At 43.0% G+C, this 144,179-nt stretch overlaps 2 protein-coding genes and 1 pseudogene across 4 annotated transcripts; 1 reads left to right on the top strand and 2 right to left on the bottom strand.

Moving 5' to 3' along the window:
- Positions 1–44,474: 44,474 nt before the first annotated feature.
- On the bottom strand, positions 44,475–45,188 carry LOC128407982 (uncharacterized; annotated as a pseudogene).
- Positions 45,189–73,062: 27,874 nt separating this feature from the next.
- MREG (melanoregulin) lies at positions 73,063–105,576 on the bottom strand. Its single transcript, XM_053364299.1, has 5 exons — positions 105,311–105,576; positions 95,182–95,341; positions 75,686–75,776; positions 74,974–75,137; positions 73,063–73,757 (listed from the first exon to the last, which is right to left on the bottom strand). The coding sequence occupies exons 1-5, from the start codon at positions 105,412–105,414 to the stop codon at positions 73,623–73,625; spliced, it is 654 nt and encodes a 217-aa protein (XP_053220274.1). The 5' UTR covers positions 105,415–105,576; the 3' UTR covers positions 73,063–73,622.
- A 3,296-nt stretch (positions 105,577–108,872) lies between these two features.
- UBE2F (ubiquitin conjugating enzyme E2 F (putative)) lies at positions 108,873–139,575 on the top strand. 3 transcript variants are annotated; one of them, XM_053364313.1, is made up of 10 exons: positions 108,876–109,021; positions 110,528–110,661; positions 114,733–114,762; positions 115,087–115,152; positions 117,166–117,233; positions 121,603–121,673; positions 123,444–123,501; positions 124,102–124,134; positions 132,237–132,299; positions 132,495–132,622. In XM_053364313.1, the coding sequence occupies exons 2-10, from the start codon at positions 110,544–110,546 to the stop codon at positions 132,579–132,581; spliced, it is 594 nt and encodes a 197-aa protein (XP_053220288.1). In that variant the 5' UTR covers positions 108,876–109,021; positions 110,528–110,543; the 3' UTR covers positions 132,582–132,622. The 3 variants fall into 3 exon arrangements, with proteins under 3 accessions (XP_053220297.1, XP_053220288.1, XP_053220305.1); XM_053364330.1 differs by lacking the exon at positions 132,495–132,622 and adding an exon at positions 137,578–139,575 and having other exon boundaries at positions 108,879–109,021; XM_053364322.1 differs by lacking the exon at positions 114,733–114,762 and having other exon boundaries at positions 108,873–109,021; positions 132,495–133,191.
- Positions 139,576–144,179: the final 4,604 nt, after the last annotated feature.

Here is a 144,179-nt window from a genome sequence, read left to right as displayed (position 1 = left end):
CAGTTAGTTGTCTGTTCTTTTGACACACAAATAAAAGCCTTGTACTGAAGTTTATTCTGTGTCAAAAGTATCATTTACGTTTCTTTTGCAACTTATGGATTGATTGATCTATTAATTTATTTTCCAAAACAGTTCCAAAATAGTTCTCTATTCTCAGCCTCTTCTTATGGAAAAGTTTGCTTAAAAAGGAGTTCCTGAATAGGGGAAGAAGCCACAAAAAACTGATTTCAGATACATGAGAAATAATTCACTTAAGAAATACATTGTGTGTGGATTTGAAGAACCAAAGGAAGTTCTCAACTGAGGCTTTTTTCAGACAGCAATTTACAATAGATGTTTTCAACCTTTTTGAGTCCACGGATCCTTTGACCAACTATATTCTTTCTATGGCACCCCTGTGGGGCTCAGGGGCCCAGTTATATCATCCCTTGCCTTCAGAGCTGGCAGACTCTCACTCTTTTTTGAAAACCCTCCCTTCTGGAGTGTTCCGTCAGTCTCCTCCCCTCTCCCCTCTCCTTGGGAGTCCTCTGGGCATCCACTGCCACTGCCCCTGGTCTCTGAGCTGCCCCAGAGAGAGGTGTCTCCTCACACTGCCCCACAGCAGGGAAGAGGATGCCCACAGACTTAGTGGCCCAACGAAGACTGGGCAAAGCTGAACGTAAGGCCACCATCTTACTCACCTTGGGAGGCAACAGTGGCAGCAGTGGGAACTGCTGGGCCTAAAGATGTTGAACAACAATGGGCACAGGTCAGAACTCAACAACACCCCACTTGTCACTTTTTCCAGGTTTAGTCAGCAAACCAGCTACAACTCCACCTAGCAGTTACCAACCCACAGTTTACCAGCTTCTTCACGAGAATATAATGGGGAACTTTGTCAAAAGCCTTACTGAAATCAAGATACACCAGGTCCACAGCATTCCCCTGATTCACTAAGCTTGTAACTCCATCAAAAAAAAAAAAAGATTTGTCTAGCATGACTTGGGTTTTTTTTGAGAAATTCATGCTGGGTTTTAGTAATCACAGCACCCTTTTCTAAGTGCTCACAGACCGATTGTTGAATTGTCTGCTCAAATTTGCTCACAATTATGCTCATGGGGATAACTGAGGGGCCCCTCTTGGATTCTCTGGGGGTAAGGAATCCCTAAGCTTGAAAGATATTGGGATCTTCCAGCACCACAGCCAAGAGTATCTCAGTTAGCACAACCATGAAGGCTGCTGGACATCAGCCTGGGTGGTACATCTGATATAAGGACATGGAGATGGAGCAGGAGTATTGCTAGTGTATCTTCCTGCTGCTCTATCTTCCAATGCATGGGAGAATGTGATCCCCTCCAAAGAACTCTGCAAATGTCCAAGGGAGAACACACTTCCTTCTTACCAGGGAGATATATGTGCATGCACCAATATGAACAGATTGCATGCTTCTTTTCTCTTTTGTTTTGAGAGATGCATGTATTACTCCATCTTTATGAAAAAAAGATGTGTCCCTCCCCCCCTCACAATTAACACATGGAAGGTTACTGTGTGAGGCGGGGAGTGCTTTCTCTTTGTGGCAGCTCTTCATGCCTTTTGGAACACTGATTTTCCAAGATTCCAGAACACACATGGAATCTCCATAGATATAAAATATTTCCCATGTCACAGTCATCTTCCATGAGTTGGAAGGCAGCAAAAAGGCAACAGAGAAGAACGAAACTGGCTACTCTGCTCTCCCCAGATATACTATTCCAAGTTTGGAGAGTGGGGGCTCATAGTTCTTTATGCTCAGCTCTGCTGTCTCAGCCTGAATCCTACTTTCTTTGTCTCTGCTGGTATTTAACTCATTACTCATTACTGCTCTTCCTGGTGCCATTTGAATAAAACTTCAAATACAACACAATGCTGTGTGTGTGTTAAAGTGGCCTTTGTGGGGGAAATAAACAAAGCAGAGCCTCTGAAGGGCACTAAAGTATAAGCCATTTTAGCACTCTGCCCGTATTTTTGTATATTTATACTGCTATCAGATCCAAGTTGAGATAGTGGAAGCGGTAAGGTGGTAGTGTTTGAAAGAAATCCATATTTCCAAATGCATTTTGAGAACAAATTTAGGGTGTCAGATCTATGGCCAAAGATAGGTGTTCTAGCTCCAGCTCTGGTTAAAGCATGCAACTAGGCTGAGTCAGTCTAGCATAGTAGTTTTGTGCTGGGCTTGGACCACTGAGACTGAAAACCAAACCCCTGTTCACTGTGAAGTGTATTGGGCCAGACACATTCTCTCATCAATACATATGCCATGGATTATCATGAGGATAAAATGAGTTAACACCCAGTACACCAACCTGAGTTCCTTGGGGGAAGATTGGAATATAAATATAAATATAAATATAAATAATGAAATAAACCAAGATCTATCAGCACCGACAACTCACTCAAACTTCTCATTTCCCTCCAATAGGCCCGGGAATTTTCTGGGGTTTGTTTGTTTTTTAAAGCATTTAGGAAAAATACTAAATTTGGTGGGTATAGCTACATTCATGTCATGTGAACACATTTTTTATAGCTGAGTCATCCAATCTTCAAAAGAAAAAAATAAATGTGTTCATAGCATAAATTTTGAGGGAACACGTTCAGCCAGGATCTGTAGCTCTGATTTGGTGAGATGTTTTTGGCAAAGATTAAGCATTTTGCAAACACTTTGTCATGAAATATACATGGTGACCTGCCAACATGGCTGCTCAGAGCTTAAGCGCAAAATGCTTCAAAGAATGGCTGCCTGCCGTCCTCCTGACAGTAAGGTGGGGAAAGGAAAGTGAGTGTGGCAGCGTGGAAAAGTAACTACAACTCAAGCGAACAAAGCTGGTTAGTCAAGAGCAACAAGCAAAGAAGAGCAAGGGTACTTATTACTTCAACATCCTTCCCCCAAAGCACTGTGAATGAAGAGCCTCGTTGAAATTATTTCTTCTGATTAGAAGGTAGACCTGTCAGTCATAAAAAGCTCTCTCCACCATGGCGCTTTCCTTATATGGCAAGCTTGTGGGGAAAGTATGAGGTGGTACGACAGAAGTTTAGAAAATTATGCGTGGCATGGAGAAAGTGGATAGAGAAAACCATCCCCTTTTTGCCACTCAAAAAATGTTTATTTCTTCCTTACAGATTTTTTGTTCTTCTTTAAAAAATTTAGAGAAAAGTTTCCCTTCCTCTCTCATAACACTAGGACTCATGGGTCTCCAACAAAGCTGAATTCAGGACAGATAAAACAAAGCTCTTCTTCATGCAGTGTATATTTAAACTATGGAACTCGTTCCGACAGGAGGCAGTGATGGTCACCAGCGTAGATGGCTATAAAAGAAAATTACACCAATTCATGGCAGAGAGGGCTCTCAAAGGCTACTAGCCATGATGGCTATGCTTTGCCTCCACAGTCCACAGGCACCAGCTCCTGAGGCCAATGTCCCTTCAGCCCACCCAATGAAATATCTGAGGGGGACGGGGGGGCCCAAAGTTTATGGACATTGCCATTCAACTGCTGTGTGCGCGCCGCATCATGTGATTGATTATGTGGGGCGGGGGCTTACCTGGGCCCCCCTAGTATTTTATTCAAGTTGGCATCTCTGCCACACTCAGAGGCAGTAATGCTTCTGAATACAGTCATACCTCGGGTTACAGATGCTTCAGGTTGAGTTTTTTCGGGTTATGGACGCGCCGAAACCTGGAAGTACCACAATGGATTACTTCTGGGTTTCGGCGGTCGCGCATGCACAGAAGCGCTAAATCGCACTATGTGCAGAAGCGCCGAATCGCAACCCATGCGTGTGCAGACACATGCGCTGCGGGTTGTGAATGCTGCGGGTTGTGAACGTGCCTCCTGCACGGATCATGTTCGCAACCTGAACGTCCACTGTACCAGCTTTTGGAAGCCACAGGTTGGTTTCCCACATGCTCCTTGGTTTCCCACATGCATCTGGATGACCACTGTGAAAACAGAATGCTGGACTAGATGGGTCAGTGGCTAGATGCAGCAGGGCTTTTCTTATGCTCTTAAAGTTTCACTTTTGACAGACTTGCTGTCTGCAGTGCATTTTCAGCATTCAAATATCTGAAGGGCTCTGAAACTCTCCAGAGGTCCCTTTCCTGTAGCAGTTCAGGGTGCTTTGAAGGGACCCTGTTTCAGTTTGAAAAGCTCCAAATCTTTCCAAAGCAGCTATTTCAGCTCAGGATTTGGGATTTGCCCAAATCCAACGCACACCACTCATATTAATATTCAGTTGTATTCAAGAGCATTGTGGGGTTTTTTTATTACAGTCTTATAATTATTACTAAGCTACATATGGAGAACAAAGGCTGAGAAATAGTAACTGTGCCTGTGTAGCCTGTCAGCTAACGTAACTACATATTATATTTTGTGGTCAGATCAACACAACTTGCTGGTGATCCTTTCTGTTGTTGAACAACTTGAACCCAACTTGCACTGGCTGTACTGTTGGGTCCAGTATTCAAGGTCGGAAGCATGTCATTCCACAACCACTGGATGTGGTCATTGCCACTAACTCAGATGACTTAAAAAGTTACCATAACTCAGTGTTGTTTATACAGTGAGTTGGGAAGGCCCTCTGCTCAGTGACAGAGAATTGCTTTGTTTGAAGAAGTTCAGGCATCTCCATTTAGGGCTTGGAGTGACTCCTGTCTGAAACCAGCAGCAAAAGAGGGCGGCTGACTTCCTACCAGGCTTGTGAGCTTCTGAGAGTCACCTGGCTGCTACTGCTTGAAAACATGATGCAAGACTTGAATCCTATTTAGCGACTTTCACCAACACATTACCAGGCCAGACTTTTAGTTACAACTGTAATATTGCATCCTCATGAAGGTTTATATACACAGGAAATGTTACCTCAATTTAATTTTACTCCAAAAAGAGAAGGGAGCAAGACTCCCTTCGAAAGCGTATGTGCCTCCATCCTAAACTACTGTATTCACCAGGGCGCCATAATAATCCTTTTCTAAAAAGCCATATAAATAGGGCCTACTCACACCAGCAAGCCTCCCATGTTGGTGGGTGCCCCTTTCCCCTTTTTAGTTCCACGGGCCTGGTGGCAGATTTGGCACATATGTCAAATATGTGCCACTTTGGTTTCAGATAGTACATGAATGGACGAGTCTAAAAAGCACAGCTATGGTGGCACAGCTATGGTGGCTCATTTACCATAAGTATTGCATTTAGTATTAACTCTGGAAGCACATACTAAATGGGCCGGCTCAGTGGAGGAGGCCAAAGCAAAGAAGAACACCAGCACCCCTCTGGGGGAAAGTGGAAAATAAGTATAAGGAAGATGCATGCAGTAAACCTCCTAAATAACCCCAGCAGAAAGGGTTAATACTGTGTGCCATTGTTCTCATGAACAAAATGTTTATCCTTTTTTCTTTTTAGTTTTGCAGCACACTGAGCTTGATCAGACACTGCTCAACTGAATATTTTACTCAATTCAACCTATACCCAGTTCTTCCCTTTTAATTTTTTAATAGAAAGCTTGCTTAGTTGGGGGACTTGGTGATCCCCCATTCAGGTATCAATCAGGCTCACACCCATTTCAAGAATGCTGCAGAAGCAGGTGGTCTCCATTCAGCACTGAGCTCCGTTGTGCGACTCCACCAATTAGGTATGATATATGTGTGGCCAGTAACTGATAGAAAGTGACAGATATTTGCTTACCAAAGCCATTCTTTTAAAACTGCAAAATAAATTGCTTTCCTATCAGCAGAGCAGAGGCCTATAAACTAGTAGCTTTTTTTCAAATGGCTTTTTTCCAAAAAGGGTGTTCAGTCTGTGTCCATATGGGTGGGTTTATCAAGATCCATACATTCTTTGCTTCTGTTGTCATTGGAAACAAATATGGAGCCAATTTGCTGAATACAAGCTTGTGGTCAGACTCAGCTGGGATAATTTAGGCTTGTGAGGCTTGTCAGATACTGTATGTAGCAAAAAGCATGCTCAGAAAGTAAAAGAAAGCTTCTAGTGTGTAGAGTGCAGCAACTCTTTGGAGGTCCGAAACAATTTCTAGTAGATTGACTTTCTCATTTTCATTTTCAAATGAGACACTTAGTGCCATTCTGTAAACAGATTATTAGATCTGGATGACACAGACCTGCATTCAGATGACATCACAGTCACAGCCAAATTATTATGGTGCAACTGGACCAACTGCGCCAAGGCCATCAGTGGCCCCATACTCTTGAGTCCTCATTTAAAAAGCCTCTAGGCTTTTTCCCTGGGGGAAAGTTAGAAGACAAAATGTAGAGGCAAGCTGTGATTTCTGTGAGATGGGTCAGCCTGACTGCTCATGTGGGTTTAGACAATGAGTGAAGTGAAAGCTGTGATCAGCAATTTTTTGTTTTGTTTTGTTTTGTCCAGGGCTGGGTGATTTTGTTACATTTTCCTTGGATTTTACTTGGGGAAAGACCCCTGAAATCCCATGATGTCCCATTCATTCTTCCTATAATCAATAGTCTGCTTTTCATATATCTACCTTCAGCTCCACTCAGCCGTGGCAGAGTCAGAGAGTCAGAGTATCAGAGTATCAGAGACCCAGATAATCAGCCTTGGCAGAGTGAACAAGTTCTGTAGTCAAACAGGGAAAAACTGGATTTGAACAATACACAAGTTGAAAAACACCACCGAACCCTGAAAAACAGAACTTATTAATAATCAAGTAAATGATTAAAGTGAGATGGGTTTTAAAAACAAAAAACACATGCAGTTATTGGATATATATGTTAAGGTTTCCTTGATTTTTTTTTTGCATGCAGGGAAATAAAGGGGCAGCTTATGAAAATATTACTGAAAAATACTGAGGGGTGTTAACTAGAGTCTGAGAAGTAATGCAGTAACAGGGGTTTACATATCTTGCAAGGAGAGTGGGAAACCAGTTTTTGAAAATTGTATTAAATTGTATTAATTTGGCAAATATTTGTAACAATTTGGAATACTGTTTTAAATTGAATCAATTTGATAATGATCTGTAATAATTTAAGGGGGGGATTAAAATTTGGCAAAAATGAAGAAACCCAGATAATCAGAAAACTGAATTATCAATCATTTGAAATATACAAAATGAAACCGGGACCCTTCCAATACACACATTTTGCACGTACATAATTTCTTTTTTGTTTATCCAGGTTGCCGGAATGTTGTTTGTTTGTTTTTTGCTGAGAGGTACAAAACTGCACATGCTCAGAATTGTCTATGATAATTTAAGCCATAATATATTTGTTGGTCTTTTAGATCCCACAAGACTTCTTTTGAAGTCCTTGTTCCTTTTGCAGGGAAGGAGGGCCCTATTTGGGGAACTACACCAGGACCCCCAACCACCTTAATCTGGCCTTGGGCACAGCCCTCAACTCACAGGGCTGCCTAGGACAATGTCCAATGCTTCTCGGACAATGTCCAATCTGTAAAGTAGGGGCATTATCATCAGACTTCACATGCCTTTGTCTAAATATTATTTTATTTCCCCCAGCAGATACTCTGGCAAAAAAGGGAAAGAGAAGAGGATGCACAATCTTGTGCTGTGTTCAAGAAGCACAGGTGGTATTAGGTGATGGGGTGTGGCAATGCATGGGATAAGGATCTTCTGAATGCTATGTTTTTAAGCCTTTCTCTATAACAATGAATCTTCCTCGTTATAAAAATAAAAACTGCCAAAGAAATTCAGCTGCTTGACCCCACCAAGCTACTTCACAACCCTATTTTTAAATCCAGTTCTGAGGACTCCTTTTGGACTCAGTCAGATGCCAAATCAGAATTAACCCATCAGCCAATCCATGGGAAGAAAGCCAAAGAAATAAACATTCCCACCACGCAGCTGCTTGAGGCCAAGGTTGCTTGCACACTCGCTGTTTTCTCTAGAATTGATGTTATTGGAGAATCCGGACAATGTTGCTTTAAAACTGACTGCATTTCAGTGTTTTCTTTAATGTTGTCATCCTGACTTGAACCGCGATTGCAGTGACTGCCTGTCTGGTGTGGGCTGGCAAAAGCACTTTGGACTCTCAGCTTGGCCCTTTGGAGGAGTGGAGACATGGAACACAAGGGAAGAAAAAACCATCTAGCTGAGGCCATGAAAAGAGGCTCTAAGCCTGGCTGCAGGAGAGGATGTGTTTCAGTCACCGTGGTGGTTTGACCTGGCTGTCTGAATTGCCAGCAGTGCCACCTCTCCACAGCTGAGTCAGCTGGCTGGTGGAAGGCAGGCCAGTTATGACTAGGGACCCTTGGGACACTTCGCTGTCCACCATATTCATCTTCCCCGCCTCCCCTCCAACTGGGTTTAGACACTTGGGCTGTTTACAAATGCAGGCCTCACCCAGGTTCTTTCGGGAAGCGGTGTTCAGTTAGAGTGGGAACAGGAAAGGCCTTCTCCACCGGCTGCTGGAACTGGAAAGGTCACGCTTCTACTTTTTCTGAACACTCCACTCTCCCTTCTTCCTTCCCCCCTCAGAAGCTTTTGGACTTCCAACCTAGGGCTCTGATTTTTATTTTTAATCTTCTGTTTGCTTAGTCTGCCTTTGTGAAGGCTTGATTTTAATAATGATGATTATTACAGTGATTGTGATAATGCATTCTGATTTTGTGCAAGCATAATAATAAAGTTGTTGTTGTTGTGGCAATGGTGTAAATTGAGTTGAGGAAATGAGTTGAGAACTGTATGCTGATGGTTGGAAGGAAACCAGTTTAGAAAACAAAAGTGTCAATTGCAGTAATGGTAGGAGAAGCAGAAGCTGCTTAGATCAAAACAAATGCGGGAGAACTTGGCTGACTGAAAGCTGCAGTCCTGAAGACTTTCAAGGAATTGAGTCTCACTACACCAAACAGAATGTAAACTCTTTAGGACTTTGCCCGTGACTTGTAAGATTGCAGTCAGGAATTTGGTGCCATGTCGAACCACAATCATAATTCCAATGCAGTAACAGCATTAAAAGGCCCTAATGTTGAAAGGGCCAGAATCTCGCTCCTATCATTAACATGCCTTCTTTCAATATAATAAATATTGTTAAGATAGAACCATCTCTCACTGGGGAGTGATGCATAAATACTAGTGCTCACTGTTTTAGGTGACACCCTGGAATAGCTTGACATGGATCAACACCTTCCTTCCTTCCTTCCTTCCTTCCTTCCTTTCTTTCTTTCTTTCTTTCTTTCTTTCTTTCTTTCTTTCTTTCTTCACCCTCCCTCCTTTCTTTCTTTCAAAGAGGCATACAAGAGTAATTTTATGGCATGTCATAACTGTTTCACTGCCATGGCTCCCAATGCTATAACTCTGTGAAGGGCTGGAAATCTTGTAGCAAATAATTTTCATTAGCCTCATATGGTTATTTGGGTGAAGCCACTAACTGGTTTCAAATGTATAGCAAAGAGGTGGCCTTAGATTGCCACCCCAAGAGTATTGCTTCCAAGTCCAAGAAGCTGAGTTGCTGGGACACTGTTATGCACCTAGAAGCTGTGTTACACGTAAGTATGTATAGAACATGTGCATGTATAGAAGTGTGACTGAAATTTCTTCTTGCTTTGCTTCTGTGTTATTTGCGAGGTTGATATAAAGTTAGCTGAGAAAGCTTAAGGCGTTTGTCTTCAGGAAGAGAACCACTCCTTTGGCTGAGGTTTTTTTTCTTCCCCTCCTGGAGCTGTGATTTCACAAGCAAATTTGCCCAGAATACATGGAATTATCTAACTTCTCAACCAGCCTCCTCAGTACCTTTTAACCTCTAAAACTAAACATGCCTTTAAAGTTTCACTTGTGTTCTTTTAGGTTTTTCCCAGCCTTAATCCACACGTTTATTGTGTTTTTCCTGGAAATGCCAATGGAAGGACATGTTTGAAAGACAACACTGCTTAACTCCAGTCAACTTAGAGTGGCTGCCACAGGAAGAAGAATGTCATTAGAGTTAGTTTTGCAGGAGGGTGCTGAAACAGAAACATTGATCTGGGTTTACCCCGACACCCCATACTAACTGTGCCAGCCCTACCCTTGGAATTTCTTCCTGAGGTGTGAATTAGCTTGGCGCAAACATCTTTGCCCATGAACGGATCTGGCACACACCAGGGAACTTTGGTGGCTAACAGAACTATTTTCCACTGGGTGTGGATCCAGAAGCAAACCAGCAAGCCAATGTGCTCTGATGTTGTTTTTCCCTTGGTTTATGAAACACGCTGCCCTAGTCTCTTCATCCATTCCTTATCTGACAAATAAAGTTTCTTGCAGGACCATTGTATGGGCAGACAATTCTTAGTTTTATTCTCTCGTGTCGTGGCATGTCTTAACCCTTTGTGTGCGCAGGACAGGGTCATATTTCCTCCAGTATATGCCCATACTGAACATCCAGGATCCAAACCACAATTCAGTGTCCTCTTAACTAGCATGTAGACTGCAGCTGAGATTGCTGTTAAAATGTGGTTGTATGACTGTCACTGTAGCACCTATTGGACAGCACAGGTGCTACTGCTGATGCCAAGCGAAACAAATTCCTTCTTTACTGTATATACGGTAATTTTTTGTTGTTGTTTTAACGGATTTTATATATTACTGTGTAGAAATTGTATTAAAGTATCAACTAACAAATGAGGGAATATGGGGAATAGCTTGCTACTCACACACACACACCCCGCCCCGGTAAGCATTTCAATTGTCTTCCAAGTAATCAGGAGAGCCTGTTTTAAGATTTGCTCGTGTGCCAGTGCGCCCATTAACATGAGCATGTATCTTACAGTCCATGTGTATTTGCTAGAAGGCTGGTTTGGAGGGATCAGCAATACTCCTCGTCAAGGAAGGTGAATGCACACTTACACAGAACCGCAGTGGCTTCAACAACCTTGCTTAATTTGTGGGATTTAATACATATTATGCTTGATTTGGAGTGCCAGCAATAATGACACTGCTGATGTGATTATAAACATTAAAAGAATAAAGTATTGCCCCTAGAGCTTTCCATTGCTTGCAAAAGCGGGGGGAGGGGGCAGACAACTGTGTAGCAGAACTGAGCATTTCTATGGCACTTTTGACATACAGTACATCAGCCTGTAATTCTTACAACAATCCAGTAAGGTAGGTAAATGTGATTGTCCCAAAATTACAGGTGTGAGGCTGATTGTGACTGGTTTGCCTAGCAGAGATTAAATCAGAACCAGAGTCTTACCTGCTTTGCTACCCCGACTCTCAAAAAAAGAGGCTGGATTTGTTTTACTGCGTGCCTCTTGCTTTGAAACATAATTTTATTTGCAGACCTCTGTGCTTTGCATTAAAATCTGGATGTTTTTGTAGGTGGCTTTCAGGCTGGGTGTCTCAAATCTTCTAGTGACTCACCCGTCTGCATTTCCTATGATGCAGTCTGAAGCTAAAATCTGCAGACAGCCTACGTTTATTTACTGAACAGGGTGATTTCTATTTTGGCTGTTGTCATGTTGCTTTCCAAAGTACAACTAGGATGTTCAAAACATGGGGACTAAACACTATGATTCAGCATTTTTACTAAAAGAGTCAATAGACTCATTAGTCAATAGTCAAGTAAAAAGGAAAAAAAAAACCTGGTAGTGGAAATGGGATATTGTTGTTCTTGTTATTCTGCTATGCATTGCAAAGCATTTTGGATTAAACTGGCGGCGAGAACTTGGTTTCACAGTCATCCCCGTGCACTAGTTTGGATGGTCAGCTACCAATCTTACAACCAGTCTATAACTCCAGGTTCTGAGCAATCTGATATGAAGACATAACAGCCATCTTCAAATATCTCAAGGGCTGTCACGTGGAAGATGGAGCAAGCTTGTTTTCTCCTGCTCTGGAGGGTAGGACTCGAAACAATGGATTCAAGTTACAAGAAAGGAGATTCTAACTAAACATTAAGAAGAACTTCCTGAGGGTAAGAGCTGTTTGACAGGGGAACAGACTCCCACAAGAAGTGCTGGTTTTTAAGCAGAGGTTGGATGGCCATCTGTCATGGGTGCTTTAGCTGAGATTCCTGCATTGCAGGGAGTGGAGTAGAGGACCATCAAGATCCCTTCCAACTGTACAGTTCTATGATTTTATAGGCATACACCTATGTGTTCTTCAGGCATTCTCCCTTCACACAATTACAGTTGGATGAATGGGGTAGCAGGGCATACTGGCTGGCCCTATCCATTCATGAGGAGGAAAGCCTGAAAAGAGAGCACAATCGCATTCCCTTATCAACTTGAAAGGCTATGGGTCTAGAGCAGGTTTTCACTTTAGACCTTCTCACCGGTGTGCAGATGACTGAGGACTGGAGAAGGAACAGCGAGCGCAGGAAGCATAAAGCATGATCAGCGCTCATAGGCTCACCGCAGTGGGGAGAATTCAAAGGAGGCAAAATGGCTTAAATCCCATTTACCTACATCCCATGAATTGGGCCTAATGTTCTCTAGAACAGGCTATAATGATGATGCAACCTCCGTGGGGCTTGCATCCCAATAGCTGTGTGAAATGCACAGGCTTTATGCTGAGCTTCGGTGAATACACAGAAGAATGGATTCCAACCAGGACACAGAGGACAACCATGACACCAGCACCGTATGAGCAGTAGTCAGTGCAAACATCTTTCTTGCAGTGTCAAATTTATGATCCTCCAGGAAGAAATAAATAAAAAACCCTAGAACAATTACGATTGCATCCTCCTGCAGTTCCTTTGAGTTAAAAACTGTCAAGGAGCTGTCAACAAGCCAGGTCAACCAAGGGGAGGCATGGGATCTTTATTATCAGAAAATAACAACACAGCAGAGTCCTCTGGTTCGCCTTAATCCAGCTGAGATGTTGCCAAAAGTGACCACTACCTTCCCCCTCCCCGCTCTAGCCTTTCACTCTGGATCACTCCTAAGCAGACAAAGGAGGCAAGCTCCTCCTCTGTGCCTGTCTGGCCCAAGCGTGCTGGCTTGCCCCCACGACTGAGGGGACCAGGGCCATGCAACATGCATGCTATGGGGGTTCTGATGTCATGCACTCACTGCAGGGCATGCTGAAGTTACTCATGCACACTGTGCAACATGCGCTGCAGCATGTGTGAGTGACATGAGCATGCCCCACAGCATGCGTGCACGGCTACTATGGAAACCCCCTCCTTGAAATATGGGGGGCCCTTGGCCCCCCAGATCTCCCAGATGGGCCCCCGGTCTGGCCCACTGCTCAGCAACGTGCAGAACTCTCCTTGATCTGTCAGAGGGGGAGGAGAGAGAGTAGGACTGGGACAGTCCTGCTGTTGTGTAGCAAGGGCAACCTCTGATTCCTCTCTGAGTCTGCACTCACACTGTGACTCTCAGCCTCTAACCCTGTCCTGGTAGACCCTCCTTCTCCTGACTCCTCTTGATCACTCAGATCCCCTTCTTCTAGCACCTCCCAACTCATCCCTTCTGCAGACTGTTCTTCACTGGCCCACCACCAGGATCTGGGATCTAAGTTGTTGTCTTCAGTGCCTTCCCAGGCAGGGGGCTTTTGGGCGGGCGGCTCCCATCACTCTTCCTCATCCGGCTAGTCCCTGACAAAAACTTGGAAGAAAATCACATTGCGTGGGATGTGTAGGAGTTTGAGCCTCAGGACATTCAGGCCTCAAGGGATTTTGCACAGACACTCATGGAGGCCAGACCCAGAAAAAGCTGGACATAGATAATGCAACACAAGCAATTTTATCACTTCTGGCCCCTGACTCAGAAGCAGACAGGCCAGAATCATTACCTCTGACTAACCATTTGCAGAAGTCTCAGAGATACGGAACAAGGAGCTCTTGGTTAGGACTTGATGACTTTGTTAACCATTGTACAGTATCTGCCTCTTCTGAGAAAGCGGCATCTTTGCCAGAATGTGGGAAAGGTCTATAAAAGAGATAGAGCATTTAATAAGGCATATTGTCTGTTACTCTTGCTTCCATTGCTTTTCTTAGATCTTTTTATTTCTCTTGGATCTGGTCTAGATCTAACAGAATAAGGGAACAAATGAAAGGTGTCAAAGCTCTGAGGAGGCAGAATGAAATACATTCAAATTGCAGGTACAAGATTTCATTTTTAATATTATCATGCTTGAATAACTTTTGGAGGTGGAAAACAAACACAAGGTGAAATATACTCAGAGTCGCAAAGTGATTTCATGCTCTTTATTCAGCTCATAGTGGTGAGGAGGAATGAATGAATGTCCCCTCAAAGTATCTGCTTTATATACATTATTTACACAATGGGCTGCACATGATTGGCTAATTCCGGAATTCTACTGTAAGCCAATCAGGTTGTGGATTCACTTCTATCTGGAGCATGATTGGGTGGTTCCTGCCAACCAATCATACTGCTGCATTGTTCTAGGACCAATCAGACTGCTGCATTCTGAATCCTATTGTTCTAGGACCAATCAAACTGCTGCCTTTTGGATCCTATTGTTCTAGGACCAATCAGACTGCTGCAGTTTGGATCCTATTCAACTCAGTACATAACACAAGGGGTGCTCTCAGGTGTGTGTGTGTGTACACACACACACATATACACACAGAGAAACATACACACATGTATGCATATACATATAATTTATGAAAGCAAAAGAATACAGATATATAGTCATTGACTCACTCAGACCTCTGCCTGTTTAAGATCACCACTTTTTTCTCTCAGTTTTCCTCCATCTCTGCTTTATTCAATCTTCTGCTGTTTTTTAACACCACCATTTTCCTCTGTGTCCCTCCCCCCCGCTTTGTTATTTATTTCCTCTGTCAGTGGCTGCCTTCTCCCTCCCTTACCATAGGTAAAGGGTAAAGGAACCCCTGACCATTAGGTCCAGTTGTGGCCAACTCTGGGGTTGCGGTGCTCATCTCGCTTTATTGGCCAAGGGAGTCGGCGTACAGCTTCCGGGTCATGTGGCCAGCATGACTAAGCCGCATCTGGCGAACCAGAGCAGCGCACAGAAACGCCGTTTACCTTCCCGCCGGAGCGGTACCTATTTATCTACTTGCACTTCGTGCTTTCAAACTGCTAGGTTGGCAGGAGCAGGGACCGAGAAACGGGAGCTCACCCCGTTGCGGGGATTCGAACCGCCAACCTTCTGAGCGGCAAGTCCTAGGCTCTGTGGTTTAACCCACGGCGCCACCCGCGTCCCTGGGTATGATGTGACCAGGGATTCCCTCAATCTCGCGGGGGCTGAGAGCCAGCCCCCGCGCACGTGGAGGGGGCATGAAGCCCGCAACTCCACCTCCGCTCAAGTTCGGAAGTGGCTTTCCCAGCAACTCACAATTTGACCTGTAACACACGGCAAATGTTTCCCAGAATGTCACCCTTAAAGGGGAATTTCATTTGTAATAAGACTTGCCAAGCCAACTTCAGTGTAAAAAAATTGTTTTCTAATGACTGAATTCCTCTTGGGACTTTGATTTAGTGTACATCATTCCAAATCACATTGCTGGATACATTTAGGTTCTGGCTCCAGATGCTTCAGCCAATAGTATTGTTTTATGCTTCTATCTGTTCTTCTGTTCTGCAAGTAGCATTTAAAACTTTAAAATGAAACTCCATAACACTTTGTAACAGTGCTAATACCAAACCACTGATTTTTGTAAAACCCTGTTTAAATCATGTATATTTTTCAAAACTCATAACCCACCAAAAATGAGGATATATGAATGTCAGGGACTGGACTGAAGGGGAGGAGGAATGGTGGAGATCACCCCCCCCCCCAGAGAAAAGGAAGGGAGTATTGAATTACAGAAGTGGTTTGAGAAAGGACGCAGCGCAGAGACAGATGAACAGAAAAGTTGGGAGGTGTTGGGAGAAGAGAGGGGGGAGGCAGAGCCAGGGGAGACAACTGACACGTTATCACTGGAGAATATTTCTGACTCCCCCCCCTTCTCCTAAAACTTTTTGTTCATTGAGGGTGCTAGAGCATTTAGCCCTTGCAGAGACAATTAGCCCTTGGCGGCCACCATAAGGGGAAGTGCTGTTGCTAGGAAGGGAGGAGCTCAGTTGGAACAACGCCATCATGGAAGACTGACTGGATTTCTTTGTCTCTCACTGTGATTATTGAATGAACTCATTACTAAGAACTCTCTTTGTTTTTTCCTGCTTCGAGCTGCCGCCGGGGGAGGATAGAATTCCCCAAGCCTGACAATGAAGATCCTAATTTAATAATTGTTTATTTGAAATGACACTGTGCCCTGCTGATAGTTCTAGGAAGAAAGAGTGAGACTGGCTGATGGCCCCCTTCAGCACTGGATTTAGGGTGGCGTAGGCGGTTCCCCAGGGACGCGGGTGGTGCTGTGTTTGGTTGCATTCATTCGGATCTCTCCTCCACTTGCATTCAAGCCGTCTCCCAGCTTGTTTCCTCGCCCTAAGCTCTGGCGTATACCAGGGGGCCCAACAGGCTCCACAAAGTGGCAGAGGGCACTCAGGTGTGATCATGTCAATGGCTCGAGCCATTCGGGGGTTCCAGAGGTTGGCCAGGGCTTCAACAGGGGCGCCAGTCATATCAGCCAGAACCCCCCCCCTCCCCGAGCCATTTGGAATCCCACTGGATCCATCAGCCTCCAAGGGCGGACCTTCCTAATAGGTCTCCCCCCTCTACGGAGGGGGAAAGGTACTGACAGCCTCTATCTCAGCAGGAAGTGATCTGACCATAACAAGGGACTGATGTCAATGTCCTCCACCTTCAGATCACCCTCTTCCTGCCCAGTCGAGAAAACAAGGTCCAGATTGTGGCCTGCCATGTGCATTGGGCCAGTGACATGTTGGGACAGCCCCATGTTTGTCGTGGTGGCCAGAAAGTCCTGAGCCACCCCAGAGCCAGCATGGATGTTGAAGTCTCCCAGAACCAGCAGTCTGGCAGTCCTCAACACTGCCTCCGAGACCAGCTTTGTCAGCTCAGGCAGGGAGACTGCTGGGCAGCAAGGTGGACGGTAAACCAGAAGAATCCCTAATCTGTCCTGATTGCCAGATGCCAGGAACACACACTCTAGATTCCCCCACAGCTGGACAGAGAGCCTGGAGATAGTGAGTGAATCTCTACAGACCACAGCAGCTCCCCTTTCCTGACCCTCACGTTTGGCCTGATGCTGCACTGAGTACCCAGGTGGGCACAGCTGGGTGAGATCAACTCCACACTGTTCACCAACCCAGGTTTCAGTGATAGTGAGCCAAATCAGCCTCCTCATCCATAATCAGATCATGGATGAGAGAGATTTTATTCTGTGCTGACCTGGCATTCAACAGCAGCTGCAGACCCAAGGGCGGCTGATGACAACCACAATTCCCCTGGAGGGGGAGGGGCTGGCACACAGCACAGTCACTCACTGCCTGTGCCATGTGCCCCACCACCCACGCCATACCCAGAACCACTGTAACTGGGCCTCCTCCTGCTAGTCAGAAAGTGGATGGAAGCAGAACTTTCTCCTTAGGAGCAGAAACTGAGCGTCTTGCTCTCTCCCAGGGCTCCTTCTCTTTGGAAACCTCTAGCTTCCTTCAGTGGATCTCTGCATTCTTTGAATCTTTGGCCTCTCCTCTCATTTGGGGGTTGGACTAGATGCCCCTTGGGTCCCTTCCAATGCTACAATGCTATGATTTTATGTTAATGCCAGCAACAAGAAAGGAAACACACAGAGGGAAGGGAAGAGTCCAGAGAGAAAATAAGTATTGTCTGTGAAAGACTAAGGCTGTGTACACAATATTGTTTACTCCAGCGCTAGTGTGGTACCACTAATGGTGTTTTAAGCCAGGTACAAATGCTGTTAGACAGAATTAGAGATTGGGTATAGATGGCTTCTCCTGGTCAGGACCAACCCAAGACATGCTTCTCCTGAGGCAAAAGACAACACGGAGCCCCTTCCCCCTCTCCACCTACGGAGGCACCAGGGCTGGCAGCTGGATCTCACTTCAGCTCTGCTGATGGGCAGGTGTCCCCCTTGTACCTGAGGCAGCAGGCTCATACGGGGGTTATCCAGGGCTGTTCAGCCCTGTAGCAGAGAAAGCCCTGCAACTCTTCTTACAGTGGGGGGTGGCAGCCCTGGGGCTTAGGAGGAACAGCCAGAGGGCAGCTGCTGTCCCTGCCCACCCAGCACCTGATGCTCCCTTTGAGTAATGGCAGGGCCAGCCCTGCTCATGGCACATCTGGCTGCTTTCAAGAGCCCATGGTTTGGAGTAAACATAAAAGTGCCAGAAAAAAATACACTTGCAGACTTTTTATTTTGTTTTCTTGGGCAGTCAGCTGAACTGCTTCATTTACTGTGACCCTGAAGCACTGAAAAACAAATGCATTCATACACAAAAGCAGCATGTTTCAGCTTGCAACAAGCGAGCCGGATACAGAACTGCCAAAAGCTTATCTTGAACAGTTTAAAGTCATCAAAGCCTTGACAATATGCCCTTTTTTTATAATGCCATTTGGGTGAGAATTATGAAAGTGCAGATGAGAAATAATGGGACCTTCAGTTGCCAAGAGACAGAAAGATACAAACGTACCACAGTTGCCAGTGAAATGAGGTTTTGTTCTTGTTAGTTAAGAATCTGTCAAATGGTTATGAGACAGAGTTGCAGGAATTTTAGGTATAATTTGTTGTGTATTGAGTCAAAGGATTTTATATCTGTATTATTATTGTCTGTATTTGCATTAGGGTAAAGTAACTGCCTTTTGGTTCCAGAGGGTACAGCTACTATTGGTTCATTTAAGCTGCTGTATTTGGATCCTCTGTCTTATTGGTTTCCTCCAAAAGGCAGGACTGTGATTGCCTGATATTGTTCCCTCCAAAATGTATCCCTTCTAGCTAGTTCCCTGTCCCTATAAATGTAGCTCTCCCCTCCTCAGTTCTCAGTCTTGTTTGCTTTAATAAAGAAGTGTTACTACAGAACTGTCTCCAGCATATTATGTCAAGAGAGCTGAAATCACAAACCCCACGTCACAACATAATTCACCCCTTAAACTAAACTAAACATATTCTTTGGGATCTGTCAGCTTTATATGAAAGTACATGCAAAATGGGGGAAATTTGAATCTTCCATTACAGATCTGCGCAATTTTGGAAACCTGGGATATTCTCAAGTTGTAATTGGTGTCCAATGTGGATTTAGGACAGCATGCCCAGTTCCACCACACTGGGTGCCAAGCCTGGGGGGGCAGCAGGGCATCACAACTATGACATAGTGAAGTGAGTAGAACGGAAGGTGAGAGGCAGTGGGCCCCAACTTTGGTTTTGCACAGGGTACTTTGAGAACCTAGATTTAAACAGAAAAATCAATCAGATTTTTTTCCCAAGCTGGAAAACTAAACCAGACCAGAATGCAGGTTTTGGAGGGAAAGTAAGACAATCATGCAAGAGTGGAGTGGGTCAGCCCAGTCTCAGTGCTGATGGGGCATGCAGGCTCAAAAGGGCAGAATTTTGCAATTTGAACTGTACAAGAAAACCCCAGAATGAATCTGCAAATGACAACACAAATTATTGTTCATGCTGTGGAAGCAGACACAGATCCAGGCGGTGCCCTGCCTTTCTACAGACCTGTCACAATTGCAAAAATGCAGAATCATTTTGCAGAAGTTTGCAAGCAAGCAGAAACTGGACCCAGCAAGAAACCAAGGATCAGCAATATCCCCACAATGAAAAACGACAGCGCTGGCACAGGAGGAAACGCTCCCCCCCACCTGCCACTTTTTGATACAAGTCTTTGAGAGATAGCTTCAGGAGAAAGCCAAGCCACATTTGAGTACAAACAGACCTAACTTAAAATTTCCAGCATAGAACACATTCAGGCTTTGAGCATTTGTGACTGCATGTCCAGGCAAACAATAGTGTGGTGACGTTATCATTGTTTCAGGGATTGGGATTGGGATATTATGAAATTGTGTGCAAGGATGGGAACTCTGACAGCCAGTTTCAATTTACAGTGGTACCTCTGGTTACGTACTTAATTCGTTCCGGAGGTCCGTTCTTAACCTGAAACTGTTCTTAACCTGAAGCACCACTTTAGCTAATGGGGCCTCCCACTGCTGCCATGCAATTTCTGTTCTCATCCTGAAGCAAAGTTCTTAACCCAAGGTATTATTTATGGTTTAGCGGAGTCTGTAACCTGAAGCGTATGTAACCTGAAGCGTATGTAACCCGAGGTACCACTGTATCCTGAAAGGATAGGAAATCTATCAGCAGAATGCAAAGAAAAGAACTGATTGACATTTTCTCCCTCTGCCTTGTCATACATATGCCCATAAATATCCCTCTGCTTCTTAGAAATAAGGAAAAAGAGGAATTAGAAAGATAGATTGAATTATGATAGATAAAGTTGAACCCACAGCATGGGTTGATTCCCTAGTTACTCTAGGAAAGGAAGATAGATCCTATAGTTATGTACAGATCTTACAGTAATATTTTTTAAAAATAACATTTTCCAACACCCATAAGACTGGTAATTTTTAGACTAATGACACGTCCCAACATATTTTTCTTGTGGGTGCATCTGCCAGATTCTGGCAAGTGACCCCATACAAAACTGCAAATGACTGTGCACTTTCAATACACATTTTGGAAAGTTTTCCAAAGTCTAGATCAGGGGTAGGGAATCTGACAGGGATGTAACTTGAATAAAATAGGGGGGGGGCAGGTAAGCCCCACTCGGTATAATTGATCACATAATGCAGCACATGCAAACCATTTGAATGGCAATGCCCATTAACAATGCCCATTAAATATTTTATTGGGGGGGGGGGCAAAGGGACCTCTGCCCCTAGTAGCTGGCTCTTATAGAATCTGATGTCTGGGGCTCAAATTCAGTCCTTGAGATTATTTGGACTTTCAGAATTATTGACATCAACATGTTGGTTTTAAAAGAGTACTGTAGTCTAATAACTACATAATTATCCATCTGAAATGCAATATGTTATCCTGCTGTGCCTCTGTAAACCTCATATATTGAATTTGCATGCAAACAATGACAGGGGAATTATTATTATTATTATTATTATTATTATTATTATTATTATTACTACTACTATTATTACTATTATTACTTCAACTATGGGAAATTGAATTGCAAGAGACTGCAGGGAAGCATCTTACCCTACAGGCCATTCCTCTGTGTGGAAAAAAAAGTCCACTGGAACTAGTCCCAACTCCCACTATGTCTAGTGCAAGTAAAACTAAATTTTCCTGCAATGTGTGAAAGTATGATCTACAGCGAAAACCACTCTCATTAACTCAGCAGAGACATGAGCCTGAGTCACATCTCAGTTGTTTAAAATATACAGCCTGCTCATGTAATACGATGCATTCACTCCCATCTCTACTGCTACAGTACTACGTAAGATGGTAAAAATTTCCAGATTTATTCCTTGTGCAACCTATCTGCTAGGTTATCGTGCTGAGTTACTTAGAAACAGCAGTCATTTCATTCCTTTAACAAGAGACTATGACTAAACTGTCCTTTGCAATTTTAGTACTGTTCAGTCTTGACAATTTGTGTGCATGCTGTAACTTTGAAAACGGCCATTAATCTAGCTCTAAAACTCTGGTTTCTGAGGCACAATAAATCAGATTTAAATATGTTTTCACTGGAGCATATTAAAGAGAAATAGTTAATTTGTATTCGGGTATGTTATGCATTAGTTTTCACCACACACCTGCTGTTCTGCTCTTCCGCCAGTGAAGCCTTCTGCCATGGCAGAGCCGGTGGGATGGGTCAGAGCATTTAGTTTCTCAGGGAAATAAAGAAGGTGCAGACCAGATTATGTGGGGGAAGCCGCCAGCTTTGCTGGGAGTAAACCAACAAGGCTTGCAATGAATAACTACTTGTTGGTAGATGACTTATTACTTTGAGACTTTTACCTCCTTCCTTCTTCTTCTCCACGTTGCAGTCAAAGCAGCATTGTGACCCCGCTGCTCACAGGAGACCATGAGGGCTAAAAGGCAGTGGTGGTAGGGCTGAATTTTCATGGATTTGGACTAATCAGCCAGTTCTTTGGCTAAAGGTTTCCAGTTTTGTATTGGTTTTGTACTAGATAGTCATTTTCCGACATGCACCACCCTCTGGTGTGGATGCGATACCATGGATGTGGAAAATATAAGATCCAGAAGGGTGTGGAAAGTGCCATGCTATCACATGGTCTGATAAAAGTGGAATAAAAAGGGGGAATAAATTGGCAGTCGGCTTCATGTGGAAGTGCCCTGGGGTGTTCCACTTGCATGTGCCACATGCCGTGCCAGATTTACGTATAAGCTAAACAAGCTATAGATTAGGGCCCCACTCTCTTGGCCCCAAAAAAATTTAAAGGAAAAAACCTGGATGTACATTTCCAAAATATAAGATAAAAAACAAATAAAATAAAACCTAGATACAGCAACAGTGTTTTGTGTTGTGTAGGCTCCTATGATGTAAGTAATGGGCCCCGTCTGCTAGTCTGCTCCCTAAAATATCACATATTTTGTTATGTGCAAATGGCTTTAGATACCTATTCGTTCCATAAATTACCATATAGCATATATTCAACACAAAAAAACAGCAACAATTTGTTGTTGACACAGGACAGCTGGACATATAAAGGGCCCCATTACCTTCAGTCGCTTAGGGCCTCATCAAACCTCAATCCGGCCCTGACCACAAGCTTCAAGGTGGGGGTTTCTGGCATGTGATAATTTTACTTGATATTAAAATGAAGCTACTGCACTTGCTTCAGCAGCCTCTCTTCACCAGGTACAATCCCTATTTTCCAGTACCTGCGCTTTTTGTTTTGCCTTTGGGGAATTCCTTGCTATATTTTTCTTGTTGTTAGTGTGAGTTGCCAGCCTTGTCATTTTTCAGGATCTGGTTTCCTTCCTCTAGAGTCTCTATAAATTAAATCTCTGAGAAGATAGGTGGATGTGTAAGTAAATATATGCACATGAACACTAAGGCACCGTGCAACACTATAATAATAATAATAATTATTATTATTATTATTATTTTTATTTATTTATTTATTTATTTATTTATTTATTTATTTATTTGTACCCCGCCCATCTGGCTGGGTTTCCCCAGCCACTCTGGGCGGCTTCCAACAATGATGTGTTCCAAACAACACTATGCATGTGCAGCCTGGTATTTCACATACTGCAGCTGCCAGAGTATATTTGAACTATTGATACCATTTCATGGGACAAATTGCTTTTTTGAAGTGTATCTTTAACCAAAATATTTTAGCTCAGTGGAAGACAGGCTGTTGCAGAGCAGGCGAACCCATGGCTTACAGCCGACAATTAGCACCTTCAGCACTGAGTCATAGTGGGAAATGTGGGGCTTGCAAAGTGACCCTTTTTGTGATAATAGGGACATTGAGAGAATGTCAAAGTTTTCATCTGTGAAATGTTAGAGGGTATGATGTAACCTCACATGGATACACTTCTTTTAAGTGCATCACATTACTTTTAAAGTGGAGCTGAGATCTGAACTGGGGATATCCTAATATGCAGCTCAGTCTATTAGCCACTCTGCTATGCTAAAGCTCTTTTATTGTATTTCTAAATGAAATTGTTATAGTCCCAAGAAATCATTAAAATCCCAGAGCTGCATTGCTGCAGTTTCTCTACGTGAATGTAAGGGTGGATGTGGACTATAAGCAGATCTAAGGGGGTGGGGGAGCAGTTGCTTCTTGTACAGTTTGACTTCACCACACATTCTTCCATTGTCTCCCGAGACAGATGGATGCCAAGGAACCAATTTGTATATTGTTGTGAGTTTGAAGGGTTAGTCTGCATGATGCCCGAGTCCTTGTAATTCTTGGAATCCCGCAAGGGTTAAAATCTAATGGAGGATTCAGTTGTGCAAGTAGCTCGCCCAGCTTCCTGGTGAGTTAAGGGGCCTAAGTCTGCTCCTTACAATAACAAAGGAAATGGCTTTGTGCCAGATGGCAAATGGGTGGCCCTTTCTCTCACCTGACTAGTGGTGAGAAGGACAAAGGCCAGAGTTGAGTTGTGTGAGCTGGGCAGAAACCAGAGAACGAGCATCATCCTTGACTTCTGCTTGAATCCTTAACTAAGGGAGAAGCAAGACCTTCTTGGGGTATTGATGCTGGGAGCAACTCCATTGTAGGCCCAGGTTCTATATATGTGTAAATAAACCATATATCAAAAAGACATCACAGTCTCTGCTGTCCCTCATTCCAAGGAAAATGAACCCTGGGTAAGTGCCTGGAACCTCACACCACTTGGAGATTGGGGTGGCAGGCAACAATGTGTACACATAGGTTTTGGATTTAGAAGGTCATTATAATATATATGGCAGGCATGCATATGTGTGGTATGGAAAGAATAAAATGTAGAAAAGTTTCATGAATCATGTAATTAGGAAAAATCTATATAGCGTATGGGATAAATATAAAAACTTTCTGGAAAGGAAAACACCTTTTTGGCTCTCACCTTTAGAAGCCATAGAGGTTAAAATGGGAACATGAGAAAAGGCTGAGTAACATATAGAAATGTAATAACAGAAGTGGATGGTGAGATTAAACTAAAGAGGTTTGAGGAGGCTGCAGAAATAGTAACAAGTTGGTTGCAATATCATCAGCTTAATGAGGAATTCATATTGGATAAGAGGAATGGTTTTGTGACTCAAAAGAGTCCTTGGAAAGAGACCTGCTAGACCACTGTCTAAAATGTTTAAGATGCTTCTAGAATGGCAAACAAAAGATGAACAGGTGAAATCATCAATGACACACTGGGCAATAGATCATCAATGGGCATACAGTGGGCAATAGATATTGGTCATAATATTGAAATAACTGAGTGGGAGCGATTGTGGAATGTTGACATGAAATTTACTTCATGTTACAGGATAAAAGTAAATTATATAAAAATTATGCATAGATGGTATCTGACTCCTAGTAAACTAGCAAAAATGTGTAAGTCAGAATCTGATACCTGCTGGAAGTATAAGGAGAAAGAGGGTACTTTTTAAATACGTTGTGGTCTTGCAAGGTAGCAAAAACATACTGGAAAATGATATATACCGGTAATCAGTTGAAAAAAATACTGAAAATAATGTTTGTAAAAAAATTTTTAAAAATCCAGAAGCTTTTCTTTTAGAAATAATAGGTTCAGAGATACCCAGAGAACAAAGGAAATTATTTACAGTATGTATGCTTCCATGGCTGCTCGAACATTATGTGCCCAGAGATGAAAAGAAGAAACAATTCCAACTAAGTAAGATTGGCAACATAAACTGATGGAGTGTGCAAAAATGGTGAAACTTACTGGGAGATTAGGAAATCAATAAGAGAGATGCTTTAATATAGAATGGGGGGAGATTATTGATTATCTGAATAATTATTGTAAACAATTTAAATCACTAGCAGGACTGAAATAAAAATGTGCAGTGAGAATAACTTAAATAGAACATAAAAGACGACTAGTAATATATGAACTGGATACGCAATGGGGAAAGATATAATATAAGTAACAGCAGAAAGCGGGGAGTCAATGATTGGATGTTTTGATGTGTAAATTTAGATTTGTGATTTAACTGTGAAATGTGAAAATGGAACCAGAAGAGATACCAGGCGAACAGAGAATTATTCAGAATCACACACAGAGCTAAAAGCTCTACCAGGTTTAAAGGATCCTGCCAGTAGCCCTGAATCTTTGAGATATGAACCCTTCTTCCTTTCTACTAGCAAGAAAAAGAGGTAAGCAGCAGCATCAGGAGAATCATATAAACGGAAAATGATGATACGCATTGATACTGAATACTTTCCATGCTCTCTTTGGCATCCTAGCATCTGGCAGAGAGAGAGAGAGGACTTCTACTCCATGCCTTACCAGATGTTGGCATGAAAGTTAGCACAATAATCTTTTTAATGCAAACCATAACTGTTCCTTAGTGTATTTTAGCCATTTTCTTTTATAAAAAAGAACCAGTTTGCATATTTTGAGCTAATTAGGCCCAAATTTTAAAGAATCCTTTCTAAACAAAACATTTAATTACACAAGGTCCTCTTTTCTACATCAGCAAAAGAATTCTCCTTGGGAGGTCCAGATTTGCAAAACATAAAAAAATCTCCCACTCCTTCTGAATGTTATTTGATCCAGTCACCTGCAAGATTTCCTTTACTGTTAACTTTATCCAATATTTCATTCTTTTAAAATATATATATCCCACCATTCAACACAACAAAGCTCCTTTAGTTAGACTAAGACCTGTCCTCTTTTTTAGATCCAACCCAGCCATCCAGGCACATTTTTTTCATTTTGCAGGAAACGTCCAGCCCTGCATAATCTTATTTTCCGGATGTGCATCCAGGCCGATGGCACACTTGGTGCCCATGGTGTCAGAGCGAGTGGGCAGGCGCGGGTGCGAGAGAGTGAGAGAGGCTGAGCAAGGCAGCGGGTCTGCAGAGTGCATGGGGCTGGGTGGCAAGTAGAGAGAGCGGGCAGGCGCAGGCAGACAGCTGGCAGTTCATTTGCCTGCCTTGACAATGATGCAGCCAGGAGCTTGCGCTGTCTCAGTTGCAGTGGGCCAAAGTCATGCAGGCTCATGACCGTTGTTGTCGTCCAGCACAGGAGGGCATGAGGGGACCGGGAAGCGGGGACAGCTGGCTGGTGCGGGGTGGTGAGGAAATGAACCAAAAAGCCAAATAGCAAGTTCTTGGAAAGCTCTATTTTTAAAAAGGAGCTAGTTCAACATGTCCAAAAAGGAATTAATTCAAATTCATGTTCATCCATTTACAAAACCAATTAGTTTGGTTCATGCTTTAGAGAGAGAGAGAGAGAGATTTTATTAAAGACAAAAAAGGACATACATTGTCTCTTTCTTCAGGTCGTGTTTTCTACAGATCAGTTACATTTGTTGTGAGACATTGGTGTTATATGTAGTACAGTGGTACCTCTAGTTACGAACTTAATTCGTTCTGGAGGTCCGTTCTTAACCTGAAACTGTTCTTAACTAGAGGCGTGCTTTCGCTAATGGGGCCACTTGCTGCCACTGCGCTGCCGGAGCACGATTTCCATTCTCATCCTGGGACAAAGTTCTCAACCACGTTAGCGGAGTTTGTAACCTGAAGCATTTGTAACCTGAGGCATTTGTAACTCAAGGTACCACTGTATAGGGTTGGGAAGAAAAGAGACGGGACGGGACGAAGGGAAGAAGAGAAGAAGAAGAGAAGAGTTTGGATTTGATATCCCGCTTTATCACTACCCGAAGGAGTCTCAAAGCGGCTAACATTCTCCTTTCCCTTCCTCCCCCACAACAAACACTCTGTGGGGTGAGTGGGGCTGAGAGACTTCAAAGAAGTGTCACTGGCCCAAGGTCACCCAGCAGCTGCAGGTGGAGGAGCGGAGACGCGAACCCGGTTCACCAGATTACGTGACTACCGCTCTTAACCACTACACCACACTGGCTCTCCAGTGGGGTGGTAAAGCTAATGTTCTTTTAATTAGTGTATGTGTGGGGGTTTTGTGTCAGCATCACTTGGGTAGGTTCTCTTTCTAGTCACTTGTTATGTTTCCTATGGCGGGAGAGGTTGGGGTGGCCTAAGGTGTGGTTGATTGTCTCTGGTTGGCTGCAGTGGGATTTATTTGTTAAGTTAGCTATTTTGAATCATATTATGTCAATGGATTCATGTTGTTGTCCTGTTGGACTGTGTATGTGATAAAGGGGAGCCATACTGGAATGAAGGTGTCCTCTTCTATTTGTCCCCATGTCAGTTTCAGTTTATTGGTTAATTTTTCTAGTAGGGCTGTTTCCCATACTACTTGATACCAGTGTTCCATGTTTATTCCTGACAGGTCCCTCCAGTGTCTGGCTATGATGTTTCTGGCTCCTGAAAGTAGGTGGGTTATGAGCTCTTTATAGTGTGAGTGGGCATTGTTATCTTCAAAGATGTTCAGTAGAGCCAGTTCTGGGGTGAGTTCTGTTTAGTCATTTTGCTTATTTCTTGTATGACTGCTGTCCAGACAAGTTGGCTTTCGGGGCATTACCACCACATGTGGAGGTACGCGTCTGTGGAGGTGCAGCCTCTCCAGCATTTTAGTGAGGTTCCTGGGAGTATCAGTGCCAGTTTCTATGGTGTTAGGTACCATCTGTAAGTGAGTTTCAGAGTGAGTTCTCTTTTTTTAGCTGAGATGGATTTAAAGCATCCTCCTTCTAAGGTGGGGAGGTGCAAGTGTTTGGGGTTTATTCTTGGCTGCCCAGGGGCTGCCCAGATTCAGATTGCTAGGGGTTCCAGGGCCTGGATGAATAGGAAGGCAGTGGGCATCCTTGTTTTGTGCCTCTTTGGGGTGCTATGGTGCTAAAGCCCATGTTGTTAATTCTGCATTTTGTAAAGGCTTGGGAGTAGATCTGTCTGAGGGTTTGTAGTTCCATTCTAAGCAATCTAAGATTTAGTAATTTTCTAATGGAGTCTGTTATATTGTGACCAGGGACAAAGCCTGTCTGGTCTGGTGCTATTAATTTGTGTAGGATTTTTTTAGGCAATTAGCCAAGATTGATGTGAATATCTTGCACTCTTGGTTTATCAATGAGATCGGGTGGTATGATTCTACACTAAGGCTGCCTTTGGGTGGTTTTGAGATAGAGACTATTTTGGAAGAGGATGGGGGCCCCTTTTATGATGTCATTGAACAGGCGGGTCATGTAGGGCAACAGGGGTTCTTTGATTTTCTTATGGAATTCTGCTGTAAAGCCATGTGGGTGTCAGGATGCTGTCAGCGGTTCCCTGCTGGTTGCCCAGGAAAGTATAAAGACAAGGAAAAGTTTATTATCGTCCTTTTTTTATTTCAGACTTACAGAGAGAGGCTATAGAACCCAGCCTCTTGGATAATGGCGTTGTCCTGAGTGAATCTCCACCCCTCCCCAGTCTCTCCCACTTCCTCATTCGTCATCACCTCCTCTACGGGTGCCGCTAAGTGTGCTCTGTCATCGAGCTCTTTCCTCTCTTCCTATTATGGCTTGCTGGGTTCTGGGATGTGGTGGGTCTGGAATGCTTTTTTTTATAAAAAAAAAGATATTTATTGAGATTTTCCACCTTAATACATTAAAAAAACAAAAAAGAAAAAACAAAAAAGTTAAAAACACATAGAAGTTTACAATCCGTATTTTCAATAACATATTTCCCTGACTTCCCCACACCTCCCCTTCTTATATTCCAATTCAAATTGTTAGTTCAACAAGTTCTTATCCCCAATTTTTGACCTTTTTATATTTAATTCATTTTAGAAAAACCAATTTTAACTTATAAACATCAATATTTGTACATCAGTGCTCATTCTTAAAACTTTTTTCTAAAGTCGACCCAAATTCCCTTCCACGAATTCCCCAATTTTCATACTAATAACAAAACAAAATAAAAAAACAGATTATAATTGTACACCCTTTGGATTCCCAACCCCCTCCCTTTCCCGGTTTTGATCCCCAACAAATGTCCATCAGTCTTAGTCTACTATCAGCCTGGAGACCTCACGTTCGAGGCTCTTAATTCTCTCTCAATTCCTCTCTGCTGGTTTTTTTGGTAGTCCTTAGTATTAAACACCAGATCTCGGAGAAGCTCTGTCCCAATAGGGTCCATGTTTCTTCCAGCCAGACCTCCATACTTAAAAGTGGAGCCCGAATCTTGTTTCTTACTCCTTTTAAGTCCAAATGTCCCCAAAGCTCCAACTTCCACCTTAATCAAATTTGTAATCCATAGGTCTTCAGATCTCCACATAAGGAGATCTCTCCATTCTTCAATCTCTAATTCAGACCAGATTTTCATCATCCAGTACTTATTTTCCTTTGTAACCATCATGTCAGGCCTCTGGCTCTCCTTTGTCATCTGCAACATTACATCTCCTCCTTCCTTTTCCTCAGAAACAACATATATCTCTTTCTCCACACTCTCAAATCTCTCAAGTTTCTCTTCATGTCCAGCTGCATGAACTTCCTGAGTCAAATCCTTATCAAATTCAATGAATTTGTTTACTGTTAAGTCCAGAGTTGCAACATTGGTAGCCAAAACATCAATTTGGCCTTGTAACTTTCCCAAGAGAAGAAAAACTCTGTCCAATTTAGCTTGAATTTTTCCTCCTTCAGCCATTCTTGTAATGTCCCAAAACCCCCTCTAGAGGGATTTTGGTTACTTAATCTTCCTTCCAGTTCAAATCCAAAAATCAAGTTAGTTTGTATCAGTTCTTCCTTGTTTTCAACAAAATATAACCAAATTGTAGCAAATATATCCAGCAGAGACAGCAGAAACAAAGTTCTCTTTTTCCTTCTTGACAGCTAATTTGACAGCTGTCAAACTCTTCTATATCTCCTCAACAGGCTCTCTCGCGGATCACTCCCGGGTCCGGGGGGGTGGCACTTCAGCTCTCAAAATTAGCTCTTATCCTCCAGCAAAATTACTTATACTGCCAAATCGTGAAATTAATGTCTTTTACCCAATAAAGAAGAAGAAGTTTTCTCGACCTTAGTTAACTAGTCCTTGCTTTAAATTATTTACAAGACGGGGAGACGGACTTCCTGTTTGCGCCTTCCCCGATCGTGCCTAACTCAAAAAAAATTTTTTCTTTGCAAATCCAATTTCCGTACTACTCACGGGCTGTTGCTTTTAAAGTCCAATTGTTCACAAGAAGAAGTCAGCGCTCTCCGACCATGGCATGCGGCTTCACTCTGCAGGAGAAGCAGTCGACTCTCAGCACCGCGCCGCTCGCTCCGTCCCCCGTTCCGAAGCCTTTAAAAAGGCTCCTTCGCGGGTCGGGGGGCGCAAATGGTGCCCGCCGAGTCACCAGGTTCACAGGCTTCAGCGCCTGTGATTTCTGAGGGTCCCCGCGTCGCCGCAGCGGCAAGACCCAAATCCTGCGGAGCCGATACCCTCCGGAGCTCGGAGGGAATCCGCCATTAGTCGATGGCGCTAACCCGGAAGTCCGGGTCTGGAATGCTTTCTAAGGACAATGTGTCAGCCAGGTGTTGTTCTGGCTCTCCCATGATTTCCCAGCTTTTCCCCTCATCTGCCTCTGAGCTGCAACCTCCCTCAAACCCCTGTTGTAAATCTAGACTGTCTTCCTCTTCCTCCTCCCTGGAAGGATCAGGATGGGGAGGCAGTCTCCACCATTCCTTCTTCTCTGCCCAGTGCCTGACTCTGGGCCTGGGGTTTTATGTGGTTTCAGATTTTTGAGGACCATATCTATTTCCTTTGGGGTGATAGGACCATGAATTCTTGCTCTTCAGCAGTTAAGGTTGGCATGGTCAGTCCTGCTAGGAAGTTTCTGATTACCTGCTCAGATGAATTGTGGGAGGTGTCATCATCAACCTTTTTATTCGACCGTCAGTCAGAAAAAAGTACATTTGTCAATACACAGTTAAAACATCCAGGAAGATTTTAGAACTTAGCCAACACTAAAATGGGCTAAACAGATAGCCCCATATCAATACAGTCAATTATAGTCTTGCGACGCTTAAAAGCTAAAAAAAGAAATTTGGCCACCAAGGAAGGTATAGCTCTAGTGACATTATTCAGCAAGTGTAAAACCTGGTTTTCTCCGGGTAGGAAGCTAAATTGACATAGGAGTGGGTCTATAAAATTTTGTCTAAGCTCTGCATAAGAAGGGCAAGTCAAGAGAATGTGTTCGGTGGACTCAACCACACCCATGGCACAATGACAGGTTCTCTGGGCGTATGGTACTCCCCTATACCTTCCCCACAATATCGCAGAGTCAAGGACATTTAATCTAGCCACTGTAAGAAGTCTGCGGTATTCCACATAGTGGATTTCTGCAAGGTAGGGAGCTGGTATGGTCCGATAAATCTGGTCCCCTAGAAACATCCCTGGTTTTACCTGGGCTATGTCCTCTTGTCTGGCAATGTCACTCAGTCTCCGGGAGATCACAGCTCTAGCTTGATTGTACGTCATAGACTCAAAGTAAAGGTGAGACAATCCGCAGGATTGAACCTCGTTAATGACCTCCCTTTCCCACGATGATTGGAAATTGTCCCTCAGTATCAAGGGGGCAATACCCACTGGTTTAAAACAAAGCTTGAGCCATAGCCAGAGCTTCGTCTTCAAGGCCACATACCGTAGAGCTTGCCAGCCGACCTCTAATCTCATAACCGCACCCGCTACCGAGGGGGGAATCCTAAGGATGGCTCTAAGGAATCGCGTTTGGATAGAATCCAGTTTCAAAAAATCCCTACGGGAGCCTAAAGAGATGCCCCCCAAAAGAAGGGGGAGGACTTTCATTTGAAAGAGTCTCAAAGCTATCTTCACTGATTGAGCCTGATTCTTAGCATATAGAGATCTAATCTGGGTGGCTGCTTTAGATGCATTAGTTGTTATATAGTCTCTATGGGCCAGAAAAGACCTATTTGACCGTATTACTTGTCCCAGATATTTAAAGCAGTTAACCTGCTCTAGGGGGATCCCGTTCATCGACCATCGATGGAGTCTCGGTCGGGCGGAGAAGACCATGATCTTGGTCTTAGCATAGTTGGGTTGGCGCTCATGCTGATCACAGTATTCATGTAGAGCTTGCAACATTCTCCTCAGTCCAATAGGGGATCTGGCAAGAAGTGCGGCGTCATCCGCATACAGAAGAACATTCAGAGATCGGCCTGCTAATTTGGGAAGGTGGAAAGCATCATTGGCCATGTGAGTCACCAGTGAGTTAATGTAAAAGCTAAACAATGCTGGGGCCAATAGACAACCCTGTCTTACCCCTCTAGTGGTGGTAACAGGGTTGGAGACTAGGCCTTTATTGTCTAGCCTGATTCTCAGAAAGGTTTTTGTATGGAGGCTGATAATCAGATGAAGGAGACGACGATCGATCTTTGTAGCAGCCAGTTTTGTCCATAGCTGCTTTCTAGAGATTCGATCAAATGCCTGCTTAAGGTCAATAAAAGCCACATGAAGAACCTTTGGGGCTTTGCCGGCATACTTTTCCGCCAGGTGATTCAAGGTTAATATTTGGTCTGTGGTAGATCTTCCAGGGCGAAAACCCGCCTGTTCAGGTGGGAGGTGTATAGATTGGTGTAAAGTTTTGCACATTCTGATGTTATTTCTTCGGAGGAGAATGTTGTGCTGCAATCGTTGTTAGTGATGCAATGTATACTTGTTTTGAGTTATTTTTCCAACACCTGTTTGCTAATAGTCTGGAGTTTTTTCCTCTGTACTCATATAAGTGTTGTTTTGAGTATAAGATGTTGATCATTGTTTTGTTAATTTCTAGTGAGTCAATTTCCCTTCTTTTTTTGTTCTATAAGGAGTCTTATAGCTCCTGTTTGTAGCATGATGAGAGGGCTCCTCTGGTGACTGCTTTCATTGTCCCAAAGGAGAAGAGTTGTAATATTGTCTACATCATTTTCTTTGAAGTAGTTTTGGAGAGTTTTCATGAGACTCTCTGATGAATTTATTTGTGGTTAGGATGGGACTGAAGGACCATGTTGGGATGGTTCGTGTTTCTTCTCCTATTTTAAGGGTAGCTTCTACTGGGCATGGCCTGTGATTTTGATGTTACCTACATTCGTTGACTCAACCAAGGGGGCCAGGCCTTGTGTGAGCAGAATGCTGTCTAGTCTGAACATTGTGCCATGGCGCCTGGACTGGAAAGTGTGGCTGGTGTCTCCTGGGGTATTACCCATACATCATAAAGGCCTCAATTTTTTATAAGAGTCTCTAAGTGTTTGAGGTTTCCCTTGGAGGAAGGTTACCCATGGGGTTGTGGGGTGGATGTCTTTCTGGGAGATGCCTCTCATAATTAGGTTGAGGTCACCTCCCAGGATTGCTTCCCCTTTGGAGAAGGAAATGAATTTGTTTAGAGTTTTCTAGATGAACTCTAGTTGTTTTGAGTTTGGGACATATATGGAACCAATTGTCAGTTTAGTTTTGCCTTCTAATACCCCTTTGGTGAAAATGAATCTGCCTCTTTTGTCTTTTAGCACTGTTGTGGCTTTAAAATTCAGGTCTCTACTGAGTATTTCGAATCCCCACGATGGGGTGAGCTCCCATTGTTTGGTCCCAGCTCCTGCCAACCTAGCAGTTCAAAAGCATGTCAAAGTGCAAGTAGATAAATAGGTACCGCTCCAGCGGGAAGGTAAACAGCATTTCCATGCACTGTTCTGGTTCTCATGACTAAGAAGCGGCTTAGTCATGCTAGCCACATGACCCGGAAGCTGTACACTGGCTCTCTCAGCCAATAAAGCGAGATGAGCGCCGCAACCCCAGAGTCATTCGCGACTGGACCTAATGGTCGGGGTCCCTTTACCCTTACTGCGTATTATGGCTACTCCATTAGCCTTTCCTCAGCCAGATGCAACCCATTGTTGACTGAAGAAGGATTCATTTAGGCGTTTGCTTCCTTTGTGTTAAGTTGTGGGTGAACATATCAGACGACACAGCGATTCTTCAAACAGCTCTTCTTTATTCAGATGCCAGAACAGAACTGAACTGAGGAGCTCAGTCAGCCTGCTTATATAGAGCTCCAGTACCTTGTTACTGTAACAACTTTCTAAAACTATCCAATCACAGAACGTCACTTTTGATCCTTCATTTGCATAACTATCTACAGTATCCCCCTGCTGGCCCAGGGTGAGAACTTCAGTACATAACACCCCTCCCCACCAAGATAAGGCGTTAGTTACAATCGTAATGGTTTCCTTATATACAGCACTACACGTAATGGTTCATTTAGGCACAAAAGCATATCGGTTACATTTCACATACTTCCACATACTTAGACCAACAGTGTTACATGTTCAACAACATAGTCCTTTAAATAAGTTGGGCGCTTGGAAACTCTGCCAGATTGCCGGGGAGCAGTACCCCGGTCCGGTGGGCTGCCCGATTCTTGCTGAGGTTGTGGTGCGACCCTAGGTGGCATTGAAACCAAGTCCCCTGGATCCGCTGCTGTGGGTGGAACCTCTGCGAGTGGAGTTGGCGGAATGTCAGGCACGGCAGTGGTCTGAGTCTGTGGGAAGTCCGGCAGACCCTCTGAAGTGGCTTGGTTCGGCTCCACGCCTGCAGTCTGCGAGAGAGGTGTAGGTGGAGCCTCGCCATCTGTAAGTGTCTGTTCCGGAGCCACGAGCGCAGTTGGGGGCACCACAGTAGTGTCCAAGTCCCCAGCCCTGTGCCTAAGCTGGTCTATGTGCTGGCGCCACAAGCGTCCGTCTTCGAGTGCCACCTGGTACGAGTGAGGTCCAGTGACTCCCACTACTTTGGGTGGATTATGTATTTCCTGTAGGAAGGCTATGTGTGGTTTCATGGTGTTTACATATGAGGTGATGCATTTTCTTTTGATAGGGTTTTCCAACCCCCATGCGTTTAGTGTGATTGCTTTTAAGGTAGCCATTCTGCATATCTACTTTATAAGATTCCCTGCAAACCCATCTGGGTTGTCCTGTATCTCTCACCTTATATTGTCTATCCAACCAACTGTGTTGCACTGACCTAAAGTGTGATGGATAGGGGAAGAGGGGAATTAGAGTTAGAGTTGGGCTGGGGAGTGGCGGGGGGGAGATTGCACAAAGTAGCCTATATGTAATTATATAGGTGTTTGTTTGGGGTATTTTAGACTATTTGGCTTCAAACCAGTTGGTCCTCGGTCTCAGCTGGTGTGGAGGGCCTTGTTTAGGAACAGGACTTCCCTCTTTCGCTTGAGATAGGGGAGGGTCAGTGAGGTGGTGTCAAGTGCCGCTGTGGTGCTTGTGTTGGGTACAAGGTTTATAAACAATGTTGGCAGTATAGCTACCAACATTGTTGGTTTTTTGGGATGTTAGGATGGGGATATAGGTATTGGCACGCTCTGGTGCTATCACTATGTTTGTTGTGTGTCAGATTGTAGCCTGTTTATTGGTTGTTTTATTGAGATTTGGGGTATCGTTTTCGTTAGTATAAGTTTCCTTTTTTTTCTGTCTTCTTTTTTTTACCTGTGTGTTTTGTTTGTTGCATTCGTGTGTTGAAGGAAGGGGCAGAGGTGAGTTTTCTTTTTATTTGTGTGCTTATTTTTTCAGTGGGGCAGTGTGGTGAGTGTGGTGGGGGTGAGGGGAGGTGTTGGTGGGATTGGAGAGAAAGGAAGAGTGTCAACTGGGTTAGTATTCGGGTGGGGGTGGGAGTTGTGGGGTCTCTATGAAGGGGTGGGGGAGATAGTAACGGTAATAGTGATAGTAATAGCAGGAGGTAGAGTCTGTCAGATCAAGGTGGTTTCCAGCTGCTTCGTATGCAATGGTAGTTATTGCAGGGTTGTCAGTCTATGGTGTATGGGCTTAGCTGAGGTTGGTTCATAGTTTTGTGTCATATATTTGACAGGACTGTTCTGTGAGCAGTGCTTGGCTGTGTTGATTTGCGCTGTCCTTTCTTTTCTGCTTATTCTTTTTCCTCTTTAATGTCATCCATTTGTTCATTATTGTTTCATTGTGGTTGTCATCTGGTGTGTTTGGTAGTTTGGTTCATGTTCAGTTCAAATTCAATTTCATCCATATGATTCTTAAACCTCCCCCCCTCCCCCAGCATTCATAGAATCATAGAATGGTAGAGTTGGATGGGACCTCAAGGCTCATCTAATGCAGCCCCCTGCATTGCAGGAATCTCAGCTCAAGCATCCAAGACAGGTGGTTCAACCTATCATTTTAAAAAATCACATGAACAGCATATGGATATTTTCACATAGGCTTCAAGGTCAGACGTACCCTTGTAAGATGATTACACATCAACCAAAATGCTCGCTTGCACTACAAATTCCTGATCTCTCGTTCCTTTCCCATGTTGACACCAAATGTTTGTCTTCTTCATCATCTTCTTCTTCTTCTGTCATGGAAAGTCAAGAACATGGCTACTAGCAATATATTGCAGCTTCTATAGCCTACATATAGGAGGGGTGTTTTAAAAGAGAGTCATCACCATGACCCATAGTTAGAAGTCAGTGAAGATGTCCTCTTCTTGGCTTATTGCAATATGGTAACTCTAGTTGGAGAGTTTTCAGCAGATCTGGAAGAAATGTTCAGTGTAAGACTATTTTAATTTGGGAACATTTAGTCATCTTTGGATAAACATAGAGTTATTTTAGCTCTGCTTTTTAATCTTATCAATGGTGCTTCTTATATAAACTATTTTAAATCAGTCCTTAAATTAGAAGTAACGAAAAAACCTACCACAATTTCTTCAAATTCTTGCATACTATCACACCATCAGAAGGATGTCTGGTTTTCTTTTTTGAAGCTACCATCAATAGGGATAGTGAGCAGAATTTCTCCAGTGAACATGTTGGATACAAATAAGAGCTTTCTGCAGTGGGAGATTTCTGAAAGGTTTCCCAAAATTTACCTTTCCCAAAACTATTTGCTGTTGCTCATAGGCTCACAGTCCCAATTAGCAGTTAACTTCAGTACCATTTTTGTTTAAAAGTACATCTTCTTTCTCCCTATTAGTTTTGTCATACAGCCAGTCAGATTTGGTAATATGACTATTTCACCAAGAACAAATGACGCCAACTTTTGCATAGACAGTACCCTCACTCTGAACTTCATTTATCCTCAGTGACATCATCACGCATGATTGACAGCATGGCAACATCAGTATTACTAGAAGGAAATGGGACTACTTTTCATGGGGAAAACTAATTAGTGGTTGCAGTTGATTGGGGCTGTGAAGGGTCTGGCAATGAAGAATCACTGACACATGAATGCCACATATAGGGTTGAGCACACACAGGACAAGTGTATTGCATGCTTTCTTTTTGCACTGCACAACTCACACATACAGGAAAAGGATAAGGAGGAAACCTGGGTGCATCTCACTGTAGGTTGAAATGTACATGGAAAGCCTCCCCCATCCACAGTTTGATTAAACTTGACTGAAACGATATCATTCTCAGGAGCTAATATGACAAGAACTTTCTGTTCTTAAATGAGACAACTGCGAAATTGCCAGTTATAGAATTGACATCAAATAACCAAAAGACTCCATCTCTAATAGTATTTACAGGAGATGTCATGTGGGTTGGATGGCAGCTTCACATCAAAAGGAATTATTCACTTCTCTCTTTGTGTGGTTAGTTTCAGCCACTGATTAAACACCAGTTGTTATGTCTTGAACAAAATCTTAGACAAGTAGTCAAACATCTCACAGCAGTGAAAGAACTCAAGGAAGTCTAGCATGATGGAAAATAACCTAGGATAAATAAAAAGCAAAAGAGAAACAGAAGTATATTCTCCCTAGATCTATAGCCAGGAAAGACCACAGTTCAGGTGGTGTACCTCCTCTGCCCCTTGAATCAACACTACACCAAGGCCTCAATATGATGAAAAATTAAATTTGGACAGCAATGCTATCTCAGAGAATTGACCTTGCCCCAGGATTTTATTGGGACTTTTCCATTTAAGCAAGACATCGCCAACTCAGACCAAGAAGTATACTGAGGCCACTTTCTGTGACTCAATCGGGAAAGCAGGAAGACAACATACCACACAGCAGAGACTGGCAAAGGCTTCAGTGAGAGACTTATTTTCACTAGCTGAAGGCTATTCTAGGTATAAGTAAATGACTGCCACCATAGTTCCATCCATATCCAAAGTGTCATGGCTACAGTGGCAGAGCAGTTTAAAGACAGAAATATCCAGAAGATTGGCTTTATGGCCATGCTAGTTGGGAGGACAGATTAACTGTCTTCACCATACAGCAAGACTGTCTTCTTCTTCTTTGTCGTCTTCTTCTTCTTCTTCTTCTTCTTCGGCAATCACTCATAGCCGAGTGTGCCTGGCGTGCTCTGGTCCATGGGGTCACGAAGAGTCGGACACGACTAAATGACTAAACAACAAACAACAACATAGCCGAGTAAGATTGTCTTCCATGAATATGGTCTTAACAGTGAGTCCAAAGGTGACTATGGAGGCCAATTCTGGATGGAATCTATCAAGGAGTTGAAGATGGAGTTTATAAGTGGTCCATGTTTCACAAGCGTACCGTAAAGTTGGTCGTACAATAGCTTTGTAAACAAGTATTTTGGTCTCCCTGTGCATGTTCTGGTCCTGAAACACTCTGTGCTTCAACTGGGAGAAAGCTGCACTCGTATCGCTCAGGCCATGCTGGATTTCAGCACTGATGTCAGCCCCTGTGGAAAGATAACTGCCCAGGTAGGAAAAGTGATCAACACTTGCCACCGTTACAGCATTAAGTTGGATTTGTGGTGGTGCGGAGGGGTTGTTTTGTGTTTGTTGGTGCAGCACTTTCATTTTTTGGATATTGAGTGATAGGCCAAGCTTTTCATCATCATCATCATCATCATCATCATAATTTATTTATACCTCGCCCATCTGGCTGGGTTTCCCCAGCCACTCTGGGTGGCTTCCAACAAAATATTAAAATTCAGTAGTCCATCAAACATTAAAAGCTTCCCTAAACAGGGCTGCCTTTAGGTGTCTCTAAAAGCTCCTGTGAAGATATTTAGGATGGTTTGGAGGTCATCTTCTGAGTGTGCACACACTACATTGTCGTCAGCATATTGAAGCTCCATGACTGAAGTTATGGTAACCTTATTCTTTGCTTTCAGCCTACTCAAGTGAAAGAGCTTCCGTCTGTTTGAGATATAATTTCTACCTGGTGTTTATCAGTGATTGTTGCCATTATATTATCATGGAGGAGCCAAAGGATTTTCACAAATTTATCTGGGCAGCCAATTTTCAGAAGGACAGTCCACAGGGCAGGACAATTTACAGTATCAAAGGCCTTAGTCAGGTCCATAAACACCATATACAGGGGTTGGTTTTGCACTCTGCATTTTTCTTGAAGCTGTCAGACAGTGAGAACCATATCCACTGTCGGAAACCATTTTGAGATTCAGGAGATTCAGGAAGGGTATCCTCAGATATAGTTAGGAGAGGGTTTGCTATGGGAGAGAGACAAAAAATTAATAGAACAAAAGACACCATGGTGGTTGTCACCCACGGAAGCAATATCTCTCAAAAAGATAAATATGAGGACAAATTGGCCAAGATATAGAGAGCTCCTAATTGAAGTGGAAAATCAATTAAAATTTTTTTTTTCCGTGCATAATTTTTATTAATTTGTAAAAATCAAAATACAAATCAAATTATATCAATACTCTTGTTTTTTACAGAGAAAATAAAAAGGACTTCCTTCTGCCATTCCACGAATCGTCCATAATAACAAAAAAATAAATAAATCCGCATTCCTTTGTATGTAGTGCCATAAGTCACTCTCATTCTTCCTTTTTCCATAGGCATTACCCTTTGCTTCTACAGAGCACCTTTGAAACCCACTAGTGTTATCTGTTCATCAGTTAAGCTTTTCAGATATTCCGTAAAACTTTCCCAATCTTTGACAAACCTCTGATCTTTTTTATATCTAACTTTTCCTGACATCCTGTCCATCTCCACATAATCTAGTAGTTTGGCTCTCCATTCCTCTATAGTCGGCAAACTCTCTTGTTTCCAGTTTTTGGCTATCAACACCCTTGCTGCCGTTATAGCATATTGGAACAGTTTGCAGTCCTTCTTTTTTATCTCCTTTCCTACCAAACCTAGTAAGAACGCCTCTGGTCTTTTAGCAAAAGTATATCTTAACATTTTCTTTATTTCATTGTGTATGCTTTCCCAGAACTCTTTGACCTTTTGGCATTCCCACCACATGTGGTAGAAAGTCCCTTCCCTTTCTTTACACTTCCAACATTTGTTGCAAGATCCGTACATTCTGGCTAATTTTACCGGGGTCAGATACCAGCGGTAGAACATTTTCATTAAGTTCTCTTTTAGTGACACACAGGCCGTGAAATTGAGGTGATGTTTCCAAAGTTTTTCCCACTCTTCAAAATAAATGTTACGGCCAAAATCTTTAGCCCAGTGTGTCATTACCGCCTTAACCTCCTCGTCGCCTAAATTCCAATCTAATAGTTGTTTATACATTTTGGATAGAGTTTTTATGTTATTCTCCAAAATCTCAGATTGGAATCTGGACTTTTTGTCAGCATATCCTTTGCCTTTAACGTCTTTCTTAAACATATCGTTTATCTGATGATAATGTAGCCAGTCATATACTTGGGATTTGACCTGCTCAAACGGCCTCATTTTCCACTTTCCTTCCGCCTTCATTAGGAGTTGTTCGTAAGTTGCCCAATTGGCTCTCATGTTGGTCTTTTTAACCGACATAACCTCTAATGGAGACAGCCATTGGGGTGTTTTGGGTTCTAACACATCCTTATATCTTTCCCAAACCTCTATCAGGGGACCTCTAAATATATGATTCCCGAATCCCTTATGTCCTTTCTTCCTCCCATGCCACAGATAGGCATGCCACCCTGATCTATTGTCGTGGCCCTCTAGGTCTAACACTTCCGTATCTTCCAGTTTTATCCATGTTTTGACCCAGCATAAGCAGGATGCCTCGTAATATAATTTTAGGTCTGGGAGAGCGAAGCCTCCCCTCTCTTTTATATCCGTTAATAATTTAAATTTTACTCTCGGCTTCCTCCCCTGCCAGATGTATCTAGAAATTTCTTTGTGCCAGGTTTTAAATATCTTTATATCTTTAATGATCGGGATATTTTGAAAAAGAAATAGGATTCTTGGCAGTACCGACATTTTAATTGTAGCTATTCTTCCCCAGAATAGCAATTTGAGCCGACCCCACGTTTCTATATCCTTCTTGACCCCTTTCCATACAGTTTCATAGTTGTTTTTAAATAAGTCTATATTTTTTGGTGTTATCCATACCCCTAAATATTTCAGCTTTTTTGTCACTTCTATTTCTGCTTCTCTTTGTAATTCCTCCAATTTGTCTAATTGCATATTCTTAGCTATTATTTTTGTTTTCCTTTTGTTTAATTTGAAGCCCGCTACTTCCCCAAATTGGTCAAATTCTCTAAGTACCTCTTTTATTGAATCCAGTGGGTCTTCCATTGTTACAACCAGATCGTCTGCGAAGACTTTAGTTTTGTGTTCGTGATGGCCGACCCTGATTCCTTTTATTCCTTTATTATCTCTGATGGAGTTTAGTAGTACTTCTAATATCGTTATAAATAACAGTGGGGACAGTGGGCATCCCTGTCTTGTTCCTTTAGTTACTGTTATTTCTTCTGTCTCCACATTGTTTATCAACAGTTTTGCCCTTTGTTCCGTGTAGATTGCTTTTATCCCGTTGTAAAATTCAGTACCTACTTCCATGTGTTCCAGTTGTCTCAGCAAAAATTCCCAGTTTACGTTGTCAAACGCCTTCTCAGCGTCCACGAATAACAATATGCCTTGTTTGTCGCATCTTTCTGTTAAATATTCTATTATATTAATAATGTTTCTTATATTATCTTTCATTTGCCTACCCGGCAGAAAGCCGGCTTGGTCTCTGTGGATATTTTTTACTAAGATGGCCTTGTATCTTCTTGCAAGGACTCCCGCGAAGATCTTATAATCTATATTTAATAGGGAAATAGGTCTGTAATTTTTAATTTGTTCTAAATCTGAATCTTGTTTTGGGATTAATGTAATCAGCGCCTCCTTCCACGTCTCCGGTATTTCTCTTTCATTAAGAATGTTGTTCATTACTTCTTGTAGTGGAGTCAGTAGAACCGGTGCCATTTCTTTATAATATCTACTACTAAACCCATCTGGGCCTGGGGCTTTCCCGTTTTTTAAATCTGTTATTATTGCTTTGATTTCCTCTATCTCAATTGGGGCATTTAATTTCTCTTTATCTGCTGGGGGGATCTTATTGATGTTCTTAATCGTTAAATATCTCTCTATTTTTCTGGTCCTATTCTTTCCAGTATTTCTAAAGAGCTCTCCATAGAAATCCAAAAAAGCTCTCCTTATTTCCTTAGGTTTGTTTATCTCTTCTCCTTCCACCACTATCCTGTTTATCGTATTCTGTTCCTTCCTTTTTTTCAGTTGCCAGGATAGTAGCTTTCCCGTTTTGTTGGCATGTTCGAAACTCCTCTGTCTCAGTCTTTTGATTTTCCATTCTATCTCTCTATTTACCAGCATTGTGTATTGTGATTGTAAAATTTTTATGTTCTCTTTTATTTTCTTATTTTTTGGGTTTTGAGTTAATTTCTGCTCATTCTCTGCTAGTTGTTGTATAATTTCTCCAAGAGACACATATGTGTCTCCAAGAGACACATATTGCGAGAAAGCACAAAAGGATTCTGATTAATCAAAGATTGGGGAACGAGTTTGTATCCTCAGACCAGAAGAAAAAAAGGGGGGTGGTGATTTATATAAAAAAACAAATTGAAGCGAAACAGTTATTTAAAGACGAGGAAGGAAGGATAATAGCAGTAAAAATAAATTGGCAGGGAGAAAAGATAATAATAGTGGGAATATATGCTCCCAATGATAACAAGTCAGAGTTCTATGGGAGATTGGAAGAAAAGTTGTATGACTATGCCGATGAGAAAATTATACTATTGGGAGACATGAACGGAGTGACGTCGTTAGAAATGGACAGATTGAGGGACACAAAGGGTAGAGAAGGGAAGTTACCTAGAGCGTTTTTTTCCCTTATCCAAAATTGCAATTTGGTAGACATTTGGAGATTCAATCATCCCATGGAAAAACAATATACCTACCACTCGGAACCCAATGATTCATCATCAAGATTGGATCAGATGTGGATTTCGAAAGAGATAACTACTAGAGCGGTACGGGTGGAGATTCAGGTTAGAACAATTTCAGACCACAATCCATTAATTATGGAACTAAGAGGGCAGGAAAGCAGATCAAATAGATGGAAACTTAAAGATTACTTATTGGACGACCAAGAGGTAGTAGAAAAAGCCCAAACCAGATTAAAAGAATATTTTGAGGACAATTTAGACAACAACACAAAATTGAAGGTGGTGTGGGACGCGGGTAAGGCGGTGATGCGGGGTTTTTTTATCCAGCAGAGCGCAATCAAGAATAAAAAGAGAGAAAAAGGGAAAAAAGAAATTATACAACAACTAGCAGGGAAAATCAATTAAAATTAAGAAAATTTGAAGAAATAAGAGAAAAGATAACAGATTGGTTTCAATATTTTCAATTAAATGATATTTTTAAGGAGGATAAAAAGACAGGATTTAGTTATACAATATCCAGATTTCAAAGAGAAATTGTAGAGGACAAAAGGTACCCTCTTTTTCTTTACATTTCCAACACTTATTAGAACTTGCTCTATAAATTTTGGCAAGTTTTACCAGTGTTATGTACCAACGGTCCATCATTTTCATATAGGTCTCTTTCAGGGTTGTACATGCAGTGAATTTCAAATCCACCTTCCAAAGCTTTTCCATCACTCATTTGAATATTATATCTCAGATCTTTTGCCCATTTTATCATCACACATTTACGAGACATTGATACAGTGGAACTGGTAAATGAAGTAGCTTCTTTCAAATTTCAAGCAACTAAACTACTTGGAAACATTGGCGCGGCTTCCCACTTAGATATGTTGAAATGTATAACCAAGTATGGGTTAAGGGATGTTTAGTGATAAAGCGGGATATCAAATTCAAACTCTTCTTCGGCTGTACTTGGTACCAAAATCTGCAGCACATTTTTCAAGATGGGAAGCTGGACTTTCATTTTAAACTTTCCCTGATAGAAAACTGAAATCTGATGTAACAGTATCATATACCTGAGATCTTTTTTTCATTTCAGACATAATTCTGTTAAAAACTTCATTGGCCGCCCACATTCCAGGGGCGCTGGCCACCCCTACGTTGTTGTACTCCACATCATCATAGCGGTGGCGCTGGTTGAGCAGCAACACCTGCAGCAAGGCGCGCAAGTCCCTGCTGGCGGTGGCCGAGCACCCAGCCAGGGGGCGCTTTGTGGCGTCCTGGGAGGCAGAGAGAGCGGGGCATCCTCCCATGTGTCGCCTCAAGAGGCAGGTTGAGCAAGAAGCACAGTGCGGCCTCCCCACACCCCACTTGCAACGCCGCGCAAAGGCTCTCACTGGAGCACATGTCTGAGCATGGCAGCCCCACGACCGAGTGGCCTCACACCCCCAGAGGCGTCACCATGGCCGGGGCGGCTATTGTGGGGGGGGGGTTACTGGTGGCTGGGGCACCTCTGTTGCACAGCAGCTGCCTTGGGAGAGAAGTGTTGGGCCAAGAGCTCGAGAAGGCACCGGGCACTCTGTGGGGATGCTGCCGTGACCTTTCCAAGGGGGCTTGGCTTGGGCAAGGGGGGCGCCATCAACTTTTGGGGAGCCCCCACGGTTGGCAGAGATGGCTCCTGCGGATACTGGAGCTGGATTTGGGGGTGGCAGCAGGGACAATAGAGGAGGCAGGGACATGGTGCAAACACCATGGTGCAAACACCGGTGGGAGCCCCTTCCCTCCTCCTGCTGCTGCTGCACCCCCCTCACCTGCACCCCTGGCGAGGGCCTTCCTCAGCACCCCCTAGCTACAGCCCTGGTCATAGCTCTGGTAAGGAGCACATCACAGTGATCTTTAGCTTGGGAAATTACATAGTCTAAGAGGTGCCAGTGCTTCGACTGAGGGTGCTTCCATTATATTTTTAATTTACTCTTTTGTCAAAAGAGTGTGTTGGTGGTAATAAGTTGTGCACTGCACATATAGTCAAAAGTAAGATTCCGTTCTGGTTGCTGTTGCCAATTCCTTCTTTCCCAATAGTCCCTGACCACAGATTGAAATATCACCCAACTCTTATGTTAATATCACCCAGGAGGATAATTTTATCCTCCTTAGGTGTCTCTGATAGGATGGCATCCAGCTGAGAATATTTTTTTTCTTTAATGTCTTCATCAGCACCCAGGGTTGGTGCATAAGCACTTAAAATAGTTGCCTGCTGGCTTTTGGCAAGTTGTATTCGAAGGGTTGAAAGTTGCTCATTAATGCCCGCAGGGACTTCTGACAAGAGCTTCACAAGATCATTTTTGATGGCAAAGCCTGCTCTGTGTCTGCATACATTACTGCAGAAATCACTTCCTCGTGGCTTCTTTCCATCTATTTCTGGTTAGCATTTAGATGAAGGAACCACATTGGTAGGGCCAAAGATTTAATTGCTCCCCATACAAATATTCCTTGCCAGAAAGAATTAGGTAAACATCCTTATAGTCTAGCATTATTTTTGAATGGTTGTTGCCTTTCAGAGACTGTGGCCACTGAAACCTTATGCAGTGCTCTTTTTCTAGAAAAAGGGGTGCCAGAACTCACCATGAACACTTCCCCTTGTTCTGGCAATGGCATCCACCTGAGAGGTATTTGAAGTGAGTTCCTGTGAGTTCTCCCTGAAAAAAGCCCTGCTTATAAGACAGGCATGAATATCATCCCCTATGATTTGGCTACAGCATCTGGAGACCTCATTTTGCTGTCAAGGCCGTTGAGAGGTCTACCATCTATGAATATGTCTATTCTTTTAAATAAACCATCTAGTTTAGTGATCATCATCAGATATTGTATTCATCATTCAGTTAACTGAGGCAAAACAGCTGTTATAACTTTGAAACAACACAGTCATCTGAGAAGCCCTTGCATGTACAGCTGTTTGCACAAAGGTTGCATGACTGGGAACCCTAATTGCATTGGGTTCCTAACTGCATGGTAACCTTCCTGCGCACAGCTGTATTTGTAAAGACCTCCCTGCTACAGATGTTTGCACGGTCTATGCATATAGGCATGCATGTAGACCTCAGGAGGAAATCTGCCTAGCAGTAACTAGAAGGATATTATCCAACCAGCTAGAGGAATATTTTTCCAATTCCCACCCCACCACAAAACGCACACTTACAAGTACTTCTTTGTAAGTTACTCTGGGAGCCTTTTTTGGCTGAAGAATGGAGTAAAAATGCTTTAAATAAATAAATATTTTCTCTGCACTGGTTGAGGATTTCTGGAAACAGTGGGCTGCTGTTACTTAAGGTAAACCTTAAGTACAAATCTGAATCATAACATTTTTGCTGAGTACTTTGAGGAACCATTTAAAACTTGGAATAAACTATGCCCTAAAGACTTGAATCATCCTCTATCCCCTCCATGCTATAAACAAGTGCTCTTGGAAGTCAAAGTGTCATCCCTGTATAGCAGTAATGGAAAAGTTTAGAATGATGTATATACCATGACCTTAACAAAAGGAGAAACATAATTTCCACAGAAGAGACTTGAAATGATCCTTGAAAAGTTTTGCCCCTAGCAACAGGCCTTGTGTGCCAAGGCCCCGTGACTCCGCAGTTCCCTGGGGAGATAAATAACCACACTGGACAACAGCATATTGGGTTTTGGGTTTGAATAAGGCCACAACTTTATTGATTACAGTAGTGAACGGTTTGGCATAGGGATTGGGGAAAGCCATTGCTATTCCACTCCAGCCCATTTGCTGGAAGTGCATCTAATAACGAAAGGGCTGAGAAAGGGTGCCAGGCATGCCACAATTTAACCTCTCCTGGAAGCGGGCCCCAGCATCACCATTGGTTGGTTGGGCCTTCCACCAAGGGAACTCCCAGCTAATGTCTGCCAGCACTGGCCAATTTGCTAGTCAATCTGGCCTGCCATTTGTCTGATCACTTGGCATGGTTCGGGGCCATACCACAACACTGCCCATCCCAGAAGGTGAGCAGACTCCCCCAGTAACAGGGTTGCCCTTGACAACAGACTTCTTTATAAGGCATGCTCTGCAGGAGAGAGTGTGTGGTGTGGAGACTGTTACTCTGGCCAGATGGCTGAAGAGCAGTGAGATAGAATGATTCTCTGTACAGTGGTACCTCTGGTTACAAACTTAATTCGTTCTGGTGGTCCGTTCTTAAGCCGAAACCGTTCTTAACATGAGGTGCGCTCCCACTGCTGCTGCACCGCCTAGAAAGCATAGGTCTGAATGGTTTTCCTTAGAAAACCCAAATTACCATTCGCTCCAAATGAATGCTAAAGAGCAGTCCCGTCCCCCCGAGGGAAAGCAGATGGACAAGAGGAAGCATGGATAAGCCCTCAGTGGTGACCATTGTCTTAGTGACCTGATAATCAGAATTATACTTGTGGACGTAACTCATTGGCCAAAGCCGTCAACTGAAGAAGACAATGTAGGATTAAAATGGAATATCATACCCCCCCCCCAGTTTCTTGCCCAGTCCTCCAACCTTTGTTTCAGAACAAGTGCTGCAAATAGACCATTAATAATCAAATAAATAATCATGATCTTCATGATGGTGATGCAAGAGGTCTTCTATGAACTGAAGAATGAAAGATGGAAGGAGAAAAAATACATCAGAATCAGGCACGGGCATCATTCCATTCTGTTTAGCAACGAGTGGTAGAATCATAGAATCATAGAAGAGTTGGAAGAGACCACAAGGGCCATCGAGTCCAACCCCCTGCCAAGCAGGAAACACCATCAGAGCACTGATGGTAAAATGAGTGAAATGTGAAGGCAGGCCAACAAACCTCCAAGTCTTCCTCCTCTGCTCTCAACTGCAAAATAATTTCCTGCTTGCTTTCCCACCCTTCCTCCAGCATGGAGCTATCAGAAATTCCCTTCTTTTCCTAGGGAGAATGTAGGGTGACTCAGAAATGTATGAAAATAAAAAGAACTCTGTTTGACCAAAGAAGAAGGAAAAAATGTTTTAGGCAGCCTAAAGAAAAAGCCCTCAATTCACTTTGGGAAGCAATATGCATATGTTTACTGAAAGTTAAACACCTGAATGAATTCATCTCCTGAGGGAAAGTAATGAGATCTCAGTTACTGAGGCTACAGCGGCATGAAGTGCAGTGACATCATTACCCTACTAGCTTTTCAGTCATCCAAAGGTCGAGGACACCTGAAATAAGCTTTCCACCATTTTCATAGATTAAATAAAATCAAAAGAGTGGGAGAGGGCTTTTCCACAGTGCTTTTAACTGTATGTAACCAGCATACTAATACACTGATGAGTTGACGGGAAATGGAAGCAGGAGTTCAGCAGTGACAGAATAGATGGAGCATTCTTTAGCTGCTTCATTTACTTTGAAACACAACACACAGGAAAGATAAGGATTAAGTTCGTGAGGTGGGGTCTGTTGATTGTCTTGGTGCTCTGGTAGGGCTGCCATGCATCTGGAATTTCCTGGACACAGCCAGGATTCGTCCGTCAAAAATGGTGTTGGAAGTGTTTATTTTTCCCTTAAAAATAACTTTAAAACTGCTCTCTTTTTTGGAGATTTCCACTTTTTGAAATATGGCAATGCTACGATAAACGCGCAACCCTGAAATTTTGGATCCCCTCCAAAAACAGGTCCTGGAGCCATGTTCCCTCACATTCCTATACCACTCCACCACCGCTTCCTTTTCCAGATCAGTTCTTCAACACAGAAATAAAAGGTTTTGTCATAAACAGAAGGATCCACAGGTGGTTCATAGCAGTTGTAACTGAAATTCCATAGCAATTGCATTTCAAGACTCACCATCACAAAGTTCACTCCAGCCCCAGAGGGACTATCTTTATCTCTTGTTCCCATGATCACAGCTTAACTTAACCAATGCCCTCTTCTGCAGTTTAAACATTTTAAAGGCCTGCGCAGTTCCAGAGGGTTCAACCACATTTCCTTGTGGCATCCAGAATGAAAACAAATACTGTACAGTACAAAATACTGCAGCATTTTCATTTAACTCTTTCACCACCAGATAACAATCTCCAGTGTCAGCATACAAAGAAAAGATTAAACTCAGGGCCATCATCACTAACACACAGGATTTCAATATTGTTCCTCAAATCATAGAATAATAGGATCATAGAGAAGTAACATTACTTACCTTAATCTGGACACTATACTAAAATGGTAAAGGTAAAGGACTTCTGGACGGTTAAGTCCAGTCAAAGACAACTATGGGGTTGCAGCGCTCATCTCGCTTCAGGTCGAGGGAGCCGGTGTTTGTCAGCTTTCCGGGTCATGTGGCCAGCATGATTAAGCCACTTCTGGCACAATGGAACACCGTGACGGAAACCAGAGCACATGGAAACGCCGTTTACCATCGTGCCACAGTGGTACCTATTTATCTACCTGCACTTGTGTGCTTTCGAACTGCTAGGTTGGCAGGAGTTGGGACAGGGCAACGAGAGCTCATCCCATCATGGGGATTCAAACCGCCAACCTTCTGACTGGCAAGGCCAAGAGGCTCAGTGGTTTAGACTACAGCGCCATTCGCATCCCAATAACAACTACTACTGCTGTTGATGTAGCCTAGAATAGCATTAGCTTCTTTTGCTGCTGCATCACACTATTGACTCATGTTAAGCTTTTGGTCTACAACCCCTAAATCCTTTTCACATGTACTATTAGAAAGCCAGGTGTCCCCCATCTCACATTTGTGCAGCTGGTTCTTTTTGCATAAGTGTCACCTGCAGTTTCTGCTATGGCATTCTGCATGTTTCTGTTGTGTGCAACACACCTACAGCCCACCTTATGTGGTAAGAGGACATGCAGGAGGATGGGGATGGGGCAATGGACAGGAGAGCCAAAGATGCAGATACAAAGATAAATAATAATAGGAAATTACTTTTTACATGCCTGGTGACTGCTAAACACACTGGAGCCTTGGCAGAAATGAAAATGGCAATACTTGACTGAAAGTAGTTAGCAGAGCTGCAATTCTGGGTGCTGCATCTCCTATCACCCCTGGCCGCTGCCCATGCTGGCTGAAGCTGATGGTAGTTGGGAGTCCAGCAACTTTGGGAGGGCCCCAGGTTCCCCACCCCAGACAGACAGAGAGAGTGAGGTGGTCGCTGAAGGTAGCTTGATTCTGGACTGTGTCACTTCCATGAGTAGGCAGGACATCATATTTTTTGAATGCTCTGACAAAACACCTCCCTTCCTGTGCAGCATATATGAGAGAATGATACGCCGAAACTTTAAAGCGGTAGCTTTAATACAGGCAATTTACTTTTTATTTACTTTTTTAAACAATAAGCATGCGTGCGTGCAAGTATGACTCACTCAGCCTTGCTTCCACCTGCAGTCAGAACTGGTGTGGTCTGGAAAAAGAGCCTTTGGGGACCTAGAAACATAGTTTGCCACAAAGAGACTTTTTTGGGCACCACAAACAACTCCCTCCAAACACATGCAAAACATCTATAGACACCCTTGCGGAGAGAAAGAAAGAAAGAAAGAAAGAAAGAAAGAAAGAAAGAAAGAAAGCTCCTCCACTCAAGCAAACGAACAAGCAACAATTTTAGCAAGAGGACAGAAGCCAACATGGTCTAGAAATGTACCACATCAGTCCACTACCTAATTCTCTGTAATGTGTGGTTTAGCTAGACATAGCATTTTGAAGAATTCCCAGAAACTAAAAAGGCATATGTATTGATGCTGCTGTGCGATTTAATAAAAATTAAACAGTAATAACTTCAACAATAATGTCAAAATTAGTATGTTGCAAACTGCATTTTAGTCATGTATTTATTATGAGGGGGAAATCAATTAAAACTGTTGGTATGTAAATAACAGTTTACTTTTGCGCTTCTATAGAGCAGCATAACACTCTAAAAGTCCCAGAGGTTGTGAGGAGGGAGAATCTGAAATACAGGAAGACAAACTGTGATTTTGACACAAAGCGTTCAGAGTTTTATCTGCCAGATTTGCACATTCATGCAGCAGATGGAAGTGGGAACAATTTTTTGTTACTATAGCTTGCTCAAAAATGACAAGCATTAAATTGTGGTTTATGAAACAGGAAACAGATGTACTCTGTGTAGCAAGTCTTATGAAAGTAAGGCGGAGTCCTCACATATATGCATCTTCATAAAGAAGGACTCATAGTCAATGTCCCAAAAGTTCAGGCAGCCGTGGCGATTCATTGGGTGGGGGTGGGGCAGAATCCAAGCTGTATCATCATTAATTTCAGCTTTCACTTGGTCCTTGTGAATGTATTGTGCTGCTGCAGCTGTTTGGATGAACAGAAGTAAATCTCCCTTAGCACCCTTTAACCATCTTTTTATATTTACAGGGTGGGTGCTAAAAGAATGGATATTCCACTTCAGTCAATGCTGATAAGTGAACTGGAACATCTAATTCACTTTAGTGACTGTGAATATAGAACCAAGAAATAATTTGTAGTTCTGTATTAATTAATAAGAGCTAAAGGTATGAGCTTGTATACAGGGCAGCAGTCCTGAACAAACACATTTGAAAGTGAACATGGGGGGGAGGACATGAAATACAGCTAGAGCGTGCCTCAGTGTGCTTGTGTAGTTTCTGCTCATTTAGTCTTAAAAGTGCCATGGGACTCTTCATCGTGTCTTGTAAACAACCTCAATAATTTATTTGTTTCCACAAAAGCTGTACCTTGTTCACAACCCAAGTGTAACCTTGCTCCCATTTGCAAAAACTTGAGTAATGGGTCTAATACTAAGTTGGCAATGTAGTAAGAGTTTACCACAATAATTTAACAATCCTAAAAAGCATTTCAGTACCAGTCCTAAAAGAACTGCATTGGCTCCCAGTACATTTCCAAGCACAATTAAAGTGTTGCTGCTAACCTTTAAAGCCCTAAATGGCTTTGGCCCTGTATACCTGAAGGAGCATCTCCACCCCCATCGTCCAGCCCAGACACTGAGATCCAGCGCCAAGGGCCTTCAAGTGGTTCCCTCATTGCAAGAGGAGAGGTTACAGGGAACCAGGCAGAGGGCCTTTTCAGTAGTCAGCTATGTGGTTTTTAAGACACCTGAAGGCAGCTGCGATGCATTTCAGTCCCCCTGAAATTCCACCAGAGTGCTGGAGCCTGTCACTGATTGGCTACAAAGTCAGCTAGCCACAGAGGGCAGAGGAGCATAAAAAGGAGAATAAAAGGAGAGAGTTAGATAGGGCTGGATTTGAGAAGATGGATAGGGTTTGAGGGTCTGGGGAAGGTGCACAGACAGGAGTTACCTGGAGGGCCGAGTCTGAACTGGGAGAGACAGAATGCAGACGACACCTGGGTCTCATTCTAGCCAGGAGGGAAGGGTTCTTCTAGGTAGAGAAGACTCCCAAACCAGTCGCAAAGGGTGAGGGGATCCCCTACGTCTGTTATACTATTTGCAAACCCTCAGAAGTAGGATTGTGAAGAGTGGGTAACTGAGTGCCCCTTGCTCACGAACCAAGGAATAATCTGTGAGGGAAGCTGTATGGTGTTAAAAGAATTTAACTGTCATAACTAAGTAACAGAAACTGAATTTGAGTAAAGAGAGGTTAAGAGAAGCTGTGGCTGTAACACTGTGTTTAAGCCTGTGACACCTTTATATATAGTTTTAGTAATAAGTTAAATTCTACTTGAAAGAATGCATTCCCTGACCCACTTTGTTTCACAAACTTCTTTTGTTTAATAAAACTTTTCCCGTTCATTTGATCAATTCCTGCCTGAGACTCTAATCACAAAGTTTTCCCTCACACAAGTTCCCCACATGGTAAATTGTAAAACTTGGTGTAAATGGCATACAGTGAGGCGTATGTGCCATATATAACTGGGGGCAGTTAGTGGGTGAGCCCACCGCACTATTAATCGGGGGTGAGCGGTGGATCTGCTGCTGCAGTCCTGTTCAGGGAACTTTTCAGTGTGTGGTGTTGTATCGTGCTTTTACTATTTTTTGTTGGGAGATCCCCAGTCAGATGAGCGGCATATAAATCATAAATTAGTAGTAGTAGTAGTAGTAGTAGTAGTAGTAGATTGCAACACTGATGGGGATGCCTTGGAAATGCTAAATGATGATGCCTTCCTGGAACAGATGGCCAAGCATGCAAAAGGAAGGGAGATAGTAGTAATGGGGGACTTCAATTACCCGGATATTTGTTGGATGTCAAACTCAGCCAAGAGCATAAGGTCAAACAGATTCCTCACTGGCCTTGCAGACAACTTCATTGTCCAGAAAGTGGGAGAAGCAACAAGAGGAACAGCCATTTTAGATCTGGTCCTAACCAATGTTGATGACCTGGTTAGTGGGGTAGAAGTGGAAGGATCATTAGGCGCGAGTGATCATGCTCTTCTGAAGTTTACTATACAGCGGAAAGGAGCAGCCAAGCATACTAGGACTCAATTTCTCGACTTTAAGAAAGCCGACTTCATAAAACTTAGGGAAGTGCTTGGTGAGATCCCATGGACAGTAATACTAAAAGGAAAGGGAGTTCATGATGGCTGGGAGTTTGTTAAGAGGGAGATAGTAAAAGCACAACTTCAGGCAATACCAATGAGACGGAAACATGGAAGGTGCCTAAAGAAGCCAGGGTGGCTATCTAAAGAACTTTTAACTGAGTTAAGATTAAAAAAGGATGTGTACAAAAAATGGAAAAGGGGGGAAACCACCAAAGAGGAATTCAAACAAATAGCCAACACGTGTAGACACAAAGTCAGAAAAGCTAAAGCACAGAATGAACTCAGGCTTGCTAGAGAGGTTAAAAGCAACAAAAAAGGCTTTTATGGGTATGTTCGTAGCAAAAGGAAGAACAAAGAAACAGTGGGGTCACTCAGAGGAGAAGATGGTGAAATGCAAACAGGGGACACAGAAAGGGCTGAACTCCTCAATGCCTTCTTTGCCTCAGTCTTCTCCGATAAAGAAAACAATGCCCGACCTGAAGAATTTGGAGCAAAGGATTCAGCAGAGGAAACACAGCCCAGAATAACTAAGGAGATAGTACAAGAATACTTGGCTAGTCTAGATGTATTCAAGTCTCCAGGGCCAGATGAACTGCATCCAAGAGTATTAAAAGAACTGGCAGATGTGATTTCAGAACCACTGGCAGTCATCTTTGAGAATTCCTGGAGAACAGGCGAAGTCCCGGCAGACTGGAGGAGGGCAAATGTTGTCCCTATTTTCAAAAAGGGGAAAAGAGAGGACCCAAATAATTACCGCCCAGTCAGTCTGACATCAATACCAGGGAAGATTCTGGAGCAGATCATTAAGCAAACAGTCTGTGAGCACCTAGAAAGGAATGCTGTGATCACCAATAGTCAGCATGGATTTCTGAAAAATAAGTCATGTCAGACTAACCTGATCTCGTTTTTTGACAGAATTACAAGCCTGGTAGATGAAGGGAACGCAGTGGATGTAGCCTACCTTGATTTCAGCAAGGCATTTGACAAGGTGCCCCATGATATTCTTGTAAAGAAGCTGGTAAAATGAGGTCTTGACTATGCTACCACTCAGTGGATTTGTAACTGGCTGACTGACCGAACCCAAAGGGTGCTCATCAATGGTTCCTCTTCATCCTGGAGAAGAGTGACTAGTGGGGTGCCACAGGGTTCTGTCTTGGGACCGGTCTTATTCAACATCTTTATCAACGACTTGGATGATGGACTCAAGGGCATCCTGATCAAATTTGCAGATGACACCAAACTGGGAGGGGTGGCTAACACCCCAGAGGACAGGATCACACTTCAAAACGACCTTGACAGATTGGAGAACTGGGCCATAACAAACAAGATGAATTTTAACAGGGAGAAATGTAAAGTATTGCACTTGGGCAAAAAAAATGAGAGGCACAAATACAAGATGGGTGACACCTGGCTTGAGAGCACTACATGTGAAAAGGATCTAGGAGTCTTGGTTGACCACAAACTTGACATGAGCCAACAGTGTGACGCGGCAGCTAAAAAAGCCAATGCAATTCTGGGCTGCATCAATAGGAGTATAGCATCTAGATCAAGGGAAGTAATAGTGCCACTGTATTCTGCTCTGGTCAGACCTCACCTGGAGTACTGTGTCCAGTTCTGGGCACCACAGTTCAAGAAGGACATTGACAAACTGGAACGTGTCCAGAGGAGGGCAACCAAAATGGTCAAAGGCCTGGAAACGATGCCTTATGAGGAACGGCTAAGGGAGCTGGGCATGTTTAGCCTGGAGAAGAGGAGGTTAAGGGGTGATATGATAGCCATGTTCAAATATATAAAAGGATGTCACATAGAGGAGGGAGAAAGGTTGTTTTCTGCTGCTCCAGAGAAGCGGACACGGAGCAATGGATCCAAACTACAAGAAAGAAGATTCCACCTAAACATTAGGAAGAACTTCCTGACAGTAAGAGCTGTTCGACAGTGGAATTTGCTGCCAAGGAGTGTGGTGGAGTCTCCTTCTTTGGAGGCCTTTAAGCAGAGGCTTGACAACCATATGTCAGGAGTGCTCTGATGGTGTTTCCTGCTTGGCAGGGGGTTGGACTCGATGGCCCTTGTGGTCTCTTCCAACTCTATGATTCTATGATTCTAAATACCTTCTCTTCCTACTGGGTGTCAGCCACCTACAATACCTCCCAAGTACATAACTAGCTGCAAGAAAATGCATTTACATAAGTTTCATTATTAGCATCCTTAGGGACCTGCTCCAAGGAACATACATTCTGGTTGCTCTTCTAAGCTTTCTACTTCAGTTCTTTCATAATCAGGGTTTTATCAAGGTACAGTGAACCTCAGTTGTCGAACGCTTTGGAAGCCAAACAATTCAGAACCTGAACACCGACAACCCGGAAGTGAATGCTTCCGATTCTGAACATGCCTTGAAAGTGGAACAGCTTCTGAGGTGTGTTTCTCCATTTTTTCAATGGATTTTGCAGGCTGGCAATTGCGCCTTGGTTGTTGAATGTTTCAGAAGTCGAACTCTCTTCCAGAACAGATTACGTTCAACAATCAAGGTTTCACTGTACACCAAAATGTGACACACCTTGAAATGGATTGTCCCTATTTCTTTGAAAAATATCAGGAGTCACTAGGACACCAAGGCAGAGAGCAGAAAAATGGGTTTTAAGCTTTTTGCCTTGCTTACATTTAACTAGCCTAACTTCAACCATGCAGAGTTGAAATTGTGCAAGTTAATAGTGCATAAGATGTGATCATACTGTACCTTAAATTCTCTTTAAAATGTCTCAGATCTTAAGAATGCTAAACTCACATTTTTCTCTCTAGTTCTTCATTTTCTGTGGAAAAGATTAGCAGGTACTTGTTTGTCTTACAGCCTCGCCAGGGTACCTTAGATGTCTGGAATCAGTTCCCATGGCTTTCATATCTACTTGAATATTCATCAGAGTGTATCTAGTATGCCTTAACTATTTGAGCAGGTTTTTATAGAACTACAATTTCAAGCAAGCGAAGAAACTATCAATGAAACACAGAGTCAGACATTAACCAAAACTTCTGTAGTAGATTATCCAGAACCCCACAAAGAAAGGTTTCCTGGTCATATTACCGGTATATTGCATTCTGTACTACTTACAGAATAAGAAGTGCAGTTGAAATAAGGATGTAGGAGACACACTTAACTCTGATAAAGAAAAATTAAAAAAGCAAATAAGCAAATCAATGCCAGGTTTCAGAACTAGAAATGTGATATTTTAAGTTTTGCATCTCTGGCTTTAAAGGCGAGGAGAAAGCAAGAGGAATCTGATAAATACATAATTCTGACTTCTTGCTGGAAACCAACCAGCTTTCAGCCAAGATTCCTGAAAGCTATCCAAGAATGGATGAGTCTTCCTCGTCCCGTCTTCCTCCACCCCTTCCCCTGCACCCAGTGGGTAATCCCAAGCCTAGAAACCAATGGAAAACTAATGTGCAGATATTTTTATTTATGTGTTTATCAAAAGCAAATGTTCTGACTCAATGTGAATTTTCTCCCCTCCCAACTAGTGCACTGAAGCCCCTGGATCTCAAGAGCTTATTTCAACTTGGTTATGAAACTTGATTGCTCCTGAGGGAATCAGTTTGTATGGAAGAAATTTTAAGTCCCAGAATTTATTTTTATTTTTAAAAAGCCATGCCTGTTTTCTGATATGGACTCCCACACATCATAGTCTGCCTGGATCAATTTGAACATGTTTTACCAGAATGAGCAGTGGGCATGAATACATTCACTTGATCCTTCAGACTGTGAGCTGTGGAGCCACTTCTGTCTGGAATAATCCAACAAGACATTTACAATTGTATTCAGGCACCAAGTGCTCATGGGATTCAGGCTTCCCTTTTGAGAAACAGCCTCCTGAAGGTATCACTGTCACACTTGTGAAAAATAAGGTTTCAGTCTACAGATTAACTAATGTTGTGGCTCAGCCTGTCCATATGGCTTTTAGCTTAGTTGGGGGAAATGGATGCTGCTTTTTCATTTCAAACCACATATGATGGAGGATCCAGACTTCAAGCCAGGTTTTCGTTCACCTGGGACATTTTACAGCAGTTTTATTGGGTCACCTTTCAGAACTTGGTTTGAACCCATCATCCCCAAGAGCGAGTGGCTGATGACTAACTGGTGAGTAAGCCTTATAACCCTAACCCCACACCCATTCTAGTCTGTGTCATTCACAGACCAGACAGGAGAAAATGCTACTTCAGCAAAATAGTGAGACTAAAATAAATAGGAGGAATTGTGACCCCCTTTGACCGCACACCCCAGTATCTCCTTCCACAGGATTTCCCCTCAGTTGCCTGAGTATCTTCTGCTCCTCTCTGTGGTTCTCTCTTGCTTCCCCAAAGTCCTGGAACTCCCCTCAGAACACCCACCTCTCTGACTCATTGCAAATCCCTCCTCAAGGTTCTCAAAGGTGTCTCACTTTTCCTTAGGATGTCCCTATTTTCATCAGAGAAGTGTTAGAGGGTATGCCATATATAATCTGGGACAGGTAGCCATCGAAATCCACCTCCCCCAACTCCTGTATACTACATACTGGGTTCCAGAAAGTCTCTGAAACCCATTAAGGGACAGGGACCTGTAGCAGGTTTTGGTACTCTCAATAAAATGCAGCCAGCAAATTCTGCCAAAAAAAAAAAAAGGCAAATATAAACAATATATCCAAATGTGAAAACCCAGTATAAAAGACACACATTCCTGGAAAAGCTATGATTAGTCTCAGTCAATTTTATTGCACATAGCCAAAGGCTGCCGCAATGTACACAGAATTATTTGACAATTAAAAAAGCTATGATTAAGAAATCAGGATTCCTTATATGGGGGAGAGAGAGTCTGGGCACAACAGTTTCAGAAGGCTGGGTTTCCCCTGGGGAGAATCTATATAATCAAGCTTCCTTGCTGCTTTTGGTAGAGTTCACACGAACCATTTACAGGAAACCCGCTTCACCCCCTGCATGCGGAAATGGAAAAACAAATGGAAAAGTTCTGTCAGGGGCTGGTTTCCAGAAGATGACAATGATGAGATCATAGACTTGCTTGCACAGTTTCTCCTATGGTATTGTTACCCATGGAAAAGTGAAATCTCCCTGGAGTTCAGAACCCATGAGAGGGACATGCGAATACTGAAGGAAAATAGGCCTGGTATTCATTACATCCTCAGCAAGAGTGCAGAGCAATCTAAGAGCTTCCAGAGTGTGCAGTCCTCTGACATGAGCCTCAGACCCGTTTTCCTTAAAAAGTCAACTCTCCAATAGAGCAGCCTTCCCTTGATTCATGGTTTGCTGTCATTGGGCCAGAATTTGATAAAACAATAACTTTCAGGGAGCTTTAGGTCTCCTGAGTCAGAACTTTGAAGTCCAGACAAGTTCTTTAACTGTTCCCCTGCCGTAGGAGATTCCAGCCAAAAAACATTGCTCAGGCTGGGGCAAATTCTTTCAGGTTTCAGAAACTACATCTGCTCTGACAGTGGCTAATACAAACCAGGAGTGGGCAAAATCGTTCAGGCTGTTGTGTCTGGATATTTGAAAGAAGGAATCTGTTGGTCAAGAGCCCAGGCTTGTCATGTATAGACTTTGCCTAAAGTGGACCAGGAAGTATAATGTTAGTAACTATTAAAGAATGCTCAAAAGGCAGCAGAGCAGTGATTTGAGATGAATTAATCTGCAATGCAAAGAGTGTGATATTGTAAAACATTTGAAAAATGCAAGGAACAAAGGGCACAACTGAGGGATTCTTATCATAATAGGGTGGTTGTTTTTAGCGTCCACCGAACTGATATTAGAGAGCTACAAAAGAATAACAGCAACAGCAGTCCTTTAAAAAGATGTGTATTTTATGCTTTGAGCACAGAAATATGGATTGGAGTAGACTTGTGGAACATCCACTGATCATAGAAACCAAGGTGCAGGTTTCCGTTGCCATCTAGTGGTTAATGCAGAAGAAGAATCTGTCTCCATCTAGTGTTACACCCATCCACTGATTGCAGATGTAGCTAGGCTTAAGCTTAGGCCTTTGGTGTGCACCCTCATCAATTTTCTTGCCTGCTGACTGGTGATTTTCAGGGTCATGCCTGGGTTAAGGGCCACCTCAAGTTGCGAGTTGAAATCTCTATGGTAGTTTTTGAATGGTGCCACGGACCCCCTGGGTAGGTTGTACCCAATCATAGAATCATAGAATCATAGAGTTGGAAGAGACCACAAGGGCCATCGAGTCCAACCCCCTGCCAAGCACGAAACACCATCAGAGCACTCCTGACATATGGTTGTCAAGCCTCTGCTTAAAGACCTCCAAAGAAGGAGACTCCACCACACTCCTTGGCAGCAAATTCCACTGTCAAACAGCTCTTACTGTCAGGAAGTTCTTCCTAATGTTTAGGTGGAATCTTCTTCCCTGCAGTTTGGATCCATTGCTCCGTGTCCGCTTCTCTGGAGCAGCAGAAGACAACCTTTCTCCCTCCTCTATGTGACATCCTTTTATATATTTGAACATGGCTATCATATCACCCCTTAACCTCCTCTTCTCCAGGCTAAACATGCCCAGCTCCCTTAGCCGTTCCTCATAAGGCATTGTTTCCAGGCCTTAGACCATTTTGGTTGCCCTCCTCTGGACACGTTCCAGTTTGTCAGTGTCCTTCTTGAACTGTGGTGCCCAGAACTGGACACAGTACTCCAGGTGAGGTCTGACCAGAGCAGAATACAGTGGCACTATTACTTCCCTTGATCTAGATGCTATACTCCTATTGATGCAGCCCAGAATTGCATTGGCTTTTTTAGCTGCCGCGTCACACTGTTGTCTCATGTCAAGTTTGTGGTCAACCAAGACTCCTAGATCCTTTTCACATGTACTGCTCTCAAGCCAGGTGTCACCCATCTTGTATTTGTGCCTCTCATTTTTTTTGCCCAAGTGCAATACTTTACATTTCTTCCTGTTAAAATTCATCTTGTTTGTTTTGGCCCAGTTCTCTAATCTGTCAAGGTCGTTTTGAAGTGTGATCCTGTCCTCTGGGGTGTTAGCCACCCCTCCCAGTTTGGTGTCATCTGCAAATTTGATCAGGATGCCCTTGAGTCCATCATCCAAGTCGTTGATAAAGATGTTGAATAAGACCGGGCCCAAGACAGATCCCTGTGGCACCCCACTAGTCACTCTTCTCCAGGATGAAGAGGAACCATTGATGAGCACCCTTTGGGTTCGGTCAGTCAGCCAGTTACAAATCCACTGAGTGGTAGCATAGTCAAGACCGCATTTTACCAGCTTCTTTACAAGAATATCATGGGGCACCTTGTCAAATGCCTTGCTGAAATCAAGGTAGGCTACATCCACTGCATTCCCTTCATCTACCAGGCTTGTAATTCTGTCAAAAAACGAGATCAGGTTAGTCTGACATGACTTATTTTTCAGAAATCCATGCTGACTATTGGTGATCACAGCATTCCTTTCTAGGTGCTCACAGATTGTTTGCTTAATGATATGCTCCAGAATCTTCCCTGGTATTGATGTCAGACTGACTGGGCGGTAATTATTTGGGTCCTCTCTTTTCCCCTTTTTGAAAATAGGGACAACATTCGCCCTCCTCCAGTCTGCCGGGACTTCGCCTGTTCTCCAGGAATTCTCAAAGATGACTGCCAGTGGTTCTGAAATCACATCTGCCAGTTCTTTTAATACTCTTGGATGCAGTTCATCTGGCTCTGGAGACTTGAATACATCTAGACTAGCCAAGTATTCTTGTACTATCTCCTTAGTTATTCTGGGCTGTGTTTCCTCTGCTGAATCATTTGCTCCAAATTCTTCAGGTCGGGTATTTTTTTCTTTATCGGAGAAGACTGAGGCAAAGAAGGCATTGAGGAGTTCAGCCCTTTCTGTGTCCCCTGTTTGCATTTCACCATCTTCTCTTCTGAGTGACCCCACTGTTTCTTTGTTCTTCCTTTTGCTACGAACATACCCATAAAAGCCTTTTTTGTTGCTTTTAACCTCTCTAGCAAGCCTGAGTTCATTCTGTGCTTTAGCTTTTCTGACTTTGTGTCTACACGTGCTGGCTATTTGTTTGAATTCCTCTTTGGTGGTTTCCCCCCTTTTCCATTTTTTGTACACATCCTTTTTTAATCTTAACTCAGTTATAAGTTCTTTAGATAGCCACCCTGGCTTCTTTAGGCACCTTCCATGTTTCCGTCTCATTGGTATTGCCTGAAGTTGTGCTTTTACTATCTCCCTCTTAACAAACTCCCAGCCATCATGAACTCCCTTTCCTTTTAGTATTACTGTCCATGGGATCTCACCCAGCACTTCCCTAAGTTTTATGAAGTCGGCTTTCTTAAAGTCGAGAAATTGAGTCTTAGTATGCTTGGCTGCTCCTTTCCGCTGTATAGTAAACTTCAGAAGAGCATGATCACTCGCGCCTAGTGATCCTTCCACTTCTACCCCACTAACCAGGTCATCAACATTGATTAGGACCAGATCTAAAATGGCTGTTCCTCTTGTTGCTTCTCCCACTTTCTGGACAATGAAGTTGTTTGCAAGGCCAGTGAGGAATCTGTTTGACCTTATGCTCTTGGCTGAGTTTGACATCCAACAAATATCCGGGTAATTGAAGTCCCCCATTACTACTATCTCCCTTCCTTTTGCATGCTTGGCCATCTGTTCCAGGAAGGCATCATCTATGTCCTCCGTTTGGCTTGGGGATCTATAGTAAACTCCCACAATGAGGTCACTGTTATTCTTCTCTCCCTTAATTTTGACCCAAATGCTCTCACTTTGGCTTTGAGGTTCTAAATCTTGGATCTCTTCACAGGTATACACATCCCTGACATATAACGCCACTCCTCCTCCTTTCTTGTCTGGTCTGTTTCTCTGAAATAGATTGTATCCCTCCATTATTATATTCCAATCGTGGGACTTATCCCACCAGGTTTCAGTGATGCCTATTATGTCATATTTAGTTTGCTGTACCAAGAGCTCAAGCGCATCTTGTTTATTTCCCATGCTTTGTGCATTAGTGTACAGACATTGAAGTCCATTAATCATTCCCCCGTGTCTCTTATTTGAGGATTTTTTCCTCCCACCACTAGGTCTGCATGCTGTTTGCTCCATTTGGTCTATGACATTTGGATGATCATCTTCATCAATTGATAGACTCCTACCTTCAGGAGCACTGTCTCCCTCCCCCACATTAGTCACATTAGTGTACAGACATTGAAGTCCATTAATCATTCCCCCGTGTCTCTTATTTAAGGATTTTTTCCTCCCACCACTAGGTCTGCGTGCTGTTTGCTCCATTTGGTCTATGACATTTGGATGATCATCTTCATCAATTGATAGACTCCTACCTTCAGGAGCACTGTCTCCCTCCCCCACATTAGTCAGTTTAAAGCCCTCCTGATGAGGTTTCTGAGATTTTTGGCAAAAACATTCCTCCCAACCATTGTGAGGTGCAGCCCATCGCTTGCCAGAAGTCCATCTTTAAGAAACTGCAGTCCATGATCTAAGAATCCAAACCGTTCCTGTTTACACCATTTGTGAAGCCAGTTGTTCACCTCCACTATTTTTCCCTCTCTCCCTGGGCCACGTCGTTCAACTGGGAGGACAGATGAGATGACAATTTGTGCATTTAATTGCTTCAATTTTCTGCCCAGAGCCTCGTAGTCTCTTTTGATCTTCTGGAGGCTATTGCTTGCAGTGTCATTGGTTCCCACATGAACCAAGAGGAAGGGGTATTTGTCTTTTTTTAAAAAAAAAATATATTTATTGAAATTTTCAAAAAAATAAAAAAGAAAGACAAAAAAGAGAAAAGAGAGAAAAAAGAAGAAGAAGAAGGAACAATTAAAGAAGTTTACATTGCTTACTTTCCATAACCAATTTCCTTGACTTCCCCACACCTGCCCTTCTTGTATTCCAATTCCAATTTTTAGCTCAGCAAATTCTTGTCCCCACACTTTACCTTATTTTCTCTAATTCATTTTAATTAACCAATTTTAACTTATAAACCTCAATCTTTATATATCAATACTTATTCTTAAAAAACTTTACCTAAATTCGCCCCATCAATTTAATTAACCCATTTTAACTTAAAAACCTCAATCTTTATACGTCAACACTTATTCTTAACAATCTTTTTCTAAGGTCGGCCCCAATTCCCTTCCCCGAAATCCCCATTTTTATGTTAGTGGCAAAACCAACTTAATTAAAACAAAATATATTTATACACCCTTTGGATTCCCAAAGCCCCACCACCCCCTTTCCCGGATTCGAACCCCAACCAAAGTCCATCAGTCCATCTGCAATCAGCCTGGCGACCTCACGTCTGAGGCACTCAACTCTCTCTCAGTTTCTCTCTGCCGGTTTTTTTGATAGTCCTTTATTTTAAATTCCGAATCTCGAAGAAGCTCTGTTCCAATAATGTCCATATTTCTTCCAGCCAGACCTCCATATTTAACAATGGAGCCAAGATCTTGTTTCTTACTTCTCATAGGTCCAAATGTCCCAAAGGCTCCAATTTCCACATTAGCCAAGTTTGTATTCCATATGTCTTCAGATCTCCATATAAGGAGATCTCTCCAATTTCCATTCTTCAATTCAAACCAAATTTTCATCATCCTGTTCTTATTTTCCTTTGTATCCATCTTAACAGGCCTCTGGCTCTCCTTAATCATCTGCGACATCATAGCTCCTCCTTCTTTTTCCTTCAGATCATCATATTCCTCTTTAAACACATTCTCAAATTTCTTTTCTTGTTTGGCTGTAAGGATTTTTAGATCAACAACAACGCTTCCCTGTTCATCTGCAGGAACTTGAATCATATCCCTTCCAGGCTCAGCAACTTTATTTACTGTTCCCTTCAGTATTGTGACGTTTATAGTCAAAACATCCGTCTGTTCCTGCAGTTTTCCCAGGAGAGAGAAGGTCTTCTCCAGTTCAGCCAGTATTTTTCCACTTACAGCCATTTTTGTAATGTCCTGAACCCCCTCTAGAGGGATTCTAGTTTCTTAATGTCTTCCAATTCCCACCCAAAAGCCAAGTTAGCCTTTTCTTCTTTATTTTAACAGTTTGTTACCAAATTGTAGCGAATATAACCAGCAAAGTCAGCAAAAACAAAGTTTCCCTTTTCTTCCAACTTTGACAGCTAGTTTGACAGCTGTCAAAGTCTTTATGCCTCTTCCGCAGGCTCTCTCACCGATCGCTCCCGGGTCTTGGGGGAGGGGTGAATTCCGTTCTTAATGTTAGCTCTTATCCTCCAGCACAATCACTTAAATTGCCCCAACGTAAAGTTAATTGCTTTTCTCCACAAAGAAGAAAGGTATTCTCACAACCTTAGTAATAAAATCCTTGCTTTACGATGTTTACAAGGCGGGTAGGCGGACTTCCTCTTAGCACCTTACCCGATCGTGCCTAATTCCCAAAGAAAATTTCCCTTTTAAGTCCAATTACCGTGTTACTCACGGGTCGTTACTTTTAATCCAAATGTTCAGAGGAAGAAGTTAGCGCTCTCCGTCCATGGCATGTGGCTTCACTCAGCAGGGGAAGCAGTCGACTCACAGCACCACGCCACTCTCCGTCCCCCGTTCCAGAGCCTTTAAAAAGGCTCCTTTGCGGATCGGGGGGCGCAAATGGTGCCCGCCGAGTCACCAGGTCCACAGGCTTCAGCGCCTGTGGTTTCTAAGGGTCCCCGCGTCGCCGCCGCAGCAGAACCCGACCCCTGTTGAGCCGATTCCCTCCGGAGCTCGGAGGGAATCCGCCATTAGACGATGGCGCCAACCCGGAAGTCTTGAGGAAGGGGTATTTGTCAGTGGGTTTTATGATTCCTTGCAGTCGTTCAGTTACATCTTGGATCTTAGCCCCGGGGAGACAGCACCCGAGACATCTTGTCAGGCCCACAGATCACTGCTTCTGTTCCCCTCAGTAGGGAATCCCCTATCACCACTACACGCCTCCTCTTAGGTTTGGTCGGGGTTCTTCCGTGAGCTGTCCGTTCCAAGGTCGCCTGCACATTCCCTGAGGACTGACTTTGCTGCTCGTCTTCATATACCTGATCGACTGTAATGAGGGAGAGATCCTCAAATGGAGTCTGCTCTTCGTCTTCCATGCTAGGGGAGAGGACCTCAAAGCGATTGTGTATTTCTAAACAATCAGAGCAAACCCTGGGCCTCCTACTTCTTTGAGTCACGTTTCTCCATATATCTGGCTCCTGTGTTGGTGAACTAGCCTCCTTCTCAGGGGAGTCCCCTGTCTCCTCCTTGGTGGAGACGGTGTGCTCTGTTGCTTCCAAGAAGAGCTCCAGCTCTCTAATTCTTTGGAGCGTAGCTACACGTTCCTCCAGTTGCTGGACTTTGTCTTGTAAGAGGGCAATCAACATGTAATTGCTGCAGGTAAAGCTGCCTGCAACCTTTGGCAAGATGGCAAACATTGCGCAGGAACCGCAGGCGACTGCAGCTGTTCCCTCACCCTCCATCTTGAGAACGTGTCGTTGGGGGTGACTACAGCGGTCCTCCATCATAAAAAGCGTGAAGACAAATAACTCCCCCCCAAAAAAACCTAGATCTCCCCCAACAAACGTTTGAGACTAGCTCCCCTAAATATAAAAGATGGATCAAACTGCGCGGGCCGCTAGGCACAGGGAGAGCAGCTAATCAGCCACAAGAAACACACACAAGAAAACCCCTTTTGCTCCTTCTTCAGCTGCAAGCTCTGCCCTGTTGATGTACAGGACTCAACTCAATTCCACCCAAATTTGTGAGAACTGCTATGAGGCAGGCAAACCCCGCCCACCGACAGGCCCAATTTGCAGGCAAATTTCTTCCCAGCGGGCCCTGAATATGGCAACCAATTATACCCACATCTTAATAATGCAATATCCACAGCCCATGGTACCTACTGGGTCAGCAGGTTGATCTGCCACCAACTGTGCCACTTGGTCAGAGTGTAGCCAACCTTTTAAACTGCCACAGCAAACCAGAGTGAAGCCTTGTTCCCTCTGCTCCACTGTCAAAGCTCTGCCCACCTTGAAGACCACAACTGGCCAATTTAAACTGTGCTTTTGGTGAGCCATCCCAATGTTACCCACAGCTGGCTAGGGCCAAAGCCAATGGTCAGCTGCAAAGAAGGGAGGCATCGCTCACTCCCCGTCCCCAGAAGCCAGGCTGGGCCGCAACCATCACCCACTCTGCAAGGGTAAGCAACCATTTACATTTCAGTTACTTGAGCTATCAGTGAGAATTCACATTTCTCCTTAAATGTGGAAATTCTGAAATATAGTCAGTAGTACTATGCTATATAATTTAAGGAATGAAAGCTACTTGAGAGTATACTATTCATAACATTTTACATTTATGTTTTAACCTTTGGAAACATTTCAAAATGTAATAAATATAAGCTTTGTGTTGTGCTTACATTTCTATAACATGTTTATTTTGCAGTTTATAGAAATTAACATCAAAACTATAACATATTTAAATTTTATATTATCCTCTCTCATTTTTATCATCTCAAGAACCTTATAGGCTAGGCTGAGAAATAGTGATTGGCCCAAGGTCATCCAGTGACCTCCCTGGCTGAAAGGGGATTTCAACTGGGGTCTCCTAGGTCCTTATCTTGTCTAAATGCAGCTGGTTCCCAGACAGACAGGCCCATGGACTGCAGTGTTTGGAAATCTAGTTGCACTGAGCCAGCTATGCGTATTACGGACATTTGTATCTGGCAGCATCACTTCTATCCATCATGCTTGTAGAAAAGTGGTTTGGAAATAAAACAAATGTATTCAGCTAAGAATGAGGAGAATCATCTGAGGTCTTATTAATATTGTTACAAAAATCCGGTGCCTGCCCCATTCTCTGCCAAGTGGTGGCAAGAGCCCATGGCGTCCCAGGCCTCATGGATACAGGATCTGTGCTCCTTTGGAGAACTGAAGACGTGGCGGAGACTGTCGTGGCTTTAAGAAATATAGTTTATTCACTTATTTACACCCTCTGCATAGAGGGAGTCCAGATCTCACTGAATGGTTATTTCAAGAGGCAACAAAACAAGCTGCTTGCAGCCAGCCTACCCAAGATGGATCTCAGCTCTTCCTTCTGCTTCTCCTTCCCAGCAATGCTTGCCCCAAAATTCCCCTTTCCTATCCCCTCAAACTCACATCCCATCACCTTAGTAACATCTCACTCCCCAGGCTAAATGATTCCTCTCCCCATGGCCCATCAAGGCCTTTTGTCATGTTAACAGGTTTGCTCTTCACTAAGCCAGCCAGGCTGGTTTGTATAAGTCAGCCCAGGAATTCCCTGTCTGGCACAGCTCTACAGCTTGTACTTTAAACCATTTGTTGTTGTTTGGTCATTTAGTCGTGTCCGCCTCTTCGTGACTCCCTGGACCAGAGCATGCCAGGCACTCCTGTCTTCCACTGCCTCCCGCAGTTTGGTCAGACTCATGTTGGTAGCTTCAAGAACTTTAATCCATACCCCAATCAAAATCTTGGGATTTATTAATTTCTAGGGTTTGATGCTTCCCCCCCAAAAAACTATATCAATATAGTGTGAAAAGCAGCCCTTACAAGTTTAAAACTCATATTCCTATGGGAGGTGGGGAATTGGCTAAGTAACAGGGACCTAAAGAATCGTGAAAGAATATAGTCTGCGTAGATGAGTGTCCTTGTCAGTCTAACCTATAGTATGCAGGTGTTATAAGAAAAAACTGCTCCTTTTCTCTTATGGGTTATCCAAGGGCCCATATAGAGTCCTCTATCGGTAGGAGAAAATAACAGAGGCCAACCAGAGAAAACTGAGAAGCAAAGCAGCTAGTAAGCCTGATCTTTATTAAAACTGTTGCAACAGGATCCTCACTCACCACACGCAGGCGGGAGTAGGAACCCAGAACAATGGTGTGCAAGCCCTTATATAGATTTCTGAAACTGCCCACCCTGTAGTCCTAGACCACCCTCCAATACATCATACATGCATCACTGAAGGAGGCGGTCTACAGCAGAAATCCTGTTTTGATTGCTTTACCTGCAATCTGCTTTACCTGCAATTCTTTACCTTTACCTGCAATTCTTATAACAGCAGCTTTACTCAGTAAATGCTGATAAGTTCTGTGAGACTTCCTGGAGTTTACAAAGCGCTCAGCAAGCTGCAGGGCTGAGAGGGATGGCGTTCTAAACTAGAAGGGATCAGAGCTCAGCTGCTCAACTCTCCAGCCCCCCACAAAAAAAACCCAGAATGCTGCCAACCGTTCTCTTGCACTCTTGGCTCTTTTCACACTCCAAGCTCAGCACAGTTCAGCTATAATCAGCCACAAGATGGCCTAGGATGAGATTCACTAAATTAACCCATGCGTCTCTTTTCCTTTAAATGCTGTGCTGCGAGATGCTTCTTATACTAATATGGTACAAACATAATGTGGCTGTGTAAATATGGCATGGGCAGACAAAACTTTTTGTCACAGCATCACAATTAGCTAAAAGCATAATTCTCTTGTCAGCAAAGAAGAAAAGAAAAGAAAGCAGATCTGGGTCTCTGCTTGCCAGGTTTGGGGTGGGGGGCCACCAAACTCTATCAATATATCGCCAACTCTATTTGCAGAAGGCAAACATGAGAAGGAATCGCCAGAGAGAGGTTGCTCCTTTGACAAGTGAAGGCGCTCAGGACCAGCAAGGTGTCAGGGGAGAAGTCTGAGCCACAAGTGACTTACAACCAAATAAAAATTGCAGTAATAAAACCGTTTGAACCTATTTAAAACAGGCTAAACAATACAGTATCATGGGCGCTGTCCCCAAATGCTGAGGAAACAAAAAATGCCTTTGTCTGGCATCAAACAGATGACAAGGTTGGCTCACCACACAACAGAGTGTGGAGTCCTGTTGCCACACTCAAGGGTGATGAACTTAGGCTCCAGGCAGGTTCATATGGGGGCAAGATATTTCAAAACTAGCAGCAGGGAGGGAGAACACATTTGCAGGGACTATTTATTTGACTGAGTAAAGACCTATTACTTCCCCACCAATTCTCTCCGTAACCTCACATTCCATAGAATCATAGAACTGTGGTGTTTGCCTTATAAAAAAAAAATCCTAGTTGAGAATTAAGGTGGGAATTGAGTTATCAGCACCTTCAGATGTAAAGTGCCTCTTTCTCTCTCTGCTTCCTGAAAACATAGAGCAGGTTTAAAGAACGCACGGCAAAGGCGAGTGAATGGAGGCGAAAGAACTCACAGCTAATAGCAACCTCCACATTCTGGCATTCTAAGGTCTATGTTGCCACCCTGTGGAATTCAGAGGGGAAAAGATGCCTAGGAGAACCTTGTTGACAGCAACAGAGAACTACAGGAGGAACAGGACTACCAATCAGTGGCCCTGACTAGGCCCTGGCCTCCTCGACTATCTCCTCTTGGCAGTGGGGGATAATGGGCATCCAAGAAGCTTACTAGACTACAATATGGTGGCATCCTCTTGAACCGTTCCCAATGCAAATGCCCAGCTCCTTCTTGGTGCTACTTGCCTGCTGTTGCTACAACAATAATCTAAGGAAACGGCAAGGTTGAGCCTCAAGACTGGCATATTTTGAATAAATCTGTCCAAAATTTGCTACCCCTAAATTTTGCCCCAATTCTCTGGCTATAGTGGCAAATAACTTTTTCTGATTTCCTAAGCCCTGTTTCCAATAGTGGAGCCGCGGCAGCCTGTGAGAGTACATTTGAGTGGAGAACACAGGAGGCTGCCTGATGCTGAGACATGCCATTGCTCCATCTATCTCAGTATTGTCTACACTGGCTGGCAGCAGCTGTGCAGGATTTCAGACCAGGACCCTCCCAGCTCTAACTGGAAATGCCAGGGGTTGAATCTGCAACCATCACACCAAAGTGATCACACCCCACGTACAGCACATTGCAGTAGTCCAAGCAGGAGATAACCAGAGCATGGACCACTCTGGCGAGAGGGTCTGCGGGCAGGGAGGGTCTCAGCTGGCATAACAGGTGGAGCTAGTAGAATTAACCTTCCCCTCCATGGACAACTGTGAGTCCAAAATGACCCCAAGGCTAGGGTTGCCACAAAAGTTGTTGAGTTTTTAGTTTTGCCCAAAGTTGTTGAGCAAATGAAAATTCCTGTTTTTGAGCAAAACCAACACTGCCAAGATGGGTTGTCATACGTCCGGATTTGCCCATTTCTGCCCAGACACTGCTTCTGACTGCAGTATTCTGGATATGTCCAGGAAATTCCTGATGTATGGCAACCCTACCCAAGACTTCAGGGGCACAGTTACCCCGTTCAGGACCAGGGATTCCCCCACACCTGCCTGTCCCCTGTAACTCCAAACAGTACTTCTGTCTTGTCAGGATTCAACCTCAATCCGCTAGCTGCCATTATCAGATCCCACAGCCTAGAACCTACCAGTGTTATTGTTAGATATGATTGAGAAAAGAATGAAATGGCAACTGGAGCATAAATGTTGATATTAGATGCACAACGTTAGGTGCACAACAGCTACTCATGGGAAGACTTGCATTCAGATTCAAAAGGTCCCCTTCTGTGGACAGAGTAAGTCTTCCTGGCAGAATAAGTTCCTTCGGTCAGCAAAGGGAAACCTTTGGTTCCTGCCCTAATCACTGCAACCTGGGGATGGGGAATTTGTGCTTCTCCCAGATGCCGCTGTGAGTTGGAGTTCAACAACTTCAGTCGGCCGGCTAATAGCCAGGGATGATGGGAGCTGGAGTCCAGCGACATTTGGAGAGAAACAAGTTCACCACCTCTGTGGTAACCTGTTGAACACATGTTTGATATTAGAACACTTGCTGTAATAAAAATGTTACTGAGACAGGCCACAAGACTTTTTGTATTAGGTAGAATATGTATATCCTGCTATATAGACCCAAGAGGATCACAGTGGCTTACAAAATATCCTTAAATATAGCACAGGAACAGAAATTAAATGGCGCTCCACAATGAAACCTGGGCAGCATCCTTGGTATCATCCTATCAGGTAGCAACTCCCAACAAAATATTTTCAGGCAAGGGAGCCATGAATAGTGGGGGGGGGGGAGAGAAAGTGTGTAATTTCTCACCCAAATACTGAAACTGAACAACATGCAGTGCAGCTCTACTTCTGCATGATGCTTAGGCTGCAATCCTAAACATACTTTCTAGAGAGTAACCAATAAATCACAATGAGACTTTGTTCTCAAGTAAGTATGCATAGAACTACATTGTAAATTTCACAAAGTAATCTGCAAGGACCAGATAGATTTTTGTATTCTACAATTTCTAAATTGCCTTAGAAAAATGGTTGGAACCTCAATGTGTCTAGCATTCATTAATCTGCTTTACAAAGACAAAACATACTTCAAAATAGGGAAGAATCACATAGGGACTTTTTATTTATTAAATTAAGGTATGAAAGTATAGAATCAATACAGTTTCCCCCCCCCCTAGGAAGTGACAAAGCACACATTTCATATAACTGTTTTAACATCACTGGTACAAACACTTAAAATACCTCTTGCCATTTTGTTAGGTATGTTGCAACCACAAAAACCAAATACCATCTGGTGAGAGCACCAGCTTTTTGCTTTAAAAAAGTAGTAGTGACAATGAACCATCACCACATCCGTAGTTTAAAACCATTGCTCATTACCAGACCAAAACAGCAAGATACTATTTGGGCTATATTAAAACATTTTGTAGCATTAGCTTTTGTAACACAATATAGATTTCAATAAACACATTTGTTCCAACAGGTTGGTGAAAAATAGATGCAAGTGCAAAAAAAAAGTGCCCCTCAATTACTAAATGTTCCATTTTGAGCCAAACCTCAGGACACCGTAATGTCCAAGTTCAGTATGTGATAAAAATATCAGCTGGAACAAAGGAGGCAACTGGAATCAATAGCTACTGCATAAGGATCTAGGACAAAAGGAAGGCTTGCAGATGTTTTCAATACATCTTTAAAAAGATGCTTACACAATAATCTTTCACAGTGGAACAATGGATTCGTGCTATGATGAGGAAAGCTCAGTAACTGCCATTGTAGATTTTTGAATCTTGAGGCAAAACCAGCTCAGAATAGCAGGATTTGATTTCTTCACTTCTAAAAATGCTAATTAGGACTCTTTTGCTGCTAGGAAGTAATTTGCAGTATGGTTTGTGATGGTTCTCACAACATTCTGCCATTGTTGATGAATACGTCACCCACATCTACCAGACAGAGAATCTCTAATTGCATAGATGGATATGAGGAGTTTTCCTGGCACGATACATGGTGTATTCTCAAGAGAGAAGGAATTTGATGAAATGGCAGTTTTAAAAGGAGTTAACTTTCCACCCTGTTAAAATCCCACTTAAACAGGAACACAGGAAAATAGTCAGTTATGGGAAATAACTGTACCAATTGTACCAAGCTGTCAAAGAGAAAAACATTACATCGGAAGCAGTACAGGAGGTTTCTGTCGCTGCACTTTTTATATTCACTGCAGCTGTAAGACTACTGCCAGTATCTAATCTAGCACCAAAGCTTATAGCAGGCTCCAATCACAGACTTTCTCCTGAGTCAAGGTGAGTCTCTATTGCATCACGCTATACAACAGGTACAACAGGTGCATCATCCTGGATTTATCCTGCATTTCTGAGATATACTAGTTTCCTGAAGGAAGAAGTCACATTACTCTGGCCAATCCCTTCAAAATCAAAAGTCCATCCAAAGGTGATCAGTGTTATGACAGAGAAGAACTGAACTGGACCGCAATCAGATTGACTTCCTCTTTCACTGCACATCTTTCACTCTTTGGATAGGTTGCACTGGCAATTCGAAAGAATTCATCAGCAGCATCAAGGGCAATGAGACGATCCTGCACGAGAGAAAAAGCGGCTGAACTCCATGCAAACTCAACCCTTTATCTCCAGGTAGAATTTCTATCATAGTGACGTTTTTGCCCCTGCTGGGCAACTTTAAGACTCTCTTGGGAAGTTTTCCAAACATCACTCAAGGTTGTTCATAGCTTCTGCATATAATCTTAAACACTCCCTCCCACTGTTGTTTTAACAAGCTTAATGGATTGCGCAAAGACTTCCCTTATACTAGTTTGAGGAGCACTGAATCAGGATACGCGCACATCAAAAACATAAGGTGTTGGTACCATTCTTTTCCATGAGCTATTTCAACAACATGTGCCCTATAGATTTATTCAGCCTTTCAACTAAGCCATTGATCCAATGACAATAAGCCAGGCTTGTCCTATGTTCAATTTTAGTAATTTAAAAAATATGCTACATTAACCAGGAGATGAAAGCTCCACCTAAGTCACTGGCGACAGTTTGTGGTAAGCCCCAGCAACAAAAAACACTTAATAAAGCTCTTGCCACAAAAGGGGCACTAATTTGTGATAATGGAATCATTTCACAAAAACAAGTACAATAATCAATAAGAGTTTAGTTATACTTCTTGCCAATTTTGTGGCTTGTGGCATTGGGCCAATAATATCTACTCCAGTTTTAGTGAATGGTTCCCCAATAATCTCACTGGGCTGCAACGGGAAACGCTTACGATCTCCGTCATGTCCCACTCATTGGGATACATCACAAGACCTGATATATTACATCTCAAAACACATCAGGCCAGCAAAGTTCTCTAGCAACCTTTCCCAATGTATGCTGAAGCCCCAAGTGTCCTGAAAAGGCAGCTTCGTGAGCCAGATGTAAAAGAGTCTATCTGTATGTCTGGGGTACTAGCAACTGTCTTCTCGGCTCACACCCTGGGGCAGATTTCTTTGGAAGGAATTGTCTATAAAGCAATCTTGATTCAGTGCCAGAGACAACTGTCAATATGCCATCTGTGGCTCTTGGCACAAAAGTTGCTACATTTCTATATTAATGCAAGCTTGCAGTGATGCAAAATCTTGTGCTGAATAGGTCATTCCTAGTCACGGGACCAATCCTGAACAGAACTGTATGCAGCTAGACAGGCACTACTAGGTCATAATCCAATATACTTTCCAAATCACACTGAGCAGTTCCATGAAAGCGTATGAAAAGGTAATCACAGGAGAAAGAGAAGTCAACACTTACCACCACAAAGAGGTATCTCTCTGAAAGCTCCCAGCTTGTTGGGAAAATAGCTGTCTCCTCAGACAGCCTCAAGAGGATCTCCCGGGCTTTGCTCATGTTCTGAGAGTCACTGACAATGCTTCGTTTGGTCACGGATAACAGGGTGTCTGCTTCCTTCAGAAAACCTGGGGCAGGATTTTAAGTCTCATTTTAGCAAATGCAGGTTACTGTAAATATCTTTGCAAAGGAACAAAAGGTAGCCTTCATCTTGCAGACACACGGGAAACCCAGTGGTAAAATGAAATGGGGCACAGTATTAAGTAATGGGTTTTTTAAATATATATCACTATCACACAAAATTGAGTGCATATATCTTTGTTTTTCTTTTTGCGTGTTTATTACCATATTTTTTGCTCTATAAGACTCACGTTTTCCCTCCTAAAAAGTAGGGGGAGATGGTTGTGCGTCTTATGGAGTGAATGCAGGCTGCGCAGCTATCCCAGAAGCCAGAACAGCAAGAGGGATTGCTGCTTTCACTGCGCAGCGATCCCTCTTGCTGTTCTGGCTTCTGAGATTCAGATTTTTTTTCTTGTTTTCCTCCTCCAAAAACTAGGTGCATCTTGTGGTCTGGTGCGTCTTATAGAGCGAAAAATACGGTAGATTTCCCTTCCTCACATATACATACTGTTTGTATGTTAACTATAAGAAAATAGCCTGAGCTTAACTGGCTTACCCAAATCTTCCAAAATGCATTTCCACCTGTTTCTCACTTCCCTTCGCATTTGCCGCAGGGTATAGATGTCATAGTTCAGCTTTTGCCATTCCTGCAAAGGAAGAAGATCAGTCAACTTTACTCCTGAATGCCCTAATTCAGCTCTCTCTGATCTCCGGGGTCTTCACATTCACAGGTATATTTGCTTTTTAAACACAATTTTATTCAGGAGCACTCTATGTCCCGTAGCCAGTTCTTTTCCATACTGCACTCTAATTATGCTCACTGGGTGGGGAGGGGTCAGGGAGTTCGAACTCATCAACCAAATATTTTGCTTCAGGACAATTGCTTATAGGTGGATAATTTTGATGGAGAGGATTGCTTCCTTCTCACATAGCTATTCACAAACTTGAACTACCAACCTGAAAGCAGAGGGGACTGGTTTAAATCAAAGCAATTTTTTTAAAAAACACAGAAAGGACCAGCTTAAACAATTACATCAAATTGACAATCTGAAAATCCAACTTTTTTCAACAAACATGTCTACTAACTGGTTGCTATATCTTTTAAAATTAGTGATATTGTAGTTACCTGGTTCAGAATACGAATAACAAACTTAGTTGGTCTCTAAGGTCCTACTGGAAGGATTTTTTTTTTTTTTTTTTTGCAGTGTGTGTTGTGTGTCTGGGAAAGAAGTGCCCTCCCAGCAGTGGCAGTGCTGCTGCTCAGCGGAATGGAGATGGAACGGAGAGTGGCAGTAGCAAAGTCACAGAGCGCTTGATTTGCGGTTGGCTGCAAAGGGGGGTGAGGACAGATGACTAAACTGGGGGGGGGGGCAGATAAATACCAGCTCAAGCCAACAGAATTAACACTGGCTTCCTGTGCCAGAGCAGGCCTGCACAAGACCTCCGTGCTCTTGTTGTTGTTGTTGAATATTGTTACAGTAGTTAGAGCCTTCAGATGTGTTTTGTTGTGCCTTCAGTGTGCAGCAGCATTTTGGTCACTGGAAATGAAATGGCTAGTTTGTATTCAGCTGAGCCGCATATACAGGTAAGGGGTATGAAAATAAAAGCCCCTCCTACCCAGAGGGGTACATGACAAACTACCTTCCCCAAATAATAAAGTGCACCAAAGACTCAGCTATACCGCTGCAAATAAAATGTTTAAGTGTGTTTTAAGTGTAATACACCAATAAAGAAAACAATGCCCGACCTGAAGAATTTGGAGCAAATGATTCAGCAGAGGAAACACAGCCCAGAATAACTAAGGAGATAGTACATGAATACTTGGCTAGTCTAGATGTATTCAAGTCTCCAGGGCCAGATGAACTGCATCCAAGAGTATTAAAAGAACTGGCAGATGTGATCTCAGAACCACTGGCAGTCATCTTTGAGAATTCCTGGAGAACAGGCGAAGTCCCGGCAGACTGGAGGAGGGCAAATGTTGTCCCTATTTTCAAAAAGGGGAAAAGAGAGGACCCAAATAATTACCGCCCAGTCAGTCTGACATCAATACCAGGGAAGATTCTAGAGCAGATCATTAAGCAAACAGTCTGTGAGCACCTAGAAAGGAATGCTGTGATCACCAATAGTCAGCATGGATTTCTGAAAAATAAGTCATGTCAGACTAACCTGATCTCGTTTTTTGACAGAATTACAAGCCTGGTAGATGAAGGGAATGCAGTGGATGTAGCCTACCTTGATTTCAGCAAGGCATTTGACAAGGTGCCCCATGATATTCTTGTAAAGAAGCTGGTAAAATGCGGTCTTGACTATGTTACCACTCAGTGGATTTGTAACTGGCTGACTGACCGAACCCAAAGGGTGCTCATCAATGGTTCCTCTTCATCCTGGAGAAGAGTGACTAGTGGGGTGCCACAGGGTTCTGTCTTGGGCCCGGTCTTATTCAACATCTTTATCAACGACATGAATGATGGACTCAAGGGCATCCTGATCAAATTTGCAGATGACACCAAACTGGGAGGGGTGGCTAACACCCCAGAGGACAGGATCACACTTCAAAATGACCTTGACAGATTAGAGAACTGGGCCAAAACAAACAAGATGAATTTTAACAGGGAGAAATGTAAAGTATTGCACTTGGGCAAAAAAAATAAGAGGCACAAATACAAGATGGGTGACACCTGGCTTGAGAGCAGTACATGTGAAAAGGATCTAGGAGTCTTGGTTGACCACAAACTTGACATGAGCCAACAGTGTGACGCGGCAGCTAAAAAAGCCAATGCAATTCTGGGCTGCATCAATAGGAGTATAGCATCTAGATCAAGGGAAGTAATAGTGCCACTGTATTCTGCTCTGGTCAGACCTCACCTGGAGTACCTTGTCCAGTTCTGGGCACCACAGTTCAAGAAGGACACTGACAAACTGGAACGTGTCCAGAGGAGGGCAACCAAAATGGTCAAAGGCCTGGAAACAATGCCTTATGAGCAACGGCTAAGGGAGCTGGGCATGTTTAGCCTGGAGAAGAGGAGGTTAAGGGGTGATATGATAGCCATGTTCAAATATATAAAAGGATGTCACATAGAGGAGGGAGAAAGGTTGTTTTCTGCTGCTCCAGAGAAGCAGACACGGAGCAATGGATCCAAACTAGAAGAAAGAAGATTCCACCTAAACATTAGGAAGAACTTCCTGACAGTAAGAGCTGTTCGACAGTGGAATTTGCTGCCAAGGAGTGTGGTGGAGTCTCCTTCTTTGGAGGTCTTTAAGCAGAGGCTTGACAACCATATGTCAGGAGTGCTCTGATGGTGTATCGTGCTTGGCAGGGGGTTGGACTCGATGGCCCTTGTGGTCTCTTCCAACTCTATGATTCTATGATTCTATACAATGTGACACTAGATGGCAATAGTGAGCCTTATGGAAAATTCAACGTATTTTTAAAAACACTTTTCAAAAAGCATTTTCAGAACGGTTTTTATATGTGTGTAGATTCCACCAAAGAAGAAGAAGAAGAGAAGAAGAGTTTGGATTTGATATCCCGCCTTTCACTCCCCTTCAGGAGTCTCAAAGCGGTTAACATTCTCCTTTCCCTTCCTCCCCCACAACAAACACTCTGTGAGGTGAGTGGGGCTGAGAGACTTCAAAGAAGTGTGACTGGCCCAAGGTCACCCAGCAGCTGCATGTGGAGGAGCGGAGACACGAACCCGGTTCCCCAGGTTACGAGACTACCACTCTTAACCACTACACCACACTGGCTTCCCTGTCAGCAGTGACTACATTTTTGTACTGGGCCATTTTTCCTCTGTGGATTATCCATGGATTGGGAAAATCTGGATTAAATGTGTAGGAATTTGGGTCTGCCATTTTGTTAAGGATCTCACATAATGTTAAGGATGCTCACATAACTAAGAGCAAATGCACAGTAAATGGACATGTGGAGAAGCCCTTTATTTGTCTGGACATGTTCCAACTATTGATTTGCGGAATAATGGTTACCGGGAAATTGGGCGTTTTTCTCTGCTTGCAACAATGTGTTTCACATATGTATGAAAGGAGCTTGAATGTTTTATGAGTGTCCTGTATCAGTTTATGAATGACCTATTCATTCAAAGCAGTAAACTTGTGAATTGGAATGTTGTCTTTGTAGACCCTGTAGGTGGTGCTGTGGGGCTGTTTAGGAGCCTGTACTGTCACCGTGTAAAAAGGTAAAGGACCCCAGATGGTTAAGTCCAATCAAAGGCAACTATGGGGTTGCGGCGCTCATCTCGCTTTCAGGCCAAGGGAACCAGTGTTTGTCCACAGGCAGCTTTTCCAGATCATGTGGCCAGCAGGACTAAACCACTTCTGGTGCAACGGGACACCATGACGGAAACCAGAACACACAGATACATCGTTTACCTTCTCACCACAGTGGTACCTATTTATCTACTTGCACTGGTGTGCTTCCGACCTGCTATGTTGGCAGAAGCTGGGACAGATCAACGGCAGCTCACCCCATCGCAAGGATTCGAACTGCCGACTTTCTGATCGGCAAGCCCAAGAGGCTCAGTGGTTTAGACCACAGCGCCACCCGCATCCCTTGTCACTGTGTAAGATCAGGAAGATACATACAGTATATCATATTGATACAGAAACAAAGCTTCACATTACAGTCTCAAGTAGAGACATACTTTGGAAATAACTAACATAGAAACTACTATAAGACAGATAGAACATAAACAATGAAATGATATATTTGGATATAGGCATTTTCTTATAACAGATGTCAAATGCAAAAAAAACTCTACTAACACATATGACTAACAACAAATTGACAGTAAACTCCAGTGTGGAGCAGTCCTTTGTTTGAGTATTTCCCAAGTGATCCCTGCATTGTACTGCTTATTCTTAGTATTTTTTAAGTTTGAGTATTTGATTTTAAAAAATAATAATTTTATTTGCTGGCTAAAGGGTTTTGGGGGGGTTATTTTATTTTATTTATTCAATGTGTATTCCATCCTTCTTCTGAAGACTGTGGGGGTTCACAGCATAAAAATACAGAATAATACCACAAAACACATAACAAAACAAGAACAAAACCCAAACAAACCAATAATCCTACTTCCACAAACACATTTAAAAGGACGTAGACTGTTAACCTTGCTCACATAACTAACAAAGTTAACAACTAGCCAAAGTCCTCGTTGATAAAGAATGTTTTTGCCTGGCGCCTAAAAATGTATAATGAAGGCACCAGATGAACCTCCCTGGGGAGAACATTCCACAAACAGGGAACCACTACAGAAAAGGCCTGTTCTCATGTTGGCACCCTCCTGGTCTCTCGTGGAGGAGGCACACGAAGAAGGGCCTCAGAGGATGGTTGCAGGATCTGAGTCGGTTCATACTGAGATAGGCGGTCCTTGAGGTACTGTGGTCCTGAGCTTTAATGTACCTTCTCTTTGTTGTTTTCCTCATCTTTTTGTTGTTGTCATATATTCCTTTCTTTGTGATCTCTGATAGTCTCCACAAGCGGGTTCAAAACAAACATTGTTATATCCTGTGTGGATTTTACACTCCTCCAAGAGGCATATCAAAATAAAACAAACGCCATTTCTGCACCTCCGTACAAAACATTCCCACAGTCTGTCCGTTGATTTCCACAGGCCTGCCAGTCTGTCATCAATTTTCTCAGGGGGCCCTGCCAGGTCAAACTCACATTCCAATATAGTCACAAGCCATGGTCCTCCTCCCCCTCGTCCTCCTGCCGGAACAAATCTCTTTTTATTGCTGCGTCACAAAGATCTTTCATTCCTTCCCGATCTTCCCACCAGCCATATCTTTGATTAGTAATTTGTTTCCACACAGTTCTTAATCCTCCTGCTTGTGATCAGTAATTGCAACGGTTGTTTCTTTCTTGGGGGGGGTTATTAGGTACTCACATAAGACAAAAAAAAGAAAAGTTCCCCCCTCCCCTTTTCAGTTCCGCTACATACCGATCCTTTGATGAATCTTCTTCTTGATTTATTGTTAAGTCCAGCCCGTCGCTTCCACTTCACAGAGATCCCTTTAATTAGTAGTCTTTTCTCCCGATCTTCACTTGAAGTATGTGCATTTGCTTCTTTCTAATTATTTTGAGCTGCTGCAGCCAGTGCGCGATCAGAGACAGTGTCCGGGAGAGCCGGACCCACACAAGGGCTTTGTGCCTAGTGCCCTTACCCCCTTCTTTCGAATCCGGGGGTGATTTATGGCTACAGCAGGCAAGGCAGTGTTCCCCATTTCCTTGGGGCAACAAGGGAGGCTGCATACTCCCATATCAGCCTCTTAATTACCTCGTGTGAGCCAGAGAGATGTTATTGTCAGCCATCTTCCAATGCGCCCCTAGCGGTCCCCCCACCACCAGTGTTTTGTAGGGAGGATTATTTTAACAGGAAGAGAGAGATGGAAAACACAACGGAAATGTTCAGATAGCCGAGAAAGAAAGCTGGGCTACCTTTAACAATTGAGTGAGAGAGTGGACTCTGACAAGTGGAGCATATTGCACAAGGTTGATAAAAGCTGCTTATGGGAATGCCGCCTTCCATAGGAACCCCCTGCCCCCTCATCCTGGAAAGAGAAGAACAAGGTGTGGCCTTATAATGCCACTAAATATAAGGAGAAGGAGGACAGGCATATGCAATATATTTAAAGTGGAACCTGCTTTGCTGGTGGACCTGAGAAGGCTGGCTATTAATGGTATACGTGAGCCATTCCCGTGTTAGTTGAGTGGGCTACTGGTGTCTAAAGTCAATCCAAGTCCAAGCACTTTCCAAACATAAATGCCTTCACAGATGACCCTCTCCCTTTGAAATGGCAGCACAGCCGTGTTTGTTGGCTGCAAGTGTTAATTAGAACATTAGAACAAACTCCTGTTTCCCCTCCAACTTCAGAAATGTTATTGTGACAGCAACTCCTGTAATATTAAGAAGACAGTGACCATCCTTGTGAGCACCATACTAATACTGCCGGTTTGGCTGTCTATAAGGGGCCCTTTTCAGAAACATCCTGTACACAGAAACATAAGGTCAGTTGTCCGTTTAATCCAGCATCCTGTTTTCATGGAACTGGGGGTGGCAGGAGACAAAAAAATGACTATTGAGGACTGAAAGTAAAGGCTGAATGAAATTATATCAGAGTGAAGACATAACAAATATAATGGGAGAAGAAGTTCTGCTGTGGCTCCGTGATCAGAGGAGCCTCTCCACCCCCCCACCCCCCACAACAATTAAGACAATGGGAGAAGTGAAATCCCTCAGGAAAATAGGGGGGAAGACAAAATGGAATAAGACACAAGACCAGAAATTAAGAAGTACATTTAACTCATTGATAATGAAATAAGGATTTCAACCTTAAACATCAGAGGGCTGGGGTCGATTATGAAAAGGAGGATAGAAACATTACTGAATAAAGATAAAGAAGTTATAATATTTTTATAGGAAAAGCATCAGATGAAAGAGGCGGTTAATGAACTCAGACTGAGAGGTATAAATAATTATGAAAAAGCATATGGTACTTCAAAATCAAGAGGGATAGCAACTATAATTTCAAAGAGATGCGGGTTTAGTATATTAAAGATGAAGAAAGATCCTGAGGAAAGATACATTATAATTCAGGGAACAATGGCGGGGGAAGAATACACTATAATTAATATTTATGCTCCCAATGAAAATCAGGTGGAATTTTTTGATAAAGTGTTTAAGGAAATGGAGGGTATTCAAAAGGGTTATATGATTATGGCAGGAGATTTCAATATGGTATTAGATAAATGACTGGATAAGTCAAATCCTACTCCAGAGGAAAGATGTAATAACATTACAGGATTAGCTAAAATTATGAAAAGGAATGAAAGATGTTTGGAGAGTGATGAGGGGAGGAGAGAAGAAATTTTCATTCTTCTCACCAGTGCGTAAGACCTACTCAAGGATCGATTATATCTTTGTTTCAAAAAACTTAGTATTCTAAAATAACGAATACGGAAATTGGAATAATAAAGGTAACCGACCACACATTGGTTAATATGGTATTAAAAATAAAGAAAGATTACAAGGAAGGCAGAAGATGGAGGTTAGACACGAGGATCTTCAATAATAGTCAAACAGTAAATAAGATAGGGAAAGAATTATTAGATGTATGGGAGATCAATAAGAAGAGCCAAAGTACTCAAGCAATAATATGGGATACAATGAAAGCAGCGATGAGGGGAATTAGTATTAGGTAGACTGGGGCTCCCTAACATAAAGTTATATTATATAGCAAATCAGTTATGATATGTCATACACAGGATAACAGAACAAGGAGAGTTAGAATGGTTAGAGAGTGGTACAAAGGAAATGAAGGAGAAGTTAGTGAATATATATTTTTATCAAACCAAATAGAAAATGGTGGCAGAATATTGAAAATCCCTTATTAAAAAATATTATTGAGATATGGGCGAAATATAAAGGAAAATTGATACCAGCAAATTCCCCACTAAGCCTGGTGGTGATGATAGAAGACTTCCCAGTAAATTTTTAAAAGGAAATGAAAAAAGAAGCGAAAGAGAATAAAATACTTAAAATAAAGGATTGGGTAGAGAAAATGAGAAGCAAAGAACAAATAAGAGATGCTTTAATAGGAAGTAAAATAACATGGTATAACTGTATACAACTGGAGCAATGGGCAAAGAAGTGGTTAAGGGAAAACAAGAACTGCAAAGAATAGACAAAATTCGGAAAAAAATTATTATAAAAGGGGAGATATAAAAAAAAGTACAGTTATAAAAGGGGAAACCAGTGAAATTTATTAAATATTACTAGAAATGGAGGATCAAGAAGATCAATTAAAAGAGTTGTGGGAAAAGGAGACATCAGGGCAAATAGATAGTCAAAGCTGGGGGGGAAATATGGGAGAAACGTACGTTGTAAATGTCTATAAGAATAAAAAGGTAAAGGGACCCCTGACCATTAGGTCCAGTCGATAAAAGAAAATTATTATAAATTAATTTGGAGATGGTCGGATGCCAGGAAACAGGGAATTATGTTCACATGTGGTGGGGGTGTAAATATGTACAATTTTGGGGGCAAAGGGTGTTTAAGGAAGTAACAGAAATCACTGGGTTAAAGCTGACTGAAGATCCAGAGGTAGCATTATTATCAATTTACGATGGGGTGGAAGGTTCACAGGCTATGAAGGACTTGCTCACAAATTTATTGAAAGCTGCATGAATCATTACAGCCAGGAAGTAGAAGCGGCAAGCTTTTTTAGGGCAGTTGACCCAATAGCCCCACCGCCGAGCCCAAGCCAGAGTCCAAGCCCAAGTTGCCTGTGCCAGAGCCTGAACCAACCAGAGCCACCCACCCACATTAAAAAAAAACAACCCCAAATCCAGGACAATTGCTTTCAAATGTAAAATCCCCCACACCAACAGGCATGTAGGACCCACAAAAGAGGACACGTCCGGGAATTCCCAGATGCATGGCAACCCTAAAGGAAACTGAAACATAGAAGCTGTAATTGGAGCTAAATCATTTGAGGAAAGAAGATGGGGACAGAACATAGAAAGGTACCGTTGCCTGGCACAGAAACAAGAACTTTGTGTTGGCAAACAGCAGTCCCACATATACGTAATTAGTTTCCTTCTCAGGCACTTGTGCAATTACTCCTTTTAACTTCAAATAGCATTGATCTGTGTAATTTCCCCACTAGGGGGCACCAAAAATCACAAAAGAAACTACTAAGTGAGGTCTCCACTGGAAGCAAAAATACTGGCTCATATTAGATAACAAGTTTCAGCATGCTCATACTTTTGAGAGTGATATACAAAATTATTCCTTTGTTAGGTACATATGCAAACCATTCTTATGGAAGGACAAGTTTCTAAAATGTCGTTCAAAACCTTTTTTGGGATACTGACAAAGCACGGCAGCATTAACAAAATGTCAAGAGGACAGAAGCAAGAAGTTAAGACTTTTAATAAGTCTCCACTGTTGAATGCTGATGGGGTGAGGCAGGAAGACTGAAAGACAAAAAGTCTTGAACAGTGTCTTCCAGTCCCAAATTGTCTTTATTGGGGACAAAAATGTCGCTAGGAATAAAAGGAGTCTAATTTCCCTGACTACTGGATCCAGAAGAGAGATAAGAATATTTCAAGTCCTAGGGCCTGACAGACTGCGGACTTCCTTGCCCAGCAAGGAAGGAAGACCTGCCGAGAGTCTGAGGGTCCTGCTCCGACCTCTCCCCCATGCCCAGGACGGGGCCCGACAGGCTTCACAAGGACTGCTGCTACCCAGCAGAGAGTACTGTTCACATTCTTTTAAACTGCTTTTTAATTGTGTTTTTAAATGGTTTAAAACTGTTTTTAACTATGTGTGTTGCTGGGGAGGCTGTTCCTGATTATATTTTGTTTATATTTTTATTCTGTTTATATTTTGATTATGCCTTTCGTGTTTTTCTATTGTAATTTTATCTTGTAAACCGACCTGAGGCCTGCAGGTATAGGATGGTATATAAAATAAGGCCTCTGAAAAATGCTTGAGATCCATAGCCATAGGAGCACTCCCCTCACAATTTCACAAGTAGCAGTTGTTAGGAAAACCGAATTGGCAACACATCAGATTGTATTATTAATTAATTAATTGGTAAATTTGTATACTGCCCTTCAAAGATCACAGGGCGGTTCACAACATAAAAAGAAATATTGTAAGAACACTGTAAGAAATAAAACAAAAACTGAATGACTTTCTTGTGTCATATACCAATTGGGTGCATTAGAATTCCCTTCTTCAGTCTGTAATCTTAGCTGAATGACACTATTTTGGATATAATAACACAGCTCAACAGGAATAGCACTAGGGAAAATATACAACTTTAAGAAAACTGAAATATGACTCTGCGCTGCAGTTGTGGAGCAGTCTGGAAGCAGAATAAGATAAAGGGCTGGCCTCCAAAGCCTTTCCTGAACTTTCACAGGTGTGTGTCCAACCCCCCTGGCCTAGGGAGGAGAGTGGACTCAGCTGACCAGGCAGTTCCCCACCTCTGCTTTACAACAGCTCAGCTGAGCATCAATATACAAACACAGAAAGCTCTCAAATGAGTGTGAGAAAAATATGTATGTATGTTATCAACTGCCTTAATCCTATCGCAACCTATGCAGTCATTTCTAGACTTTAAGGCTACAGGTATCGTGGCAAAAGCATTACAAAATCCAAGAGCTTAACAGAAAGATTAGCTTTGCAAACCTCAAATCACCGCCTGCTGCATTTCTGGGTGGCAGAACTCTACACAGCTGCCAAAGCCTCCCTCACCTGGTTTGCTTGGGTGGTGGCACTGGGGCAGGATGCCTGCGGGGGCGCTGCCTCTTGCGTTTCTGCCACCTGAGGCAGCTGCTTCACCCCACCTGATGGGTGGGATGCCCTGTCTCTCCAGCCTTTCTGCCCAGGAGAAATGGACAACACCAAGTTCTCAGTCATCCCCAATATCTATCCTGCAAAATTTCTAGAACTTTTGTTCCGTGAGCTTAAGATTTCAAATGCACGCATAAAGGAGAGTACTACATGTAAAACGGAAGCCAAACTAAACACAAAACCAAAGGCTTAAATACACATCATGCCAACAGACCGTACATAATTGTTCTCCAAATGTTCTGTTCCTCTCTTCTTTTGTACTGCGGGATGTGACAGTCCAGCAGGGCAGCTTCATTGTGCCGTGAAGCTTAGCTTTTGTAGCATTCTTCTCGCAAGGTCACCACCAGCACTGAATACATCCTTCAATAATTGGGACACCAAATTTGGATTTCTTTCAAAGAACGTAGGCCAAATAATTGGGGTCTAGGTTCTCTTTCCCTGTGTTTGTGTACTGTGCTATGGCTCAAAGAAAAAGTTCATGTTCGCTTAAGATGTGGCTGATTTACCCAAGTGTCAAAGCCTTTCACAGTTCTCTAACAAGTCTTTGGGTTACTTTATTTTCCAATGTCATTATCTCCCTGAAAGCAGTTGACAGATACACTTCCATCTTCTCAATAGGGAAAGGGAAAGACTGTGATGTTGTAGAATAAAAGAAAGCAGTCCGGAGCCATTTTGAAACATGAAGTAACCCACCTTCTTACTTAGATATGTGCAATACATGTTTTATTGAGAGCATTTTAAAATTAATATTGTTGAAATTTCTGACTGCAATCCTACTTTTGGCTGCCTCTCACTTCACTTGTGAAGTTCAACAAACATAATTATCTGAGTCACAGACATACAGTTTATTAACCACTGCAGTTCAAAACCATAAATCACAGGATTGAAAGGGACCCTGAGAATCATCTAGTCCAACTTCCGGGTTAGCGCCATCAGCGAATGGCGGAGTTCCTCCAACCGGAGGAACTGTCTCCGTGGAAACTGGGTCCTCCCGCCGCGGCGAAGGTGGGGACCCGCTAGAAATCCCAGGTGGAGGAAGCCTGGGAACGTGAGGTTCGGCAGGGCACCAGGAGCGCCTCCCCTACTCGCGGGGAACTCCATTTTGGGGCTCCAGAGCGAAGTGGGGTGAGCGGCGCGGTGCTGCGAACTGATTTCTACTTTCACGGAGGGAAGCCGCATAGCCATTGCCAGAGAGCGCTGACTTTTTCCTGTGGACAATTGGACTCTAAACAAGTACCCGTGAGTAGAAATGGAAAATTGGATCAAGAAACATTCTAATTTGGCATCGAAGCGGGAAGGTTTAAAACAGGGAGTCCGCCTTCCGCTTTTTGTAAATAGACTGAAGCAAAAACCTTGTAAGCTAATAGCCTGGAAAGTCGTTTGTAAAGGTCGAAATCTCCTTCATTTATAACCACTAAAACCCCCTTGGAAGCAGGAGAAAAGGGGGGGGGGATTTTGACTGTTTAAGCCTGCAGGAGAAAGAATAAAAGAAAAGTAAGTTTCCACCGTCTCAAACCTGGGAACGGGGTGTCAGAGACAGAAATTGTTGGAGACGTTCATTGACTGTGAATGGAACATTTTGACAGATACCAAAAAAAGAGAGAAACAAACTGATTCCAATGTTGCCTTTTGCATCCTAAAGAAACAAAATATTTGAAAAGTGAAAGTAACTTTCCTTTGTTGGATATGTTTTAAAAAGATGGACACAAATAGAAATTGTCTCCTCTAGAGGGAGCTTGTTAATTTGTTGCTGCAGTCCACTAGGGGACTTTACAGCTGCGAGATTAAGATCGTGGGATCAGTCTTCTGACCTTGAATAAAAATGTGTTGGGAGGAAGTCTTGGTGCTGGCTTTTTGTAAAACAAACGCTTTGCTGGAGCATTTGCATGAGAAGATGGATCTGATGAATGAGAAGTTGGATTTGATGACTGTTGTAGTCAGTAAATGTGGACAAACAGGGAATACTGACACAGAAATCATACAGGGACCAACTCAGGAAACTGGTTCGACTGGGCAAGTGCAAGGGCAGATGATAATGGAGGAGGTGGCAGATGCACCTCAAGTAATGCAAATGGAGAGATCCGAGGCCCTGCTGGAGCATAAGCTGCTGTCTTTGAAGATTGAATTTGGAGTGGGCCAGGGGGAGCCTGGAGCTGAGGAGGCTCTTAACTTTGGAGGGACTTTGAAATATGCTGTTAACTATTTTTTGGATCACATTGATGATTGCGGGGAGTGGGGCTGTGGGCAATGGGCTGGTCTGACGAGGGGAGATGGAAATAACTATCGGCTGGAATCCCCCAGGGATCTACTCCTCAAGGAGAAAGGAAAGAAATTAAGAAAGAGACCAACAAAAGACAAGGAAAAGTGCAAGTATAAACAACAAGAAGATGATCTGCAGAAGGGGCATGGAAGAGATTTAAGAGCCTCGGACATAAGATTACCAGGTTGATGGACTGGATGGAATGGACAGTAAGGACTGACATAACCCGAGACCAGGAAGAAGGGATGTTGGATGAAAATTAGAAGAAAGTCTATAAAGAAAAAAAATTTATTTTGGGAATTAGTGTAAAATTAATGAATATTAGGGAAAATGTTGGAATGAAACTATCTGTCTTTAGTAATAATAATAATAATAATAATTTATTATTTATACCCCGCCCATCTGGCTGGGCCTCCCCAGCCACTCTGGGCGGCTTCCATAAAAACCAAAAATACAGTAAAATATCACACGTTAAAAACTTCCCTAAACAGGGCTGCCTTAAGATGTCTTCTGAATGTCAGGTAGTTGTTTATCTCTTTGACATCTGCTGGAAGGGCGTTCCACAGGGCGGGCGCCACTACCGAGAAGGCCCTCTGCCTGGTTCCCTGTAGCTTTGCTTCTCGCAATGAGGGAACCGCCAGAAGGCCCTCGGCGCTGGACCTCAGCGTCTGGGCAGAATGATGGGGGTGGAGACGCTCCTTCAGGTATACTGGACCGAGGCCGTTTAGGGCTTTAAAGGTCAGCACCAACACTTTGAATTGTGCTCGGAAACGTACTGGGAGCCAATGTAGGTCTTTCAAGACCGGTGTTATATGGTCTCGGCGGCCGCCCCCAGTCACCAGTCTAGCTGCTGCATTCTGGATTAGTTGTAGTTTCCGAGTTGTAGTAGAAATGATATAAGGAGTTATGTATAAATAAGTATTAAGTTTTAAACTTTAAGGTATTTTATGGTAAGATAAGGTTAAACAAATTAAGGCAAATTGAATAACAGAATATGGTGAAAGATGGAAAGGATTTGCTGAGTTGATTAATAGGCTAGACTGACAAGATAAATTATTCAAATAAAAATTGAGAAAGATGGAAAGAATTTGCTGAAATAACTAATTAAGCTAGAATACAAAAAGGGAGGTGTGAGGAGGTCAAGGAAATAAGCAAATGAAAGATGTAATATGGGATTTGTATTTTTCTTTTTTGTTTTGGTGTTGTTGTATTGGTTTTTATGTATTTTTTCTTCTTTTTTTTTTTTTGTTTTCTTCTCTTTTCTGTATTCTTGAAACTCTGAATATCATTTTTTTTAAAAAAAGAGAATCATCTAGTCCAACCCCCGCCCCCCCCCCCGTAATGCAGGAATATGGGGATTGAATCTGAGATTTTGGTGTTATCAGGACCACGTTCTAACCAACTGAGCGATCCAGCAGGTTTTTCCGTTTGTGGGGATTGTTGTGGGGATCAACAAGAAATAAGGCACTTTGCACACTGAAAACTGCTGTGAAACAAGATTTTCAAAATAAAATGTTTATTAAATGTACTTAAATCAAGTTGCAGCTGTTCGTTGCAAGATTCCAAAAGTCAGAAATCAGAAAAAGAAAATTATATGCATTCATTTTGTTATGAAAAGAATAAATGTTAAATGAGGCACAGGTTTTTGTTTTAGTGGAAATCGATTACATAGTAGCACAGTGGTACTTTCCCCAAGTCATTACAGGAATCAAACTGAGATGCAAACCTAGAAGTGAAAGCAACATGGGGACAGATTTTTCTTTCACTTTTTCAGTCTTGTGGCTTGGAACATGAAAGTATATTGAAGGTTACCTTCGGTCAGTATGTCTACAATTTTGCACAAACTTCTGTCTTCTATTCTTTAGTCCACCTGGTCCCTACCGCCCACTGGTGGGCGTTTCAGGATTCTAGGTGGGCGGTCGGGGGTTCTACGGCACAAGCTGAATCCTTCTTCCATCGAGCACTGGTGGGCGGTAAGGAAACTACCATCAAGAAAGATGCCTTAGTAGGCGGTAGGTATAAAAAGATTGACTACCCCTGCTCTAGAGAGAGAAAAATCCACACACTATGAAATGGAAGCACTTTTGTATATAAGGCAAGGTTCCCAAAACTTCGTGGCTGCTTATTCTAGCTGCTGAACCCCTTTCATTCACATATAGACAAAAGGAACCCCCAAAATAGTTAACTCAGGGCTTAGTTCTCATAAAGGTACATAAAGTTTCCTACACAGAGAACTGCTGTATTTTTCCATCTATAAGATGCCCCCATGTATAAGATGCCCCCTGTTTTGGGGGACTCAGATTTAAGAAAATGGGGGGGAGATGGCCCCGTGTATAAGACGCCCCCTAATTTTTGACATTATTTTTAAGGGGCGAAACCTAGTCTTATACACAGAATAATATGGTAGATTATATGTGAGAAAGATAGACTTGAATAATACCCACCACACACATTTTCAGTCACTCTATTATTAGGGTATACTTGCAGGAAATAAACATTTATATCACTGCAATTCTAAGCCTCAGTCCCACAATAAATTGAAGATCCAGAATCCACTGAGCTGCAGGATTAACAGTCAAGCATTAGCCTTCACCAGGAAAACTGACACCATCACTTCCTAACATCTCAAACCTATCCTCTGAATCTGAAAGGCTACCAGCTTATACTAAACCCACGTGGAGAGTTGGAATGCAACAACACTAAGAGGATTACGTCCAATCACATGCCGTTATAGTTCCCATCTAAAACCACTGCTTGTCACAGAGGACCAAGTCCTCTTTACAGAAGCGGGGAAAGTGATTTTGCTCTTTACTCAAGATGAAAGTCATCGCATATAAGAGCTTGCTGCTCTCCTAGTCTACTCCTTCAACCTCCTCTGAGCTCCTTCAAGCGACACACACACACTTACTTTGCTGGACTTTTACTTTCCAAGATCACTCACTAATCTGGAAGTATCTTAAGTCTTATTTCTTCTACGTAAAGAGGGATTTATTTGCCCATGTTGACACTATAATGACAGAGGGGATTATGGAGCCATTTCTGGAAACAGGAAAGGAGGTTTCGTGACTTCTATTCCAGGAAATCCTTTGTAAACATCTTTGCTGATTCAGTTCCTTGCTTTCATTCTTTTATCTGAGCAAGCTCAACAGCACTGCCTTTAAGGCTCATCCACACTTCTGCTGGTCCCGTGCCTAGAAAGCAGGGGTCTGAGCTGTTTTCCCTGCTGCTTTCCCCAGGAAAACTCGCTCTTTACTGCTAAATCTGAGCAAACATCAGTCCATGGAAAACCCAACTGATGTTTGCTCCGATTCAGTGGTAAAGTGTGGGTTTTCCCTGGGGGAATGAGGCAAGAAAAGCAGAAGTGTGTTTGGCATATGCAGGGCTTTTTTCATTCGGAATTCACCAGAACTCAGTTCCAGAACCTCTCAGGCTTTCTCCATTCTCCATGTGACAGCTCTTGAGATATCTGAAGATGGCTATCATATTTCCTCTCAAGGCTCTTTCCTCTTTTTCAGGCTAAACATACCCAGCTTCTTCAACTGTTCCTCATAAGGCTTGGTTTCCACACCCCTGAACATCTTGGTCACCCTCTTGAATCCCACCCTTGATTTTAGTGTTGTTTGGGGGGAATCAAAACAAATGCCACTTTTTGGGGGGGGTCCAAATAATTTTTATTGGTTTTCATGTAAATACAAGAACAACATATAACTACAGTAACTTGTCCAGTGGTACATTCTTATTAAGTTTCATACGAAGCACACAGTACGCAAGCAATATGTTTATTTATGCATTATCAATTCAAGCATCCTCTCCACAGAGATTCTTGTATTGTGGGTGGAATAAAAGTACCTTTTGTCTCATTTATATATGAAAGGAATGGAAGCCAAGTCTCGCCAAAAGTGTCTATTCTTGAAGTGCCTTTAATTACGCCTCTGTGGCGAGTAAGGCGTCATGATAGTGCCACATTCCAAATATTATTTACCCAGATTGCAATAGGAATTTCTGTAGGTTGTTTCCAGTATCCGACTATTGTTAATTGGGCTGCTGATAATAGAAAAAATACTAAGTCTCTGCATTTAAAGTTATTGTTTAAATTTAAGTCTAATGATAACAAGGCAAGAGCTGAATTGGGTAACCCAATCATCTCCACCGCTGCTTGATGTACCCGTCACTGGCTGCTGCCGGCACCCCTCTGCTGGAAGCGAAAAGGCTCACACAGTGTGCACTTCCTCCCAGGATGATCCCCGGCGTGCGGCTCCCTGGCCTGCTCCTGTTTCCAGCCACCCATGAGGCTGCGAATGGCCTCCTTGGCTCTCTCAGTCCCTTCCTGCCTTCCTCCTGTGGTGGCGGCAATGGCAGCGGTGGCCGTTGAGGGATGCTCGGATGGGGGACACCGCTGCATTCTTTCCTCAGCTCCGGAGCGGGGTGAGTTTCTTTGCTCAGCTCCACAGGCCTCTGGGCTCTGTTTGGCTGCTGCCAGGGTGATCCAGGGCAGAGGTTGTTGGGGAACAGGGGGCTCCAAGTGGTCTCTTTGGCTCTCACGCTGGGCTCCCCTGGCTCTCCCCCATTTGAACCTTTTAACTTTCAACTTTTGGTTTCTTCTGTCAAACCTTAATTTGCACCTTGATTTTGCACTTTTAACTCCAAAGAAAGAGGGGGGAAATCTTTACATTTTGATTTTTTTAACATCACCTCACCTCCCATTTTTAACTTGATTCTGTCTTGAACTCTGATTTTTACTTCCAAATCCCTACTCCTACTCTTGCACCTTTACCCTCATTCAATTCTTCCCTTCCCCCTTCCTTTTTCTTTTCATTTTGATCTTCATCTATCCTCTCATTCTATTCTTCCCTCTACACTGACCCTCCCCTCCCCTTCTCCCTCTCCCTTAAGGTAAAGGTAAAGGTACCCCTGCCCGTATGGGCCAGTCTTGACAGACTCTGGGGTTGTGCGCCCATCTCACTCAAGAGGCCGGGGGCCAGCGCTGTCCGGAGACACTTCCGGGTCACGTGGCCAGCGTGACAAAGCTGCATCTGGCGAGCCAGCGCAGCACACGGAAACGCCGTTTACCTTCCCGCCAGTAAGCGGTCCCTATTTATCTACTTGCACCCGGGGGTGCTTTCGAACTGCTAGGTTGGCAGGCGCTGGGACCGAGCAACGGGAGCGCACCCCGCCGCGGGGATTCGAACCGCCGACCTTTCGATCGGCAAGCCCTAGGCACTGAGGCTTTTACCCACAGCGCCACCCGCGTCCCTCCCTCTCCCTTATATGAGGGCATAAAGGGAAAGTTAAAGGCAGCCCTGACTGTTGGGTCCAGTCGTGGCCGACTCTGGGGTTGCGGCGCTCATCTCGCTTTATTGGCCAAGGGAGCCGGCGTACAGCTTCCGGGTCATGTGGCCAGCATGACTAAGCCAAACCAGAGCAGCGCACGGAAAGGTCGTTTACCTTCCCGCCGCAGTGGTACTTATTTATCTACTTGCACTTTGACGTGCTTTTGAACTGCTAGGTTGGCAGGAGCAGGGACCGAGCAACGGGAGCTCACCCAGTTGCGGGGATTCGAATCTGGCCTGGAAACGATGCCTTATGAGGAACGGCTAAGGGAGCTGGGCATGTTTAGCCTGGAGAAGAGGAGGTTAAGGGGTGATATGATAGCCATGTTCAAATATATAAAAGGATGTCACATAGAGGAGGGAGAAAGGTTGTTTTCTGCTGCTCCAGAGAAGCGGACACGGAGCAATGGTTCCAAACTACAAGCAAGAAGATTCCACCTAAACATTAGGAAGAACTTCCTGACAGTAAGAGCTGTTCAACAGTGGAATTTGCTGCCAAGGAGTGTGGTGGAGTCTCCTTCTTTGGAGGTCTTTAAGCAGAGGCTTGACAACCATATGTCAGGAGTGCTCTGATGGTGTTTCCTGCTTGGCAGGGGGTTGGACTCGATGGCCCTTGTGGTCTCTTCCAACTCTATGATTCTATGATCGGCAAGTCCTAGGCTCTGTGGTTTAACCCACAGCGCCACCTCCATCCCTTTGATATGAGTGCATAGATACACACAAAGACAGACACATACTAGGGTTGCCGTATGTTGGGTTAAAAGTCTGATCTGCAGTCTGATCTGCTCTTCAAAATATGGCAACCCTATATTAGAAATTCCTAAGCAACTCTTTTGCTTAATCTAATTAGGTGCTTAATTTTTTTTCCCAGCTGTGTTTTCTCTTGCTGAAGAGATATGTGCAAATTAACATTAAAAAAAACTATGTTCAAGATTTCTGGATCAAGTTAATAGAACTAACAGCAACCATCAGGTTAACAATAAGGGCATGTTTTTTGTTTTTTAAAATCATAACCATAATCATTCACTCTCAGCATACCTTGAGCAGTTATTCAGTGTCCGCATACAGGACTTACCTCAGAATCTTTGTCCAATTTGTCTCTAACCACAATTAAGTTGTACAATATCCGGTCATCATCCGCTTCTGTGTGGGAGATGTCATGAGGGGCACTCCACAAGTTTTTCTCTTCATCCCATGCCTGAGTTGTTCCAAATGAAGCATAAGGATTGTTATTACTGAAATACAAGAAAGAAAGAAATGGAAGCTCTGTTAGCAATGCAGCTTTGAAATAATGATGTAAATCATATGAATTGCCAGCATCACTACTATTTTACACTTATATTTTATATCACTTCTAGCTTACAAGTAGGCATGCAATTTTAGTATGTGGTTTTACTATTTTATGTATATTTTAAACAACTGATTTAACTTATATTTTAATGCATTTTTAGATTAACTTGCCTTTAATGTTTGGCTTTATCAATATTTCTATGTATGCTGCTTAGAGGTTACGGATGATTAAGCAGGGCCCGTCCTATGTTAGAAACCACACATTACACAGCAGATCCAAGATTTATTTTTTATTTTATTCTCCCTTTATATGGCCACTCCATGGCAGGAGATCTCTGCGAAGCTCACAAAGCCAACAAAACTTAATTCTAACTCTTCTCTGCCAACACTTTGATTCTTAGTTAAGAGAAGCCCAGGGGATATGAGGTGGTATTAGGGTTAAGAGTGATTCTCTGCAAGTTGTAAAGCAAAGGCTAGACCAAACAACCTCTCCCCCAACCATTTCCCATGTGAATGGTTCAGACCAGAAACAGATTTCTTCCCTCAGTGAAGGCCAAACTAAATGAGACAACAGGACAGCTGTGATCACATCTCCCACAAGATTCTTTAAATCCAGCACTCTGGCTTCTTTTCAGATTGCCTAAAGCAGGTTGCAGAAAAGCTAAGTGCACCAAGCTGATGGCAGGAAAACGGTACTTGAGCAGTGGAGAGGCTGTTAAACTTTCTCCCCTAGCACTGCAACCCAATCCTAATCAGGAGCTCACTTGGTGAAAAACAAGGAGAGCCAAGGCAAAGAGAAAATGCACTAGAGCAACTTCTTCAATACTGAAATGAGAGACGTAACCTCACCAACTGTTTGTTTGTTTGCACTAACCGTGTGCAAACTGCTATACCAAACAGAAGAAACACAGTCCTCAAAGCCAAAGTGTACAAAATTAAGACTAGGGTGATCTCAGGTTTTCAACATCACAATCTATCACCAGCCAAACATTGTGGGATCTGGTGATACCACGATGCATCGCCCCCAGCCCCGTGAGGCGCCAGGGTGAAACTGCCACTGCTCTCGAGGGGGCCGAGGTGCTTTTGTGGGGACGACACAGCTTGTGCCCAGTGCTTGGCCTGGAGGGAACTTGCACCGCACAGCTGGGGGGCTCCTGCCCCCTGAACAAGCCACATGAGCCAGAGGAATGTGGGGCTTCTGTGCGCTTCTCAGCTGGGGTGCAAGAAGGCTCTCCCCGCCCCCAGCTGAGCAAGCCCCACGTCCCTCCATCTTGCGTATGAACTGGAGGGACAGGGGGATGTAGCCCAGCCCCCCAAGCGAAGGCACCCTCGCGACGGTAGCCAACGGGCAGGCCAGCTCTTTTTCCAGGGAGGAGGTAGCCCGTCTGACTTCGTGCCAAGGCAGCTCCCCAGCTGATCAGCTTCAGTCCTTCTGCTTGCAGGCAAGCTGGAGAAGGATGGGGCTCCCTCAGCTGGAGGGTGGGAGCCTTTTAATGGAGCTCCACCTGCCTCCAGCCCTGTAAAACTGCTTGACTGAGGCACGGCCAGCCAAGCAGTTTAAAGAAGGAGAGAGAGGAACAAGTTGTATCGCGCCTCATTGATGCATCTTGCATCTCCCTCTGGCAGAGTGGTATGGTGGCTTCAATCAGCGGTATATCGCGGGTGAAACTGCCGCTGCTCCTGAGCCCCTCTGCCTCCAGCGCCGGCTGCAGCTTGTTTTTTCCTCAGTGCGCTGGTAGCAGAGGGACTCAGGAGCGGCGGCAGTTTCACTCGCAATATACCGATATACCGCTGTGTGAAGCTGCCACCGCAGTCACTCCACAGTCATACCTCACACCGGCCCTGGACAATATATTGATATATCGCCCGGGCCTAATTAAGATTAGCAAACTAAAGCAGCTTATAAAATGAGGAAACAGAAAGTGCTACGTCTAAGTGAAACTCAGATCTTTAAAACTGACTTTTGTATCTTATACAAAACACACACTTACTCTCTCCATCCAAAGGGATTTTGCTGCAACCTTTACATTTGGTTTTGTGTATTTCTGGCAGTGTAATGTTTTCAAGCCCCCTTGAACTGGCTGGTTTCAGGAGGATGCCTTGTTTTACTCTTCGTCTTGGCATCATGAGGAGCGTCCCAAGCCAAATACATTCACACACACACAATGCAGAGGCACTGCTCATATGCACTCCTGTGATGGTTTGGTGCAGGCATAGGCAAACTCGGCCCTCCAGATGTTTTGGGACTACAACTCTCATCATTCCTAGCTAACAGGACCAGTGGCCATGGATGATGGGAGTTGTAGTCCCAAAACGTCTGGAGGGCCGAGTTTGCCTCTGCCTGGTTTGGTGCATTCACATGGGAAGAATGGCTGCAAGTGGTGGCTGAGGAGACTGGAAAGGAGCCTACATCAAAGAGGGAAGGATTGGGTTCAACAGTTTGAGACCCACTGTTTCATAGCAGTATTTCATTTTCTTAAATAAATGTAGAAGGGTAGCTGCAGCAATTAATTTAAGACTCTTGTGGCACCATAAAGACAATATTTTCATGGCAGAAGCTTCATCACATGCATTGAATGTTATCCCAAGCTGGCAAGTAGGAATACACATGGGGGGGGATGGGGGGGGTTAAGCAGTTAGAAACAAAGGCAAGGGAAAAGGAAAGGAAAGACATAGAGAATGGCCTGATTCACACTTCATGGTGGAATCCGCTTCTGCTTTGCTCCTCTCCTCTGGGGGAGAACAAACTGCGATCTCTGGCTTACTGTCACATCCAAACTGGGGATTATTGTCTGTTTTGGTCATGATTGGTAGGCTAATAGCAAACCTTGGGTTAACAGAGTTTGTTTGGAGTGAAACAAACCACAATCTAGGAGCAGACAGTTTTCAAGCCCCCTTGAGCTGGCTGGTTTCAGGAGGACGGACCCCAACGAGCTGGAAGTCCACATCCAGGATTTTCCGTATCACCATTCACCATCCAGGGGGAAGACTTTAAAGTGCCAATACGTTGTCCCCTACAGGGCGAACAGTAACTTCAGCCATTTGAATCAGGCCAATGGTGGGAGAAGAGTTTAATAATAATAATAATAATAATAATAATAATAATAATAATAATAATAATAATATTATTGGGCGGCTCCCAACAGAATATTAAAAGCATGATAGAAACATGATAAATCCGCCCCTGGACCATGGTTCCAATCCAACTCCTGACTCCCAGCTCTTTAAATGTCTTTATAATGTTCCTTTTAAAGACATTTATAAAGAGGGAGACCCTGTTCAATGATCTTCTGTGTCCCTTCTAGTTCGGCCCCAACATCTCAGTCACAGCTGATGATTGTGTTAATGTAACCTGGGGCTTTACAGGACCAAAGCAGACACTGCCTGCTACACATTTTCTCCCTGTATGCTTTAGGTATGCTTCATCAAAAGAATAGGTATCAGAGTTTCATAATGTTGTAGTAAGTTATGTTTACAGAAAGAAAATGAAAAGTTTTTGCCTTTAGACAACACTTCTTCTCTGATGAGTTGCTTTGCTCTGTCAGTCCATTTAGGACTCCCTACAAAATATGGACTTGTTTATAGAGCAGGCATAGGCAACCTCAGCCCTCCAGATGTTTTGGGACTACAATTCCCATCATCCATGACCACTGGTCCTGTTAGCTAGGGATCATGGGAGTTGTAGTCCCAAAACATCTGGAGGGCCGAGGTTGCCTATGCCTGTTATAGAGAATAGTAGAAAATGGAAATCATTTGGCACACCCTGAACAGCAAAACTTTCACTGACAGCTGTTGTGAATTTATGTTTCACTCTGTTGCTTTTTAAAATAAATTCTGCAATTAGAAGCGTGAGTAATTTCCATTAGTATCCACTTGGAGAATATAAAATAACAGAGAACTGTATTTTCAGAGTAAGGTATTGACATGCCTTTAGAAATAATGGGTTTGGATTAGTACATACCACTTACAGAACCTCAATTAAACGCTAAACAATTCATTTAGGTTCACTGCCACGACAAATTCACTACCAAAAACACCAGAATATAGTTGGACAAAGGCCATGAAACAGTTATTCTTTAATGGGCCACTTCAATTAGGCAGGAACATTTTCTCTAGTTCACATTTCTTTAAAAAGCCAATTATACTAATCCCATCTCACCAGGACTCACTTAAGAGGCCTAAAGTGGGAATGAAAGAAGCCTGTCTACCCACTAGTAAAGCACAAGGATGAATAAGGTGCAGAAATATTTAGCCCCACGCAGGTTCTAAATAGGACAGTTACGTGATCAAGGAAATCCTAGTTTAATTAATCATGAGCTTTAGTACAGATTTCTAGGATTTAACCGAATCTGCATAACGGTTCATATGAATAAAGCAAAGGCTTGACAAAAAAAAAATCAGATTTCTATTGCAGAAGGTACTACTATACACTCACATAGGAAAGAATATTATTGTTATGAGTAGTAATATTAAAAGTTCATATCAATTAAATGCTGCAGCCTAACTCTTAGGAAGAGGTGGGAAAGACGTTATCATCAGCACTTTATTCCATTTACTTACCCTATAAACATTATCTTCAAGTACCATTTTAAAATGTTTGTGTTATGACCCTGCAAACAAATGTGCTTGCTTGGAGACTGTTTTTTATCAACATTCAGTAACGTTTGCCCAGTTTGCAAACCCCACTAGTTATAGTAGTAAATTACAATTCCTCTACATAATTTCCTTTGTAAGGTCATTATTAGTTAGCTCACACTGATAGTTTTAAAGCCCTACTAAGGAAAGATATTCTATTACAAATCTACTAGATCAACTAGGAAGACTTCCCTAAAACAAACTGCAACATGTGCAAATTAAGAGATTTTGCACAGCATACTCTAAAATTTATAGAGCAGATGTTCCTGTATGAATACTGCAGCTTCTTTTGTCTGCCACAGTGCTAATGGGCTGGAGACGGGAAGAGCTCAGAGCTATACTCACAACACATCACACTCAAAACAGGTGTTGTCTCAAACCGTGAGCATCAGCAGCACAGGGCATTGCAGGCAGGTAAATCCTTTAGATTCTTCTGCAAGGCATCAGTTACAATGCAAAACAAGATGAACAGAGGAATTGCAAGACCATTAAATCTTATGATTATTTTCAAACAAATTCCCTGCACATGAAGTACTTCTGTAGAGGGGCATGGGCGGGGGGGGGGGGAGAATAAATCCCAGGTGTAAGAGAGAAGAAAGCAGGAACAAGTGAAAGAACTTTCTCCCGACAGCCAGAACATGGGAAGCCCTCTGCAAATTTTTAATTCGGAATGTATAATTGGCTTTATTGTTTGTATTATGATGTTGCAAGATTTGATTTGATTTGATTTGCTACCAATTGGAATGTTATTAATTGAAAAGTAATAAAAATTATTTTAAAAAATACAAATAAATCCCAGGTGTAATAACTGCACATATCTAACAGGCACCACAGATGGTTTGTATGGTTTTTCTTACTCGGCCCGTAGCCAACAGTTTGCCGCCTGCTACATATATGTCAATGATGGCTGGTCAATCTTATGCAATCAAAAAGAGAGTGGAATATAAATGTTACTGTGCTGTACGCATATGGCAACACTTCAAAAGAAGCAGTGACCATCTTAGGTGTGTCCAACTGACCTGCGATCGGCAAGTCCTTTAGGACTCGGAACGGGGAGTGGGCGCTTATACGAACTCCGCCAATGTGCATAGGGGCCAAGAATGGAAACACACACACACACACACAAAATGGCCACTGCTGGCACTGCACATACATATGCTCACTTACTAAAAGGACACCATTAATCATATGCTATGAAGGATTTATCCAAATTAGTTGGCATTTGAGGCCTATTGTTTAAGAAGTGGCAAGCTATGAACATTAGAAATCATTGACAGAATTACAGTAGTACCTCGGGTTACATACCCTTCAGGTTACATACGCTTCAGGTTACAGACTCTGCTAACCCAGAAATAGTGCTTCAGGTTAAGCACTTTGCTTCAGGATGAGAACAGAAATCGTGCTCCGGTGGCACGGCAGCAGCAGGAGGCCCCATTAGCTAAAGTGGTGCTTCAGGTTAAGAACAGTTTCAGGTTAAGAATGGACCTCTGGAACGAATTAAGTACTTAACCTCAGGTACCACCGTACATGAATGAACAAATAGCACTTGGGTGTGGGGCATGAGATCGTAGAAAGATGTATTACTCATACTTGTGAAAGCCGCACAATTTCATAATATGAAAAAAATAACCCACAACACAGTGTCAAGTTACTTTCCATTTTGTCAGTGCCTTCTTCCAAAAACACTATTAAAGTACCAATAACTCCTGCCTGAAAAAAGCAGCAACATACCCACCCACCCTGGCAAACCAACCAGGAATATTATTGGCCAAAAGCACAAATATCCTTTGAGCCTCACAAAGGGCTTTCATTTACAACCCCATACTGTGAAAAGACAGAGCTGCTGTCTATGGGCTCAAATAGTAGCATGCCCAGCATAAGCTCATGTTTCCTCCTGTACAGCAAGCAGGAGAGTGGGTTGTCAAGTTCTGCCTCTTGGCAGTAAACTTCCTTGGTTAGAGAAGAATTGTGGCACATACATTGTTCAGTCCAGTGATAATTGCCAAACGGCACCTTAAACCCAGGTTATGGGCACAACAGAATATCTAGGCGCCGTTTTTTACATGAGATTTTATTATTACTACTTTCACTTTACAACACATTAAAACATCAAATAAAATAATCCAGAATAAAAGAAATTCAAGTTTCAAGGAAAAGAGTTCAGATCCTTCTCTAAGTGAACTCTAGGGAGCCAGTGTGGTGCTGTGATTATTAGAGTGTCAGACTAGGCCCTGGGAGATCAGGGTTCAAATCCCCACTCCGTCAGGAATCTCACTGAATGACCTTGGGCCAGTCATAGCCTCTTAGCCTACCTTGCCGGGTTGCTGTAGGGATCAACTGTGGAAGGGGGTGAACCATGTACTCCCTGAACAAAAAGGTGGGATATAAATGTCGTATATAAGCTCTTCTTCTTACCGGCTTAAGAAAGCTGGAGAGGCCAGCCAGAGACGTCAGTCGCCAAGCTAGCACCCAGAAATCTCCACATGATCGCAATTGGATCTGTGCCAGTCACAAAACATGCCTAGCTAGTTTCAAGCACTCCTGCTCACAAGCTGCTACAAGTCCCAGGTTGGGAAACACATGATGGAGTTACTTTGCTGGAAGTAACAAAACTGTGTCTCGTTAGTGGACGGAGGGGAGAATGTTTGGGAAGCCTATGCACTCTTGAGTTGCACTTGTGGGGGAAAGGTAGGCTATAAGTATTATAAATACCATACCAAAGCTTGGATTAAAATTACTATGAATGACAATCCTAGCAACAAACATCTCATACACTCTATTCAGATAACATGTCATGCATGCTACAGTTAAGGAACCTTAACTACGGTTTGATGTCCTGTCCACAAGCTGTGACCGTCACACTGTCTCCTTAGGCTGCCAGGCCATGAGCAAGGGAGGGGGGCCTAGAAAGTTTTGAGTTCTGATAGAAAGAGAAAGCAGATCAAATGCTCTAAAGTTACTGTAGTTTGCTCAAGTCCTGCCTTGGGTTCTGAAATAGAGTCAGCACTGTTCATGGTTTGACATGTTGCCCAAATGGAGCCACGGGCAATTACTACTTTAGGTCTCAACACTGTTTTATAATGAGCAATTATCATTTTATTGAAAGTATTTATAGTGTACCCTTCACCCACAGGCCACAAGACAGAAATGCACACTCTTCAAAAACAAAAGCAATCAAGTTAAAACATAAAACAAAATACAGGATTCCAGTTACGAACAGGAGGAGAAAAGAACCTCACTATTAAAAAATGTTTGCTACAAGTAATTCCCACAAAATCTACAATTCTAGCCTTATTTACTTGGAAGTCTAAATAAAATCAAGAATCAGGCTAATAGCACAATAAACATTATCTAGTGTTAGAAAGGTTGTACACTGCCATTCTAAGCTTTCTTGGGGGGGGGGAATAACCACACCCTGAACAGATATGCACAAGATAATTCTAGTTTTAATCGTTTTTCATTGTGGTATGCTTTCTTGACATCAGCTTTGTTCACACAAGCAGTGCCTCAAGTTATGTTCTGTAGTAATCACACATAGAGTTTCTGAGTCCTCAGCACCAACACTGTGTACTCCTGTGTATGTCTGAAGCCCCAATGAATCAAGACCCTAAATTCCTGGTCAATGCATTTAGGAATTCAGCCCAAGTGAGGAAGCTACCGGTATATCCCAAATCTGGAAACCTACTTCTAGCACAGCAGTTGAGGGCAGAGTTACAAAAAATGGCCACTAATTTGAATTTTAGATTAGAAAGGCCTCCCTATCTTAATTTGAGCTTCATAGGGTGCCTTTTGTGTATACCAAATTCTGTACTTTTATCATAAAATTCTTATTTACTGGAGCTTGGCTGCTGAACTATTCCATACACAGTTGCCCACACACAAATTAAAACCCCAGAGTGTGTACCAATAACCTCCATCCATTGAGGATGCCTACAAACAGGTTGCTCATCACAGCTGTTTGTAATGGCTGTGGGGATCAAGTTATCTGTAGCGTCCAGCCAAGTTAGCCAGGCAAATTGCACCATATACTCACAACTAATCTGATAAATGGAATAGCAAGAACAAAATACAATTTGGCTCACTGTATAAAAACATGCTAGCCCTCATCCCACTCCAAACTGGCCAATATTATTATTGTTTGGAAGCATTTACCTCTGTGTATCCCCTATCGCCCAAACACAGGTTTACCACCTCAGTGAAACTAGGCCCAGGATTATAGTGGCTTGGTGGCAGTAGTGTGCCAGTCATTCCACAAACCAGAGCAAACTAGGGCAGATTCCAAAGGGAGCTCCATTTTCCAGTCCTTAATTCCACTTTCATGCATCATTTTAAAAATCATTTCAACTTCACTTCTCGTACAAAGGTGTTTCTAAGGCTAGCTGAATAGGCATTACAAGCAAGGATAGTCTCTCCAGCAGACGCCCAACAGATCATCAACATGGACCATGGGTGTAGCCAAGGGGGGACAGGGAGGGGCAGCTGCTCCACCAATTAATAAAAATACATAGCTAACTGAGGTTCTGCCCCCCCAACAAAAGGCCTGCCCCCCAACAAAAATCCTGGCTACGCCCATGTGCATCATAAGCAGTTAGCAGAACACCCCAGGAAGATGGCAAAGATGCAAACAGAAGACTCAAGCAAGCAATGCCCATCCAGCTCAACAATTCAAATGTTATTGAATTCTTCTGGTTGTTGAAATTTGAACATGACTTCAGCATGTGCCAATCGGTGCTAAGATTGCTTGGGGAGCTGGAAACAAATTGACAGGGGCATGCTCGGATGAGGAGCAAACAAAAGTAGCCATGTGATGACAGAAGCCAAAGTGTGCACTTTAAAAATGCACTAAAATGCACACCAGTTTTTTACTTAATGGATATGGCACACTAAAAGGAAATCCGGAAGTAAAAAAGTACAGGCTGGCGTTTTGAAAACGTCAAGTGGATGGTACGAAAACTTGTACGCACGAACTACGACTCCATAATAGACCTCCATCTGGAAACATACATGGCAGCTCCACAGAAGCTCCGAGGACTGCTGCCTCCAAGCCGCGTTTGCAGGCTTCTCGGCGGTGCCTGAAAGAGGATGCTGACCAGGTGGAGCCACCTCGGCGGCGCAGCAATTGAGGCGACGGAGAGGCGCGCGCCGGGTCCCGCAGGGAAGCCAAGAGCCTCATCGCCGGACAGGCAGGGACCACCTGGCCAATGCGCCCCAAATGCTTGGAGGAGGGCGGCTCGGCGGCGGCGGCGGCGCAACCCGTTGGCCCCTTCCTGCCCCCTTACCTGACCAGGGGCTCCTTCTCTGGAAGCGCCGCGTCGCCCGGGCACCGTCCTCGGAGGCAGCCGCAGCAGCAGCACCAAGCCTCCAGCCAGTCGCTCAGCCCCATGGAAGAGCGGCGGAGACACCCCCCCCCCAGCGCCCGCAAGAGCCTCGCTCAGCTCCTCCGCGCCCCAGCGCGCAGCACCGCCCGCTTCATGCTCGCCGAAATCCCCTTCGCGCTCGGCGAGGCGCGTGAGCACCCGGCTCCTTCTGGCCGCGGCCGCGCGCGCTCTCGCGGCTGCCACCTCCCGGAGGAAACCGGAGAGGCTGACGAGCGCGCCCGTCTCCCTGCTCACGCACATCTCTCTCGGGCGCTGCTCACAATCCGGGCTTTAATTTGCACCGCGCCAGATCGAACTGGAAGGAAACAGGAGCCCAGAGTCAGCGCCTGGACCCCGGGATCTCGCACGGCTTGGCGACGGGGGGGGGGGGGCGTGAACGCAACAGCAATGCACAGCTGGCACAGAATCGGACCTTTCCATTTCTGCCATAATGGCTGCTGTCTGACGTTTGCTAAATTTAGTGGCTTCTCAGGACTAACAGAATAAATTTAGCAATGGTTATTAACCATGGAATGGAACCTCCTTGTTCAGAGGAAATATACTTCTGAAGGCCAGTTACTCGGAGGCCCTGTCCAGCTTCACAAAAACAGCTAACAGCTGACCACAATCTGAACCAGAATGCTGTATTAAATGGGCTTTTGCTCTTACCCAGAAGGGCTCTTATTAGATTCTTACATAACCTTTCTTTGGTTACATCCTATTTTGTCAGAAGTATGAGCTGTTGTTCATCGTTGACAGATGCAGACACACAGATTTTTTATTTTTATTTTTAAAGAAACACTCCCATCCATCGTATGGGCTCAGAGTAGCTTACAGCTGCTTTTCTAAAAGTTAATAGTCCTGCCACAATGTTTTTACTTTTAAAAAATTACATTTTTATTCTTTTTTATCGTAAGAAAAAAAGTATACAAAAATATAACAACTGAAACATAGTTGGAAAGATGCAGCCTGCACATAACAGGATGTCATTTACATTATAAGTATATTTGATCAGAATTTATTTATTTATTTATTGCATTTACCGTAAATCCTGTCTCTTCCCCCAAGGAGCTCAAGATGGCATACATGGTTTCCCACCTTCCTACTCATTTAGTCCCCCCAACAACCCTGCAAGGTAGGTTAGACTAAGAGGCAGTGATTGGTCCAAGGTCATCCAATGAGCTTTATGGCTGAGTGGAGATTTGAACCCTGGTCTCCCAGGTTCAGTACTCTATAACCACTACACCACACAGGCTTTCACTGACAGAAGGACAATCAGTGAGAGGAATGATAGCAGTTGTGATTCAACAAATTGTTTTTCTATTTAAACTTGTTTAATATAGTTTTTATTCATTGTGAAATCACTTTGAAGTGCTTCAAAGGAAAGATTAAATGAAATAAACATCTGGATGGCATCAGGTTGGGGGGGGGGTTTCATTCCAGAAACAGCCACTGATAACAGAATAAATTAGCATGTGAAACTCTTGCACCATGAAGATAAATGTAATCATATTATTATGAGGATTTTGTGGGGGATGGGTAGTCTGTATGCCATGACCCTGCTAATGCCCGGGGCACCTTCTAATTCTTGGAATAGTTAGGCTAGCTTTCTGGTGGGGTAGTAGTTTAGGTAATGAGGTATTTTGTCCATGGAGTTTTATATGCCTGTTGTTTTTGTCCGTGGAGTTTTCTTGGCAGGGATAGTGTAGTGGCTTGCCGGTTCCTGCTCCAGGTGGATCATGTTTAGTGGCATGGAGCCACTATGACCTGTCCATCTTGGGTGGTCCTGCACGGCATAGCTCATTGCTTCTCTGAGTTATTCAAGCCCCTTCACCACGGCAAGGCAGTGATCCATGGAGGAGAGTCACGAAGAGTTGGACACGACTAAACAACTAAACAACAACAATAGGCTATTAAGAGAACAAAGAAAGTAACTGGGTGGAAGAGTACAAATGGTGGGGGTGGGGGTGGTGGGGATAATAATAAAAATAGTAATAATAATACTAATAATAATTTTAGTTATTTATAGGCCACCTATCTGATTGGGTTGCCCCAGCTACTCTGCAGCTACCAACAAAACATAGTAAAAACACAATACAGCACCAGCCTCTAAAAGCTTCTCTGAACAGGGCTGCTTTCAGCTGTCTTTTAAAAATCACATAGCTGTTTATCTGTTTGACATATGTTGGGAAGGCATTCCACAGGGAGCGTGCAACTACTGAAAAGACCCTCTGCCTGGTTCCGTTTAACCCATGCGTAGGCAAACTAAGGCCCAGCAGCTGGATCCGGCCCAATCGCCTTCTAAATCCAGCCCGCGGATGGTCCAGGAATCAGCGTGCTTTTGCATGAGTAGAATGTGTGCTTTTATTTAAAATGCATCTCTGGGTTATTTGTGGGGCACAGGAATTTGTTCATTTGCCCCCCCCAATATAGTCTGGCCCCCCACAAGATCTGAGGGACAGTGGACCGGCCCCCTGCTGAAAAAGTTTGCTGACCCCTGGACCTAGACCGTCTAGCAGGGCTGGGAGTTGGCGTCTGAGGCGAACCACAAAATGGCACCTCCCTCTTTAGCAGGGAATAGGGGGCGAGTGGAGATCTGCATCAGAAACAAGGCTATGGGGGAATAAAGATCTACATCAGGATCTGCTGCCCTGCAGATCCTGCCGCCTGAGGCAGTCACCTCACATTACCTCATGGGTGGGCCAGCCATGAAGGCAAGCTACAGGCAAAGATAAAGTAGTCGCTGCCTCAATATCATACAATATTTTTGGGTATTGGGGTCTGTAAAATGCAGTGCTCACTACCTTGGAGGAGGGAGAGGTGGTTCCCTCCACTGTTTCCCAGCTGTTGTTGGACTGCAACTCCCCTCATCCCTGCTCCCAAGGGATGGTGGAAGTTGTAGTTCAGCAGCTGGGGACCTAACTTGGAAAACACTGCCAGAGTCTCTCCGAAGCGCCCGTTTTCCAGGGACATCCCTGACTTGATCCCCAGGTCCCACTTTCCTTCACGATGTCCCTATTTTCATTGGAGAAATGGTGGATAGTATGGAGATCTCTGACCCCAGAGGCATCTAAAGACAATCCTGTACACAGTATAGGGAAGTTTTAAAAAAAATGTTTAATGCTTTATTCTGTTTATGTATGTTGGAAGCTGTTTTTATATATGTTGCGGGGCAACCCAGTCAGATGTGTGGGGTATAAATAGCAACACTCCCATTGCGCAAGGGCACGTCCCTATTTCCGCGGGAGAAACGTTGGCGGGTCTGCGGCAACCTCTCAGCGCCCCCCCCCCCGCCGCCTGAGGGCCAGAGGAGGCAGCGAAGGGTTAAAAGAGCCCGCTCGCTCCTTTGCAGTGCGCACGCGCAAACTCGGATTTTCGTCCCCGCGGGTCTTGTGTGTGTCTCTCGCCCCGCTCCCTGCGGCTCAATAAAGTTCTTGTTGCGCAGCTGTCAAGCGTTCACCCCGGGAGCTCCGCCCCCGTTCCTTCCACTTCCGGTTCAGCGAGGGGGGAGGGGTGAAGGGGGCGGTGTTGCCGCCGCCGCCGCCGCCGCAGCTGCCGGAGGAGCGGGAGCCTCGCCGGGGATGGTGCTTCTGGCGGCGCTGGCTTCTCCGGGCGGCTCGACGGCGTTTCCAGGTGAGCAGCGCCGCCCGCGACCCGACGTCTCCTCAGCGCCGACGCGCCGGCCTCCCTCCGGAGAGCCCCTTCAGCGCCCGGCCCGACCCCGGCCGCCCTTGGCTCCCTCACGCCGGAGACGCGAAGCTTCCCTCACCACACACAGGGCCGAGGGAGGCAGCGCAAACGGAGCGCAGGCGCGCGCCGTTAACCTGCGGGATTCACTGCCGCAGGATCTGAGGGCGGCGGCTGGATTTGGACGCCTCAGGAAAGGGGTCGCGGGGATTGGTGGGGTGCCTCTCCCCTTCCCACTCTCTGCGCAGGGCAGCTCCATGGAGGCGTCTCCGTAGACTAGGTGTTGGGGTGAAAACGATGGTGCTGGTGGGATGGCTCCCCTCCTGCCCTGGCTGGTGGCATTGTGAGGAACAGCTGGCTGGCCACCACGGGGAAGTTTCTGCTGGCTTGGGTGGTCTGATCCTCCAAGGACTCTCTTCTGTGCCTGCCCACCCCAAGGAGCCCAGCCACATCGGACGAAATGCCGGTACAGCACCCAGTTTTCTGCCTGCAACTGGTTGGGAAACTCCAGGATGGGCACTGGGGTGGAGAGTCTAAGGTCTAGCTTTAGATTTGCCAAACCTTCTTATTTTGTTTTTTTAAAAGCCATTTAAGTTGCCACCACATCCCATCCCAGTGAATTCTGTAAGTGCATTGTGTAGTTATTGGGGCTTCGGTGTTCTGTCTTGAAATGGCTTTCCTGGACTCACGGGTTGTCTCCCCCCAGACAAGTGGTAAGCCAAGAGCAAACCTTGGCTACAGCCAGTGGTTTGTCTGGAGGAAAACAAACCATGAGCCCGTGTTCAGGCAAATCTTGGCTTACCTTTTGGTAGCATGGCAGCAGGGTGACCAGGGACTGGCAAAGCAAACACTTTTTATTGTGCATACCTGTGCATTCATGTTTAACCATGGGTTAACTCAGCATTCTGCCTGAACTGAGATATCCTGACTTTTATTCTTCTGTAATCTTATTAGGTAGTTGTTGGAATGTTCTAACTCTTCTTTTTTGAGATGTTACACCTTTGTACTTCTTACGAGCCAATAAGAAGACTACTTTGACAGCAGTGTCCATAATGATTATGGTAAGGGACCATAGTTCAGTGGCTGAGCACATGCTTTTGCCTGCAGAAGGCCCCACGTTCAATCTCCACTAGAGTCTTGGGTGTACGGATTGGAAAAGCCTCCTGCCTGAAACCCTGGACACCTGGTCTCAGCTAAAGTAGATAGTACTGGGCTGATGGAGCAATAGCCTCGCTTACCAGAATGCACATTTCTATGTTTATAAGACTGACTTAATGAAAACAGATAATTTTATGTAAGGAATTATGTATTTCACAGGTATTGAGCCTATTGCTGTGCAGAGGTTATACAAGGATAACTATGCTTTCATGTAACTGAACCTTACATTTGGAAGAAAATACAAACAAGGTTTTTTAAAAAGACTAATTTACTTTTATTTCATATATGCTTTAGACGGAAGATAGCAGTAATGCTAACATTGGCAAGCAAGCTAAAACGGGATGATGGTGTCAAGGGGCCCCGTTCATCCAACCCAGGTTCTGATTCAACTCGAAGAGTGTCTGTTAGAGATAAGTTACTTGTTAAAGGTAATGCTGCTTTCTATATGAAATATCACTGTTCTCCTAAAATTTAATGCACTGTCTGATAATTGAACTAAATGTGCAGAGGTTAACAGAGTATAAAAAACCATTTTAAAGAGAAAAGTTAAGATGCTTACAAATTCATGAACACGCCAAAAAGCATGGAAACTGTAAGTTAAGGATCCACATTAACTTCCATATCATATAAACAATTAGTGCAAAGCAATCATGTACATGTTTACCTAGGAGTAAGTACCACTCTATTCCATAGTTTACTTCCAGATAACTCTGCACAGGATTGCACAATCTTACATCATTCTGCTCACGTACAATTTAGCCTCCATGCACCTTCAGTCTTTTGGCCCCAGTCCTCTTCTTCAGGCTGGGGGACAACTGAACTAACAGCATTGTGGTATTGGTTGGCTAGTTGAACACTGACATTCTTGTTTTCTCTATGCTTTGCATTGGTTCAGAAAGAATGGCATATATTACTAAGGATAGGTTGCATATTGGGGTGGGCAGATGATGAATGAAAGACTACAAAGTGTAGAAGAACGGAGAGAGACTGTGGTACATGCCTGTATTACTATGTGGCAAAACATGTTGATGAAAGAACAGAGAAGGTAAGTCCTGTTTTTATGACTAAACATGCATGGGATTGGGCTTTGGAACTGACTGGCACTATTTAAATTGAGTGAATTAAATTATCTGATGTTCTAATAAAACTTGAATAGTTACTTGGTTTGTTTTATTTTTTATTGAACATGCACAAAATTGCACTCTGTGGTTTAAAATAGACATTTTATTATACTGTTAGAATTTAAAATGTGTCCCTTATATATGAAATACTGTTCCCCCAGTCTGCAGAGGAAGAACAAAAAAGTCCTCAGGGGAAAAATTACTTTATTTCTGAACTTTGATAAGTCTTCATATCTGGAAAGGACTGTACCATGTGCATATCAAATCTGTGCTGAACAGATATTTAACAGTAAAAGTTCCAAGGAAATGGAATTCATCCTCAGATATGAACTGAATTAGTCTCATGAGAAATTGCATCCAGGTCAAACCAGCCAATCTATATTTTTAAGCATAGAGGAAGCTTGAAACCAGCTGCCAGGTATTCTAGGGCATTGAAAAGAAAATGGGCTTTTCTGAAGAATTACACCAGACTATGACTGCTGTAATAAGTCTAATTTTTTTCTCCATGGCTACTGTTTGACCCACATCATAGTATATCATAGCACAATAGAGTGTGTTCATGTGGCTGTAGAGCATGCTGCTGTTTGCACGTCTGCCTCACTGCATTTTTGTCAGTGCTGTACCTAAAATGCTTATCTGAATCCTATTAGTTCACTTTGAAATAGTGCTTTGTGAATTTGTGAGCATTTACAAATAATTGTGTGTTCTTGGACAGGAAAAGTGGTCAGTTGGCTCAGTCCACTAGGCTGAATAAGAATACGGTTCATATGCCAAATACTAGGAATTCTAAATCCATTTTCTGCATCGATAATGGGAGGGGGGTTGTTGCTAGTATTGCTCAGGGAGCAAGAGAGCCCGGGCTTCTTTAATAAAATGAAATAAAAATGTGGGAATGTAAAATTTAAGATTCATTCATTTAAGCACAATCAGCTCTGCAGCAAGAATAATGATAAGCTGAAGAGAATACAAATGATGGAAAAGACACAGAGAATAGTTGGCTTTACCTTGGTTGGGGAAAATATAAGCTACTGGAAGCAGGAGAGGAAAAAGTAGGTTGTATATTAGTGGAAAGAGGATCATCAGGTTGCCTTGGTGTTCTTTTGTCTCTTAAGCTTTAAAGCAGGCACCCCCAACCTACAGCCCCCCAGATGTTTTGGCCTACAACTCCCATGATCCCTAGCTAGCAGGACCAGTGGTCAGGGATGATGGGAATTGTAGTCCAAAACATCTGGAGGGCCGAAGGTTGGGGATGCTTGCTTTAAAGTGTGCTGTCAGTTTTGCATTGAGTTGACTAGGTTTTTTTTAAAGCAGACCGCTAACCTTTATTTGAGGCTTGAAAATATGTTTTACAACATACATCTGGAGGGTCATTCTAGATCACGTGGTCCAATTTTTGATGACTTTTTTTACCTCATGTCCAATTTTCTTAATATTTTGTACACTTGTTTAATGAGCAGAACTAAGTTTAAATCTAAAATTTATTTTATCTCATCCTGTTTTTGAGTTTGAAATTTCAGAATATTGACAATTTTGGCTTTGCTGGACTACACAAAAACCGTAAAAGCGCTTTTTGGGGGGGGATACTTTTTGACATTTAAAATCCTATTAATTTTAAAAATATATTTTTAATGTTTATATAATGTAACTTAACTTTAAATTTAGTCCATCATGTGCCATATCACATCAAAGCCCATGAAGTTCTGAAGAGATTGGTATTTTTAGTTTTGAAATATCTCAATTCTGGGCTGAGCACGGCCAAAATTGTCAATTTTTTGAAACTAAATCCTCCTAACTCAAAAAGAGGATGAGATAAAAAAAATTGAAAACAGAGATCTGGGACCTTCTCTTATACAGTGGTACCTTGGTTTAAGAACAGCTTAGTTTATGAACAACTTGGATTATGAACGCTGCAAACCCAGAAGTAGGTGTTTTGTTTTGTGAACTTTGCCTTGGAAGCAGAACATGTTCCGCTTCCTGTTGAGTGTGTTCCATTTGTAAATTGAGTCCCCCACTGCTATGGGAAAGCATGCCTTGGTTTAAGAACGCTTCGGTCTAAGAACAGACTTGTGGAACAGATAAAGTTCGTAAACCAAAGTACCACTGTACTACTTTTAGGAAATTGAAACTGAAAGCAATATAAAATGGTAAGGTAAAAAGTTTGTGGATCACTTGACACGATTTAAGGAGCAGAATTGTAGGGACGCGTTTAGAGCAGGGGTGGGAAGAACCTGTAGCATGTCACCCTGGGCTTAATTTCATGCTGATGAGGAAGGAAAAGGGGTGGCAGAGAGGGAGGAAAGGGGTGCTCTACCCACTTACGCACCTGACATTGGCCTGCAGCCCTAACAAAGTTTGCAACCCCAATTGAGAAGTATAGTCATACCTCGGGTTAAATATGCTTCAGGTTGAGCGTTTTCAGGTTATGCTCCGTGGTGACCTGGAAGTAACGGAACGCGTTACTTCCGGGTTTCGCCACATGCGCAGACGCTCAAAATGACGTTATGCATAGAAGCGTCGAATTGCAACCTGCAGACGCAGGCTGCATTCGCTTCAGGATGCGAACAGGACTCCAGAACGCATCCCATTCGCATCCAGAGGTACCACTGTACTGTAAATGTGCTAAATGCCTTATTAAAATGGGCAAAATTATACCTATGGTCCAATCCAGGAAAAAATCTTCACCATTAAACCCCTCTGAAAACAGTGGGATTGTGACCATCTTGTTTCATTAATTTTTATGGGACCTAGGTAAGAATGACTGTGTGAATTGCGGAGGGTGTCATACCGTTTAAGTTGCTGCTGGCCTTTGGCTCTGTTGGGTAATTGGCCTTTATACAAACTACTGTTTAGATGGTTTCCTTCGGGAAGTCATTGCTCTGTACTGACTCTTGCAAAATATAAAGGTGAATATTAATACAGGTAATACCTTGCTTTTTAAAAATTTGTTGTGATTAACTTGGTATTTTTGTGTTAGGGTGATTTAAGTGCTTTAGACTCCAGTCCTACACTTACTTCCCTGGGAGTGAGCCCCACTGAACTCTGGGGCTTACTTCTGAGTATATGTAGGATTGCATTGTCAATAAGCTTAGGGTAGTGTTATTTCAATATTATCCTTCAGCAGTTATGTGACTGACTTCATTGAATCATTTTGTATAGTTATAATTCAGTTGTTTAATTATAGCCTTAGTATTGTTTATTGCACCTTATATTTTAACATGAATATTGTAATATCCTCTATATTAAGATACTGTTTTTGCTGTGACTTTTTATTATTGCTTTGTCAGTTTAGATGTAAGCCAAAATTATCTTGAGTATTATATATAGAAAGATGCTATATAAAGTTGGCATTGACTCACATTTTTATTTCATTTTTAACAGAAGTTGCAGAACTTGAAGTAAATTTACCTTGTAAGTATAGTGTTCAGAAGGTTTTCTGAGGAGTGTACAAACTCTTCTTTTCCAATGTATATCATTTTCAGATAGCTGCAGATATTGCAACCTGGGACTGCTTTGGGAGGAAGGGTGGGATATACATTTATTTAATAAATTAATAGATTTATGCATGAACTCAGCTCAGATTGTAGTTACCTTTTGTAAATATTAACTGCACAATAAATTCCCTTGTGAGGCCTTTTTCTCTTTCATTCCTATGTTTGTTGCCTTCCCCTCCACAGCTTGTCAGAAATGTCACATTTGGTGGTTATTTTCAGATTTTTAAATTTTGTTTTTCAGGTACATGTGAAGTAAACTTTCCTGACCCAAATAAACTCCATTATTTTCTCCTAACTGTAAACCCAGGTAATCTTTTAAGAATGTATTTTGAAACTGTTCATGTTAAGTACAGAGTGTTCTATAAACACTCAAATCCGTTTGTGAATGCGCACACACAATTTTCAGCCTTCTCTTTTGAAATTATTTGGGGAAACTGAAGGTGAACATTTGTTATTTGAAAAGAAATGTAGAGTAAGAGGATAGATATATTTATATTTTGATGGTTAACTTACAGCCATACTTGATGCATCAAAGCTATGCAATGCCCCCCCCAAAAGAACTACACTAAATCAAGAATACAGTAAAAGCAAGTGGCAAAACAAAAAGGTACAATTTTTTTAAAAAAGATACTTGTTTTAAAATCAAATGTAATAGACTAGGTATATAATAAGTTAAACAACAAATTAATAAATTAGAGCAAATGTTCTTTTTTCTTTTTTTAATTCTATCAAACTCTACAATTCTATGATTCTGTGGTTTATATGCCACCTTTTCTTCCAAGGAGCTCAAGGTGGTGAACATGGTTCTCCTCCCCAGTTCATCCTTCCGACAACCCTGTGAGCTGTAGGTTAGGCTAAGTGATGGTGACCCCGTGAGCTTCATGGCTGGGTGGGATTCAAACCCTGCTCTCCCAGGTCATAGCCCAACACTCTAACCATTACTGGCTCTATGACATTGCAAGAAAAGTTAATGTTCTTGATCTTACGGCAAGCTGTTTTCCAAAAATCTGGTATCTTTGGTCATGGACAATATACAGTACATGGTATGTATCAGAACATGGACAAGTACATCTCCAGCACCTTTTGCTGATTCTGGTGTAAATTTAACTTGGCCTACTAGCATCTGCACAAAATTATATAAAACCTTTTTGGATGAGTTTGAACAAGTTTGAGTAGATGTAGCCCTCCAAATCCAAATGTCCCACGTTACGCATTTGACTCAGAAATCTTATCCGTTGATTGCTCAAAATCAGCACCTCATTCTGTGTACTATCATACAATTAATGTCTTCACAAAATTTTCATAAAACGTCTTAAGGCATCTTTACACGAGTTACAGATCTACTATACAAGACCAAATAAATAGCAGGGAAATCAGCCCCATACTACTTCATTTGCTACACAGTGTAAATAAAAACCTTTAGCAGTAAAGCTTAACAAAAGGTAAATTGCTGATAATTCAGTTGACTCTTCCAGATAACTATTTCGGGGGTTATTGTGTATTTCTGTTACATATGCTATATTCTATACTATATTCTACATGTCGAATATATGTATTCTACATATACTATATTCTATAGTATGTAGAGAATGCGTAGTTTGAAATTTAACTAGTACTGTTCACATTGATCATGCTGGTTGGAGATCGTATTTCTTGAGTCTTTCTCAGGATAAGTAGTAAGTGTTTAGCTTGCATGAAAAATAATTACCAGTATGTGGTTTGGTACCATGTCAATGTAAAAGGGACGCGGGTGGCGCTGTGGGTTAAACCACAGAGCCTAGGACTTGCCAATCAGAAGCTCGGCAGTTCAAATCCCTGCAACGGGGTGAGGGGTGAGCTCCCATTGCTCGGTCCCTGCTCCTTCCAACCTTCTTTGAACTCCCTTCCTCCCCAGCCCTGCCTTTTGGGCTTCCCATAGCCATCTGGTTGGCTGCTATGAGATCAGGATGTTGTACTGAGACTGATCTAGCAGGACTTTCCTTATGTTCTGCTGCCATCACATCTACTTTGACCATAAGCCTCATCTAGCTGAAATATGCTTAAGAACATCGGGTGCTGAAGCCAGTTGTCTCAAACTTTCACCACCTTTGGTTAGAAAAAAATCATGAGCAGAGGGTGACATCCAACAGGGCTTTCCCTTCCTTCCTCTCTCTCTTTCCCTCAACCCTGACCCTCCACATCCGCTCCGGAGTGTCCCCCCGCGCACTGTTCCTTCCATTGGCAGATGGACACCATTGGATTTCACCTGTAACTTCCCTAGATCACTGTCTTTTCTGTGCTGTTGCATATTTCCTCTAAGCTTCTGTTTTTCCTTTAACAGATGAAGGTTATTATCAAAATGGAACATTTCAGTTTGAAATTGAAGTTCCTGATGCCTATAATATGGTGGTAAGTAATTAGAACAGTTTAATACTTACTGAGTTTCCTTTTACAATAGGCTTCGAAAAGCAGTTGGTTTTTAACTGTATGGCACTGTACTTGATTATGGCCATATTGTGCAGGTTATTCATATTCTTTTTCTTAAATGATTTTCAGTTATATACATTTCAATAGTTTTACAGTCATTTTAACATTTCAAAACTAGACTACCTTCCTCCTCTTTCTGCAGTTCCTTAAATTTATTTTTATCATTTCCTGCATATTCTAAATTAACTTATCTTATTCTTTTATTTGCATATTCTTATGAAACTGCAGGTTATTACAATAATCCTGCCAATGTTCTTACCTGTTCACAGTTTATTTGTACATATTCAATAAACCATTTTCACTCTTTTGTAAAAAGTTTGTTACCTTGATTTCTTATTTTTCCAGTAATTTTTGCCATTTCTCAATAGTCCATAAGTTTTTGTATCCATTCTTCTTTCATCAGTACTTCTTCTTTCCATTTTTGGGCAAATAACATTCTTGCCACTGTAGTTTCATACATGAATAAATTTCTGTACTGTTTAGGTAGGACTACCCCTATAATTCCCGGAAGAAAAGCTTCTTTTTTACAAATGCTATTTTAAACACCTTTTTCTTCAACCTCTCTTGCTCCCTTTTTGTCTCTTGCCACCACTTGTACTTTCTTGGAAGATTCATCCAAATTGGATGTTTTAAGCTTTAATTCTTGCACTGTTTTTTCCAATTCTAATGTTTTATGTGACAGTACTTTAATTTCTGTTGTCAAATTTGCGACCTCAGCAGTGTTATTATCTGTTTTCTGTTCCAGTCTCTCTATTCCTTCCTTCATTTCTTTCCTCATTTCTAATAAAATTATCATTAAATCCGACGTTGTGTCCCCTTCTGTAATTGAACCTTTTCTTTGACCTGGTGTTGTAGTTGGGCCTCATGGTGGGTTTTTTTTGCTGTATTAGCCATGATTTTATCAAAAAAAGTTTTTTTTCCTTTTTTAAAAAAAGGTTCAAAATGCAAAATAATTTTTAGTTGTTATTTTACATAATAACTAAATAGTGTTAAATAAGTTTAAAGAATAAATAAATAAATAAACTTCAGTTCTCAATTTCTATATAAAAAGAAAATCAATACTTCTATCAAAATACCAATAGGTGGCGAGCTCTCCTTTCTTATGAGAAAGTACTTTAAAAAAAGAAAAAGCCAAATAAAAAACCCCTGTAATTATTTTTCAAGCCACACTGTGCCGCTTGTGTTTCTGTCCTTTTTCTCTCACTCTGCTTTCCCTCTTATCTATTGTTTTGGTTTTTATTTCCTGTTTTCCCTCCTTTACCACAGCATATTCACAAGATTTCCCAGGATCTAAGAAAATAAAAAATGAAATAACCTTTAATCCAAACTATTTTTAGCTCATGTGAAAGTTTTAAAAATCTCCTTTTCCATTCACTAAAACGGTATCGTTCCACAGTGTATCTTTCTTCAGCATCTTCAAAAAGGCCTCATAATATATCCATGTGTGTGTGAGAGAGAGGGGTGGGTGAGAGTTTAAGATCTTTTCGTACCAAGTCTCCTTTTCCCTTTTCTTCAGCTTCTTCAAAAAGCCCACTAATTACACAGACAAGGTTCATTTAAAAGAAAAAAATTGCCACATCTCCAAATTGTTTCTGATCTGTATTGGACCCTAATAATAAAAATAAAAATATTAAACATCCGATTATGATGTGCTCTAAAAATATTTCCAAACCAGTCCTGATTTAAAATTTTAAATCCATAAATACAGTTTCTATCTCTTTTAGTTCATAAAAAGTAGCAAAGGAAATAAATATGTTTCTTAAAGTATTAAGATGAATAATTCACAAAGTTCTTGTCCTGCTTTCTTCTCTTATCACCCCAATGTCTAAAATTCATTTCCAGTTTGGTAAGCTTGCTGGAAAAGCACTATAAAGTCTTAAACTTATGCATCCAATATTAGCTCAAATCACAATGTTAATTCAACACATCCAATGGAATGCTTAAAAAGAAAAATCATTAGCGGGTAATTTATTTATTCTTTTCTTAGCCCCTGCAGATTTTATTCCATGCCGATTGATACTCACTTCCCAGGGGGGGACATCCTCTTTACCTCCCTGGTGTGGATCCAATTGATAAATTCTTCTTAAATATATATTTTTAAAAAATTATCTTGTCCAAATTGGTCCGATTTCCTTTTACTTTTTAAAGAAGTCACTGCTTTAATGGGAGCACTTGAGGCATTTTGCTGTGAGGTCTGTGTTCAGTCTTGGTGCTTTCGCTGCTCCCTCCAGAGCTTTGGGGGCCCTTAGAGAGCCTTCTCCAACACCGCTGGACCCTTCAGAACCCAAATGTTCCTTCCAGGCTTTTTAGAGAAGGTGCTTTGCCCGTGCTCCCTTTTCGCCTCCTCGCAGCAATTAGGTTGCTCAGGACGAGCGGATCCCCGGCGTCCACCATAGCCTGCAGCAGACCCAGAACTCCCAGGTTATTCATATTCTTTATCCATTAGGAAATTGTAAAAATGTGAATGAGTTTTGTATGATACTTGGGAAATTTTCAACGCTGAAGAGCAATTCTCTTGAATTAAATCTCATCAGATATACATATAATTCTGCAGTTATCAAAAGAAAACTACCGGTATTTTGCATAGAGTGTATTTATATACTCTGTTTCTATTTCTGAAGAGCACGCAAGATACCATTTTGAATTGATGTTTTTGGGACTACAACTCCCATCATCCCTAGCTAAAAGGACCAGTGGTCAGGGATGATGGGAATTGTAGTCCCAAAACATTTGGAGGGCCGAGTTTGGGGGTGCCTGTACTAGATAGTGTCTTCAGCTGCTTCCTGCTCTGCCCATTGTGAATCATTAGACAGTTTTTCTTTTAATTATTATTTTGAAAGCAGAAATAAAATTGTTGATAAAATCTGAAATAAAAAAATTAGCCTCCCTTGGATTTGTTCTCAAGTGAAAAGTACACATGTGTGTTTGTGGTTTAAGGTTTCTGAGAATAGGATTATATAAATAGCAGTTGCTACAACATTCTCACCAGGCTCTTGTATCATTTGCCTCGCATAATCAACTTTTATAGAAAAATAAGTATTCTTGTTAATGTTTTCACACCTTTTCTGGATGAAAAAATAAGCCTGGTAATTGCAGTCAAATACAAAACAGCAGCTGAAGTTGGAATGTGTGAATATGATTGGCAGGACTATGAAATTATTTTCTGAAAGAGTTAGCTGTTTTTTTACCAGTAAGGATTATTTTGGAGCTGCATATTATAATTGTATTTTCCAGTGTTTATAAAGAATCTGTTTGTTTAATCAGTTTAAATATGTGATACAAAGATTTGTGGGGATGAAAGAGAGAGAAAATAGAAATATTGGATTGACTTTAGAATCTAACCAGACTAATTAAGTTAGATGGTTATTAGTTATAATAAATTACTTGAATTGATCATCTTATTTTAAAATATGTTTGGTAGTCACATTTGTCTGAGTTTTGCAGAGCTGATTTCTAAAAAATAATAGTACAGAATGTTACTATAACAGCTTCTCACTTCAGTAAAAAAGCAGCAAAAGAAAAAGCGCTCCTCCATCCATCCTTATTGCGGTTTCTGGCTGCAGGTTAACTGGGACTGAACCTCGCCACAGAATAAAACAGGGAGCGAATATTGCTATTTTAAGTGTTTCTTCTTCCCATATTGTTCCCTGTTCATGTTTTTAAATTGCTGTTTTATTGTATATTACCCTGAGATAATTGTATAAAAGGTGATCAATAAATTAAAGATAATAATAATTTCATACATTTACAAGCACACCCTTGCACCTACTCAGACCTTCATGCACACAATGGAAAAAAACATATGAACTGAAGAGCATTTATTTTTAACGAGATTCTAGAGAGCTGAACTAAATGTACTCAAGGATTGTAGTTGTAGATCTTCTCTGAACAGATTCAGCAAGTTGCTGCTTCATAATCTGCCATAAATGTTACTTAGCGTTTGCCAATGTTGATGTGGCAAGGATTAGAAGGAACATGGAGTGAGGGTTACTAGACTGGCAAATTTAAATATGCGTCGCGTTTTGATGATGTTGATGATGATGATAAAACAGATTTCCCCCACAAATGTAAACCAGAATCCATTCCAGAAGTCCGTTCAACTTTCAAAACGTTCGGAAACCAAAGTGCGGCTTCTGATTGTTTTCTGGATAAGTAACTGGGGGGGGGGGTGCGGGCTGGGGGGTGGCACACGGTGCAAATTTCTGGAGAGCGGATGTCCAATACAATGTGATCTCCTGATTTGCCCTTCAGCTTGGGCAGCTTTGTAATCTTATGTTTTATTTTCTGGCAGCCTCCCAAAGTAAAATGTTTGACTAGAATCTGGCATCCCAACATCACGGAGACAGGGGAAATCTGTTTAAGGTAATAAACAATTTTTATAGCTCACTTCTCTTATTCTATTGTCAAAGTTAAATGCCAGTAGATGAAATGGCTATTTCTTGTGAGTATGTAGGTGAAAGAGAAAGAGCATGTATCACTGTCAAATGGCTTCTCCCCAAATGGGAATTACTTCAGCATAAGTATGCATGAAAAGTTTCTCCTGGTTTGCTCAAACTCCACACCAGGCAGTAATGTTTGTAAAACAACAAACAAACAAACCACCCATACAGAATCCTGTTTTATGATCGTCTGTAGCTGAACCAACCTGGCTAATGCAGCCACCTCTCTGCCAAGAGCTTTGTTTGCTTTAAATGCTGTGTTATTTGGATCTTGCTAACTATGAAAGAGCAAGTTCAACCTGCTGCAATAAAAGAAGAGAGGCTACAACATCTTACCAAGCTGAATGTACGCAGGCATTTCCCACAGGAAAGGTGCCATTTCACTTTCCTCCCCTAACCTATGCACATGTGAGACACTGATGCACACCATATTGTGGCCAGCAAAGGTTGGTGGGTCTCCATCAACTGAAAAGGCCCACAGAGGAATAAGTGGGACTGGGCTTAGGCTGGCAGTTGCACTGCATTTGCTGCTACCAAGTGGGCAGGGAATCTCACTGAGGAAGAAAAGAAAAGAAAAGAAAAGATGCAAGCCAGACTAAACAAACAATGAAGAATAGAGAGGGGATTCAAATGACTTGCACCCAGAACTCACCTTCTGTTGGTCACACATGCACTCACCACATACCGACAGACAGACACAAACCTCCCTTCCTCTCTCGATCTACCCAAATGCATTTCTTGGTCACCTTTCTCTCCCTTAAAAATGTGTGTCCAGGCTACCAGATAGGCAGAGAAGCAATCAGGAAAACCATCCCAATTGCTTCTCCAACACTAAGACAAAAAACTTTTTGAGGTTTTGCAAACCCACAAAAGCCTGAAACAGGACAAAGGCTGGCGGAAAATGACCAGGGAACTCATCCCCATCACTTTCTCCAACTACCACACACAAAGTTATGACAAAAGCCCTTTGGCGGATTGCAAGCACCACCACCCCCCGCAATGAATCGGTGGGTGGGGATAATATTTCCTTCTCTTCTCCAAAGTGACCAATAGCAGAGCCAACCAGTTGGGAGATGTGGATCCTGGAGGCAGAGGTCCCAGGGCTGAAAGGAGGGCCGACAGCAGAGCAGGGTGGGTGCTGCTGTAGCCCAGTCTGGTGACTTCGCTTGGGCTGCCCATCCGCCACCTCTTTGCCACACTGTGGTTTGCAGCGCCACCTGTCTGTGGCCAAGTGAACTGCAGGGTGACGACATCTTACAGTTTTATATTAGTTAGATTCATTACCCACCCTTTACCACAAAGGCCCAGGGCTGGTTACTGCAATGTAAAATGCAACATTAAAAACAGATTAAAACAAATTGCAATCACAACCAGTTGATACAAAATTGTGGGAGCAAAATGGACTGATTGAATTAAGAACCTCGATGAAAGACAGAGTAGTCAGAATATATCACCAAATGATATGAGGTGGGACAAGACCAGCTGCTTACACTATTTGCCAAGTTTGTGTGCAGTCGCCTATATGTAGGGGTACACATAAACACAAATGACTTTTCAGCTATTAATATCAAAATTTCTGTCATTCCTTAGCAGGCAGTTAGTTGTCTGTGCATTTAATTTGTCCCTTAAATCTTAGAGTAAGCAAAGCACACATGAAATCAGTGTGTAATATGTATTTGCATCTTTATTTCAGTTTATTGAGAGAACATTCAATTGATGGCACTGGCTGGGCTCCAACTAGAACATTAAAGGTAGTATTATCTTAAACATACAAATGTGATCATCTTTATCAGGTGAAAACTTTCATAAATCAGAAACATTTGTGTAAATCTTCAGGGCAAATTTTAACAAATTTTTGTTATCTTGATTTGAATGGTGAATACATGCTCTCTAGTAAGATTAGTTTCTTGCCTCTTCCAATAAATAAATGGGACCTAAATGTGGTTTCATTGTTTATTTTTTTAACCCAAGCTGTATTTTTTGTGTTTTATGAAAGTTTTGATTTCTCTGAGGCATATTCCCCTGTTCACCTATGAAGTGGATGTGAGAGGTAGTCTCGTTAAGGCAGAAAGGAGTATTGGGAGAAGTGGGATAAAGCCTGTTCCACCATATGGTCATGCTGGAAATGGTTCGCTTTCCCCACCATAGGCTTTGCCTCATAGATACCTTGAAATTAAATGTTTTACATAAGGGTCGGGTCTTGTTGTTTTTTACATTCTTTATGGAAAGCTCAACATTTACTGAACATTTTGTGCTAGAATTCAGTATTTTTGCATTTTGCCTTTGGTAAAAAATAAGTAAGAGTGCGTTGTTCAACTTCTTTGACTGAATCCACTTCTTTTTCTTTTCAGGATGTTGTTTGGGGATTAAATTCATTATTTACTGTAAGTAACAAGTGCACTCACTGGCTGAGATCTTTTTCAGCTGGCCTCATCACACTTGCCCTTTGCAAAAGAAAACAGTGCTTACAGCTTCTAGAAGAGTTACCGTGTGAATTTGTTGCATCAAAGGTGTTGTAGGGCCTGAAATATCATCATCTTATTTATGATTGCATAAGCTTCAGTGAACTAGAGTCTCCTTGCATGCACTTGATTAGGTAGACTGTACTAAAGCTTATGCCCTAATGAAATTAATTCTCTTCAGAGTGTTACAAGACTCTTTGTAGTCCTTATAAACATCAGGAGCCTACTTCCCCTAGCAAATCACATTGAGAAGAAAGTATGTACTCTTCTCAGGTAGTTTGGCACCTAAGGTGAACTACAAAATGGTGCCTTCCTCCCTGTTAAAGAAAAAGAGGAATAATGATCCACATTGGGATCTGCTGTCCCAGTGAATCCTGGGTCGACCCCGATTCTTCTGTAAATTTGGCAGTTTAAGTTTATGTTGTGGTTTTATTGGGCTCTCAGTTAACTTCTATGGATGTTACCTTATGTAAACTTCTGGGATGATAAGAGATAAACAAATCTGAATCTATGTACTGTTGCTTCTTTAAATTAACATTTCTGTAATCAAACACTCATGCTATTCTTCTGGAAAGTAAAAGGAAGGATAAATAAGGTCTTAATTGCTTTTTCCCTTTAAAACATAGCTGTCAACTTTTCCCTTTTTTTAAGGGAAATCCTATTTGGAATAAGGGAATTTCCCTTTTAAAAAGGGAAACGTTGACAGTATGCTTTAAAGTTATGTAGTTACAGCATCAGATGGAATATATTTCTGCTCTGCTGTCCAACTTGCAATCTGAAGTAGAGATGTATGGTTTATATTTATGTCTTTGACGCTGGGAAATCTAATGATTATAAGGTATTGACAATCTACTCAGAGGAAGAAACAGTATCATTTTTATTCAAATTTATTAAAGGTTTTCAACATATAATAAAAACCAAACAAAGCTAATATTAAAAAGAGCAAAATAATAAAAAGGAAAAGAAAAGGGGGGGACACACTCTCACACAAAAACAAAATTTTATATTCTTTCAACCTTCTATCTTAATTTTCAGTTCATAAACATAAATCCACATCGTCCCAGCTCCCACCCGGGACAGATCCCATCTTTATCAGCCTCACACCCTGAGAAAAACCACTCGATTCTCTCTCTCACACAGATCTCTTCTATCATTTTTTTCTCTGTATGTATCTTCGTATCATATTATCATCTCATCTCATGCTTATATAATTTAATATTAATCAAAACAAACTATAAAAAACTTTAATAATAAGGGGGGAGAGGTACTTCCACCTTCTATCTGCCAACCTTTGGCAGATACACTCCATCGTAACTCCTAGCTGTAGGTGGCATGCAGCTTTCTGCCGTCTGCTAATGGTGCTTCTTCAAATTTCCTCTGCAGGCCTCCAACATCGCCAGTTCTGATACTCAATCAGTTCAATATGACATTTCATTTTAGAATGTCCCAAACTAATATTTCTCCAGTTTTTTATGGGATACTTCTTTTTGTGGATTCCAGCACATCTCAATAAAATGAGAATTCACATTTATTTGCCTGATGCTTAATCAATAAATCATAACCTCATGCTTTTCTCTCCTGCTTTTCCAGTTTTTTAATCAATCTTCCTTCAGGAGATAGGCAACATTTTCATCTGACTTCTCTTTAAGGACGTTTCGATGTGAGCATTTTTTATTTTTGAATGATTTTCGGCTCATGAGTTTACGACAGGCACTTTCCCCAATAATATTTTTGTATCTCTGTCTCCGCACCGCCATCTGCTGGGTTGAATTTATCCTCTCTTTCTGAGTCTTCATAATTCATTAAAAATGGGTCCTCTTGTTTTTCATCCAGACTCACATCACCTCCCATTTGTCTCATCTGCATTCCAATGTAAGGTTACCATCTTTTTTTCGGTGAATCAAGGGACACTTGTCAGCTTCAGTGGATTTTGTATGGGGACTGATTTGTAAATCCGGGGACTGTCCCCGGGAAACGGGGACGTCTGGTAACCTTATTCCAGTGTCTCTAACCATACTCCGAAATTCCAATTCCAACTGCATTAACTGCTCTTTAAGCATTTATTACAAGATGCCCAAAATCAGCCTTCATGATCACTGGATTTCTCTTCCAGAGCTGTGATGCAGCTGTAAATTCAGCCACCGTCTCTCATCGACTCAACACAAAGAAACTGCGAGTTATCAAGTACATAACTTATAGGTTGTAGACAGTTGAAAAGTCACAATCTGATCTACATTTTTCAAAATTATCAGATATTTAGAGCGTCTTGAAGACATTTCCAGCCTGTTACGATAGTTTATATTATTTTTGTAGTCCTTAGCACCCTTTATCACTGGGTGCTATTGACAAATAGAGAGTCCAGTTTACTTTTCTTTCCAATCCATTAAAAATAATTAATGCAATGGAGATGCAAACCCGATGCCCTCATTTCAGGGCGATTATTCGGTGTATGAGCTGCTGTAACTCCTTGTTCTAAGCGCCCCTTCCCCAGAAGTTTCACCTTCCTCCCCATAACAATGGGCGAGTGTCTCTTCAGAACTGAGTCTGGCTTCTTATTAACCTCTTATTAACAAATAATTATCCCTGATGGCAGACAAGCTAGCAGTGGATTCCCTTCAGCTTCCTGTGCTCCACCAGAAGTCTGAAACAGCATCATTTTTAAACCTCCCTTGTAAATAATTATGCACCCAGGACCATATTTTCTACATCAAAGTTTTCTTTCTACTTCAAAGGCAGACTTTGTGAATTAACTGAATTGTGTGTGTCCTGCCCCAATTTAAGCACATTCTACAGTATAAACTCAGAAGAACCATGAGACATTGGAAAATGTAAGGCCTGACAAGCTGTAGAATCTGCATACTCTGAATTCTTGGCAATTGGCTGTATATGTGCTTTACAATGATTTACCGTATTTTTCGTTCTATAGGGCGCACCGGCCCATAGGACGCACCTCATTTTTTGGGGGGCGGAATGAATAAAAAAAAAATTATTCCCCCCCCAGCCGCGGCTGCCGCCCCAAGCCTTGCGAACACTCGCCCGAAGCACGGGGAGCCCTCTGGAGGGCTCCCCGTGCTTCGGGTGACAGGCTGCCGCCCCAAGCCTCGCGCGCCCGTCGGGACCTCCCGCCGGGCGCGCAAGGCTTGCAGACACTCGCCCGAAGCACGGGGAGCCTTCTGGAGGGCTCCCCGTGCTTCGGGTGACAGGCTGCCGCCCCAAGCCTCGCGCGCCCGTCGGGACCTCCCGCCGGGCGCGCAAGGCTTGCAGACACTCGCCCGAAGCACGGGGAGCCTTCTGGAGGGCTCCCCGTGCTTCGGGTGACAGGCTGCCGCCCCAAGCCTCGCGCGCCCGTCGGGACCTCCCGCCGGGCGCGCAAGGCTTGCAGACACTCGCCCGAAGCACGGGGAGCCTTCTGGAGGGCTCCCCGTGCTTCGGGTGACAGGCTGCCGCCCCAAGCCTCGCGCGCCCGTCGGGACCTCCCGCCGGGCGCGCAAGGCTTGCAGACACTCGCCCGAAGCACGGGGAGCCTTCTGGAGGGCTCCCCGTGCTTCGGGTGACAGGCTGCCGCCCCAAGCCTCGCGCGCCCGTCGGGACCTCCCGCCGGGCGCGCAAGGCTTGCAGACACTCGCCCGAAGCACGGGGAGCCTTCTGGAGGGCTCCCCGTGCTTCGGGTGACAGGCTGCCGCCCCAAGCCTCGCGCGCCCGTCGGGACCTCCCGCCGGGCGCGCAAGGCTTGCAGACACTCGCCCGAAGCACGGGGAGCCTTCTGGAGGGCTCCCCGTGCTTCGGGTGACAGGCTGCCGCCCCAAGCCTCGCGCGCCCGTCGGGACCTCCCGCCGGGCGCGCAAGGCTTGCAGACACTCGCCCGAAGCACGGGGAGCCTTCTGGAGGGCTCCCCGTGCTTCGGGTGACAGGCTGCCGCCCCAAGCCTCGCGCGCTCGTCGGGACCTCCCGCCGGGCGCGCAAGGCTTGCAGACACTCGCCCGAAGCACGGGGAGCCTTCTGGAGGGCTCCCCGTGCTTCGGGTGACAGGCTGCCGCCCCAAGCCTCGTGCGCCCGTCGGGACCTCCCGCCGGGCGCGCAAGGCTTGCAGACACTCGCCGGAAGCACGGGGAGCCTTCTGGAGGGCTCCCCGTGCTTCGGGTGACAGGCTGCCGCCCCAAGCCTCGTGCGCCCGTTGGGACCTCCCGCCGGGCGCGCAAGGCTTGCAGACACTCGCCCGAAGCACGGGGAGCCTTCTGGAGGGCTCCCCGTGCTTCGGGTGACAGGCTGCCGCCCCAAGCCTCGCGCGCCCGTCGGGACCTCCCGCCGGGCGCGCAAGGCTTGCAGACACTCGCCCGAAGCACGGAGAGCCCTCCGGAGGGCTCCCCGTGCTTCGGGCGACAGGCTGCCGCTCCAAGCCTCACGCGCTCGGCGGGACCTCCCGCCGGGCGCGCAAGGCTTGCGGACACTCGCCGGGGCTGCAGGCTGCTGCCTGCAAGCCTTGTGAGCCCGCGGGAACTCCCGCCGGGCTTGCAAGGCTTGCGGATAGCTTCCTGAAGCCTGGAGAGCGAGAGGGGTCGGTGCGCACCGATGCCTCTCGCTCTCCAGGCTTCAGCGAAAGCCTGCATTCGCACCATAGGACGCACACACATTTCCCCTTCATTTTTGGAGGGGAAAAAGTGCGTCCTATGGTGCGAAAAATACGGTATATTTCAAGAAGTATCCACATCTCCCCCCTCCCCCCGCAAAAAAAGTGTAAACAACAGATTGTTTCAGATCACAGGTTCTGAATACTGCTCAGATTGAATAGGCTAATGACCTCTTCCCTCAGGGCTGCTGGTCCAATTAACTTGGGATGCCTTGGGCAGCTTTTATGTAAAAATAAAAATATCAGTTGACCTGGTCACATATAGCATGTGCAATTTAGGCCTGAGCTATGTTTTTAAAGCTTGTATAATATTTTATTTTTGTTTAAAAGACACCACATTTTGGGGGTTTTTGTTTAGGGGATTTTTTTAAAAATACCCATAATGAGTGACTGTGATAGCAAGAAAAGCAGAATATGGGAGGTGCAATATTATACCACTTTCAGCACCAACCACTGCAAAAATAATTGCCAGACAATCTTCTGTTTCCATAGTGATCATTTCTTTCCCCTCCTTCTCACAGTGACTTAATTACTTCATGAGATTGTCAACTCTCAGGCTGCTTTGATTTGAACAAGGTTAAATTTTAGCCTTCTTGCAAAAGAGTAGTAGAGTTTGTTGCAGAGAGCATTTTGGAACTTTGGACCTTATTGTCTAGTAAAACTAGCTAAAATTAGTCACATCTGAGACTGCAATCCTACACACACTTGGAATTAAGCCTCATGGAAATAGTGGAAATCCCATTGAAACCACTTACCGTATTTTTCGCACCATAGGACGCACTTTTTCCCCTTCAAAAATGAAGGGGGAATGTGTGTGCATCCTATGGAGCGAAGACAGCATAGCCCCGCGACCCTCTGCCGGCTGGAGAGGTGACGCGCGGCTGTGGCAGGAGCCTCTATAGCTGCGTGCCACCTCTCCAGCCGGGAGAGCGCGCTCGGGGCTAAAGAAGCCCCGCACGACTCTCTCCCGGCTGGAGAGGTGACACGCAGCTATTGCAGCAGCCTCTTTAGCCGCACGCCATCTCTCCAGCCGGGAGAGCGCGCACGGGGCTAAAGAAGCCCCCCGCGACTCTCTCCCGGCTGGAGAGGTGACACACAGCTATGGCAGGAGCCTCTATAGCCGCGCGCCACCTCTCCAGCTGGGAGAGCGTGCGGGGGGCTAAAGAAGCCCCGCTTACCCTCTCCCAGCTGGAGAGGTGACACGCAGCTATTGCAGCAGCCTCTTTAGCCGCGCGCCATCTCTCCAGCTGGGAGAGTGCGCGGGGGGCTAAAGAAGCCCCCCGCGACCCTCTCCCGGCTGGAGAGGTGACACGCAGCTATGGCAGGAGCCTCTATAGCTGCGCGCCTTTCCGCTGCTCCCCGACCTGCTCTTTGGGGCTGGTGGTGGGCTTCCCCCCGCCAGCCCCAAAGAGCAGGTCGAAAGGAACCTGAAGCCTGGAGAGTGAGAGGGGTTGGTGCGCACTGACCCCTCTCGCTCTCCAGGCTTCCAAGGTAGCCACCTGAATGCGTCTGAACGCACCTTAAACGGCACCTTGTTTTAGAGGGGGAAAACAAGAGGGGGGAAATTCTCCCCCTCTCTGTGCAGTGCCTCCTGCCGCTTCGCTGAAGGGGCGCTGGGCAGAGAGGGAAAGAATGTTTTTTTCTTGTTCTCCCCCCTCTAAAACAAGGTGCGTCTTATTGTCCGGTGCGTCCTATGGTGCGAAAAATACGGTAAGTCCTATTGCTTTCATAGGATTTATAGTTCACTTGTATACATATCTATTCTGAAGGAATTCATTCAGGTACAAATTTATAGAACTGCAGCCTTATTTTAACTAATTTTAGCTAGATTGGGAGTGTTGCTTTCTCCTATAGGGTAACTTGATTATTGATTTTATTGAGTGAAAAGTTAATGGAATTATGGACATATTTATTTTGTGGAGACGTAATGTTGACGTGGTTACTTCCTTGGAACTGAAGTATTGCCCACCCAGATTTGGATAACAGCATGTGTGCACATGCACACACAACCTGCCGAATGGTGAACCTTTGTTGAAATGGAGGAGTGGATGTTCATAAGCTGTTTGTGATAAGGCATAGCAACCTGATTCTTAAAGTAAAAAATTACAGTAGGCCTCCCTAAGGATTTTGGTTTGCCTTTAGGTTCCAGATTTATTTATCTAATTCTTATCCAGCTATTGCTCTGTGCTAAATTCAATCTCTTTGGCTCAGTTAAGTGTCACAGATCACCTTTCTTCGGTCATCATGAATGGGCTTTGGACTTACTGCACTCCTTCCTCCTCTTGTACACTTCAATTCTTTTCCTCGCTTCCTGGTTTATGTTAACCATAGTTTCCCAGAGTATATGAATTGGGCAAACAATGGTCATTGCAGACCATAATTCAGCTCCAAAGCAGAGTTCAAAACTTGTTTGAAGCGGGTTTCCAGTGCTATTTTGGAGGCAATGTTGGTGTGGTTAGTCCATTGTTTTTACAATTGTTGGAAATCTGATCAATAAATTCTGTTGTCCATTCCAACCTTGTAACATCAGAACAGCAACAGCAGTCGCCCAAGTTTTCTCTTTTTTTATATATAATATATTTTATTGGTTTTCAAATATAAAAACAAATTTGTACATTCCATACATCTTAATTACATCTTACTTCTCTTTTTGACTTCCCTCAATTTATCTGAAATTCCTTCACTTTATTACTTTTTACACATTTCTACCGTTTTAACCGTTTCCCCTCAAAGAGCTTCCTTAAAACTTACAAACATAATTTGATTATCACAGTCGCCCAACCTTTCTCAGTTATGATTCCAATACTATAGAATCTTGAAAGAGATTGAAAACTTATTTACTGAGCTTTCAGATCTGCCTCTTTCATGTCAGTTGGCTTTTTCTCTGAGGCTACCGATACAGCTTTGTGGAGTTTTAAATATATATTTCTGCTGTTGTGACCAGCTACTTTAAACCACTAGGGAAAGTGGTATGAAAGTGAAAGTATTTAAAATAAACAAGTGAGGGAAAGAATTGAGAGCGTAAATGGAATGGAAAGACCCAAGGCACAGCCTGTTAACTTGGTCGTGACATCTGAACCAGGTCTTTGCAAACACCTTAATAGTAAAACATTGGTATATAGCCTCTGAATGTTTAGATTTTCAATTTGTATTACGAATTTCCGTATGTATAAGAATTTTAGTTAAATTCAATGGATGGGGTTCCAGAGATCTCATTGAGTCAGTCCAAGAGCTTGTACATTCTATATGAGACATCTGACTCTCTTTTTATGACATCAGACCCATTATACCACATCATAAACAGTTTGCCGTGTGGTAGAAAGGGTTAGTTTCAAAGTTCATTTGTGTGATAGTTATAGCCAACCATTTTCTTAAATGTCTGGTTTTTTCTCTTCAGGATCTCTTGAATTTTGATGATCCTTTGAATATTGAAGCTGCAGAGCATCATTTACGCGACAAGGTGAGTAGCAATGTACTAAATAGTACGGCTCAATTGTATGAGAATACGGCTCAATTTTCTAATCTCTTGTGTAGCCTTTGATAGGGAATGATTTCTGTGCATCAATATTTAACAAGCATCATTAAAAAAATTATTCAATGGATCTTGGATCTACCTTCTCCACTGCACAATGATATGGCATTAAGGTTTGTGCAGGATGCTGGATCTTCTCTTTCTGCCTGCAAGCCCCTCTGCCCACCAACCCACCTTAGTGCCAGAGTGTTCAGTGACCCTCCACAGTGACTGGGAGCAGGAGCAAGGTGCAATGGGTGGGAAGAATTGGGGGAGGGGAGGGAACACCCTACAAGCAGAAGTATATTCAACTTGTGCACGTGCATCTTTCTATCCAAACCACCATGGTTATACTGTGAACTCTGTAAAGTTTATTGTGTCATACAGTAAGAACAGTAATGAGTTATAGCCAAAGAGCCATAGGTAGAATCTGACTGCACAAATAATTGTAGAACAATACTGTTGGCCTATGCTGTGGAAATCGATTCTTGGAAAATGGTGAAATATATATATATTTGGAGATTTTTAATCATATTACTTTTTTAATCACTTTCTTTAAAAAAAAAAGTAACTTAAATGTAGAAGTTAATGTAAGCCCATGATGCGGCATATCATATTAAAGCCCATGAAGTTCTGAGGAGATTGATATTTTTAGTTTTGAAATATCTCAATTCTGGGCTGAGCCTTTAAGGTTATTGTGTAGTCCGGCAAGGCCAAAGTTGCCAATTTTTTAAAATTTCAGACCCTCATAACTCAAAAACAGGATGAGATAAAAATGTAAATTTTAGATTTAAACTTAGTTTTGATCATTAAACAAGTGTTCAAAATATTAAGAAAATTGGGTTACATGAGGTAAAAAAAATAAATGGATCACTTGATATGGAATGACTCTGCACTGTTATCATCAGTACATTCTCTAGCAATTCTTATGCTTTCCAGAACATTTTTGAGATTGAGTTTCAGTTTCTAGCACTAGGCATAAAACTGCCTTTTCACAGTGAAATCCAGCCCAATGCATAAATGTGCACAGGTGTTCAGGGTTTGGGTATCTCCTTACCACGCTGCTGAGATATTTTGTGGTGGTAATAGTGATTCAGTAGCTGGCATGCACTTTTGCCTTAAGACTAATTTATTGGAATGTCAGGTTTTAACATTAGGACTAGGACCTAGGAGACCAAAGTTGAAATCCCTCACCGAGTTACCTTGGACTATTCTCAGCCTAACCTGCCCCAAAAGGTTATTCTGAAGATGAAATGGGAATCTCCTACGGCTTGGAGGAAAGATGGGACATAAATACATTTTGAAAGTAAAGGGTACGGGTGTGGGTGTGGACAAGATACAACAAAATGTTGCAGTGTAGAGTCCTTCTTGCCGTCTTGCACCCCACCCACCTTTCTAAAATAGCCAACAGAAGTCATGGGTGGAAATAATGGAGAATGAATGTTTTGAAACTATCTAGAGATCTCTGCTGTAGCAGGGACTTAGAAGTAGGTGACAGGTGAGGCAATTTAGTGAAATCTGTTGAGTTTCTAGTGTGTCCTTTAAACTGAGTTGCTTTTTTATTTATTTTATGAATTGTTTTTATTGCAGTGGTACCTTGGTTCTCAAACATAATCCATTCCGGGAGTCCGTTTGACTCCCGAAACTGTTCGAAAATCAAGGTGTAGCTTCCAATTGGCTGCAGGAGTTTCCTGCACTCAAGCAGAAGCCGCGTTGGACGTTTGACTTCCAAAAAATGTTCGCAAACCAGAACACTTACTTCCAGGTTTGCAGCGTTCAGGAGCCAATTTGTTCGACAACTAAGCCATTCGAGAACCAAGGTACCACTGTATATTACTTTCCTGGGACAATCAAAGCCATTTCCGTTAGCAGAAAGAATTATTCCATACTAGCAATATAACCAGCATAATAGAAAACAATATTGAGAACAAAGGTGCAAGCAAGACATGTCTTACATCTTTTCCAAAACAACAAACAAACCCCTTTTCTCAACTGTTCAGGAAGGAGGGCCCACAAATTCAGTTCTGCTACTATAAAGGTTTGCTGTCTAGCCACCACCATGCAAACCTGAACAGTAACCTGAATACCTTGAATCAGACTGAGATACCAAAAAAGGGTTAATGTCTCCTAGGACCTGTTTGCCACGCATGTTGCTTTTGGCACTAAGGGGAATGTGGGGGTCTCCTATTTTAAGACAATCTGAAAAACGCGGCTTTTGCCTACGTCTCTAGGAACACCCAGGGTATATCTTGTTGGATTTCAGCTCCAGTATTTTGTGTGTGATGCAAAGTGTACTACTGCTTGGCAATTAATATTTTTGGGGTGGGGAAGAAGGCAGAAGGTTCAGTTCATTACAAATCACTGTTAGTGCTAATGAACAAATTAGGTTGCATTGCACACCTGACAGTCAAGCACAAAGGGACCATCTGTCCAGTAGCTGTATGAATCAGTCCCTGTTTTTGATTCACTCACTTAGAACTTGTCACCTTTTCAGGAAGTTATGCACAAGCCGCAGCAGCAGCATCTTCATGAGGGTTTCTGCTGTATTTAAATCACTGTTTTTCTACTAGAAATTCAGATGCAGAACTTAAGAATTGCCAGTTGTTGATGAAAAGCAAAAAAGACTTTTCTGTAATTCACTTTCCACATCTCTAAGGCTTTTCAGTAACTTCACAGTACAGTGTAATCGCATCACACACACATTTTACTTGAGTGAATTCAATTACACATGCTCAACTCCACTGGTGGCAACGGCTTTCCTGGCACATTTGCAGCACAGGAGGGGGAGATATTAAGGCAGGAGAGTACGAAGACGCCCGTCTCTCTCAGCTGCAAGACGAGCAGGGAAGCAGAGACAGCTAGAGAAGAAGAAACCCTAGTTTCATCAGCTACAAAACAAGTGGGGAAGCAACAGAGACAGGCAGAGGAAGAAGAAACCCAGCCTTCATTGCCTGCGAAAGGGAGGAGAGAGGCAAACAGAGAGATGCAGGCAGAAGAAAAAGGAATGGAACTTTCTTTTACAAAAAAGACTTTTCCGGCCAACTGTATGCCCCACCTTCCTATAGCTCTCTATGGAGTAAGGACGCTCTGTTCACTTTCTGGTCTGTTTCTCTGGCTTTCTAGACTTCTTCTACAACTGGAAGTATGCTGGGACTATAATGCAGGCATATGCTTTGTAGTGGGTAGAAGGAGGAACAGTCTTCTGTTCTTCGGAAGAGAAGCAGCAATAATTCCCTCCTCCACATGCTAAAATCTACCCCACCACTCAGAACTCAGCACAACATTCTTCCCTTGTAGCTCACCAGAACACAAGCTAAAAAACAGATTTGTGGGAGGGTATCTAGTGAAGACAAGCAGCCATTGTGGACACAGAGCTGCCAGGAATTGAGACAAGGAGTTGCAGAAAAGAATCCTTGATCTCTGTGGTGGCACAACCTTAAAAGTGCAATTTCAGCAACTAATATTACCAAAGTTTTGGATATCAGTTAGTGAAGTGCACTTAGAATTGGCAAGTGAAGCAATCATTCACCCGTTGCCATTTGGTAGCACCTGTCTTCGTGAACAGGCTTCTCAACAATGGTGACCTTCAAAACAAAAACAAAACCCAAATTTTGTTGTACAAGGTGAGCTGTGAGTTAGCTTTTCACGTATCACCCCCCCCCCCCACTGGAATTAAATCTGAAATAATGTTTGCTCAGATGTCTCACTGAAATGGTGAGTCAATCCAGCAGTCACTGGTTTTCAATAGCTTCTCAGCCTTTTGGCTAAGCAAAAGTGAAAAAATCACTGGTTTCATTTCATACTAATGCCAAAGTAACACTATGTATGTTGCTTTGAGAATTACCATTTCAATAGAAGTGAAGTGTCCTATTAGTGCTATTAAGTTATAAATCAAAAATGAATATGTGAAACTGGGTCCCATAATACAAGTTGGGAGTCAGGTAGATCTTGGGTCTGGACCTGTTGGAAGACCACTGGAACATGCTATTTGCACCCCACCTCATTCCGAGTGCTATGAGATTCCAGGGGTTCCATGCACTTACCAACAGAAGCAAGCCAGCTGTTAGTTACACAAAGCAAGTAGAATTAACTCTTGATTAGGAAAAAACAGGATCTGCACAGGAGTGCCAGGCCTAATGTGCAGAGCAACTCATCTTCAGTAGCAGAAACTGAAGGTCCCCACCTTCCCACAGCTATTTGACTCCCCTCCTCTCCAGGGCTTTTCCCAAGCAATCTCTGACTGTGCCTGCAGTTTTTGCTCCTTCTGCTTCTGGGAGACCAGGGAGAGGGGAACTTGTTGTAGCAGGAGGGGCAGACAACCACACCTCTTCACCAGCTGGACTCCTCTCTGCCTCCTGGCCTCCTTCCTGTGTCCTGCTTCAGCTTCTGGTTCCGATTCTGGACTTCTCTCTGCCACAAACTCTCCCTGCTCACTAAACCCTGTTAACTCTTCAGCTTCCAACACCTCCCAGTCGTCGTCTTCTCCCACCACCAAAACCTGGGCTCTGAGCCTTCTTCCCTTTGGGGTTCCCCAGCTGGTTCTTCCTACCATTTGTATGCGTCAAACCAGTCTGTGACACCCAGGGTTCATGTTTCATTCAGAATGAGACACAGTGGAGCCTGCGGTGTCTTAATGATATATGGTTTACTTACACATATATACAACCTGAGCCTACAGCATCAACATCCCAAGGTGACCTTTCTTCCCCCATAGCCGCAACCTTTGATTCGAACAGAAATCAAACATCACTCTCTCTGGCTTCCTAATCTGCAGCTTTTCTGCTAGCTTCTAGCTCACATCACCCAACTCTCAACTCTGGCCTTTTGTCCTAACTACCCATGAGTTGAAGGAGGGGGCCCTGCCCATTTGCCATCTCACACAGACCACCTTCATTTGTCCTGTTCCTTAATGGCCCATCACCCAGGCCAGCAGCTCACCTGGCAATTAAAAGAATTGGAAGGGGGCCTGGGCATTCAGTCTTCGCCCCCCCCAACCCTCCTAAATCTACTTTCCATGAAATACGGAAACACAAGCTTCAGGTGTTTAAAGTTTCATACCTCTCTGCACAATCTAATGTAGTGAGTCATACCATTCTATTCCTTACATGTATTGGCAGGCTGAAATGCATATATTTCCAAGTGCAGATGCTTTCTTTCAACAAAAATGTTACCAATATTTCTGCAGACAAATCTTTCTCTATTCCTCCCCCCCACCCCACTGGTGCAGGAGGATTTCCGATCTAAAGTGGAAGATTACATTAAGCGCTATGCAAGATGATGAAGGGAGAAGGCAGGACCATGGATTGTATATGCAATGTTGATTGGTAACTTGATAAAACATCAAAAAACCTGGAATGCGCTTGTTCTGTATCCATGTTGTTCTGAAGAAGATAGCAAACTTCAAAATAGTTCATGTCAAATGGTGAGTTCACCGTCAATACAAGAAGAAAATTGTGTATGTTGGTTGGAGATAAGGTTGTTTTCTTAACTCTTGACAATGTTTTCTTTTCTGAAATTGTACTGTATATCTGGAATTGAGATATGCTTGAAACTTAGAAGAAATCACTATTAAGATTATTTTCACTCAAAAAATTATTCATGTCTAGTAAAAATTAATGGTATGTTTACTGGAACACTTAAAAATTGGCAATAAAATTGGTCTTTATAGAACTTTTAAGACGCATAAATATTTGCCTTTGCTGGAACTGAAAAGAGAGTCCTGCACTTGAGCAAAGGTAATTGCATAAAGCCAGTTTATACCTACTGTTGAAGTTCTTATATTTAATTTAACTTTTTAAAATTGCTGCTTTCTCTTCCTTTTTTGCCTACAGTGTTTTTAGTTTGCATTTATTGTGCAAAGCACTTACTGAACACAAGGCTGATTCTGTGGCCTACATATAAATGCAGTGTATTATTTTTAAAACCCAATATTTTACATGGAGGTGCAATGAAAGGGAAGTGTTTTTTTAAACTATCTTTTTAAATTTTAGATTTTGCTGTGGAAAGTTGATATTTCAGACTATTATATAATAAAGTGACATGAAGTTTCAAGTAATAACTTGGGAGAACTACCCAAAGCTCTAGCACCTAATCCATGAGAGCAACTTACTTCATGCTGCAATTTCATTATCACACTCTTGCAAACCAACTCTTCTGGGATAAAGGCATAGTTGATGAAGAGTGCTTTTAAAGCCTACTTAGCTAGCTAGCTCTATATCAAAGAATGTATATATCAGATTGCAGCATGCCTGTTGGGTGGGAGGGTGCATGTACCTCAGGAACTAGTTCAAAGCAAATGCCACACACAATGTGTGTTTATTATTTTAGCCTACTTCTTCCTGACATGTTGATCACAGCTGATACTGTAACTGGCCTGGGAATCAATTGAGAGAGCCATAGTCATCAAATTTTATTTAGGTTTCATACATAAAAGTGAAATGTATTTTGGGTTACTGTGATAAATTACCGCTAAAGCCAGAAATGAATAAATGTTTGTGTAGTTTCATGCATATGTTGTGCAAAACATTTCCTTCCTCAACAGTTACCTGTGCCATATGAAAGAATCCATTTAAATTCATCAGGTGCTTGTGATTTGCCATTATTGTAAAAACTGTAAACTTTGATAATGAAAGCCCTGAAATTGCACCATGATTTTCATAGATTTTATCAGTGTAAGACATTTGGCTGTGCAATTGTTACGATCTAGCCAAAGTTATATGCTTTTAGGTCCCATCGATTTGAATGGGAAATATTTAAACATAAGTTTAACTTTCCTTTTGCCATCAATGATACTTTAAAAGTACTTAACCTTTGGCGGGATTGTACCTAGTGTGTCTTAAAGATCTTTTGCAAAACATATAGTTCCTTAAACTTGCAATGCTGCTACTCAGAACTTGGGTAAATGACCTTTTCTAGTCACTGATGTTGGTGTGCAGAGTTGGGCCTCTGAGAAGTTATTCAAAAATATTCCTCTGAATCTATAAAGCAATGTGTAATTTTATTGGAAAATATGAAAGATTATTCCTAATCAGGGCAGTTTTCATGAGAAGCATTTTCCCCTTTCTTAAAAAGAAAATACTGAAACAGCAGGAAAGATAAGAGCCACTGCACATTCATCTTTGTAATCAGTAACATGAATATAGCCTGGAGGACTGTTTCCCCTGTTAAACATGTATAATGTGGAAATACATTTCTTTAGGTATGATTAAAGTTATCCATAGTTTTACCATCTGCTGATTTGTCCAATAAGTGACCATCCAATCATGTATCTGGGGGGAACTTTTCACCTTAAGAAAATATCATAAAATGGGTGCTCAGTAATTCATGCTCTTTGATATTGTATTGGTGTGAGATACTAGTTTTGTAAAACAAAAAACCCTGGCCACACTCTGGACCTTGTTTTCTCAACTGGGCAGCAAGAGGGTGATCTGAAAGTAGGGGGATATTGACATCAGTCCCTTGTCATGGTCAGATCACTTCCTGTTGAGATTCAGGTTTTCAGCACCTTTCCCCCTCCACAGAGGTGGGGAACCTAGGAGGATGGGCCACCCTAAGAGGCTGATGAATCCAACGGGTTTCTAGGTGGCTCTGGAGTATTTTCCATCTGATATGATGCACTCCTGTCGAAGCCCTAGCTGACCTCTGGAATATCCAAATGATGTGGGCTGTTGACACGGTCACTCCAGAGCGCCCTCTTCCACTTCATGGAGTTCTTTTGGCTCCCTGGTATATCCCAGAGCTTAGGCCAAGGAAACAAGATGGGAGACTGCTGGAACGCAAGTCTAAGAAAACTGCAATGCAATTGAAAACTGGTGAGGGCTCCTCATCAAGCCTACCTAGTGGCAGCTAAGAAGGCTTACTTTGCTGCCTCCATTGCATCCTCATTGTGCCATCCAGCAGAGCTTTTCTGGGTAGTGTGGGGCCGGTTACAGTCTGGCATAAAGGAAGTGACAGAACTGACAGTAGTTCGCTGTGCCTTCTTTGCAAAGCATTTTGAGGATAAAATCACTTGCATCTGCCAGGACGTTGACTCCAGTGTTACAGCAGCTGAATCTTGAGAGGCGTTCAGCACACTGTCTAGTCGTGTTATGTTAGATGAGTTTAAGTTAGTAAGGACTGAGGATGTGGACAGGGTCCTTGGGTAAGCCAGCATGACCACGTGCTCTCAACCCCTGCCCCTCTTGGCTGGTGGCAGCTGGCTGGGCCAGGAAGGTGATTATTGTCTCCCTAGGAGAGGGGATGGTCCCTGCCTTTTCAGAAAATCTTAAGAAATTACCAGCCAGTTGCTAATCTCCCCTTGGGCAAGGTTCTTGAGTGGGTGGTTGTGGACCAGATCCAGGTGCTCTTGGAGGAAACTGATTTTCTAGATCCATTTTAATTGAGTTTTGTGCTCAGTTTTGGCACAGGAACTGCTTTGGTTGCCCTGTAAAATGACCTCTGCCATCAACCATGGTATTCTTCTGGAGCTGCTATCCAAGTTCTGGGTGGGTGGCACTGTTCTGTGGTGGTTCCAGTCATACTTGGATGGTTGTCTCCAGTCCAGAGGATGTTACTTGGGGATTCTCTTCGACTTCGTGGAGCCTTCAGTGTGTGATTCCTCAGGGTTCAGTTTTATCCCTCATGCTGCTTAACATTTACATGAAACCTCTGAGTGAGGTCTTGGGGTATGTTGTCAGCAATAGGGCTTTGCCCCATATTGGATATTGAAATAACATTGTGATAAGTGTTTCAACAAGGCAATATACCATTGAACAAAAGGTGGAAACTTGACAGCTTCCCAGGGGGTAGCTCAGCTGAACTGATTCTTTATAGATACTTTGCACATAATTTGCAGGCACCCTGTCTCCTGCTATGTTTGCTCTCTCCCTCCTAACCAATAAGAAAAGATCCAGCAGCAAAGTAAACAAGGCAAAGCAAATAAATAACTAGACAAAGAACTGGAAAGCACTTCCTTCTTCTCTCTCACTCACCCCCGCCAGTGGAAAAAAGGTGGGGAAGAGTTTTTGTTTTTATTTTCTGGTGGTGGTTCCATGGCTGGTTCCCCCTAGCTTTCGTCCATATCAAGGGATTGGTGTGATGAGGGCTTTTTGCATGTCTACTCACAAGCAAGCCCTACTGAATTCAGTGAGACTTACTCCCAGGAAAGTAGAAGTAAGCTTAGTTGAACTCAATGGGGCTTATGCATGCACAGATTCCACTTAGACCTCTGAGGGGGGAAGCAGACGCAACTTTACTAGTAAAGGCCCTCCACTGCAGATAGGTCGTGCTATATTGAGGTATTGCGATACTTAGCTGGTGATATATCGTGATGTGGAAAACCAAACATTGCCCAGCCCTAGTCAGCAATATGCTGATGGTACAGCTCCTTTACATCGACGGATGTGGCAGTGGAAGTGCTGGACTGTTGCCTTGCCTTGGTAATGGACTGGATGAGATCAGGTATGTCGCTTGGAGGCACGTCTGGATCCCCTGCTATTGCCTGAGGCTCAGGTGACCTCAGTGGCCTGCAACTTCAGGAGGTGGCCTGTCTGTGCCACAATCTGAACAGGAGAGCCTGACTTCTGTAGTCTGTGCTCTGGTAACCTCTAGGTTAGATTGCTGCAACATGTTAAACATGGGGCTGCCTTTGAAGATGGTTCGGAAACTCCGCACAATTATTATGTTTTCTGAGAAAAAAGCTGGGTGGTGGTGAAGCCCAGAATTCAAGAGGGGAGAGATGGGGATCTTTTATTATGGCAGATAGGTCTAGTTTTTTTTATCATAATCAATTATTTTCTCACAGCAATTTGCAGGAAAAATTGACAACTTTCCCATGCGGATCTATGCCCTCCTGAATGCAAGAAATTGAGAGATCTCCATTGTATCTCCAAAAATCCATGGGGGGGGGGGGACGAAGGCCGATCTCACACTGACAAAATGACCATTGGGATAACAAGAAAGGTCCTTCTGGGCGGGGGCTGCTCCCAAACTTTGAAACACCTTTTCTAGAGAAGTTAGACTGGCTCCCTCCTTGTTGCCTTTCAGTCAGCAAGTGAAGACTTTCTTGTTCCAACAGGCTTTTGGGAACCAACTGCTTTTAATGAAAGGGCTGGTCCCATGCCGCTTCTATTGTAATTATCTGTATGTTTTAAATAGATTTATACATACATACATACATACATACATACATACATATGGAGTGTGTGTGTGTGTGATTGTTTTTTTTTTAAATTATTATTTTTCCATGTATTTAACTGTTCTTAGTTTTTCTGTAAGCTGCCTGGAATCCCTGTCAGGAAAAAATGCAGGCTCAAACAAACAAACAAACAAATAAGGGGGGAACGGCCTATTCTATTTCTCCTCCACCCCTTTCCCTATTCAAGTCAATGAGAAAAGAGGCTTTATCCCTGAAAACCTGTTGAATGGTAATGCTGGCCCTTGTGGCAGATTCATACCAGTTCTCATTCCAAAATTTGTCATACTTCTGTCCCTTAGAAGAGGCGACTGCATGCCTGCCAATTTCATTCAATTCTGTGAAAATGGGGATGGAGCTACAGCCATTTTTAGATTCCCCATTACTGTCATACCTCGGAAGTCGAACGGAATCTGTTCCAGAGGTCCATTTGACTTCCAAAGCTTCTGATTGGCTGCAGGAAGTGCTTGACTTTTGGCTTCTGAAAATCGTTCGAAAAACAGAACACTCACTTCCAGGTTTTGATCGTTTGGGAGCCAAGGCATTTGAGATCCAAGGTATGGCTGTATAGAAAATGGGAATAAGCTTTGTTTTTAATGGATCTAATCTGGTCCCAAATAACAAGCCAAACTGGAAAGGCACAGAACAGCTCTGAAGAAATTCCGCTGCTTTCTAAAGGTACAAATAAAAGCCTACTGTTGTGGCCAGTGTACCCCCCTACTAGCCAGTATTTCTGTCTTTACAAAATTTGGAATGGCTTTGTAGATATGCTCTCTGTAACATTTTGTCTTGCCCTGAGCAGAGAAGAACATAGCATGCATGCATGTATGTAAATGAAATGACATAGTTGTGGACTACAAAGACTGAAAACGTAAGTGCAAGGGAAATAACTCTGTGTAAACAGATGACCATCACCTTAGTAGTTATTAAGGAATGAAGATGAGTGGGATCTGATTTCAAAGAAGAGGAAATTACAAGGAAGATGGTCCTGAAGTGCTTTATAAAAGGTAAGATGCACTTAAAAGCCTGAGCCAAAGGGAGATTCAGTCAACCAGCACAGAAAAACAACAATAGTGTCCCAGAACAGAATTTCATATCCTGTAGAGTAGATACACAATCAAGTACATTTTTTTTTAGCTTTCTATCACTTTGATTTATTTGACTAGTAAGTTGAATGTGAAGCCTGATTCTATGCATATTTGCTCAGAAATAAATATCCACTGCATTCAGTGGACTTTCTGTCAAGCACATGGGCACAAAATTAAAGCCTTACGTTGTTTTAAAAAACTATTGCAGTGCTTGTGAATCCTTGTAAGGTGTAATGGGCAGGTAGCATAAAATATCAGTGATTATAATCATGTCAGTCTGTATAATTTGAAACCAATAAAATTAACTTCTTGTGATTATGGTTACGATTGGAACTTTAAAAAAATGAAAACTGACAGTTGTGTACAAAACCACCACACTTCTTAGTCACCAGTTGTGCAACGCAATGGAAATTTTCAGAGATCTTGCATTTCTTCTATAGACTTGGGGGGAATTCTGAACTGGTGAGAATTTTTTTGGGGGGGGATTGCAAAATATAGGGAGCAAGAAGTCTGAAATCATTATATTTCAATGCTGCTTTTCATTCGGTCATAAAGCTGCTTATGAACAAT

This window comes from Podarcis raffonei, chromosome 1 (genome assembly GCF_027172205.1).
Source record: "Podarcis raffonei isolate rPodRaf1 chromosome 1, rPodRaf1.pri, whole genome shotgun sequence".
In the NCBI taxonomy this organism is placed as follows: domain Eukaryota; kingdom Metazoa; phylum Chordata; class Lepidosauria; order Squamata; family Lacertidae; genus Podarcis; species Podarcis raffonei.
This window is presented reverse-complemented; position numbering and strand designations above follow the sequence as displayed.

What these genes read in the sequence shown, in the direction of transcription:
- UBE2F (XM_053364313.1), top strand. Translation starts at nt 110,544, where the DNA reads ATGCTAACATTGGCAAGCAAGCTAAAACGGGATGATGGTGTCAAGGGG. An exon ending in AGATAAGTTACTTGTTAAAG is followed by an intron (nt 110,662 to 114,732) that starts GTAATGCTGCTT and finishes CATTTTTAACAG; the next exon opens with AAGTTGCAGAACTTGAAGTA. An exon ending in GATTAAATTCATTATTTACT is followed by an intron (nt 124,135 to 132,236) that starts GTAAGTAACAAG and finishes TTTTCTCTTCAG; the next exon opens with GATCTCTTGAATTTTGATGA.
- MREG (XM_053364299.1), bottom strand. Translation starts at nt 105,414, where the DNA reads ATGGGGCTGAGCGACTGGCTGGAGGCTTGGTGCTGCTGCTGCGGCTGC. An exon ending in GAGAAGGAGCCCCTGGTCAG is followed by an intron (nt 95,342 to 105,310) that starts GTAAGGGGGCAG and finishes CTTGTATTTCAG; the next exon opens with TAATAACAATCCTTATGCTT. An exon ending in AGAGATACCTCTTTGTGGTG is followed by an intron (nt 73,758 to 74,973) that starts GTAAGTGTTGAC and finishes TCTCTCGTGCAG; the next exon opens with GATCGTCTCATTGCCCTTGA.